This window comes from Lutjanus erythropterus, chromosome 20, assembly GCF_056507025.1.
Source record: "Lutjanus erythropterus isolate fLutEry1 chromosome 20, fLutEry1.hap2, whole genome shotgun sequence".
Taxonomy (NCBI): domain Eukaryota; kingdom Metazoa; phylum Chordata; class Actinopteri; order Lutjaniformes; family Lutjanidae; genus Lutjanus; species Lutjanus erythropterus.
The window spans coordinates 32,539,230-32,682,494 of NC_139336.1; the positions used below are offsets into that span (position 1 = coordinate 32,539,230).

Genomic DNA, 143,265 nt, shown 5'->3' on the forward strand with positions numbered 1-143,265 from the left:
AGTCAGTCACAATAATGTTAGTTGTTGTTACTGAAGGGGTTTACTGAAGCTTGCTTACTGTCAGTTTACCATTAGCTGGGTTGCTAACGGGACAATACTTTCACACACTTTAATCTAAAAATATGGTACCATTGACTACTGTCTCGTAACTGACTGAAAAACGCTCCTTTTTTATGTAGCACTTTATGCTCCAATATTGGAGGTTAAATAAACTCGTGTAACACCTCAACAGCTACAACTTTCTTTCCGCTCTCCGTTATCACTGTCAAGATGGCTTCCTTCCATAGACTGTATGAAAGAAATGGACGTAGCCAACTTGAAGTCACCAATCTGTCCGTGGACTATCGTTTTATAGCCTTGAGTGTGACATTTTGGCCTTCGCTATCTTGGTTTTTTGGAGTGAGAGGTGAGCCCATGACCCTGATTGCACCTGGGGCTGTAAAACAGAAACTTCGTAACTTGCAGATAATTTTGGTTTTCCAGATAAACAGTTCCTAAGTAAATGTTCCTATTCCTAACTTAAGATAGGAAAAGTGTATTACACAAACACCCAAACTTCCCAAAAACCTAAATAAACTTTCCTAACTTTAGAATAACTGTTTAATTGTCCTAATTTTAACAATACCCTCTGTAGTAGTAGCTAACGTACCTACCAGCTAACGAGAGGGTTTGCTAACAGTAGCTAACGATTAGTGAATCAAAACTGTTTATGGAGCTTATAAATCAAGAGAGAAGTAGGGTAATTTTCTCATAAGCTTACAATCGCACTTACTTTTCCAACTCCCTGCTGGTAATTAGAAAGAATGCAGGTTTAAGGCACTTCTGCATTGGCTTCACTACGTCACGAAGCATTGGCCACGTCCATTTCTTTTACACAGTCTATGTTTGCTACTGATCGAAGATATGGATTTACTTCAACCCTACAGGTGACTCGTCCCTTACACCTGGATTCCACTGGGCACATCCAGGCTACAACGCAATTTTGATCTGTCCTCGACAGGGTATCATTCCCCAGCAGGAGCGTTTCAAAAACGGAGCATTTTGCCACAACGATTTTGTTGAATTACTCAGATTTTATTGATTTGGTCATTTATTTCTGTATTTTTTTGCTTCTACAATGGATCGTACTTGCCAAACTTGAGACCTCAAAAACAGGGAGGATTTCGATGCCCAAAAAATTTGAGTTTCAGAGACTTTGTTTTCTGCATTCTGGTGACTTTTCAAGAAAAGTACAGTATTAATTTTACTCTTAATTCTCAGGAAAGACTATGGAATGATTTGTCCTTCTAGAGAGGACTTGAATAAATCTCTGGCAATATTATTTAGTTTTCATTCATTCATCTATTTTTTACCCCTGCTCCTAAAAGACTATTTAGGCTGCAGATTTTACAAAATTCACGCCCCTTTCCTTTAAAACTTTCCTTAAGAAACTTAGAAAGTGTGAGGGTTAGCGGGCATGACCATGGGTAAGTAGGCCATGTAGTTAAATAGTTTATTTTTTGTCTTGCTTTCATGATCAAGCTTCTGCACAAACTTTATTTTGAAAATTCTCCTTGCTACACCTATGTCTGACTTCCCGCCTGGCACGATCTGCTCTGTGCAGCTTGACCCGGCAGCTGTCAAAACCAGACTTGATAAGTATTCTGTGCAGAATGGCCGCGATCAGCTCCGGTGGCGGTGGTACAGCCGGAACGTGACGCAGCCCTGTCCCGTGGAATCAAGCACTTAAGGATAGAGGCTGTCACATCCTGTACAGATGGTAAATCCCTTTGAGGAAACCAGACTTGACTGAAATAAATTCCTCTTAAATGGGCTGAGACTCACCTCTGACATTAAATATACGTAGGTAGGTCACCTTCCACATCCTCTATGAAATGGGCTTCACTGGAGAGTTTCACCATCCAGTGTTCACGCTGTTTCAGACACTCAAAGACTAAACACAAGTAAAACAAACCAGCACAAATAAAAATGAATTCAGTCTGAAGATATCAGCACCAGCTGCTACAGATCCATCGTGACTCCTAACTTGGTCCCGTTACCTCCCTCAGTGTAACCAGACCAGCTGCTACCTTCGGTGGTTTGTCCGAGCGTTGAGGGGCGAGGCGGGTCCTTCAGCTCTGCTGTGACGTCTTGCGGCTCTCTCTCAGGATGCCGTCCAGGCCGTTGAGCTGGCGGAGGAAACCCCTGTTCGGGATGACGCCTCGGTGGTCCTTCACCGTCTTGATGGCCTCCACCAGTGTCAGGTTCTGTCTGATCATCAGGTAGGCCAGCACCAGAGTGGCTGAACGGCTCACTCCCACAGTGCAGTGGACCAGCACCTTACCTACACACACACACACACACACACACACACACACAAAAAATCGTATTTTTGAGTTTTCCTTCAAGATTAAACATCTAAAATGTATAATTTGTTATAATTTTTTTGTTAGCACATCAATGGGAATTTCCATTATGTGTTAGCATTGAGCTAACGGAACAAGCACTAGTTTTTGTGTAGCATTTTAATAACCTGCCCTTCTGTGCTCCTCCTGCTTCAAGTCTTTGTGTCGACCTCGGTTGCTTCACTGCAGCTCACCAGCCGACTTTAAAAGAACCCTTTCCCTTCCTCTTCTAAAAAAACCTTCTTCCCCTTTTCCTTTCCCCACTTCCTCCTCTTTCCCCATTACATTTGCAAACATTTCTACTTATTTTTTACCATTTTTACCACATGAGCAGCATTGAAACATAACGGTTAATTACTTCACTGACCGGAGGAAAGAAACAAAAGGAAAAAGAAACAATTTTTAAAATGAACTTTCCAGCATTGTTGATACATACAGAAGATTTACTGTGTTTTTAAGAAAGTTTTTAAGAATCTTTGTTGATCTGCATAATTTCAAATACTGACATGCATAAATTGCTTACTGTACGACAATTTTATAATTAAATTTGAGTTGTATAATAATCTAATAAATTTTCTAGCAATCCTTGCAGTTTAACCAGATTATTTTATAACAACCTTTTTTTTTTAAATGCAAAAAAATATTAAATATGTGTACAATATTGTGATGCTCTGATAAACTCAATGCATGATGTATCTCCTAATCTCCTAACTTTATTTTATGGTCTTATGTGAGATTTTGAGGCCAATTCAAGCCAAAGCAATTGTGAGATGCTATAAATGAATTAATAAAATGAAAAGCAATTAATTACCATTTTTTTGGATTTATGGCCAAAGTATTTTTTTAAATCCTGTGGCTACAGATTTGTCAACATGATGTTGTTTAAGGGTTACAAAGGATGTAATTCATGCGTATATAAGTGTGATCTACACACAGAAATATTTGCAGACTAACCTCCACTTGTGAGGGCTTTGTGGATGAACTCAGCAGCAGGATAGAAGTTGACACTCATGTCAAAGGTTGGCGAGTCGTGAGCCTCGATGCCGTGATAGGTGATGTTCATCCCGGCGTAATACTCGGCCCCGCCTCGCCACTTGCTCTGGGCACAGTTGAGGATGTGTGTGATGCCAAGTTTGGCCAGCTCCCGCCGGTCTGATGCAATATCTCTGCAGAGGAGAAGAGAGTTTCGCAGCTCATTATCGGCCAGTCAATCCTATTTTTCACTTCTCTGCATGTCAGGATGATGCGTGTGTTAAATTAAAGAGACTGTAGTGACATAAAGAAAGGCAGTTCAGTCATAGAGAAACATGCAGAGGTTTGCATTTGACCAACAGTTTGATGCAAACAATTTCATTCGCTGTTATGAAGGTGGTTAATGAATACACATATATATCTGAAGGACAAGTACCAATACAACAGTTTAAAAATACTCAATTACAATTAAAAGTCCTGCACTGAAAATCCCACTTCAGAGTACAGAAGAATTAACAGTAAAATGTACTTAAAGTATCAAAAGTAAAAGTACTCGTCCAGCAGAAAGGCTCTGTTTCATGGTGTTATATTATTATACAACTTACACAAATGTATTTTATGTCTATATGTGTATATTACATGTTTTTCTACAATTGCTGACACACGTTTCAATAGTTCACATTTGAGGGTTCAGCATGAATGTTTTTGGGGGTTTGGCAAGTTGTTCAGAAATCTTTTTGCACAAAGTAAATTTTTACTACAAATTGTTTCATTTTTGTTAGAAATAGCAGCAAAGGCTAAAGTTAATGCTATGTTTAATCTAGGTCTGTGACTGGGGCTGCACAATTTGGTAAAAAAGTCATATTGCAATTATTTTTCCTGAAATTGTAATTGCATGATGACTGGTTTTGCCCAATTTTCATGTTCAAATGTAAAAAAAAACATTAAACCATAATGCTGTTTTCTCACACATTTCTCCTTTTTCAAAAAAAATAAAAATAAAAAAGTGATTTGGTTCTGGTTCTGAGATTTGGATATTGCACCTGGCCATAGTGGGATTTCGTTGCAAAGTGTGCAGCCTTAACTGCAACGTCTATAGAACGTCAGAAAAAAAGTGAAAAACCCCACTTGACCGGTCAGACAAGTAAGCTGTCGTTTTAGTTGCCTCAGGTAATCGTGCGATCATTGTTGAGTCAACTCAGCAGCAGCTAATGTGGACGAAACTCTGGATCACTTTTCACTGCTTTCACACAAAATGCATTCATTTTGATTTAATTCAGATTTCATGCAGTCTTTTCTCACTCAAACTCAACCGAAACTCTGCATATTTGCACATGTTGTGCAGATTCTATTGTCAAAGCTGTTTGAAGTACCTTCAAAAACACAAGACAGGACTGCTGCCGTCTGTTCCATCCTGCTACATCCACATTCACTGTGAAGCTTCTCCTGCAGCAGGTCTGACGCTCGCTGTTTTTCTCTACTGTACATTCTGTTCACACTGTAAAGATGACTCATTCTCTTTTACATGTAATGTTGCCAAAAACGCACACATTCAACACCCAACCGATAAATGTGGAGCAGTTTGCAGTGACAGGAAACTGAGATTTCGTGTCGCAGTCGCTCCCAAACGCTGGGTGGATGGGAGATTTTATTTGGTTTTGTTTGGTTTTACCTTGCTTTGTTTGCCTCACGTTCACGTACGCCTTCGTTTTTGTTTGCTAAATGTCACTGAGCTGCTCCCGTCTGCCTCCATTGTCTGCATTTGTGTCCAAAGCTGTAACTTGTTGCTGTTCCCAGAGGCGGGGTCAGTTGCAACACCTTACTTCTTTAATTCAAATTAATATTGCAAACAATATGTCACATGTAATCATCTTTAAATGTCATGGGTAATTAGCAAAGAAGTGTAAATTGAATATATAAAAATTTGGTTGGCCTGGTCTCTGAGCAACTGAGAGAAATGCAGAAATTGTTGCAACTGTCCCCAGTCTCCCCTACTTTTACAAATAGTGACACTGCACTGTAATGCTACCTGTTGTGAGTGTTTTTTATGGTTTTTGAAAGTTCCTACAGTAGAAAAATACTAGGTTGATGTGTTTTAGTTTTCAATACAGGAGTTTTACTTGTAATCGAGTATTTCTAAAAAAAAAAAAAAAAAAATCTGAGTACATTTCTTCTTATTATGAAGTATTACAGCTGAGGGTTATGTAAACTCACTGATCTCCTATATACAGCCGCGGCCACACTTCGTCTGCATGGTTACAGGCTGTTTTTCCGGTACACAGCAGCCTCTCCAGCTCAGACACCGTCAGGATCGGGGAGACGCGTTCAGAGTCTTTTCGGTTCGGAGACCTGGAGCTGCTCCGGGACCGGGAGAACCGGGACATGAACGCCATTTAATCTGGGAAAACAAGAGAAACATAAAAAAAACACAACATAATAAAAACGATTTCACTCATGAAGAATAACAAAATGACTGGAATAAAAGAGAATAAAAGATGCTCACAGCCTCCATCATTTGTTTATTATATAATAAATTACCTGTGGCTTTGTTTTGGTGTCTCTCTCTGTAACTGAGGCAACTATTCAATAAAATGTGAGATAAAAACATGGAGGCCGAGTGTTTCCTCCATGTGATTTATTTACCTGTGTGTTGTTTTATTCCGTGTCTCGGTGGTGCTACAGGACGAGCTGCTCCGCGGCCATGTTGACTCATTTATTTGCTGTGGAGGGAGGATGGACGAGATGATGCTGCTGCTGAGGCTGAGCTGCTGCATCCACCAGACATCTTCACCTCCTCCTCCTCCTCCTCCTCCTCCTCCACCCGCCGCTTCACCATCTTCTCCTTCTCAACAAGTCCTCATCAAGACACATGACTCCACAAACATGGCGGCTCACGGTTTTAAAGCGACATGAAGGCTGCTGTGTTCACTGGTGCAGCATGAAGAGCTTCACCGCTGCTTCCTGTCTGTTGTTTCACTCATTCTGGATGTTTTTATGTTTAAATGTTTAAAGATGGTTTATATGACGGCGGGGTTTCAGTCGCTGGTGACGTTTGGCGCCATCTTCTGGTCAAAATACGTCATTTTTTTTAAATGGAGAAAACAAAAGGTCCATTCAGCTGTGGTGGAATGTAACTAAGTACATTTACTCAGGTACTGTGCTTAAGTGCACATTGTTACTTCCAGGCAAATATTATATTTCTTACTCCACTAACTAAATGTATAATAACTATTTATAAAACACCTTTAAAAACAAAAACAAAAGAGCAGAAGGCAAAATAACAACAGACTGCAACAAAACCAGGCCAAACAGAGGCAAGAAAAACTAAGTTAAAATTGAAGTATAAATATGACACAAGCAAAAGACACTAAAACATAGAAAAAATAAGACAAAACAGTAAAAACACATCTATTTATTCCTTTATTTCCTCAAGACACCTGTTTCAGGGTCTCAGAGATCAAATTAAATTTTGATTAACACGATATTTTGCAAAGAAGTTCAGCAGATAAATGTTATCTATTTTTGTTTCATTAAAGTTTTTATTCACCTATTGTTGTTATGTTTAGCCCTGGTTGTGTATTTTTTCATGTTTTTTTTTTTTTTTTTTTTTTTTTTAAATAATCTACTGTCGTTGTTTTCTTTTCTTCTCTGCTTGATATCTTTCGGAACTCTAAATGAATGATGATACATGAACATCAAAAGTATAAATTCACATTAAAAGAAGAATAACTAAGAAAAGAAAAGAAAGGGGAGTTTTGGGAACACAGTTTGAGAGGAGGGTCCTGAAAGCGACATGACGTAAAATTCCTGCGACGCACGTGTGAGTGTAGTGAGGAGGAGAGATGGCTGCTGAACGGGTACAGTTTCATGAAATGGGGATAGACGACCGTCTTTTAAAGGTAATAAACCGTTTGACATTTTTAGCAAACAACAAACAAACTGTTAGTGAAAAGCTGAAGCAGCAGTTTAAGATAAAAATCACAGAAAAGTGAAAGAAACTCGACATAAACACAGACGAGTTCCTACAGCTGAGCTAACATGTTAGCACGCTCCTGTATGTAAACCTGCACAGATGTAACGTTAATGCGAAGAAACACGTTAAATATTGCGCACTAAATGTGAAATTAACTCGGTTTTTACATCCGGAGGTTAGTTTACCTGCTTCTCGGCGTGATGAAAACTGTTTTGTGGTTGAAACGTTCCCACTGATAACTTAACAGATTGATCGTTTCAGTTTAATGTAACACATTTTACATTTAATATTGTTTTTATTGCTCCTTTAACCTCACATGAGAGGGCACACAAAATCTAATCTTTATAATAAAGTAGGTTTTAAGTAAACAATACGTGTCTGATATTACAAATTTACATTATGAGAAGAAGATCAAAATAAAACAGTTAATTTAAACAAAGATAAAGAATGGCACTGAATAAAAATAAAATAAAAGTAAATAAATAAAAATAAAGAGGGGTGGATGTCTATAGGTCTGTTTCTGTAGTGAAACTAGTAATGAAGATGTTCATATTCATATTTGTGCATAAATGAGTTTCTGGTCTGGTTGAAGTAATTTATAAAAGACCACCATATTCTGTGGAAACCCATGTCTGACAATGTGATAGAGACAAGAGAATCTTTAAATCATTATAATGAGAAACTTTATCAAAATACTTTGTTAATACTAGAGCTGCAACAATTAATTAATTATTAAGCAATGATTTTTTTTTTCTCTGTCAGTAAACTGAATATTTTTGAGTTGTGAGTAAAACAACACGTTTGAGGATGTGATCTTAGGTTTTGGGAAACATTGATCAACATTTTTTGACATTTTTAAACAATAACTATAAATAAATTAATTGAGAAACTAATCACAGTCTTTGTCTCACCCTATCAAACGGATGTAAAAAGAGTTAACTTCAGCCACGTGAAGATAACAGCGACTTTTCAATGTCTTATCAAATTCTGTGACGTGATCAGGACCGACACGACCGTGTTCTGCTCTGTGAAATCTTGTCATTATCGTCATTCAGGCGGTTGCAGATCTGGGCTGGTTCCAGCCGACCCTGATCCAGGAGAAGGCCATCCCTTTGGCTCTGGAGGGGAAAGACCTCCTGGCTCGAGCCCGGACCGGGTCTGGAAAGACTGCTGCTTACGCTGTACCCATCATCCAGCGCATCCTGGCCTCCAAACAGGTGAGAAAAAGCTAATTTAATCTACCTGTCCATCAGCTTGTAGATGTATTTAAACCATCCAATCTCAGTAATGCCTGTAGATTAGAGCTGCATGATATTTTCTGTGATTTATATTGCAGTATGAAGAAAATGCAGGAATTTTCACCAGATGACTTGAATAAAACTATTTGGAAATAATTAATCTGTCCAGAACTTGCAACCATTTATCCTGCGATGTGACTATTGCACATGTGCACATCATGATGTTGATGCTGAAACTGTTTCTTCTGTTTATCTGTTTGATCTTTTTTATTTCATTGTTTCCTTCTACTATTAATATCTTAGAATAATGAGATTAGAGATTTTCTCTGATGTGTTGTACGCATCACATTTTCATCTTCCTGATCTGTGTGTACTTTGTGTTTGGTGTCCTCAGAGCGTCCGTGAGCAGGACGTGAGAGCTCTGATCCTGGTCCCAACTAAAGAGTTGGGTCAGCAGGTCCAGACCATGATCAGACAGTTAACGGCGTACTGCTCGAGGGACGTCCGAGTGGCCGACATCTCCGGGAAAGCTGACCTGTCGGCACAGAGGTTTGTATAAATGACACATCATGTCGTCTGTATTCATGTTTCACGCACTAAAAACTGCTTTTGTTGAGTGAAATCAATATGTTTTTGTAATTTAAATGTTTTCACATCACCAGAGTTTAATTCTGCAGGTCATAAAAATGTTAAACGTTAAAATGATGAAGTTTGTGGTTGATGATGTTCTCTGTTGTGTGTGAACAGGCCTATCTTAATGGAGAAGCCTGACGTGGTCGTGGGGACGCCGTCCCGCGTGCTCGCACACCTCAACGCCCAGAACCTGTTCCTGCATTCGTCCCTCGAGATGCTGGTCGTAGACGAGGCCGACCTGCTCTTCTCTTTTGGCTTTGAGGCGGATCTGAAGAAACTTTTGTGGTGAGAATTGATTGATCGATTGTCATTTTGTTTGAGGAAGTTGATTCACTCACCTCAGGCAGCTGCACACAGTTTAACACCGTGAGATATTTCAATTATTATTACATTTAGTGAAGAGTTTAAGCTGTGGTCCCCAACCTTTCTGGTTCATTTCCCACATGTGACTCCTTACAATGAGTCAGTGTGGACATGAAAATTATTTCCTTCTCAGATTGTCTCATTTGAAGGATTTTTAGAAGAGGTGAAAATATTCTGCATGAAAATAAAGTCAGTCAGCTAATTTTTTTTTTATGGTTTGGTGACCCTTCAGACTGATTTTAGGAGTCCTGGTCTGTGGAGTCATTGAAGTGCCATAATAAAGACTAAATATGTAAAATAATGATGTCATGTAATTTTTTTTTGTCCCTTAATTTTTCCATTATATGTTTCCCTGTTGTTGTTTTTCCTTGAAGAGCCAACCTGGATTTTTTTTTTTTTTATTCCTCTTTATTTTATTCTTTATTCTTATTTTTTTTATTCTAATGCAGATTTATTCTCGATTTTCTTTAAAGTTTAGTTGTAACTTTTGGCCACCAGGAGGCAGAATAGCTCAAAAAATTCACGGGTTTGATTTCTGACTTAAAATGTAAACTTTTATCGCACCACCTTCCCTGATTTCACCTGATTCTAGAGCTCATCTGGTTTTGTCATTTTTGATCATTCATGTGGTTTATTAAATACTTTTCATTTTCCTGTTGTGGTGCTTTGACGTGTTATGTGGATTTTATGCGTTCTTCCCCTTTTCCATTTTAACATTGTGTTATAAGTGTCATAGAAATGAAGATATTGTTTCTTTTCTCTGGAAATTAACGACTTCTGTGGAAAACTTTTTCTTGTTTAAACAGTCATTTGCCGAAGATCTACCAGTCGTTCCTGATGTCTGCTACTCTCACTGAGGACGTTCAGGCCTTAAAGGAGCTGCTGCTGCACAACCCGGTAACATCATCTTCACATTCATGGTCTTAGAACAGTCGTCTGTAGAGCTAACGATTATTATTATTATTGATTAATTGATTAATCTGTTGATTATTTTGTTTCTTGTTTCTATAAAATGTCAAAACTGTTCTATGTTTAATATACTTTGAGCTTCATGCAGGAAGCGATGTAGAAACAAATTTCCGCTTTTATATTTAACGATTATTTGTGTCTTCTGTTATTTTTCAGAGGTTTATTGATTTATCATTTGGTTTATAAAATGTCAGAAAATAATGAAAAATGTCTCAGTTTGTCACATTCCAGGATGATGTTTTTAAACGCCTTCTTTTGTCAAAAACTCAAAGATATTCAGTTTAATATGATATAAAACAGAAAAAAAAGCAGTAAATCTCCATATCTGAGAGGCTGAAAACAGCATTTTTTCCATGAAATTTTATTTAAAAAATGATTAATTGATTATAAAAATACTTGGTGAATGTTTGCCAGTTGATCGGTTGATCAGTTAATCAACTTCTTGTTGCAGCTCTGATCGTTTGTGTCTCAACAGTGGAACAGTGTTTCTGGACACTGATCATAATAAAACCTGCGGTAACACATTAAAGACATTGCACAGGTGGATGTATGGTGTCTCACACCTGTGTCTGTGTGTCCTCTCAGGTGATCCTGAAGCTTCAGGGCTCTCAGCTGCCGGACAGCAGCCAGCTGCAGCAGTACAGCATCAGGTGTGACGAGGAGGACAAGTTCCTGCTCATCTACACGCTGCTGAGGCTGCGGCTCGTCCAGGGGAAGACGCTGGTGTTTGTTGGCGCCGTGGACAGATGCTACAGACTCAAACTCTTCCTGGAACAGTTTGGGATTCCTGCCTGCGTCCTCAACTCTGAGCTGCCCGTCCAGTCCAGGTGAGAGGAGGACAGACGACCTCTGACCTCCTGCTACAGACGAGCCTGTTCCGTTTTGTGATTTTTAAATGATAGTTTGTATTTTTTGAAGTGGGATTGTATGAGTTACTTATCCATATCCAAGTGTATGCCATTATTTTTATTTTCACCACTATACCAAATGACTCTCGCTCAACCAAACTCCATTGACAAAACAGTCATTTTTCCTTGCAGAACACTGGAGTCACAGATCGTCGATCTTTTAGTGTGTTTGCATTATTGTGTGACTTCAGGGTTTTAAAAGGTTAGTTCGGATTTATCAGAGTCACACAATAACACAAACAAACTAACAGATCGCTAGACCAGGATCTCCTGTGTTCTGCAAGCTTATATTAGAAATTTTTTCAAAGAAGTTTGGTTGGTTTGGTGAGAGCGATTTCAGTTTCCCAGTGAAAGCATTGAAAATATCCCTTTAATCCCCTTCTCTTCTGCTCATACTGACGTTTTTTTTTCCCCTGCAGGTGTCACATCATCACTCAGTTTAATCAGGGATTTTACGACTACATCATCGCTGCAGATGAGCAGAGTTTGGCCGACCCCACCGCCGCACAGCAGCCTGCAGGCAAAGGGAAGAAGAAGAAGACGGAGAAAGGAGCAAAGTGGGTCAAACGAGATGTTTCATGAAATGCAGAATCACGGTGTTTAGACCATGATGAAGTGAAGACACCTAAGAGCAGTGGTGGAATATAACCAGGCACATTTACTGTACTGCTCCTGAATGTAGCTGAATGTAATGAAAATCACCAGCAGTTCTTGGAAAGTTATCCCAGTAATTCACTGGGACTCGAGTAAATCAGGACCTAATGCAGCAAATTCAATGTAACCTGCAGCTCACTTTTGAGATGCAACAAACGTGTGCTGCAGGTTACAATGAGCCAAATCTTACATCACTTACAAGTGAAAACAGTTGGACTTCTAAAATGTTCCTGTGATCACGTATTAACGTTGATGTCTGGTTGATGTGTTTAAAGGACAAAGGACAAAGAGTACGGAGTCTCCAGAGGTGTGGACTTCCAAAACATTTCCAACGTCATCAACTTTGATTTTCCCACAACTGTAGAATCATACATCCATCGAGTCGGAAGGTGAGAACTTCAGACAGTTCGGTTTGATCTCGCTTTCATTCACTTCACGTTTATTCTTGAATTCTGGTTCAGCCTCGGGGTCTTTTCGTTTATTCTGTTGCGCGGTCCTTTATCTCTGAGAATCAAAGCCCGACGCGGTCTTGTTTTTTATTTTGCAGGACGGCGAGAGCCGACAAGCCCGGCACTGCTCTGTCCTTCATCTCTCACACTGAGCTCGGTCTGCTGTCAGCGGTGGAGGAGGCTCTCACAGGAGGTAACTTTTAATGCAGTTCTAGTCTTTGATTATGTGACTAAAATGACTTTTAGTGGCATTTTAGTTTAGTTTATTGGTGTTAAGTCCATGAAAAACTGGAAAAAAGCTTCCCAAACAAGTCAGAACTCAGAGGGAGAAAGGAGCAGCCCTTGAATAATTTTTACATCCCATCATTTCATCACATAAAAAAATATAAAACTATTTTACCCAATGTGTTTTTAGACAAAGATAAATGCAGATAGTTGAACCCTTACAGAGGATACAAGAGGAGACTTGCTTCTGACATTAATGTGTTTATTAATATGAGACGTTTGTTTTTTAGATCATGCTGATTCTGTTCTGAAACCGTACCAGTTTAAGATGGAAGAAATCGAAGGCTTCAGGTACCGGTGCAGGGTGAGTGTCCTCATCATCTCAAGTGTCAAGTGTCAAAACAAAGAAAGAGTTTAGAGCTGCAACAATTAATCAAGCAATGATTATTAAATTAATCGCTAATTATTTTGACAATCAATTCATTGGTTTGAGTCAAAAAGTCACAAGTCTCTGATTTCAGCTTCTTAAATGTGAATATTTTCTGGTTTCTTTACTCGTCTCCAACAATAGACTGCGGACAAAACTGGAGGACGTTTTTGACTTTTTTCACAGTTTTCCAACATTTTATAGATCAATCAGAAAATAATCAAAAGATTAATTGACTATGAAAATAGTTGTTAGTTGCAGCCCCAGAACACTCGAGTTTACCTTTACTCATCTCTTCTGTTGCTACAGGCTAGAAAAGTGTAACTGATGAATCTGTATTTTGTTTGTCTCCAGGACGCGATGCGTTCGGTGACAAAGCAGGCAGTGAGGGAGGCCAGACTGAAGGAGATCAAACAGGAGCTGCTCAACTCAGAAAAACTCAAGGTGAGTGACGGTCGCTCCTCCACGGAGACGTTAAACAGAGCCGACATGTTGTGATCGGATGTTTCTGCTTCGCTCAGACGTATTTTGAGGACAACCCCAGAGATCTGCAGCTGCTGAGACACGACAAAGACCTCCATCCAGCTGTCATCCAACCACACATGAAGAACGTGCCTGAGTACCTGAGTAAGACACACACACACACACACACACACACGCTCCTGGAGCTGCATTACAGTGGCATTGTGTACCGTATTGAGTTTGCGCACCGCCTCACTGTTCTGTGCCGTTTAGCCGACATCATGGTTACAGAGACGTCCGTCATTAGTAACTCATTTCCTCCGACTTCCTCCAGTTCCAGAGACACTGAGGGGTGTCGTGAGTCTGTCAGCGAAGAGGAGGAAGAGGAGGAAGGAGAAACCAAAACCAGAAGGAGTCGCTACAAGCAGTTTTAAGGTGAGATTCAGGAAAACGTGGAAAAGTTTGATGAGTTTGCAGGTTCCATTAAAAGGGGGTCAAAATATGTTTTTTCAGGAATCAAGGAGACCCATCCACTTATAGATACAATTGATAGTGATTATAAATTTCTTATAGACAAAACAATCAATCAGATAAATGGGAAAATAGTCCATAGATTGATCAGTAATGTTGCAGCCCCCATATCCAGTGATCAAAGGTCAAACTCTTTCCTTCAAGTCCCAGTTTCTGTTGATGCAAATAATAAAATCTAAACTGCACATTAAAACAAAAATGCACAAAGTTAAATGAAATGATTTATCAGATATTGGCTATAATAATTGATTTTATGTCTTGTAGAAAAACATCAAGGGGAAGAATCCACTCAAGAGTTTCAGATACACCGGAGGGAGGAAGAGAAAAGGCAAATCAAGCCAGTCGTAGCTGCAGCTGCAGGACGCTGTGACTGTGAATCAGTTCTGGATGTTTGGACGACTCAGAGACTTTCAACAGGAGGACGGTGTTTATCTGCGGCGTCGGCCCGAGTGAGACAAATATAAACTGTACGGTCTCTGGATTAAATGGGCTGTTGGACCACAAACAAAAACAAAACGGATGAATGAGGACGTGTAACAACTTTGATACAAGAAGAAAATGCAAGTTTGTCAAATTCAAATGTGCAAATGTGAGCTGAGATAATGAGAGAACAGAATCCATATTATTTCATTTCTAATGTATCTGCTCTGAATAATCTTTATTAAAATAAAATGATTACAATGATTACATGAAGCATGTGGTGAGAATCTGATTCACTTCCTGCAGCTGAGCTTAAGATTTATGATACATGAAATGTTTTCTGTCGGTCAAAGAAAGAAACAAAACACATGAGAGAACAGTTGTGTTGTGACTGTTTGTGCTCTCAGGAACTGTTGGCTTTAATTGAACTTACGATTTACAATCTTTTCCTGTTGGGTTCAAATAACAGTTTCACATTACTTCAGAAGAGCACCTGCAGTTTTTGGTTTCTGAATATGTTTTGGTAACCTGCTATAGTTTGAATACAGCTGTCCTCAACTGCACAGACAATAAAAACTGAAGAATTAAAATGCACATTTTATTCATTGTCTTAAAAGGACAATTCACCTCCTGTAGTTTTGTTTATCCATCTCGATGGTTTCAGTGTGAGGTGCAGAGTTTTGGAGATAATGGCCAATAGAATGGAACTAGACTGCATTTGCATGACCTGCTTACTCAAGATAATCGACAGATAATCCTTGTTTCAAGCAATTTCATGTAGGAGTTATTTTCTTAATGTGGTAGAACTTACTGGCAGTGCTTTCTGGAAAGAGATGCTGGTGTTAAATGTTTAAAATGTACAAAGAATGAACAATCTGGACGGATAAATGTCCAGTCCATATCACTCCACTGTGTTTCTCCTGGCTTGAACCTTAATTAAACCTTCTAAGAAATGTTATTTACTTTGTTATTTGAACCATAAAATAAAACACAGACTACAGTAATTTAGAAAATAACTTCATTTTAATCAAATGCATTCAGCAGTACATTAAATCAGTTTAACTGAGGCTGGCAATCACACTGTAAAGTCACGAAAGACACACAAAGATATAAATGAATATCTAATGGAGAAGTACCTAATCACATCTTGTTTGTGTTGTGACATAATGTATATTAAACTTGTCATCTCTGCTCAGCAGAAGCTTTCTATTCCACATCAATTCTCTGTTAAGAATTTCCCCCAAAACACATTTTCCCTTAAAATAACTTCCACCTGCACTCAAAGTGTTGATCCAACAAGTGAAAACTTTGTGAGATCTAAATAATTAACCTGTGTTGTATTGTGTTTAAAAAAAAAAAAAAAAAAAAAAAGCTGTGATGTTGCAGCAAACTGAAGTGGTTATTAAGGTCTTTGTATGTTCAGACCCAGTATTAACATGCATCTTTGTTGATCCAATCAGCTCTGAGTACACATCAGGAGGTGGTCTAGGCTCCGTGTGACCACGTTATTTTAGCAGTGTGAACACGAACGTGTCCTCACCGAAAAACCGCCTACTTAACTGTCGTCCAGTTGTTGTGCTGCTGTACTTTAACTGAAGTCCATCATTTGGCTCACTGTAATGCAGATGACGTGTTTACTTGCCAGGATAAGCAGCAGATGTATGTGAACACACTAGTAACCCCAGACTTCATTTAAAAATTGCACTACTTTGAGAGTTGTTGAGTGAGAAGAAACTTTATAAACTTGGTGAAATGTTGTCTATGACAAATTCTTAATTACTTGGGCCCAAGTGGTATAGATCAATCTATGTCTTTATTTGTAGAAAAATATTGTGTCTAACAACACATTTTGCAGACTATTTGCATACAGAGCAGGGAGGTAAAATGGCTATGGTGAATTCTTAATCATTCTTGTCCTCCAGTAAATTTGGCATTGAATGCAAAACATTAAGTTTTTTCTTTCCCTGTAAAAAACATTTTCTTGTGCTGTGAAGAGCAGGCAGGAGAGATGCTCCGCGGTGCGCTGGGATGCACCCTCATCATAGTTCAGTTATAAAATCCCAGCGCACCATGGAGCATCTCTCCTGCCTACTGCTGACAGCACAGGTGAAAATATGTGTCATTTGATCTAAGAGTTTAGTGCAGCACTGAACTAAAAACACAAAAACTGCCAAATGGACTTCAAACTGACCAAACAGCTGTGCTTTTATTAACATACAGAGCGTACTTAGACCTGTCCAACTGTGATCAGATCACCAAGGATGCATGATGATACCAGGTCTGAACAGGCTCATAGATGTGGATGCGGTAATCAATCAATAGTGTATTCAAACGGATAGTCCTGTGTAGGCACGGAGTCAAAGATGACGCTGTCAAACGGGTTCTCTGTGGACCAGCTGTCCACAGGGAACCAGGAGTCGTACCAGGAGGTGGTTCTCTCTGTTTCTGGTATTGTTGTAGGGGCTCTCGTTGTCGTCGTAGTTGTCGTCGTTGTTGTCGTGGTCGTAGGAGTGGTGCTGAGACTGCCTCGTAGTCTCTGCAGACGCAGGCGGCGTAAGCGCATGATCCTGAGCCGCCGGAGTCGCTCTGCTCTCTGAGCACTGGCGTGACTCTCTGTGGTGCTGCTGGGGACCGTGCTGGCTGGGGTCGGCCTCACAACGTGTACTTTGGGGACGAGTCGAATGGGCCTCTTGCCGTTGAGCGCCATGATTTGTTTGATGCGGTCCCAGTTGGATTTGGCTAAGGTGAAGCTGCACGGAGTGGCTCCGGAGTCGTAGCCCACCATGCACAGCCGAGTCTGAGGGGTGTAGCCGTCAGCTTTGGCGGTCACTCTGTACTCACCGGGATTCAACAGCCGCCAGTAATCACCACCGAAAGCTACAATGAAGGATTTTGGGAAGGTCACTCATGAGAATCTGAAATTCTTTAAAATGCAAAGACTGTAAACTCAAAGTATCTTTTTGTTGTTCCCAACGTACCAGTTTTGACATCATGCCGTATTCCTTCCACAGTGATGGTGGCGTTAGGCAGCGGATTTCCCTCCACATCTCTCACTACGCCCTTTATCCCTCGATGTACCTGCGCAGAAACAGCATGTCATGACTGAAATCCCACCTGAAGTTCCAGTGACAGTTTCAGTGGGACATAACAACTTTAGACTTCATCTCTACAAACAGATATCTGAACGTAGAATCTGCAGGCAAGGGAAAGGACTGGCATCAAAAGTGTTCTGGTTTCCATTTGCAGTCGGACTCTTATTGATCAATCACGCTTGAGCAGGCTTTGGTTACACACACTGGCTATCATCTGACAATGATTTTGCTTTTTATTAGCTTTCTTTCTTTATCTGCATTCACATGCAGAACTTCGTGCACAGAGATTAGCTCCCAATTCATTGCTTGGACTTTAGGCAATGACCAGTGCACGAAAGAGGAAGTCTTGGCCCGGATGTCCGTTATCTGGATATCTGCTGGCTAAACCAGGAACCCAGAAACACTGGCTGTTGAGCCCAGAGTCTAAATTGTTGTCAGGCAATAGCAGATGGGTTCTGAGGTGACTTTAGACAAGACTTAACAGAAACTAACAAAGAATTTTATGTGATTATAGCATCTTTCAAATTACTCTGAGGGCATTAGGTTTTGTTTGCAATTAAAACAAGTGGTTTCCCATTTGAGCCGATCTGTGTGGGGAGCCAGCACTGCAGTCTCCTGCTTCCTCCAGATGGTCATAAAGAGTTATGAATCCTACATATGGTGGCTTTCAAAGTGGTGCTTTACCCAAAAGTCCAGGAAGGTTCAGACTACACGATCAATCAATCATAGAGGCAAAAATTCTTGCTGTGACTCAACCAAGAGACATGACAGACTGAACAATCATAGCTTGTTGTCTTTCACGACCTGCGTGCGTTTGACATCGGCAGAAGGAGCAGGATTTTAGGTGATGTGTCCCAACTCTACTTTAAGTCATCAGTCCGGTTCTCACCTGTTCAATGAAGGACAGCAGAGCCTCGCGGTTGTTCTCCCACTCGAGAGGAAGTTCACTTTCATGGGGAAACTTGTCACAGCCCAGGAAGATGGACAGCTCAAAGCAGTTTGTGTGCAGGTAACTGAAGTCATTCATACCTGTTGGAGAGGATGGCAGTTAAGTAAAACTGTCACAATATTATGTTGAATTTGAATTTTGTACAGCTACATCAGATGTGTGGACACTTACTGCCCACCACTGGCTTCCAGGTGGCCCTGTTGGTGATGCCCTGCCCCCCAGTGACATCATCACCATGGCAGGAGCCTCGATACGTCTCCGTCATGGTCAGATGGCTGTGGGCATACGACATTGCCAACCATCGAAACATGGCGTCATCTGGCGTCTCCCTCAGAGCTCCCTCATTCTGCCGCTGAATGCGAGCCCACGTTTCCTCGTTCATCTCGGCGTTCGTTCTCCAACGCCGGCTGTCTGTCAGCTTTAACAACATCAAAATATTCTAAGTTTACTGACACTTGCTGAGGTAATCTATATATTTGTTTGGTTCTTCATGGTAAAATATCCTTACAGAAATGGGTGGACGCTGCATGTCAAAGGGATATGCAACCAGTTTTTCTCCTCCTTGCAGATTAGCTCCAAGCACAAACGGGTTGCGCTCCATCCAGGAAATGATGGCTTTGGTCTCAGTAGCGAGCTAAGAGAGGAAGACGGGCAGAAACGTTTGAATGTTAACACATTCTGTTGCAGGATTTGAGAGGTAAATGTACCCTTGTGGTATAAAACAGACTCACAGAGCCGTTGAGGAAGTTTTCTGGGAGCGGGATGTGATGATTGGGCACTATACGAGGCACCCAGCCTCTGTCCTCGGCTCCCCACAAGATGCTGTTCAGATCTGGGAAATTCTGGAAGATGTCGTAACCTTCTTCAGTCCAGTGGCCCAGCGCCCAGTTCCCCATCTCTGAGCCCTGCAAGACAAGGAGGAGGACCATGTTAGATCTTAAAGTGCTTCCTAATAGTCCTAGAGTTTAGTTTTAGTTAGGTTTGGTTTTCATTAGTTGGTTAGTTGCAAAAAAACCCATTTCCAACTCCATTTGAGAGCTACACCTTGTCATTAGATTTGGGACTAAATGATCACAGACTGTTGCAGCACAGACCTTTTCTCTTGTGAAATATGGGGCAATTAACTGCTATGTGCTGAAAACTGGAGCTGCCATTAGCTCAGTTAGCTTGACAGCTAGCAGTCCGATTAGCTCCAGGTGTAAACTTGATAGAATGCTCCTTTAACAAAAACACTGGTGTGACTAAGGACACCTGTTTTCTGACCCTGAGTCTCATTTTTTTAAAACTTCTGTACAGGGTTTAAAAATTTCTGTCCCAAGCCCGTCGTACCATCTCATAAGCGAGCTCGTAAGCATCGGGGTTGAGCGAAGGCACCAGGTGTATTCTCACTCCGTCCACCAGGCGACGCACTCTTGGGTTCTCATCATTGTACTCCTTGCACAGAAACTGCATCAGCAGGAGCAGAAGCTCCCGACCCAGCGCTTCGTTACCATGGAGACCAGCTGTGTACCGAAATTCAGGTTCACCTAGAGACAGTGGGACAAAAGGAACAGCTCACAGAAAATTCTTGTTTTACACTGATAAAAACATACTGAACCTTTAACATGCACAGTGTAATCGTTCGCTGCCTGTCTCTCGTACCTGTCTCATGCTCTCCGGGGTTGTCAGAGATTTCCATGGCGTACATCTTCAGGCCCTGAGAGCTTTTACCGATGTTGTAGATCCTGGTGATGTTGGGACACTCTTCGTTTATCACCTTCATCATCTGGAACAAGCGGAAACACATTTGTGACGTCATTCCTCACAGAATTATGAGCTATATGTACTCAGGAAGTTTCAGAAAATTCTTATTGGAGGGAAACTGTTCATCCAAGAAAGTCTGGGAAGGGCTCAGTTTTTAAGTGACATCACAGTCCCTTCACACACTAACAATAGAAGGCATTAAATACAAGTAAAATGCATCACATAGTCCCTTTAATAATGTTACGCAACACTTATTTTTTATTAATCAGAGTTAAAGGGATAGATCAGTTTTTTTAAGTGGTGCTATATAAGGTACTATAGTGTATCACCTACAGTAGACGGTGGTAAACATGCCCCCAGTTCGGAGAAGCAGCAGGAGTGCTGGTGCAGGAAGCTAAGCAATGTACTGCTGTGGACAGGGTCAGCAGGAACATGTATTTTTGACCCCTTTATTTAGAATATTCTCATCACTTTGCTGTCAGACAGACTTTTCTAATCTGAAACCGCCATTATATAGGCCAAATATCGCTCTCTCCAAATCAACCAAACTCCATTGGCAAAATCAGTAATTTTACCTCACAGAACACAGGCATTGCTGCTTTACTGCTGCCTCAATCTATTAGTTTGTTTGTGTTATTGTGTGACTTTGGTGATTTAAAAGGATAGTTTGGCTTCACCAAAGTCACACAATAACACAGACAAACTAAGAACAGAGGCAGCAGCAGATGAGTAACTCCACTGTTGATTGGTTGACTGGTTGATTTGGAGAGAATAATATTTGGTTTATATAACAGATGTTTTCCAGTAGAAAAGGCTGTGTGATGGAAAGGTTAAGTAATGAAAATATTCTTCTAACACCTAAACTGATATTGAGTTTTTAATTTTTTTTATTTTTAAGTGGCTGAAATACCTTTTGCTACTGATTGCTGAGGTTCCACGGTTCTGACTGACTATCGATAAGTACCTCATACCACCCCACTTCAGATAATACGAACTATCCCTTTAAAAACAGACCTGTCTCATCTCCTTGTAGTTGTGGTGTCTGTAGTCCAGGTCGTCCGACGGGGTGACTTCATTCTCACTGTGATAGCTGCCTGAAACAAGAAACTCGCTGACTTGATGATGGAAAAACTTTGCACAGTTGTTCTGTGATGCTGTTATGTAACACACTTTAACACCGAGGTCATGAAGTTCTTGTTGTGAAATAGACTCTTGTACACCAGCACTGCCGGGTGAAACCAATCTAATGTCAAGTTTGGCAAAAAATTCAGTTTTTTCCTCCAGCGGACGGTGACGTATTCCCCAAATTAATGAGCAAACTGTGACTCATGAGATCATGAAAGCCTTCAAACAACATTCTTTAAAGGTTAGATATGTTCAGCGGTGCCGTGTTTGTTGTTTTCTGTGATACTGACTTGGTAGCTGACAGGCCAGGATCTCAGCTCTCAGACACAAGCTGCCGTTCCAGCTCTGAGGAAGGATGCGGATGTATCGCGCCACCACAGGCCACGAAAACAGATTCATCACCGGTGTGTCCTTATCAACGTTCCCATAGAACAGCTGCAAGAGGGGATACAGTTAAAATGTAATCAATCAATCAATGCCTTTACATTGAACACTGGCTACCATCTGATCCACTCACCCATTCAGCGTATCCATCATGCAGCGTCGTCCAATCACGACTGTCGTTACTGAACGCCACAAAGTAGGAGGACATGAAATCCTCGCTAGGAAGAAAACACATTAATCTGTTAATATTTCTGCTGATCTGTATGGAAACATATTTTTGCCAGGAGAAGAAAAAGTAAAAATACTTACAGTGTATCAAAAATATGAGATGCTAAGTCAAAATTATGACATTTTAAAGCTGCACTTGTTGCTTGTTGCATGAATCTAACCCAAAGAGAACTCTGCAGATCCTCTCAGCTCTGCTCAGTGTTTTTTAGGTGGCGACCTCTAGTGGCCGTAGCAGTTATGACGGGAACAGTAAAAAGCAATAAAGTCTGCGTATGGATGGATGGCTCAAACAAACACAGGACTTAAAGCCAGGAGACCAGGGTTTGTGCCCCAAGTGAAACCAAAAGTAAGCGTTGACTTATTTAACGTAACTTACACTTATTCTAATGCAAATCATGATGTTTTCCTGAACCTAACCAAGTAGTTTTGGCGCCTAAACCAACCCAAACAGCATCGTTGTTTAATGTCACAAGATTTACGCAACGTAATTAAGGTCTTGCATGTTGTTGTGTACATAATGGAGCATTAAGCACCTAGATTCTCAGACTGTGGTATGTGTATCACAGGTGGTATGCAAGCTCCCTCTAGTGGTATGTGGAGTAATGTAAGAAAGGAAAAAAATAATTTAAAAAGCATAAGACTATCAAAATATTACGAATTTTCAAATTTAACATAAAATATACTTAAGAAGCGCAAAGTAGTAAAGTGGTTCTTGGAGAGCTTAATATTTTCTGAAATGGTACACAGTTTAAAAAGTTTGAGAAGCAGATAAAGAGCCTGTCGTTTCCACAGGAGGTGGTGGAGACCAAATATGGAGCTAAAAGAAGGTGAATATTCGACTAACATTTATCAAGTGGACACAAAACAAAAATCCATATGAGAAATAATGTTGCTCTCTGTCTGCTAGATGTGTAAATATGCCACAAGACATGTTTCCGACCAAATGCATCGTAAATTTTGACAGAATTTTGAGTAAATCTGCAGCATCCAGGTGGGGCCAGTTTTTCTGTGTATTTATGTGAGGAAGGTTTCATCAGATCTGTGCATCATGGATGTGTTATAGAGACATGAGGAAACAGCTGATCAGTCATGTGAGTTAACTGCTGGTTACATCAAAACTAACTTGTTCAGGAAAAATGTTTCCATCTCCCATTAAGAGCATTAACTTGTAAAAAACTTTTCTCAATCAAAATTTAAGGAAGTTTTCTCAATTTCTGTTGCAAAAGTGATTATATGTATGTCAGCGTCGTGTTTACAGCTTTTTGTGCTGCTCCCAAGTGACCAAAATGAGTTTCTGCATCAAAATTATGAGAGAATGTCTACTAATATCCTATCATTTCATCTGTTGTCTTTCTTTTCCTGACAGAATGAATCACAGCAGCATCAGTGCATGAAGTGAAGTTTAATGAGGACTCACTGTAGCTCTGAGTTTCTTCCCTGAGTGATGATTCCACTGAACTCAACCTCTCGGCGGGCATCGACCTCAAACCAGTGGTTACTCTCCTCTGGCTCTGCACACCAGGCGCCGCCGTACAGATCCTCGTCATTATCAGAGCCCTGCAGGAGACCAGAGTCAAGTTTTTCATCCAGATAATGGATTCAAACTCTCCATTTTCCCAGTTTTTTTGCAGGCTGTTTGCATCTACCTGCATGTTGAGTCGTCCCCTCTGAGCCGAGAAGCCGTGGTGAGACTGAGAGGAAGCCAGCAGCTGGTCGTCCTCCACCCGGTGAGACTCCAGGCCCAGCGGAGGACACTCTGAGAGGAAAGGTAAACACGCAGACGTACACAAACAGGATCTGCTTGTCAAATGTTCCAGAAAGACTGTAATTCAAAACATACATTAGCTACAGTCTTGGGAGCAGAAGAATGAGGCCATTAACAAGTCAGTCAAAAGCAGTTTTTCTTTTTAATGAAGACAGACGGCGCAGTAAAACATGTCTTTAAAGACAATGTAGTAGTTTTAAATGGGCTCAGTGGATTAATGAATGAACAGTCGGGGAAGAAGAAGATTAAAGTCCTGCAGTTAAAACCTTATTTAAGTAAAGGTATGTATCAGCAAAATGTATAAAAAGTAATATTCCTGCTGCATTAAAGTGTATGTTGTATTTTTACTACTTTATATACTGTTGGCTAGTTTTAGCAATGCATCATGGTCTATAAGATCATCATATGCTTTGTTTTTAAAGAGTTTATTTAGCTTTTAAAGGAGGAGAATTTTCTCAAGACATAAAGGAACACGTAAAGGGAAAATCCACCACTTTTCATGTGTCTTTAAAGGGACAGTTCACCCCAAAATCATTATCATCTAGATAGTTTTGGTGTGAGTTGCAGAATTTTCCAATATAATAGGACTAAATTGTGCTTCACTTGTGTTACCCAAAGCACCATAAGCAGTAGGATCCACCAGAACTACTTATTTTTTACTAGAAAGAGAGTAGATCCTTCATGAAACTTCACGACAAGGTCTGTGGATTATGTAGAGTAACTGGGTCGTGATTTCTGGAGAGACGCTGCTGTTGAGTGTCAAATGTAAATGCCGGGTGCCATTTATACTGGAGAGAAGACAGATGTCTCCAAAACTGACGCCGAAAAAGTCTAGATGGATGAGAAACAGGTGAAGAAAGTTTAAAAGTAGTAGTCGTCTTACTCTTTGGTTCGGGCGGCACTGCCATCTGCCTCAGCCTCTCCTCCTCCTCCTCCTCCCACTGCTTCCTCAGCCGCTCGGCTTCACAGCGTAATGAGAAAACAATATGTGTCAAAACATGTTTTCACATGGACCCCGCTCTCCAGCCGTCACCACCGCGCAAAATATTTCCATATGTGCTCGTACAGTCAGAGCACCTCCGTTTCCACTCAGTCGTTCCTCATGTGTTTCCAATCTGAAATATGGGTCAGTCTGGTCTGTTCGACTTAATATCTTCAAGACCATTCGTGCAGCGGAGTTTTTGCTTGACATTTCGTTTGATTTTACTGAATGTTGTGTAACTTTAATAGACAGTTATCAGTCACCTCCCTCTCTGCCTCCTCATATCATCATAACATGAGCCAGCTGAGCTTTACGTAACAATACACAACAGGACACTAAACAGAGCAGCTGTTAGAAACTCTTCATCCCTCCTCCCACCTCTGTCTCCTTTTCCTCCTCTATTTCAAGTTTTCATATTGTCATCACTAAAAAACACTGATGAATTAAGGATAAAGTAAAAGTCTTAGTCTTACTGTAAACAAATCCCATAAAAAGACCAAAAACAACAACATGTTATCACGTCTCTCAGTACTTTCTGACTTCCTGTCTGTGGCTCTCAGCTCTAAGCCCATTGGTTCCCATTTATATATGTGTATAAATATGTGGTTTCATCTTTAAAAAGGTTCAGTAGTTTTATAGTGTCGTCCCTGTATAGGCTACATATTTTCACGTTACTACAACATATTTATCTCGAACATTATAACTTATTGCTATAAAATATAACATTTCATGTTACAATGAATTAACTTGTATTGTAATAATGTGACGACATAACAACATAACAATATAAGTTACCACATAACGTAAAGTGATTTCTATTGTTTATTGTTTATTTATACTGTAATAATGTGTTAAAACATCACATTATAACTATATATGTTATAAGGTAACAATGTACTAATCTATAATGTATTGATAGTAAAAACACTCAATGTTGGTTCTGATGAATGATGAAAAGTAAAGAACATCGTTATCATCTGCATCAAGATGTCCAGAAAAATAAAACAAATACCTTTTTCTGCCTTTTCTTTTCGAGCTCGTTCCTCCTCCTCTTCCTGTTTCTTTGCAGCCACTATGAATCAAACAGACGCAGAAAATAACTCATCTCATCACTATGGAAAACTGCATCATGTGTGATTTTAAAGCTCATTTGGTGAGAAGTTATCGTAGTGATGAACGTACAGTCGGCGTAATCATATTCTTCATACCAGGGGCCGATATACGGGACGGTGGTGGTTTCCTCTGAAACACAAACAGATGACTTTTCATTATTTACATCCCTGTGAACATACTCACACGTAAATAGAAACTATAATGAAGTAAGAGAGAAATGACACTTGTTATACAGTAAATATTTAATAGTAGATAAAAGTAATCTTTATTATTTTTAACAAACTTTGCAAGGTTAGTTGGTATCTTAAATAACTTAACAGATTTAGCTTGAATTGATCCTGTAGTATCATTTTACTAATCTGTTCCTTCTGTTGTAAAAACTAGGACAAAAGTTTTCTCTCCTGAGTTTATGACTCAAAAACACGTGAAAAAGGTTCCTTTTTTTTTTTAATGTGCAAAAACATTGCAAAATTGTCAGGAACATTAAACTTTAAAGGCTGAGGTGCACAGCAGCCTCTTGTGGCTGAAATGAGTATTACAACAACAAACACTGAAAAAATGATACTGATTTGACCACAAAGCCTAAGTTTAGACAAAAAAAATAATTCCGTATGCAGGAAGGAGAGAAAAAAAAGATCAATTTAAGCACAAAATAAATCATAAACAGCCTGTATTACACTGGCAGTTTATTTTCAGGTGGTTATACATTAACAAAAACATATATGACTATTATAATCCATTATAAACCGTATTCTGACAAAACTAACCCTCCTATATCTTACACACTGCACCTTTAAGACATAAACACAGGACAGAAAACAGTGTGGATCTGTAATAATCACAAAAATATATCAGAAAAGTACAACCACAACTCCTACATTTATACAAAATCAGTCTCAAACATGACTGTAGACTGCATAGACCTACACAAGACTACATAAACACATATAAACCTACACAAGACTACATAAGCACATTTAAACCTACACAAGACTACATAAACACATATAAACCTACACAAGACTACATAAACACATTTAAACCTACACAAGACTACATATTGTGCACGAATGCAACCATGTAATTTTATTTTTTCTTTTGGATCAAGTGGGTTCCATGTAAAAAGACCATTTATAAATAAATACATTAATACATCAATAAATACTAAGACAGTGCATGTTAAGATATGGTGCCTATGAATAAAGCTGACTTAACAAACTGAGCAATACCGTGAAAATCACAGTTTTAGATAAATGTAATAGTTGAACAAAATAAGAGAGGGGTACCTGGAATATACATGATGACCTCAGTGGTTGTTGTTATTTTCCTATCAGGCTTCTGATCTGTGAAGAACACAGCACAAACTCATCAGGTTTTATGGTAAAACTTCTTACATCAAATAAACTCTAAAGTGGCATTTTAATCAGCAGAAGTCTCGTCATTACAGAGGAAATACATCTGCATGAAAAACTCAATACATTAAATTCAAAAAGTGAAAAAAAAAAAACTCCCCTGACCCAGTAATGTGTCTTGATGTGCTCGCTGAAAACATTTCAATAATAAATTTGTGTTGTGGAGAGCAGCCGTATCCTGCTTTGAGTTCTCCTCTACATGAAATCTCCAGTTTTCACAGCCCTCGTAACCCGCTGGAACCTTTGAGTTTCCTCGTAAAAGGCTTCATAAAATGTTTGGCTCTGAATGAAGAGATGCTGATGAAACCTACGTCTGGCATCCCAGCAGTCTCAGCTTCTTTCAGACTGCATGAAAGTGACGAGGCGTATAGATACACGTGATACACATAAATCAGTGCTGAGGTGATTCAAACTGACTCTTACATTTTAGCAGCAGTGCTCAGATCTTTCATTCATGTGTAATCAAAGTCTCCTAAAGCCCCGACACGCCAGGTTGACTTGAAACATGTCCCTTACACATGTCCCTTGTGTGTGTGGTGTGATGGTGTGCGTATGTTTGAAAACTGGTCACCATTCGCTTAAATTGTTCAGGAAATTCTGCATGTGTTCCTGTGAAACTGCAGCAGTGTTTTGTGGTAGATAGTGAGTGAATTTTCACTTTTGGGTGAATTATTCCTTTAATTCATGCAGCTGTTTGCAGCAGCTCCATGCGTCCTGTTAATTTAGACACGAGGCTGGTGCCTGTTTAAAAGGCAGCTGGGAAACAAGATGCAGGAGCTTGATTTTTTTTTTTTCAGTTTTTGATGTGCAAACTATACATTTACTGCCACTAGACAACTTCACTGCTAAACTTTAATCCCTCTGCTCCGAGCGCAGCCACTGGTGCTCTTTTTTCTTTTCTCTCTTTTGCCTTGTTTCTTCCACAGTCTTGTACATCATGAATATTCAGACATACTGCAACAAAACTGCAGACTACACAGAAAGGTTTTAGTTTTCTCTGAGACCACGTCAATTACACCTTTTCCCAATGACGTCAAAACAAGCTGCCCACCCCAGGTTTTAGAGGACCTAGAGTACTTCAGTTACTGTACTTAGTTACTTTCCCAGTCCACATTTTAGCAAAAAGCACCACAGCAGTGGATTATGAGTATTTGAGCACGATGGACACAAGTTGTCAGAGTTTTAAAGTCTCACCCAGGCCAGGCTCAACAGGCTCCTCAGGCTCCTTCACTACAGGTCCCTCTGGGGTCACAGGTTTAAATACTGTAAAGATCAAGTGAAACAGTTAAAAAGCTGGACTCCGTCAGACCAGATTACGTCTGATTTCCATGATATAATGTGTACATACGTGTGTCCCAGCCCAGTTCAATCAGCAGCTTCTCCTCCTCCTCCTCCAGAGACGGACGTCTGCTGTCTGGCTGCACCGTGGTGGTGGTGGTGGTCATCGTTTTTGGTTTCTTGGTGGCTTTTGGCGCCTTTGGCTTCTTTGTAGGTTTTGGTGCTTTGGGTTTTTTGGTGGGTTTTGGAGATTTGGGTTTTTTGGTGGGCTTTGGTGCTTTCTGCTTCTTTGCTTTGGCTTCTTTCTCTGCTGCTTTCTTTGCCCTGGCTGCAGAGAGAGAAAAACACTGGGTTACTTGAAGCCACTATAAAATGTGTGTGTATAGACATGTACATGAAACAGCTATGTAGCTTCTTTTAACATTTTATTGTCCTTATATGAACTTTTACTGCCAAATGTTTCTCTTGACTTTTTCTTTATAGTCTGTTTGTTAACACACATGTATTCACAGAAAACGCCAAAATGTACCTATAAAACATTTTAAAACTGAGGCTCAGACACTGACGTAAACGCAGCAGGACCTGGTTCTGAAGGAGAACTCAGCCAGCGAACGGGTTTGTTTTGGTCTCAGACCAAATAAGAAAGCACCCAGAGGGGAGACTAATGCCCAAGACTAATAATCTCCCCAGGAAGCTGTTTCTTTGACAGACAGTCCTGTACAGTGAACAGTTATATAACAGCAGACAAAGTTTGGTCTGAGAGGAAAAGTCTGGAGGTAAATCAGTCCAGATAAATCAAAAGTTTCTTCCCTCCTGGGAGCATGACTGCACTGTAAAATCAAATAAATTAAATTTACCTCATCTTTTTTCTATGGAAGCTTGTTTCTGCCAGTGTAAATGGGGGGCAAAGTCATTGTAATGAGAATATTTGATGAAATTATTTTTTTTCAAGGTGCTCTTTGAGAAAGTTCAGGATTACTTGGAGATTTTGGTTTTGTGTTCTGCACCAAACCTATCGGCTTCCCTGTGTCAGCTTGACTTCAGGAAGCAGAACAAAAAGTTCCAGAGTGTAACTCCCCAACGAAACCACAAATTGTTGTTTTCACGTTTCCGTTAATGCACGGATGACACAAACCAGATAAAACGTGTTAATTAGTGAGCTTTTTGAACGTCCCCCAAATTCTTCTAGTCTCAGCTCTGACATGAGAGAAACATCTGTCCTCTCATCTCACTCTCTGAGAGAAAGTGAATAAGATTCAAATTATCACTGTCAGCTTCAATCAGGATAGTTTGTCTTACACCATTTCAGGGCTTAAAATCATTAGTTCAAGTCTCATTAGTGAGAATGACTGGTAAACTAATTGTTCACTCGTCAAATTAATGAGTTGCACAGCATGCAATGTTTTTGGGTTAAAATTCCCAGAGAAATTCTTAATTTTTCTTCTCATGTGGAGAAAGTCATCAGGATGGAAGCTAGTTATGTGTTTTTACACGTCACATCATCATCACATCTTTTATAGTGGAATTTTTATCATATGTGTCGATACCGAAATATGTGCAATAAGCTAATATCAGCTGATATACAGACCTGGATGATTTGCATGATGGTAGTTTGCACAGCACTTGGTTAAGGTTAAGGAAAAGATAATATCTGGGTCAAAATGTTCACTCTCAAAATGTCTTTCAAATTGACCCCTCATAAGCCCCGCCCACTTTCACTTTGTGCTCCAATAACAGTTCAACAAGCCCCGTACCTTGGTGAACTTTTTCCTCTCCTGTTTCCTGTACTTAGGGAGTAACTGACAGTTGTCCTGTTCTGGCTATTCGGTGTGAGGATGCGTTAGCTCGTCTATGTTGAAAAGAAAAACTAATTTTTAAGTTTGTTTATAGACGATGTCTGGGCATTAGCCGGGCATTAGCCGGCTAATTTACAATTTCATTTAGCAGACAGTTTTATGCAAAGCGACACACATCTGAGAGCTGATACAACACAAGCTAGGATCTAAGTTACAAAAATTATCTAATGTTAGCAAAACATGTTGCTTTTATAGGAAAAGGTTGTTAAGGTTGACCGAGGTATCAAGCCTGGTCAACTTATTATTGGAGCACAGAGCAAAAAGGAGTGGGACGTTAGAAAGGTCACATGCTAAAAACCTGTGGCAGACAGATTCAGAAAAATTCAAAATGGCTTAAAATTGATCAAGATACAAATTTACACAATTCTGTTTCAAAAGTTACAAGCCAAAATATAAAGTTATCATTACAGTGTCACTATCTGGCCAAATTACATTAAATTCAACATTGCATGTCCTTGGGTCCTCAGCAACACACCTGCTAAATATGACGTTAATCAGATGAACAGTTGTCAAGAAAACTGAAGGACAGACGTACAGACAGACTCTTTCCTTAAAAAAAAAAGGTTAACAGACAAACAAACATATGGATGGAGGCGATCTCTGAACCTTCAGACTCAGATGTTTGGACCTTCAATCAGCTCGATGTTGCCTTACACCCCCTCAAAGGTCTGATGAGAAACTAGTGAAAGACTTAAAACTATGAAATAGGTGGTTTCATGTTTAACTACATGGAATATTACAGAGAGGATTTCTTCAAAGGTCTTCAGGGTTCAGAATGTTTTTAATCCACCGTTGTTACGCAACCATCATCAGACTCCAACGCTGCAGACACCGAGGGCGGCTTGCTTTCGTCTGCTAGACATGTTTCCTGATGTTCCACCGGTCCTTAAACACAACAATCCTTCACAGCCAATCCATTACGCCGCCTCGGCACACAGGGGAGCCACTTTTCATTACTGTCACTCACCTTTTCTGAGACTACACGCAGAAATAACATGAAACACCATGAGATTAGAGTGATGGAAGGGTTTTGAATTCCTTTGAGGACCACAAGGATTTTTTTTGGTTTGTTTTCTCAGAAAACATTATGGTTTTCTGGCACATGGTGTCTTTGCCAAATGAGGTGTGATGGTGAGCAGCTGCATTACTAACCAGGCACAGCAGGCCTCAGGCTCACAGAGGGGCACCAAAGTTCACTGCATGTCCAATGTTTTCTCGGTAATATACTGTAAAAAAAATAAATATACTTATTTGTGAGGAAACCACTCTGTCTTTCTTTTAGTAATTTCCGTGATTTTTAAAAATAAAATTTAGGTTGAATATTGTGGTGTATATTCCATATTTAAGGGTTTTTATTTTTTTTATTTGTCAAATGTGCAGTAAAATTTAGAGTAGCACATTCATTATGAGGCTATGCTAATCAGGCTATTGTCCAATGTGGTCATGCTAGCAGCCGTGGTCACAGCAATGCTTTGAACTAAATAAACACCAGCATGCTAACATGCTAACAACATGCTAAGCATATACAATGTTTACCATTTTAGTTTTAGGGTGTTAGCAGTAGCAAAATGGTAACGTGTTATTAACACTGCACATGAAGTACAGCTGAGGCTGATGGGAACGTCATTAGTTTTGCAGCTGTGTCTCGGAACCCTTCAGGTGTTGCATGACGTTGATTTAGCCTCTGAGGGCAACGGCGAAAAGGGTCTATTTGCCGTCTCAAAGACTACATGACACACCCTTAACCCAAACCACAATCTTTTTCTAAACTCAGCCTCGCCATACCAGACAATCTGAGGTCTCGCCACCTACTGATCATCTGGGGAAGTGCAAGATAGTTGGTGGTGAGAGCAGTCGCTAACAAACTTACACTATGCCTCTTACATTTTTTAAGGATATGTCTCACCAGAAACTATGTTGTCCCCTCTGTTCTCCTCAGTACTAAGTAGCACATACATGATGCCACCGCCCCAACATGACAGGGTGCCCTAAAGACTTCGGACTGGTTCGGCAATGCAGGTTTTTTCAAACTCTGTAATTGTTTCAACCCAGTTTTCACCAGGAAAGCTGGAAGATTATCCTTAGTCAGAACTGAGTGAGGCATTTAGAAACTGGCTTGTGAGTCTATCCTAAACCTAACCAAGCAGCCTAATTTTGGTGCGTAATCCAAACTGACTGTTTCGAGGGTGTGTCATGTTGAAGGGTGTTTTGTATTACTTTGCATCCACAGATACACCTACTTTCCAACAGCCAATATTTCAGGGCCTCCGGTATGACCAGCAGATATCCAGATAACAGAAACTTAAGATGAGTGAATGGAGTTGGTTTAGCGACTGCCCACACTGACTGTTTATCTGCACACAACCAAAGTCTGCTCAAACATGAAAATCTTGTCCCTTGTGTACAGATTTTGGTGCTAGAAAGATATTAAAATTCATCCTGAGACGGACATGAATGTCTGAACCAAATGTTGTGGCACTCCGTCAAATAGTTGTTGAGATATTTCACTCTGGAACAAAGTGGTGGACTGACTGAGTGACAGATTCAAACAAACATATATAACGTGTAGTATGTTTGTCCAGTGTGGGCTGTGCATTTTTTCCAGAATATAAAAATGTAAAATTTAATTCCTTAATCAAATCATGACAAGCCAACTAAAACACAGAAAACTTGTTGACAGCTGGTAGCATTTCTGGTGTTTTGGTTGGTTTGGGGGGCTGTGGGTCTACAGTCTGCTGTGTGCACTGTACTTAATGGGAACTTTAGGCTTGGGTTTGTTGCGTGGGGGCCCAACAACTAATGTTCCATCCATGCAAAAATATACAGTGAAATGTTACCAAAGTAAGCAAAAGATAACATTCAGGCTCCAAGAATCTGTGCAGAAAACAGCAATAAGTAATGCCAAAATATGACTGTAAAACAGGCTGATAAAGATGTTGCATGCTCAGCAAAGCCTCCCCCGGAAAAACAAAGCTTGAGAGAGATGAAAAATTGTTTTGGGTCTCAGGTTTAGTTAATTATGGCCTTTTATGTAACCAAAACCAGCCACACATGAAAAGCTCTGGCTGCTACGCCTGTGGTTTTGCTTCTTGCAGCGGAAAGTTAACATCCACAACATCAGTGCCATTGCATCAATGCTACTGAAAGTGGGCCGTCTCATAAATCCTGGTCATTGCTCACTTATGGAAAATCGTAGTGGAAATATTTCTGCTGTTGCTCAGGCTTTTTCACAGATGGGTCTTTCTTGCAGACATAATTGAGGCGCAGACAGACGCCACTCTCACGGCAAAGGCTCATTCTCTGATCACTGGCTCGAGAAAACAAGCTACTAAAACTTTTTTACAGTTGGCAGAGAAAGCAGGTCATGTAAGCAGCGGTGTGGTCGGGCTGCCAAGAAACTGTCAGACCACCAGCTGAATCACTGCAAGTTTCTGCACCGTCATGCCTGAATCACTGAGACATCTTGACCAAAACAAAACCCCAAAACTCCTCTTTTACTCTGGTTAAGAAATGCAAGTCATTTTAAGGCTCTAACAAAGCTTTTTGGGACTATGCAGACGCAAGCAAAGAAATCTCTGGATCAGTTCAGAGAAAAAGCTGCAGAACTAGATAACAGAGTTGAAACCAAATGTTTTCCTGCCTCAGAGATTGATTGCAGCCTTTCCTGTCTGTGTATCCTCAGTGTCTTGGCTGCAAGCTGTGACTGAAAGCTCAGAGAGGAGTCAAAGCCAGAAATGGTCAACTAGTCGATTCATTGATCAATCGATTGAAAGAAAGTTAGTTGCCAGCTCTTTTGAAAACTGATTGATCTTTTCAGTCACTTTGTAAGTACAAATGTCAAATATTTGCTGCTTCCAGCTTCTTAAAGGGATTGAACTGCTGCTTTGCTTTGTCATTTTTACAGTAAATGGAGCATCTTTGAGTTTTGGACTGTTGGTTGGACAAAAGAAGCAATCTGAAGACGTCACTTTGGGCCAGAGGTAGTAAAAGTACACACATTCTTTACTAGACTCTAGTGAAAGTAGAAATACTGATTCAACTACTTTACACAAGTACTTTACACTTTTACAAGTAAAAGTAAAAAAATCACAGGCTCTGAAATGTACTCAAAGTATAAAAGTAAAAGGTTGTCATCTTTGACATTATTTTTCATCCTGTTTGTCGTTGTGTTTTTCATCTAGTTACGTCTCTTTCGTCTTGTTACAGATCTTACCCTGTTTTTTTAATGTTTCGTTTTTTGTTTCTTACGTCTCAGTACATCATTTTGTTTGTTAAGTCATTTTTCATCTTGTTATGTCTCTTTTGACTTATGTATTTTTTATTGTTCCATCTTTAACGTTGTTGTTTAACTTGTTGCCTACTTTATGTTGTTTTTATCGTGTTATGTCTTTATGCTGTTTTTTTGTTTTGTTACATCTCTTGTATTTTACTACGTCATTTTGTTTGTTATGTCATTTTTCATCAGTAACATCCTTTTCATAGTTTTTTGTCTTGTTACGTCTTTTTTGTCTTGTTGTTTCCTTTTGGTCTTTTTTGTCTTTAATGTCTTTTGTCTCAATAATTCCCCTCAAATATATTAAACTGAAAAAGGCTATGTTGAAAATCTTAAGAGTAGAAAGAACAGATATTTGTGCTAAAATGTAGCAAGTAAAAGTAAAGTACAGATACCTGAAAAATCTACTTTAGTACAGTAACAAAGTATTTGTACTTAGTTACTTCCCACCTCTACTCTGGTCTCTGGAAAATTGTAACCATCCTTTTTAACTAAATTAATCAGTCAAACATGAAAATAATCTGCAAATTGATCGATACTGAAAATAATTGTTTGCTGCAGCCATAAAACTTTCTAACATTGAAGCTCATACAGTAGAGATTTAAACCCAGTCACATATAAGAGGATCTCAAGAGTTGACTTTGTGTCTGTGTTTGTCTGCAGAAGTTCCTTACCTGCCTCAATTTCCTCAGGTGTTTTCTTCTTCTTTGGTTTGGTCTTCTCTGCTTCCACCACCTCAGTGGGTTCGTCTGACATCTCAACGTCCCCTTCCTCCCCCTGTCTCCTGGGTTCCACAAGTCCTCGGGCTTCTCTCACCTGAACCCGTCCTCTGGAGACCTTGTCCTCCTTCACATCTTCTCCCCGAGCGCAGACCAGAGCGCAGCACAGGGTCAAACCCAGCAGGACGACCAGCACCTCAGCCCTCATTGCTCCAGTCGAGGCACAACACTGAGGAGGATGGGGAAGACCAGAGGCACTCCAAGAAAAAAAAATCCTAAATTAGCTGTGAAAATATCCAAACATCTGATCTGCAGATGCTCCAAGTCAGCTGTCACCAGACTCTGAGGTCCTTAAGAAGTCTCAGAAGACATGAAAGGGATGGAGAGAACAAAAGGATGAGCTTGTGGAGGTCTGGAGAGCTTCCTCCTCTCTGATGGCGAGTCAGCATGGAGAGAGGAAGAAAATGTTGTGGGCTGGAAGTTTTAAAGCAGCCTCCCGGTCGTGCTGGAGTAGAGGAAATGCATCTGTCTGGAGTGGATTTTCTCCAGCAGCAGCAACAGCGGCGGCAGCAGAGCAGAGCAGAACAGAGCAGAGCAGCACACCTCCTCCCTCCTCCTCTTCCTCCTCTTCTTCTTCTTCTCCCACATATTCCTCAGTCACATCTCTCCCTCATGGCCCTTCACCCCCTTTTCCCCTCACCCATCTCTGCAGCAGAGGGGAGGAGCATCTACCACATATGACATTCCTACGAAGGAGGAAAGAAAGAAAGAAAGGAAGGAAGGAAGAACATTAAAGAAGGACATTTTAATGTGGTTTGCAGTCATTCCTAGAATGACTAGAAGACTAGAGAATAACTTAAACTAAATTACTTCACTATAAAGACATTAATTCAAGCCGAGGCTCCACATTTCTTCAGGATCAGGACCTCTGCTGCCTCCTACTACAAATCCCGGAGATATAAGAAGTAAACGTGAGGTTGTAAACAATGTGGGGACAATATAGCAGTACATGTGCTTGCTTCTTTGGTTAGTTGTGCAAACTTTTGGTAGTTTAAAGCAAAGTAATAGAACTTTTGAAAGAAGAAATGCCACATTCTTTTTTACAAATGAAAAGTTGTATTCAAAATTCAATAATAGGGCTGCAACTAATGATTATTTTCATAATCAGTGTTATGAAATGACACAGGGAGTAAAAGACTTCTTGTATATGTTCCAGCTGGACCACGGGGACATGAATTGACAGCCCTTTAAGCCACGCCCCAACCCCCCAGTATACCCAGGACTTTTAGTCCCAGGATCAACTTTTCAAGGAGCTGGAAAGTTCCCTCAGCCCGTTGTTGTCTGTGTTTCCACTGCTGTTTAAAGACAATTTAACTGACTGATGTTTGAAGTGCCGTATAAAGCAGTGGACAGGAATCTTTATTTGTGCAACATAAACAGTAAGCACTTTGTTTTCAGTCCATCTGTCATTTGCTTTATTTTTCTTTAACTTTATTTTGATGTGTTGAACCACAGTGAACAAAAGACAAACTGGTTTGCAGCTGCAGGTTTGTAAAAATGCCAGGCGAAAAAAAAAATGCACCAAGTTCCTCCAAAGGTTCCTGTAGTCCCCGGGGGAAATTCCTGCGGTGGAAATGCTGCATTTGTTTTCTGCTGCAGCTGGTACCTCCACAATAGCTGATTGACATGGTGTTGCCAGGTGCTGTAACATCAACCTCAGCTCTATGAGACACAAATATTCAGGAATAATGGAGGAGATTATTTTCCTCTGAGGTCCTTTTTGCACTGACTTTAGCAGATTAATAACATTTAGGTTGTTATGTCTGTTGTGTGCAGCTTGGACTGCAGATTCCAGTCGTAAAAATCAAACATGTCAGGTAATTGTGAAGCTCCGACGGGTCTGATGTTCAGTCAGGAAATTTAAACTCCGAGTCTCTGCAAGATCAGATGTCCTGACTGTCAGTGTTGACCCACCTTACCAGAGCAAACTCTCCAAAATCTTGACAATGTTTTGCTGGATTCAGCCAAACCTCATTCAGTTTTATAAACTCACAGCGGCCCGTAAAACATGCACACTGAGTTTAAATGATCTGACATTAAGAAGTGAATTTAACTGATTTGAGTAATATTATACAGTGATATCTAGATGAAGAAATCACATTACATAACATTTATTGAATCGAGGTCTTGGTCAGCGATGGGTCACATTACCTCAGTGAGAGAAACTGTTACCAGATGTGAGGACTGAAGTATTTATTGTTTGGTGAACAAACTGAGTCATCATGTTATAAAGTCAGCAGAGGGACATTCTGTTCTGTTTGGTCATCTCGCCTTCACCAAATGATCGACATTAATTAAACAACAACACAATAAAATGCATTAAAAGTGCACGCGATACAGAATACAACAAAAGGTTCACGTGATGAAAGGACAACAGTCGTGTTAGCAGTTCTGTGGTGGAATGTAACTAAGTAAATTTACTCAAGTACTGTTGGTTGAACGATACAATCGTTGTGCAGGTGTCACTTTGGGTGAAGACGAGGAAAAGACACCGAGCCATAGACGTAGGCTATAACACACCTTTTAGTTGACAAAATGTATTTTTTTTTATTTGGTGTATGGGTGGTGAATATTTAAAAATAGCTGAGGCAACGTACTGCAATAGATTTTTGAGTTTTGAGCCCAACTCTAACTTTTTGACTTTTGAAATAAACTTTACAGTTAGTTGAAATGACTTTTCTTCTACTTTAGATGAACTTGAATCTTTGAGTTTTAGAAATAAAAAAAAATATTTCAAAAATTGGTCAGTGTTATTTACTATTTTCATTAATTGAAAATATAGAAATGTCAAACATGAGCTCTGTCTACAACGCTGCCTCCACTTTTACCTCTTTCTCAAAGAAGTACATTATCACGGCTTCCCCCAGCGTCGCCGTGTTTGTTGTTGTCAGAATCTTTTGACTCTTGATGAACTAATTTTTACTTCATTTTTTCTAATGCTAAGCTAAGCCCCTCCTCCAAACAGCAACTGTCCAATCATAGGTCTCCACTGCTGCTGATCGGAGCTGGAACTGATTAATACCTTCGACTGCTGCAGAGTCATTCTTCATCCGGGAATAAATGCCGATTGTAACCTTTCCCACCGAAGACAAAAGCCAGATGTGAGTTTGTGTTTGTGGTTCAATAAGTATGACTCTGGTTTTAGAAAATGTCCAGAGTCAGAAACTGATCATCACCCCACAGATGACTCATGTCCACACAGCAGACCGACAACAGCTGTCTCATCTGGGATGAAAAAAACCTGCATCTTTGAGAAACTAAGCACTTAAATTAGATTTATGATCTTATTTCCTGCAGAAAATGACAGAAAAAGTCTTTCCTGAAAGTCACTTGTCAACGATATCAGTCGTGTTTTATCACCCAGACTGTGAAAAAGAAAAATCTGTTTCCATTACTGTAGTTGTTGACTCATTTCTCTGCTCACACTCATAATGAGTAATAATATCCTCCTTTATCTGCCATTTTGTCCAATCGTCTTCTTTGTTTTCTTTTGACCTCCATCTGTTTCCAGTCCCTCATCGATGGAGGTGGTTTCAGATCTGTTCTGCTCTAACCAGCCTGCCAGGAAAAAAATCACAACAGCTGATCATAACGTGACGTCTCATCTTTCAGCGTAAAGATTTATTTATTAAGTGAAGAAATCTCAGAATTTGTAGCACCTGGAGGAAAGCTGATGCCAAATCAATTTTTATCTTTATGCTTCTTTCCTTTGCCAAATGCACAGAGCTGTTTTGAAGGCATTTTTTTAACTATTTATTAAAACTAAATACCTCACTGATTTGTCTCATTCACTATAATGGATGGACAGTTTGGAGAGTTTCGAACCCCCTGACATCTGGGGATAAAGAGTATGTGCTAAATTACATACAGATGTGCCCAGGAGTGTGTGTGTGTGTGTGTGTGTGTGTGTGTGTGTGTGTGTGTGTGTGTGTGTGTGTGTGTGTGTCTGTATAACAAAGAAGAAAAAAGATTAAAGCAGATGTGTGTGTTGTCTTTGAAATACTTCTAGTAAAGAATGAATTGAACTTGGCCAAGAAAGTGTTGGATGGAGTTAACCAGTTAGGATGTCCACTCCAGACCATCTGGACATGTCTCACATACACACACACACACACACACACACACACACACACACACTGAGACAAAGACCCCTCTAACCTCAATCTGAGACCCGTTAAACTGATCTGAAGTCATTTAAGAGGGTTCAGGGAGTTTAGTTTTATTTTACAATGCAACTCTTTCAGCTGAAATCTGACCCGCTCACTTCAGCTATTAGATTTGAGGTGAAAACAAGCAACATGTGTGTTAGAAAAGTTGTTTTATAAGATACATATGGTTCCCTCTTTCTTTATGTAATAATTCATATATATTTATATGGCTGTGTAGCTCTGGGGATGATGATGTAGGTATTTTCACTGCTTTGACTGAAATACCTCAAAAACTATTGGATGGATTTTCATGAATGTTTGTACAAACATTCATTGTCCTCAGAGGATGAACCATATTGAGTTTGGTGATCCTGTGAGTTTTTTTTTGTAGTGCCACCAGCTGGTAAAAGTTTTAAGTTGTCCAATGAAATGTTGCTACCTGATTATATGGCACACAATTATGCAGTCGTGGTTCCCAGAGGATGAATGGTATTGACTTAAGTGTTTTTAAGTGTTAAGTAAAAATCTCAACAACTATTTGGATTATTGGATGGATTCATGGGCAGACCCAGGGGGCGTGGCCTCAGGGGTATTGGCTGCAGCTGAAAGCTTATTGATAAAATTGACTTTGTCTTTGACTTTAGCTTGCTAGTGCTAGTTAAGGCTATATTGGAAAGCTTAATTGTGGGAAGGCTCTGGTTTGGCCAAGAAATAGCATGTAGATGAATGACTTTTGTTGCCTCTGGGGCAGGTAGAGGGTTAAATTATTAAAGAAACAAGAGGCAGAAAGAACAGCTTCAATAAAAATGTTTATCAAAATAAGTTATTACATAATTACATAAGAAAATATTTCTAAACTCAGTCCTGTTTGGCACTTTGACAGCTCTCCTGAACAATAATAATAATAATAATAATGATAGAGCCTTATTATTTTGCTGGGTTTCATGTTAGTCCGTTCTGTGTTCAGTCACTCATCATGTGTAATAATGATGGTACGGCACCAGTGACAGAGGTGCAAACAGCTGGAGCGGAGTGCGCTGCTGGCAGTACAAAGGACTGTAGGTCAGAGGATGTGAGGAGAACGGTGATGTGAAGCCGTGCTCCTCCTCTGCCTCCGACCCCTGCAGGCGCTCCTTCTTCCACTTGGTGCGTCTGTTCTGGAACCAGATCTTCACCTGAGTCTCTGAGAGGCGCAGGGCCGAGGCGATGGTGTGGCGCTCCAGCACCGACAGGTAGTGGCACCGCTGGAAGCTGCGCTCCAGGATCTGCAGCTGCTCCAGCGTGAAGGCGGTGCGGATCCGTCGCCTTTTTGCCTTCGGCCTCTGAAGCTTCTCCGCACACTGAGCCTCTTCCTCCTCCTCCTCCTCTTCCTCCTCCACCGGGCTGCAGCTCCCACCTGCTGGAGGATGCTGCTGCTCTCTGGGTTCATCTCTGAGAGTAGGAGCTCCTAAAACACAAATAAATCAGTTTAAACTCTAGTGAAAAATAAGGCAAGAGCAAGTGAAATTTAATGTATTTTTTTAACATGTTGCAACTGTCCCCAGGATCATGTTGCAACTGTCCCCAGGTTCAGTCAGTTGCAGCATCATTTACGTACATTTCTTCCGTTCAAATAAATATTGCAAAAGATATGACATCTGTAATCATCTTTAAATGGCAGGGTAATTAGCTGACAGATCTAAGTTTAATATCAAGTTGCAATGATTATTGATGAACTATAAGATTAAACACCCACTGTTTTGATTTGAGTCATATTTTCATTAAAAATATCCAAATTTTCTAATTACAGCTTCTTAAATGTGAATATTTTCTGGTTTCTTTCCTACTCTGACAGTAAACTGAATATCTTTGGGTTGTGGACAAAACTAGACATTCGAGGACGTCATCTTGGACTGGAAATAGTGCTGCAACCATCCCCAGTCTGCTCTAGTTTTGGAGTTATTTAGAGAAATGTAAAAAAAATGTTGCAGTTGGCCCCAGTCTCCCCTACTCTCTGCAGGTGCAAACAGGTTTAGATTGTTTTGGGGTTTTTTTTTTTCGATTCTCACCTGTCGTCTTCTCCTCTTCTGCACAGATTCTCCTCCTTGTAAACTTGGTCGGGTCCAGAATGTCCTCCACAGAGAAAGGTGTCCTGTGGCCCAGCGGGAACTTGGCTGCAGGTGGCTGCATGTCAGCTGTGCGTGGACGGGTCGGGACGCGGTGTGGCCGCCTCAGCTCCTCCGGGGTTTATATACACAGCCTGCGAGCCTCTGCACACGCCGTCACATTTACATTTCATTCAAAAAGTTACCCAAATGAAGCGATGCGTCTTTCAGGAAACAATCGCCGCCTCTTGTCTCTCCCGTGCGGACGCGCGGACACGCTCCGGCCCCGTGGGACCCCCGCGTGGGCACTTCAACATGTAAATGCGTCCTCTCAGCTGGGGGGGCGCTGAGCCAGTTATTTATTGCAGGGCATCTGGTTAAAATGTGCCCCCTTTCTCTGCCTCCGTGTTCCTCTTTGTGCTTCGGCTTGTCATTATTTGCAAATGTGAGATTTTACGCCGGTGGGACACGTGAACGCCACTTGTGATGCTAATTGATGGACTCATCAAAGGGAAAGTTTGCGCTTTTTTTCTCCCTTGTTGTCCCAGTTTCCACAGAGCCACTTGTCCTGTTGTTGAGTGCTGCATCCCCACAAAGCACCGCGGTTTAATTAGAAACCCAAATAAGTTTATGAGAGCTGCTGCCTTCTGATCTCTGCGGACACTTCAGGGTCCTGCTGCAGGTCTGACATGTCACATATTAAGAAAATCAGACTGAATAAAGTTTTTTTTTTTTTTTTTTTTATCATTTTAGCTTTTTTTAAGTGCTGAAACATGTTGATGAATCTGTTTGATGAAGAACATTTATTTAATTACCTGTCATGCATCAAGTAAAAATGACAATGACTCTAAGAGCTTTTACATTTCTTGGATTTATAAGAACCAAATATTGACCAAACATTTAATTGACAGAATAATCAATAATGAAAATTTGATGCAGCTGTATATAAACATCTGGGAATAGCTCAGCAGAGTGAGTAAAAAACTACAACTTGCAGATGCGTTTATTATCCTGACCGGGTCGCATCAACAAAGATTAATTTAATCTAAGATTTAAGAAAATCCAGATTAGGCAGAGCTCTGTTGCACAATTTAAACTAATCTCTGTTTAGTAAAGCCAGGTTTAGTGATTTAAACTGAAATTAAATAGTTAAATCGATATAGAGATGCTCGCTTATCTAAATTAAAATATATAAAAACTAAACTTGAGCGTTACTTGGGCCAAGTAGAGTAATAAAAGTCAACTTTAAGTTGCTCTAAATTTATTAGCGTGCAAGTTTTGCTAGCTATGAACTAAAAAACAACAACAAGCATTATATTATTGTTTGCTAATTCGCTAAAAAGTTAAATGTTAAATTGTTTGCAAGCTAAAAGTTAGGCTAACTAAAGGCTGTTTTGTTTGCTGTCAAAAGGGGTCAAAAGGCAGCCATTTTAAAAGTTGAACCTCCTATAAGTGTAAGTTTAAAGTTAATACTGGACAAAATTTTAAGCTGGACTTAAAAGTTTTGGTAAAACAGACAGAAAAAGAAATATTTGACTCCAGCGGTTACCCAGCCAAAACTTTCCTCCAGTCTGCAGAACTTTACTTTGAACTGTAGTGCAGGTCTGTAAGTTTTCAGAGACACCAAATATGTCGGGCTGAATTTTTGGGGAAATGATGCACAGGACATATAGATTATTTCCATTGGGTGAAAACATCATATGGCTTTGATGAAGAGTTGGACGACGCTGATGCAGAATATAAATGATACTGTCAGACAGATGGAATCAGACCATTTTTTAACCTTAAACTATTTAAGGGGCCAGAGACGTGTGCTGCGGGTTAACGAAATATAAGATAAGTTAAGATATTCCTTTATTGAGAGGGGAAATTTAGGTGTTACAGCAACACAAAGACTGAAATAAGTGCAGATAAATAAAGATCTTTGGAAATAAATAACCTCTTTACATGTGTTTGTGTTTAATCCATGTTTTTTATCTGCCTCTGATTGCTTCATTAACTTCACAATTAAGGTAACAGTCGCATCTTTAAATCCACATTATGGGTTATAGTTTCCTAATACCCAGAGTGACCATTTCTCATATCGTAAAGGAGGCTTCAGAGTCGGGGAGTAAATGATCAGGGACGAAGGTGGCAGCTGTCAGCGTGCTCCCAGCTACAGACACCTACAGAGCCGCTGGTATTGAAGGGAGCAGAGAGGCCGGACCATCGGGGCAATTAGCAGATGTCACCAGTAGGTTTGACCCTCTCTGACCCCCGGCTTTGTTCTGCAGGACAGGGTGGAAATGGAAAGACTCGAGGGGGGAGAGAGGGATGAGGTGATGAAGACAGAATGGAGTGACAGACACATTTTACCACATTTATATAAATCTCAAATTTGCAGAATTTCTTCCATAGTCTTTTATTTATTTGGGGACCCAAATAAAATCTCCTGTGACTGCTGCTGTAGCGCGTCGTTCCAGTTGATGAAACATGATAAAATGCATCACAGCTTTTGGCTGCAGCATGCAGCTGGTACTGTTTTTATTTTTCGCCCATGCCCGTCAGCTGTGGCCATTCACACGTCGGGATGCACTCAGCTCCTGTTACACACCTTCTGTTGTCTTTTGCAAACCAGTCCGATCCAGTGCATTGATACTTTTATTGTTTCTTAGCAGAGAGTAATTTAAAAAACTTAATATATTAGGCTTAATATTCTTTGCATGAGTTGAAATGTATATTTTTGCATGTAGGTATGCACATTCATGTATGTAGTGCATGCAAGTAATCTACTACTGAGATTTGGTGCTTTGAGCATCACAGGCTGAGTGACATCTAGTTCTGTTCTACTGGAGAGAAGACTGATGCAGCTCACACCAATGTTATAAATAGCACTATGTATTTTTGATGTTAGGGTGAACTGTCCCTTTAAGTGCAGTACTTGAGTAAATGTACTTAGTTACATTCCACCACAGGATTGTCCTGACGTCTGTATCCAGCAGCTCATCAGGTGTTTGGACGTGCAAATGTCTTCTTTAGTCTGTAACGTTTCCATTTACCGTCCGCAGAGTCGTAATAAAACCTTTGTGAGGACGTGAGACCACCCCGCATTCGTCCTGAAAGTCAAACAGTGTTTTAAAGTTTGCGGGGGCCGTTCCAGCACCAGTAAAAGACACGTCGAGCACAAAGGCAAGTGTGCCGGCAGACGTCTCACAAAAGAGCGGGGGAATGCTGAGAGCACCCCTGGGTGCTGCAATAAATGCCTCAGAGCCTTTGTGACGAAGATAATAGTCGTGTTTTCTCCTCCCCTTTTCCTCCTGCAGTGGACAAACATCTGTCACGTCGGGACAGCGTGACCAAGTAATGAATACATGAAAGAATCTTTGTGTAAATTTTATTCATATTTCATTGATAATATAGTTAATTCAACTCTTTTTGTGTTATTTGTTTGTTTTAGGGTTTTAATGATCTTTCCAGTTTGGATGTGAGACCTGAACTGGTCTCCTGTCCAGTCTGTCTTCCCTGTTCACTATTTGAACTTTTCATGGTTATTGAAAAAAAGATATCTGTACTTTACTTGAGTATTTATTTTTTCTCACAACTTTTTACTTTTATATTTTATCACAAATGTTACTGCTGTACTTTCAACTCCTCACATTTTCAAAGCAGACTTGTTATTTCAGTTTTGATACATTCAAGGAGAATTACTGAGACAAAAGATGTTAAAAGACAAAAAAAAGACACAAGATGAAAAAAGACAAGATGAAAAAGACGTAATAGGATGAAAACTGATGTAACACCTTGTTATACAAGTAACAAGTCAAACAAGATGTAGTGAGACAAACGTCAACGTAAAACATGTCATGAGACAAAAACAATGTAAAAGATGTAACAAGACAAAAAAAAGTGTCATAAAATGAAAAAGACATAACAAGAAAAAAACAACATAGAAGACAAAACAAACCAAAAAAGATGTATCAAGACAAATGAAAAATGTAAAATATGTAGTAAGACAAAAAAAAGTAAAAGACGCAAAACTAAAAACATATAAAATATTTAACACAACAAAAGAGACATAACAAGGCGGAAAAAACATAAGAAGACAACAAACTGCAAGATTAAAAACAATGTAAAAGGTGTAACAAGATGAAAAAGATGTAACAAAGCTGAGACTCTTGTAGATGAAAGTGTATGATGTTAATCTCCACTGCATTTCATCGTAGTGAGACTTGACCTCTCTGTATAAAATGACCTATAGTGACCTCTAGAATAATCACAGCCTCATGAAATTTCACAGCCAGAAACTAGAGACCTGCAGCATTCAGAAGATGGACGGTTTCCTATTGACAATGAGGAGGTTTTATGAAGTTCTCACCATCCAATCGCTAAAAATTCTAATCTTTACAGAAATCTCCAACCTGTCAAAAGTTTTCTGTGGCGTCCTTCAGAGTTTCAATGTCTTAATGTGGTATGTTGGAGGGATTTTTGACCATTTTGATCAGTTCTCGGGTCGTCAAAAATGGTTATATTTTGCACCAAATCTGTATAATATATGACATAAACCAAAAAAAAAAATACTGCAACAACTTATGAGACAGAATGGAGAGTGAGAACTGCCCTCATACACAGTACTTAAAATGAAGTTCTTGGCCCTTAGAGACTTTAAACATTCAGAATTTAAATAGACGTGTAAAAAAAACAACATATTTACTATAGAAAAATGGAAGTATATGTCTATTTTGCAAATAGAAATATATTATAGTCAGTAACAAATATGAATGCAGATATTTTGAACTGTATTTTTAATGAAGCTTTGCTAGCGTTCACAAAGGGTGTTGGGTTTCCTTGATGGACCTGATGACAGGAGGTGCACAGGCCTCTCTGTCTCCTTCTGATTTGTTTTTACACAAAGGCATGACTGCAGCTGCACCACATCTCAGCGAGAGCACATGATTAATTCAGAGTCTAAGATGGATTCTCATTCTTTGGACTCTTTACTACGTTGTCAGGTTTCAGCCAGAACCACCGGCTGCTTCTGAAGCTGCAGAAATCCCAACCACACATCCATCATCCAGAGAGGAAACTACGAGAAGACAAATCCACAGCACCCAAAGCAAACCCTGGCTGCTACCACGACACATAAACATTATAATCTTCTTTAACCAAAGCACAAGACTCATCTCCAGTTTGCTTTAATTCAACTGAGAAAACAAGAAGAAATCCACAGGGTGCAAAGTTTCCACAACACTGAACATATACCCTACCAAAATAAAAGTAGTCTTTTCCACAGAGAGTCATCATGTAGTAAATTAGAATAAATATTCTTAAAAGTATCTAAGAGTCATATTAAGTCCATTAATATAAAATTCCAACTACAAGTTTGCTTTGTTTGCTGAATACTATTGTAATATTCTGTTATGTTAACATGAGCCCTCTGCTGGTCAAACTTTATAACATGTTTTGTAACTTCAGACATTCTCATCCATGTGCTCTACACTGTATATGTGCTAATATAAAACCTTGATTAGTTATTTTTTTGTTATATTGTGTTTTTTAATGCAGTGTGTTTTTTAATGCAGATCACAGCAAGTATTTTGTTATCTGGAGATAAGAAAGCTCAGTTTCTCAAAATAATGAAATAATTAACTTGTGATCTCAAGATAACAACATTTTAAAAATTCTTGGCTTCCATGCAAATTTTAGTTTTTATGAGACCTGCATTAACAGTGTGTGACTCGACATATAGTTGACATATGTTGATATGTCACGTGGCTGTTTGACAAATTTCAAGCTTCAAAACATATATACATAAAAATATATTACATATATTATTAGATTATAATTATTGATGCAATATAATGTGTTCGTGGCTTTAATGTTACAGCTGGTAAAGGTGGAGCTGATAAAGATGGAGCAATTTTTTGTACTCATTCTTAGGTAGTTTAACCTAATAATACATTATAATTTATTATTATTTATTTTATGTAAATTATGCATTCATATTTTAAATCTACAAATAAACTGTTAATAAAAACCGTCAAACAAATGTAGTGGAATAATAAGTAAATAATAGAAGAACCTGTGAGCCTGCGGTGTCGCTGCTGAGCAGAATCACGGCATCAACCCGGAAGCTGATGCTCCAACTCTCGCGATATTTTTATGTGTTCATTGATTTGAAAGATGGCGTCCGAAGGAGAGGCGGGCAGTGCTGCTACAACAGAACCGGAGGCTGGAGAGGGGTATGGCGCCTTCATGTGACACTTTTGTCTTTGTTACAAACATGCAGACCTTGATTGTGATTATCTGTGAAACTATAAGCCATAGATACGGTATTATTTGGCCGTAAACGCTGTTAGCAATCTGGCTAAGCTAGCGGACTTTAGCGTTTCACAAACTCACCGAGTGAAACAAATAACGTTCCAGTTTAGCTCCTCTTTGTAAAGAGAAAACAGTCCTACATCAAAATATCAGACATCATAATCTTACCCAGTCTGTTGGGAAACTTACGATGTCTTCTAATGTGACATTTAAAACGTTGTATTGATACGTCCCTCTAATAGTCATGCATGAAAACACCTTGCGCCAGTACGTTTGAATAATGTCAATTTCTGCAAACACAGTAGTAACGGAATGACATGTGAGCACATACAAGTTGAAATGATGAGAAATCTGAAATTGTTTAACCAATATGCATTGATTATACAGTTACACGCAATCAAATCAAGTGAATAACTCTTATTTTTAGAATAAAGATTAATTAAAGAAGGATGCTAACAAATTGGGCTCTACAAATAATGTAAATATAATCAAGAAATATGACCAAGTTCAATATTGCTGAAGCTGCAATCTGAAAAAAATAAAATGTGTGACAAAACCGAATTATAATGAAGTATTGAAATGCTGCATAATCATTGTGACAGGCCTAAGTGTACAAAATCTTTTAAGGAATTAATTCTGTTTTTTTTTTTTTCCAGTTGGTATGAAATCACTGCCTTTATATAGCTGGATAAGTATTTAGTCTCCTGATTAATCTTTTCACTTAATTTCAGTGATGCTGCATTCGGGGAACTACCCACCAGCATGGATACTGAATCATCAAACGGCAAAGAGGGAATGGTAATCTTAGATATTATTCTAAATATTATCATCATTACTTTGTTTTTATTTTGTGTTCTTTCTTTTAACTGTGAATGTTGTTTTATGATTTAAAATTTTCCGTAAAATTGAAGATTTGGATGCAAAAATGATAATTCCTACTAATCATATTGCATGTTGCAATTTCAGTCAAAATAATCGCAATATGACTTTTTACCATATCACGCAGCCCTGATGCCATCCCCAGCTTTGCTATAAGTCGTGATGTTTTTATAAGCAGTCTCTCTTGTTGACAGGAAACAGCTGGTGAAGGCTCTGAGGCTGCTGATGCTATGACTGGATCTGGAGACGAGGAGAGTGGGAGGCAGCTGGGAGAGGTGGAGCTGCAGTGTGCGTTGTGTATGAAGTGGTTCACCGCAGACACATTTGCCATCGACACTGCGTATGTAAAGTCTTTTGATTTTGATTTGACTGAAATATCAGCAGTAATTTGACGGTACAGACCTGATGGTGTTCGTGTTTTCCTTCCTTTCTACAGGACTTGTCTTCCCTTTATGACAAATTATGTGTTTCACTGCAACGTGTGCCATCACAGCGGCAACACGTACTTCCTCCGGAAACAAGCCAGTAGGTGTTCTGAGTCTCACAACAGTGAATTTAAGCTTTATTATACTAGCATTTTATCACTGTTCTTAGTCTTCCGCAAACAAATGTTATATTTTCTGTTTTAGACCTGAAGGAGATGTGCCTCACAGCCTTGGCAAACCTGACATGGCGATCCAGAACACAGGAGGAGCACCCAAAGACGATGTTCTCCAAAGACAAGGTGAACATGTTTTCACAAACTGTTGATGTGACCTTTTTAAACAGACTTGACTTGATTTTCAAGAACAGATTAATAATAATAATTTAAGTTCATATTAATTATTAGATAATATTCAATTAGTCCTCGCTGCTTGAGACACAACTGGTGGAATTACGCAATTATTACCTTCTGGTGAACATCTCCTGATTTATCACTTTTCTCTCTGCAGGATATCATACCGTTCATTGACAAGTACTGGGAGTGCATGACAACTCGTCAGAGACCGGGGAAAGTCACGTGGCCCAACAACATAGTGAAGACGATGGTAATGTTGTGGTGTATAGTGGGGCAATGCAGTCTGAATCTAGAAATGCTTCTTAAACAGTGGGAAGAGCTGTTGTGTCTCGCTCTTCCAGCCTCCACGAGTTGCTGTTTTGTTGCAGTCTCCAGCTGATATTATAAAATAATATTTTTTATTTACTTGTGCTTATTTTCCAGAGTAAAGAGCGAGATGTTTTCCTGGTGAAGGAACACCCCGACCCTGGCAGTAAAGATCCAGAGGAGGAGTACCCCAAGTTTGGCCTGTTGGATCAGGTATTGACCATTTGGCTGTTGTACAGTATGTAGCATATTAGGGATGCTCTGATCTACCAGTATTCTGTAAAAATATGCAATTGGGATTCATTCTTTCTAATTGCTGATTGCGAAAAACTGATTGATGACCCAGAAAACTTGAGCCAGCCATCAGCTGAACTGGTGTCAGTGTGACATGCTAACTAATCAAAAGGTTAACTTTTACTACACCTGTGCACTCTTGTGTATATGGCTGAGAGTGACAAGTTATGTTTTTACCAGGGCTGCAACTAACGATTTTTTTCTTGATTAATAGTTGTTTGTTTTAAAATATCAGAAACTGGTGAAAAATGTCAGTCAGTGATTTCCAAAGCCTAAGATGACGTCCTTGAATGTCTTGTTTTGTCCGCAACCCAAAAATATTCAGTTTACTGTCAGAGAGGAGAAAAGAAGCCAGAAAATATTGATATAGGAGAAGCTGGAATCAAAGAATTTGGGCTTTTATTCTTAAAAAATTACTCAAATCGATGATCAAAGTAGGTGACGATTCATTTAATAACCTATAAATCTGTTATATCAGCTGCTAGAATAAAACAAAAGCCAGTTAGAATCGTACTGATGATGTTGACCATGGAGGAAAAGTGGAATGCGCAACCAAAAACGTGATTTGGGCAACCCTAATTTGTACATGTATAAAGTTTTAATTTGAGTTTCTGTTTCTGTTGTGCAGGACCTGGGGAACATCGGACCATCATATGACACACAGAAACAGACCACTGCTGCTCCCACTGCTGGTGGGCTGAATGGTAAGGATATAAAACTCTAAAAAAATATACAAGTGTAACACAGATAAAGATTAATTTGCACCATTTGATATTCTGAATCAACAAAGTCCAAGAAGGGAAATGTTTGACATCACTGGTCAGTATGAACTCCCCCAAACTAAAAAAAAAGCAAATAAGATCATGTTAAATGTGATGACCATGGCGATTTTGTGCATTGTGTTCCAGGTGGATCTGCTTTCTCAGGTGAATATGTGGTTATTTTGGCATCTGGAGCTGATCAGTGTGTTTTTGTGTCTTGTAACCCTCTGGATAGAAGTTGACCCTGAGGTTCCAATCAGACTTCAGTTTGTCCCCCTCCTCAGCTCAAACCAAACTCGAGCCAAACTGATTCCTCAATGAGTATCTTGTGGGCAACTTCATCCACGTCCAGTTGTAAACCCTCCCCCCTCGTCTGCTCTCTGCATCTGTTTGGTTCCCCCTTCCCCAAAGCTTTGCCTCCTTTAATCGGTGGACGTATCTTCCTCGTCTTTGGCTTGCTGCTAATGGGTGCTGAAATCCCTAAAAATCTCCTCACTGAAATGACTCTCTGCTCTCTGCACACAAACACGTGAGAGCAGAGCGCCATTTTTGATTTGCCATCGGCTTTGATCCAATGCTAATTAGCCTCATCCTCTCTCTTCCTTCTCCTCCACTTGTGATTATTGGGTCCGATCATGAATTCTGAAACAATGAATTCTGATAAAATTAGATTTTATTAAAGGAAAAAGTTTTAAGTGCAGCAGCAGTAAGTGTAGCAGCTTGTATTTGATTAGGATGATGGTGTCATTGAAGTGTTTAAAAATCAGCAGCAAACACTTTTTAAAAATGATCTTGGTGTTAATGTATCGACTGAAATGGGATCTTTATAATCTCAGTATGTCAGCCGTGTGAATGGCTCAGGCTTTAGCTCAGATGTGTTTGGAATTACTTTGTTTTCCACATGATTATATTTTGTGGAATATTTTCTCGTGAACGTACAGAATCCCTGAGAGGCAGGTGAAGAAAAAATTCTAGTTATCCATTTTATAAGTATCTAAAGTCTCTCCTGTGTTTATGACTTCAGAACAGATGGAATTTTTTTTTTTCCCTCTCTTTCATTTGTGAAATCAGGTTAGAGGAAAAAGTTTTGCGGGCATATTTTTTTTTAAAGATACTACTCTTTCATCATGATTAATTGATTAGTTAGTCAGCCATTAAATTAATCACCAACTGTTACGATAATCGATTAATTGCTTTGAGTCATTTTTTAAGAAAATAAAGGTCCAGATTCTCTGATTTCAGCTTCTTAAATGTGAATATTTTCTGGTTTCTTTACTCCTCTGTAACAGCAAGCTGAATATTTTTGAATTATGGACAAAACAAGACATTTGAGGACGTCATCTTTGGCTTTGGGAAACAATGATCAAAATTTTATACAATTTTGTTGACCAAACAACTAAGAAGAAAGTAAAGAAAATAATAAACAGTTAATAGTGAAAATTATCATTAATTCCAGCCACATTGGCAGATAAATGTTTTTTTTTTTTTTAAATATTTGTTGTTGTAATACCCGTTTCAGCCACAGGAGGCTAAAATGCACCACAAGCTGATGTTGTAATTATGACTAAAAGAATTCTTGTTTTTTCTTTTAGTGGGTTTTAATGTCTTCATGCACTCTAAACACGAGGTACATATACTGTGTATCAACGAGGGACGTAAAATTACTGTGTTGTCTTTATTTTGGCTGGAAATGTATTTTAAATCTAATGGCAGATTTTTTTTCTTAGAAAAATACATTTCTAGCGAGGAGAAAGGTTTAAAATGGATTCTCAGATTTTTTTTTCTCACTTGCTTCTTTGAGCTTCTGTATGAAGCAGTGGACTCCATGTGGTTTTACTTACTAAACAGATACTAAAGTTAAAGTCAGTTGCTTTTCTTCAAATCAGAATAAAAGGAATTGCATTTTCTGTCTGGTTATTAGTGCAGGCAGTGATTCGCTGTGAGCTGTTGTTCACTGAGTAACAGCTGATTAGTCCTTTTTTAAGGGGGAAGGAAAAACTGTATTTTTTTAAGAACATGTTTACTTCATACAAGCATCGATTACCATCTAATCAGTTTTATTTCTTGGAGGAAGAAGAAGAGAATCTGATTAGTGAATCCCATCATCCGACTCCCCTGAAGTTAGTGTTTGGTAATGAGAGATCAATGTGGAAGAGGTTTACTGTATTTTATAAGAGGCTGATAGTGTTTGGAAAATGCCATGCGAACTAATTGCTGCCTTTTTGTGCCTGCTGTTTCCCCGTGTACACCAAACGCTTAATAACCTGCTTCCACTTTGTGTGTGTGTGTGTGTGTGTGTGTGTGTGTGTGTGTGTGTGTGTCTGTGTGTGTGTGTGTGTGTCTGTGTGTGTGTGTCTGTGTGTGTGTGTGTGTGTGTGGCAGTCTAAGAATCGTTGGTTGTGAAAGATTATTACATAAAAACAGTAAATTGCCACATAGTTTAAAATTGTGTGACAGTGTTTTTAATGGTTCTTGCCCCAAATTTCGTGTTTCTAAAGCTGGAAAACTGCTGATCATTTTATTATTATGACAGCAGTCTAATACAGCAGTGCTTCAGCACAGCGCACATTAATGAAGGTAGGACACAGAGGTGTTTAAAATGTATAAATGTGTTGGGAAAAAAATAGAAACGCCTTTTAGTCTAATGCAGCTCCACCTCATAAACTGGCAACTGAGTGTCTCTTTTCTTTGTCGCTGACTGCCCGTTTGTGTGCGTATGTGTGTGCATTTCTTTGTGTCCAGTTGTATAATCCGTTTCGTGTTTTTGAAGGTGCTCTGGCCCCCGGCCCAGGAAAAGGAAGAGGGGCCAAACGTAAACAGCAGCAGCAACAGGAAGGCACTGCAGCAGGAGCCACCAAGAGAACCAGAAGGTATAAAAACTGTCAGTGAAAACACACACACACACACCGTCCACGTTTACAGCAGCTGTGTTGTGATGTGCGCACAAATTATGTGCAAACAAATATCATTTCCAGTGCTCGATGTAGTCAAACATGGCTTTGAGATAAATATCTTTTCTCTCTATGACCGTAGAACTAATTTAATCTTTGTTTTGCTCAGATTCAACCCACTGAAAGCCGTGCATCACTCAGTGAAGTTAATTCTATGCTGGACATGAGCTGTTTGAATTCTTAAGGCGTTGTGTCCTCTCCAGAAAAGCAGCAGTTTCATCAGATTTGCTCCCTGGATTGACATGTCTCGGTTAATGTGCCCTCTACTCTAGAGGGCGTCAGATTTGTGCTCCAGGCGTCGCTTAATGAGATGAGACGGACCTGCACAGAGGAATAAGATATCAGACTTTGCACACACAGATGAGACTCAGGATCAGTTTAGTTTCGTCACCACAGTCGTCCTTTAACTCAATGAAGATGCAAAACAAACTTGTCCTTCTCTTCCTCCCTGATCACAGCGACCCTCTGTTCTCGGCCCAGCGCCTCCCCCCTCATGGTTACCCACTGGAGCATCCCTTTAATAAAGACGGTTACCGTTACATCCTGGCCGAACCAGATCCTCACGCTCCAGACCCGGAGAAGCTCGAACTGGACTGCTGGGCCGGCAAACCCATACCTGGAGACCTGTACAGAGCCTGTCTTTATGAGAGAGTGCTGCTGGCTTTACATGACAGAGGTACTCAGAGCTCAAAATGCATTTCAAGTCAGAGCTCCTGCCATGTTTTGTATCACACGTTAAGACTGATATTCATGTTCATGTTGCAGCGCCTCAGCTGAAGATCTCTGACGACCGTCTGACTGTGACCGGGGAGAAGGGTTACTCCATGGTGCGAGCCTCTCATGGGGTACGGAAGGGCTCCTGGTACTTTGAGGTTTCTGTTGATGAAATGCCTCCAGAGACCGCAGCCAGGCTCGGCTGGTCTCAGCCGCTCGGTCAGTAGTGCTTTATCCTTTGGCAGCTTTGTGGCAGAACATTTTCAAGCAAATATCAGTATGTGCACTGTAGAGAATATGTCAGAATTCCTCCTAACAGCCATACATGCATTTTACTCTGCAGGAAACCTGCAGGCACCTCTGGGTTACGACAAGTTCAGCTACTCGTGGCGCAGCAAGAAGGGTACCAAGTTTCACCAGTCGGTAGGGAAACATTATTCCTCCAGCTACGGTCAGGGAGACACGCTGGGCTTCTTCATAGAGCTGCCTGACACCACAGAGACGGCCAAGGCTCTGCCTGATACGTACAAGGACAAGGTAACACCTGAGACACAAGAGGATCACACTGACTGAACACATTTGCAGGGTTCCTGTGGCTCCTCCAAAGATATTCATTTTACTGTCAGGGAGGAGGAAAGTAACCAGGAAATATTCACATTTAAGAAGCTTGAATCCTAAAATATTACTCAAACTGATTATCAAAATAGTTAATTTAATAATCAATTAATAAGATTTATTAGCTTCTCTGGCACAAGGGGGGATGAATAAGTACAGCAACAAAATAAACAACCACAAAAAACATCAGTATCTGATTTGTGCATCTGTAATAATTTTTTACCAGGAGAAGTAACTTCTGCATGTATTTATTCATTTATTTATTTCTCATGGCCGTCACATATTAATAAACATTACTGTAAATATGCCAGAAATGGCCAACAGTCTAGTTTCCGTCTGTAGTCCTTGGTCAGATGTAAAGTCTGCAGCCTAAAATCAATGTAATACATTTTAGTTTTGCTGTGGGACAAGAAAACTGTCAGATTTGAGCTATCACTGTACCCATCACCACAGATAGGCGTTATTAACACTTCCAACCAGCAGAGGGCAGCAACAACACGCGTTCCTGCCTGTGAGCTACACTTGGATTGTCTTGGTTGGATGGTAGAATTTGGTGGTGATGTTAACTGAGCTTTCCTACAGTAGATAATCGTCACCGCCACAAACACAAAGAACTGAGCTTCTCTACACAATGATCAGCACCATTCATTCAAGTCTAATCATGACGTTTGTTCATAAATTGTCTCTTTTTTCTATCTGATTGTTTCAGCATTAAATTGTATTTGTTTAGGTCCTAAAAAGTATTGAATTGTGAAAGAACCCAGTTCTGACACCTTCAATCTGTTTTAATTTCAGGCTCTAATCAAGTTCAAGAGCTACCTGTACTTTGAGGAGAAGGACTACGTGGACAAAGCAGAGAAAAGCTTGAAGATGATGAGCCCCAGCAGGGTGAGAAAACCTCTCCAGAATAAAATCCAGTCAGAAAAACCTGGCTCTGTTTGCAGCTGTTAACTCGTGGATCCTGTTTTTCAGATGATATTCTTTAAAAACGGTGTGAGCCAAGGTGTCGCCTTTGAAAACCTGTTTGAAGGCCTTTACTTCCCGGCCATCTCACTGTACAAGAGCTGCACGGTCAGTCACACCACATGTTGGGCTGGTGTTTTTTTTTTTTTTTTCTGCTTACTTAGTTTTTATGTGCTGAACTTTACCATCTCTCTTTTCAGGTTTCTGTCAATTTCGGGCCACATTTCAAACACCCTCCGAAGGACCTCAAGTACCAGCCGGTGAGAGCTTCTGTAAACAATCACACTCTGTCCTTATAAAGACTTTACTGGAAAGTTGCCACGTTACCTTTCAGAATCGCCTCGACACTCGTGTTTTATTAGATACACTCTTTTTCATGTTCCACAAGTTAAATCTGAACTTGGAGAGATGACTTTTAGTTTTAGTGCTCCTGACTCCTGCAGCACCTCCTTAAAACAGGATTCTTGCAGGTGCTGGAAATCCTTGAAAGCATTTAAAATTTAATGTTATGTTCTCAAGATTTAAAGGTTTTGAAAGGGTTCATATTAAATTGTTCTCTGACTGAATAGTTTGCTTTGTAGATAAAGAAATAAAATAAATCAGAGAGCCTGATTGTTTTTGCCTTTTCCACAAAATGAAGACGACTCCACTCAAACCTCTCCTGCCTCTCTGCACGTGTGGCTACATTTGTGTGATCTGTGCATTGTTTTGTTTTTTTAAATTTATTTATTTAGTTATTTGTCTAGTGTTTTTTTTTTATCACCTCAGTCAAATCATAAATGAATGAAACATTTGACATTTTAGAAATTTGATCTTGAACCTTCCAACATCTATTTGTAATTGTTTTACACAACTGTATTTTATTTTTTTATTATTTATCAAACTTTCTACCTATTACAAAGTTTTAGGACTTTTTATGTAACTATTATTTTGGATTTTAATTATTTTAAGCTGTCAGATTACCTTCCCTTTTTGCACCTTCATTTTTTAACTTCGACAGATTAATAAACAATGAAAATAATCGTTAGTTGCAGCTCTAATTTATTCTGAAGGATGAAGAGGTTTTGTGTGCAAACGCAAGCCAGGTTTACATCCAAATTTAGCTCAAATTTTAACTTTCTTCATCAAGTTTTTAAAGCAAGATGAGCAATAGGTGGCGCTAATGTTCCAGTCAGGTACCTTTAATCGGTGCAGAAGAAGGATGAGTGATATGTGTGATGAGACATCATTAAAAGAGCTCAAGTCAAAGCTCGAAATGGTGTAAAAACGTGGAAAATATAATTGAAATATGATTTTTGTGTTAGTTTTGTGTTTGTCCTCATTGCTTCACACAGATTTGATGTTTTTTTGTTTGTTTCTTGATGTTTAAATCACCTTGGACTTTGGGAAACTGATGAAAATAATAATAAACCTTTAGTTGCAGCTCTAAATGATTGAATGTTTGATCAAACTGTGGTCGTGTTCCTCTCTCTCTCAGATGAGCGACATGGGCTGGGGAGCTGTGATCGAACACACGCTGGCCGACATGCTTTACCACGTGGAGACGGACGTGGACGGACGACGCAGCCCTCTGTGGGAAGGATGAACGCGGCTCTGAATCCAGTACGCACACACGCCCACCCAGTCAAAACATTGTTCCACCTGCAGACAGTAAAGTTAAAGCACCACGCGCTCAGAGAAGTTTAAAACTAAATCAGATTGTTCATAACGGATGGCTGCATATCAACATTTGTTCGCGTGCCGTCGGCTGACATTCCACTCTGAAAGTTCGACGTCTGAATGGTGCTTTAAAATACTTATATTTTGAAGTTATTGTTATGCTGTAGAGAGATGTGACTGGGCATCATGTTCTGCATATTGTTGCAGCTAAAAAGATCCTCGCCGGCGTCTCACTCGTTCTGTAGATTCTGCCGTCTTCAGTGTTTTCACTCTTTTTGCTGATTTTATTTGTTTTATGATGTGTGTCACTTATTTACTGTTTTATACTTTGGGTTAAATAAAAAAATGCTACATGGACAAAGTTGAACTGATTCATGAAACCTGGATTTGACATTAAACCAGTGGCTCCTGAACTTTTTTGGCTTGTGAGCCTTTGAAAAATGAAGTTGGTCTCGAACTAATGATTTTTTAAAATATTTTCAGAGGTCTTGAAGGTGTCCATAAGAAAAAAAATACAGAAAAAGCAAGCTTAATATTTTTGAAACAAAAATCTAATCTGGATAAAACTTAGAAGCGCTGCACTAAAAATCAGGTTTATTTAAGGCATTTCAACAAAAACAATGTCATGTACAACTTGAAGTGTCTTCATCTGTCAAAATTCAAGTATTTAACAAAAAGCTGCTGTCACAAAAATATATAAAAAGCAAGTAAATAATAAATGAGTGTGCGTGACTGACAGAAAAGTAAAATTCTTCATGAAGAAGTAAGTGCTAACGTAGTGCAGCTGTGAGTGAAAGGAGATCAATACGCAGGAACAAATGCTGTGATATTTACAGGGAAGAACAGATCTGCCTCCTTCTGTTCTGTTTGCTGGATTGTTGTTTGTTGTGTTTCAGTGTCTTTAAAGTGTCTCTGATGAACTCAGAGGGTCGTGCTGAGGAGTCCTGACTTCATGTAGGCGTCATTGGACACCAAACTCTGTTTGCTTTCATCCGACGAGTCTGAAGCGTGCTGTTGGGAGGAAAGAGAGGAAATTAATCACCAGGCTTCACATAAACCAGGGCTCTGCAACCTTTACTGTCAAAAAGGAAGAAAGAAAATCAGTCTGGAGTTGCAACAAAATTATTTTTTTTCCATTGAGACTTTTTTTTTTTTTTTTTTAATTTGGCATCCATAGCCTGGGGAGACTCAAGACTAGCCACTGGCAAAATTTAAGGGAAATGGCGCCAAGTCGTAGCCGTAGGCTGTGACATATTTACCAACCATCCCAATTTTCCTGTTTTTCATTGTCCTCTCCCAGTTTCCTCCATCACACAACTGTCCTGTATTTCTCCCAATTTCTACTACATGTATCCTTAGAAAAACATTGGTGAAATATTCTTTTTCTGTTATTGTAATCAAATTTGAAATTGGAGTACTAGGCTAATTAGCCAGTAATTGTCATTTGTAAGTCACCTGCAGACTTTTGATTGCGAACACTGTACGTTACTTACTGCATTATTTTCATTCTTTGGAAGTCTGCAAAAGGTTTGGGCTATGACGCACGTTTTAGCTGACAATTTAATAAACTTTTTTTTTTTGGTGTATAGGCTACACGTTTACAAATGATGGAATGTCAGTTGTCACTATAGACCAACAGAAATTATAAATGAAAATTCAAATGTTAAAAAAGAACTGGTATTCAGATGATTTTTTTTTGCCAAAGCCACAGGCAGCCACTGGAAAGGGACAAAAGAGCCAAAGGTTGCTGACCCTTGACATAAACCACACACACACACACACACACACACACACACACACACACACACACACACACACACATACACACACACACACACACACACACACACACACACACACACACATATACACACACTCAGTGTTCTTCTTACGTGGCGGCGGAAGATTCGGTCCAGCAGGCTGCGTTTGGGGCTCCCGGGGGTCTGGGACCAGTCGAGGTCTGGAGATCGAGATCCTTCAGGGCCAAAAGTGTTCAGCTCCCTGAAACATCCCGTCTCTATAATCTGCAGAAGAGGAGGAGGAGGAGGAGGAAGAAGGTGAGGTTTGTAGATTGTGTCTGGACCACAGACTGTATTAAAGAAATGGAAGTAGCCACTGCGATGTCACCATTGGTTTGTTTGCTGCTGTTTGAAGCTTAAAGTTTGGTGTTTTGATTTTTGGAGCTTCTCTGATCCATATTTGGATGAGAGTGTGCTAGTGGTCTGGTCTGGACAGATATGATATGAGTCAGAGTGACCGTACCTCGTTTTGCCAGCTGATTGGAACGCTGCCCGTGTTGAACGTGGTGTAGAAGTTGCTGTCTGTCTGGTCCAGAGTGACGCCCTTCACCGTAGAAAACTCATCGATGTCCTGCACATCGCTGCAGTACACCAGTCTGGGCTGTCGGAGTGAACAACAACGACTCAACAACTGCTTAGACACTCAACACCACTGACACCAAACTCAAGCTGAAATAACAGCAATTAATCAAGTAATCAATTTATTTATTAATCAGTTTGAGTCTTTTTTGAAGTCAAAATTCTCTGATTCCAGCTTCTTAAATGTGAATATCTTTTGGTTTATGTACTTCTTTATGACACTAAACTAAATATTTTTGAGTTTTGGACAAAACAAAACATTTGATGATGTCATGTTGGGTTTTTGGGAAACACTGATCAACATTTTTTTTTTTTTTTTTTTTACCATTTTCTTACATCTTATTGTCCAAACAACTAATTGATTCATCGAGAAAATTATCAACATGACACTTAATCTCTTTTTTCTTTATAATTATTCCTGAATTACATTTTTTTCCAGAGCACATTATTAGAAAACTCACAAAACCTTTTTGGCCGGTGGGTCATGGTAGTATGTGAGATTAGCTGCAGGCAGAGGATCAGTCACTCACACACGTGTTATAAATTCCTCATGAGGAAGTACTTCATCGGTCAACGCCCAGGTCAGATAATATCAACATATCATCTGTATCAGCTGATAAAGGATTTAAAATGAAATATGAGTATCTGCCCAAAAACAAACATTCCTCTCTTGTGGTAGGATGTCAAGATGACCCGTGCTCGCAATGCATGTACGTCTGCCATGTCTGAAATGAGTAGAAAAGTAGCTGTTTCCAATAATTGTTCTGCGTTTGTGAAGAGGAGGAGCCGGATCACTTTCCTTCAACAATAGAAATATAATTGTCCATCTTAAGAGCCGTCAGTCTGATCAGAGAGTGAAGAGAAACAGACACCAGCAACATAAAAAGCATTGTGTTTTATGTCTGCTTCTGCCAGTAAGCCTTCATGATAAGAGCTGACAGAATAATGTTAATTCCACTACAGGAGACACTTCATCTTTGCAATTAGTTAGAGGAAAATATGTGCATATATTGGCCGAAATGAGTTGAGTAAGATATCGGCATATCGGCAGAAATCCAATACCATACATCCCTAGTCAGTACACACCTGTGCTGGTTCATTTTTCTGTTATTTTATCATAAGCAGTAGTGGAGCAGATGGTTGTTGGTCTGTGGTGCCTTCCACGGTTCAGCCTGTGTGACCCACGGACTAAATCAAACCATCGTGATGTGAAACACCGTTCTGTCGTTACTTTTTAAAGGAATTATTTCCTGAATCTTGATGCAGGGTTGCAGATGTGCTCTGTTTTACTCTGCAGCGCATCTCTGTGTGGCAGCAGAGTCGTAAAAAAACAAAAGGAAGCGCCGTCACGTCACCTCGAGTGAAATCCCAACCGTGACTTTGGGCATTTTCACTGCGGTCATAGAAATAGATCATAAGACAATGATGTTTATTATAACTTCATCAGTACCTACAATCTTCTTCTACACACAGGTCCTCTCAGCTCGCCGGAGCAGATCTGTGTCTGCATGTCTGCGATATGGTTGATTGGTTATTACTCATGACTTCTAACCAGTGAGGTAGTGTTGTGGGTGGGACATTGAGCCAGACTGCAGAGTGTAACTAGTGTATTATACTGCACGGACTATAATTATCTACTATATGTACTTTAAGTGTGATACAGTGCACTAAATTATTCAAAGTACACTGTAGTATTAATATAGTGTAATTGTCATTTGTCAGTTTTACCAAACCCAAAACCAAACCGTCGCAGCCCTCATAAGTAAATGGTGTAGATCATTAGGGTACTCACATCTGGTTTAAATGGAGGCTCGACCAGTCCCGCCTCCAGCATCCTGAAGTTGATTTTTGTGAAGAAAGGATGTGACTGTACTTCTCTGCCCCCTGAGCTCCGACAGCCCAGCCTCTGTTTTGGGTCTTTGGTCAACAGCTGCAATACAGGAAATAAACCCTTGTTACTTTTTCCAGAGAAGAAATTTGACTCATGAACCTACTGATAGGTTTTTGAACTTACCAAAGAACAGAGATCTTTCGCCTCCTTGCTGAACTTGTCATTATATTCTTCCTGTTCTGTCTGAATCCTCCTCTCCATCTCGTAGGATTTGGGGTGCTCTCCCCGGGCCCTGAGCGGCGGCTGCCCCGCGGTCATTTCATAAATGAGGCAGCCGAGGCCCCACCAGTCAGCACTCATCCCGTAATGCTTGTGGCCGATCACCTCAGGAGCTAAAATCGCATATATGAAACAAGCAAGGCTCGCCATCACCATGGTAGCACATCGACAGCTGCAGGAGCACAGGCACTGCACTACAAATGAGTGACTGTCTGTATGCGTTTAATCACGGGACGGGTCGTGGGACTTAGACTAACGACCTGTGCAGGACTTTGCTCTACATTATTGCCAAGTAGGGCTCGATATCGGTACTCAATTCCATTAAGGTATTGATCAAAATAATAATAATAATAATAATACATAGTTAGAGGTTTGCACACATTGCCTAACACCACCCAACTAAACTCCTGTTTCCAGGATAATTTCAATGCTTGCCTGCACTGCAGCTCATAAACTTTGTCTTTAGCTGCTGACATTTTTGGTGCAGTGCGACTCTCAGCGGAAATGATTGCCTGATTGGGGGAATGAGTTATTAGCCCAATGTGGCATTTTGCTTGCCCCAAACAGTTGGCTGATCCGAATTGTTTGAGCCCTGTCATGAATCATGCATTAAGCAGTCTATGAGAGTCAGTGAAATCAGCGTCTGTGGCGTTTTGCAGAGATGAAAGCCAACAGACTCTTGGTTCTTTGTAGACTTTGGCTGGACAACATTAAAGTGAGGTTCATACATACCCATATAGCCCAGCGTGCCCACCCTGCCTCGCACCAGATTCCCCTCGGTCATCCTCACAGCCAGGCCCAGGTCAGAGATGCGGATGTGTCCTTCAGGGAAACAAATACCATAGAATCCACTGAACAGGTTTGAGATTTTTGTTGTTATTATGACGTACTTTCCCTTTTGCCCTATCCAGTTCATACTTCCCTCCCCTGAGGCTTCACTGAAGTTTGTGCCTGCCCTTTGAGCAGATACAATAACCTTGTGACAACTGTACGTACACTAACCAGTAATTTGTAATTACTAAGGTATGTAAAACAAAGGTGTATCCAGGTCTTCGAACGTGCTGCCAAGAATGAAACAACAGGCGCAACTTAAAATAGACGACACCACACCTGATTCCCCCAAAGCTTTTCACTTCCTCAACCTGTTTGTTCCCATGTCAAAATACCTTCAACTCTACTTCCTTCTCAAGAATCTGAAGAATGGATCTGATTGGCTGAGCCATTGTCTGGCTGAAGTCCAGCTGTTATCATTTAAATCACTCAGACTAATTTTAGAGCTAAAAATAACACGAGGCACTGGGTGTCTGTCAAGAATTTCATCATGTTCTGTCTACGAAGTTTGGAATGTGATCCGAACTGGGTTATTATAGTACATTAATTATCGTTGGTGTTGCTATTTATTGCGCCCTCGTGATCAGCGAAACAAACACTGAGGTTGTACATACCATTGTCATCCAGCAGAATGTTTTCTGGTTTCAGATCCCTGAAAGATCAGATCAAAGATTGGTTTCATTCAGTACAGTAAGGACAGCAGAGATGTGACTTAAAGGGATAGTTTGAATGTTTTCGAAGTGGGGCTGTATGAGGTACTTATCTATAGTCAGTGTGTATGTGTAGATAGCGGTCGACACGCCACCAGTTTTGATAAAGCCAGCTGTGAGGTAAAATGACTGATTTTGCTCGGGGAGTTTGGTTGGTTTGGAGACAGAGATATTTGACTTGTATAACCGTGGTTTGCTATTGGAAAAGGCTGTCTGACAGCAAGATAAATTGGTGAAAATATTCTAAATACAGTCACACAATAACTAACCAATCGAGGCAGCAGTAGCCCGGCAACTCCTGTGTTCTGTGGGGTAAAATTAGTTTTTGCAAATGGAGTCTGGTGGCTGTGAGAAGAGTAACGTTTGGCTTGTATTACAGAGGTTTCTTGTCAGAATAGTCTGACACCAAGGTAAAGTCATGAAAATATTTAACTATAAGGTACACTTAAACAGATGTAGCTAAAATATAGGGCTGCGACAAAGTGCCTGATTCAATAGTATCACAATATTTGGGTGCTGATTCGAGAAGTATTGAAATTCTCAAGTATTGTAATACTATATTTCGATTGATTGTGATTTCTGTTTGCTTTTTGAACACTAGACCATGTGAAAAAGTTGAATCATAAACTTCTAGAAAATGTACATTGTTCTGAGTTTCATTTTGTATTTTATAGCTTTGCTGTACGGCATAAAAAAGTGGCAAATAAAATACTTTTTGAAGTAAGAAATTATAAATATATATGTGCTCTCGTGGCACACAGTGTCTTCACTTGCTGAGGCTAAAATATATGCCTGGAAGTGGATTCGTTTGTTAAGATATTACTGCAACTGTGATGCTGATTTCTGTTAGCACATTAATGGCAATACCCATTATGTGTTAGCATCAAGCTAATGGACTAAAACAATAGTTAATTATTTATAGAAATCAATTCAGCTATCAAAAAAATCCATTTAGGAATCATAAAACACAGAATCAGGATAATCTTTTTCTTTTCTCAGCCCTACTCAAAGTCTGTATAAAGGAAAAAGGGAATTTTTCTTCCAAACAAATTATATATATAATTATTATACCATGTGAAAAGCCTGAGAGTGACGTGGTACTGAATTATGGCGCAACAGTCTTAAACGATTCATGATTTCTGTGTTCAGCAGAGAAAAAATTTTGAGACCTAATTTTATAGACTTAGTTATTTTTTAATCATGCAAATTTTGCTTGGTGGTTAATAAAATGTTTCTGTCATGTGACAAACTCTAAACACAAATGTATTGTTGCTTGACTCGACCTTTGAATACATTTAGCTGCTGACCCTGACCACAGCAGTACATTGCTTAGCTTCCTGCAACAGTTCTCCTGCTGCTTCTCCAAACTGGGCGCATGTCGACCAACATCTACTGCAGGCAACACTGAGTGTGGATAAATACCTCATACAACCACACTTTCAAATAATCCAAACAATCCCTTTAATGCTATGAAGCGTTAACACACTGACCTATATAATATTGACTTCTGGTGGAGGTGAATTAAACCACAGCAGACTTCTGCAGCGTAGAACTGCACTCTGTCTCTGTCCAGGCCGGGCTCTCCGATGTTATAGATGTGGAACCTCAGGTCCCCGCCGCTCATCATGGTCAAAACCATACAGAGGGCGTGTTTGGTCTCGTAAGCGTACGCCAGGTTCACCTACGTTTATGGAGAACGAGGAAGTGCACATCATTTAAAAACTTTGATCAGAAGGCCGACAGAATTCTGTGAGGAAGTACGTGATATTTTACATTCTCCTTTGTGTCAACACATGAAAAGACCAAAACCACCGAGCTGTTATCATCAGATCTCTGTACCGTTCACAGTACACAGCTTTCTGTCTTGTAATTAGGAGTCTTGAAGTTGTCGTGTTTTGCACACAACATGACCAGCGACAGGGAAGAGCTCTCACCAAGAGAAATCCCTGACGAGTCCGTCTCCTCTTCAAACAACAACATTTTGTCATGAAAAAACACGCCAGTAGTGAAATTAGATCATCAATACTGAAGCATCAGTGTGCAGCGTTTTACCATTGTTGCTAATTTCAACCACTTTATAACTTTATAGCCACTCTTACTACTTTTTTCCCCATTTTCTCTTTGGCTGCTGCTCTGGCGCTCATCACTCTCTGTCTCTCCTTCTTGACTCCTCTCCTCCTGCAGCCTGCGCCTGCTCTGATTGGCTGGAGCTCGTTGTGACCAGATGTTAAACCTGGCTGATATCTTTCAGGCATCAGTGAGCTCTTAGATCATGTCTTTAAACATGTTGCACATAGACAACAAATACTGATTTGTCACTGATCTCGGTGGTTTTTATCAGTGATCTCTAAATAATGTTGGAGAGCAGAAAATCAGAGCTACAATGAAGTGTGAACTCAGCATTAGTCTGACTCAAGACTTTATCTGTTGCTCTCAGCTTCAAGCCCACTGGTTCCCACTGAAGATGTAAATCTTTTTTTATAAATGTGCAGATTATTTCCTTAAAAAGCCATCCATTCATTGATGGTTTTGGTCAATTTCTTGACCATCATAATGTATCACCAGACTGTTTTTTAACATCTTGAAAGTTTCTTAAAGTGATGGAAAGCAGGCAGGGACAATCAGACGGAGCGTAATCGTAGTAAACTCACCACAAATCGACTGTCCAGCCCCTCCAGTATCTGTTTCTCATTGAGGGCCATGCCCTCTCCTTTCCTCTTCTTCACATGAGTCTTCTCCAGCTTTTTACAGGCGTACATCATTCCTGTGGCTCGCACCTGACAAGCCCACACCTGGAAGCACGACACCGTGTGTTTGACAGTGACATAACTCTGCTGATTTAGTCCTTTACTTTCCTTAAGAAGTTAGTGAAAATGGATTGCTATATCCAACATCTACACGAAGCAGCATCTTTCAACAGACCCTCCCTGACTGGTAAATGCTCTTGGCTTTGTAACGCAGACCCTTGGTTACAAATCTATTTAACTCCACCACCAGCCCGAGACGACACAGTGATGACACACAAGTAATTTTCTCTTTGTGGCCTCGACTTGACAAAATTCCTGGAGACAATAACTGTTATGTAAGTGTTTCACAGGCCGTCGGAGATGTTACTGTGGCGGTTTTACAAGCTGATAATTACATCACACTCGAAAAAGCTGACATACAGCAAAGCTACAGTCGAAGGAAATCAAGTTTGGTTCACTAAACCTAAAATAATATCAAATTGACAATGTTCTGTACATGTGATATGAAATGATAATAAACACCTTGTTGCTGGATGTGAAAACAAATAAATCTTAAACTGTTAGTTTGTTGTTCTTTTTTATGTAAAAAAGTACTAAGTTACAACTCAAAAGTTGTTCTGTGAATTGACTTAAATGGCCCTGCTCTATGCTCCAATATAGAGCTGATGAATTGATTATTAATCAACTATTGTGATAATCAATTAAACGGTTTGAATAATTTGAAAAAACAAAGTCTAAATTCTCTGGTTTTAGGACAAAACAAGGTATTTGAGGACACGATCTTGGGCTTTGGGAAACACTGATTGATATTTTTCACAGTTTTCTAACATTTGACAGACTAAACTAATCAATTGATCTAGAAAATTTCCTCCACTTGAATTTCTTCAGATGTTTATAAATATATTGATGATGTGACTGCAGTCTTACCTCTCCAAACCCTCCTTTCCCCAGAAGTCTGTACTGTCTAAATGCCTGCTTGGTGATGGGCTGCCTTGAAGAGAAACACCAGGATACGTTTTTAGAAAACCAAACAGTGAGCTGAGTGAGCCAACATTGATTGCAGTGGAGTGAATCGAGTACAAGCAGATAAACCAGCTGCTCAACCAGCCTCCGATCTGTCACACGCTGTGATTTACGTGTCTCATTTCCGCTGTTAGGGCGTCAGAACACGCACATACTGACCTCTCCAGCATCTTCCACTGGATGAAACGGTCAAAGAACATGCTGTCCTGGTACTGGATGAAGGGCTCGCCGCTCAGGTACATGTGTAGGTCTCTAAATCCATGAAACGGACAAGTTATTCCTTAAAAACATACATATGCACTCATGTAAGCAGAGACAGATCATGTGTGGACTCACTCCCTGCAGTCTTGAAAGACGTCCCCATAGGGGTCGAACTCCAGACTCTGGATGCAGCTGTGTTCATGGTTCTGCACGATGGACACACACTGATTGGACTGAGGAAACACGATAAAGAGACAGTATGTAGGGAGACTGGTTTTGTGTGAAGGTGTCAGTGATGTCATTGTGGTTGGGAGCAGCAGTTAAAACGTGGGTGTGTTTCTGGGTGGATGGTAATTTGTTGCAAGATTAAACGTGGAGACGTATTTTCCTGTTGTGTGTGTGTCGTCAGACCTGACTCATGAGGAATCTCTGAATGATGCTGAAGCCAAAATCTGTCCTCTCCTCGTCTGATTTTGTCTCAAAGGCTTCCTGAAGGAGACGAAGAAGAAACAAATGCAAGTTAAAAAGAAGCAGAATAAGTATAAATAAAAATATCTGTCTCAATATCAAGAACATCCTGCACAAAAATGAATCAGTACGTCAAACACGCAGCGCTTATTACGTCTTTTCTGTGATAAGGAATCTGTCCAACGACTTTTTCTATCTTATCGTTCTTCCTTCATTCAAAATGTTGGTCTGCTGCCCAGTTTTTCAGGTGGTGAAAACACAGATTAATGCATGTCACAGACTTTGCTGTGCTTACTTCAGATCTGCTCCTGAATACTTTTTAGAGATTTTAGAGAGACAGATTCCAGAGGTGGGAAGTACAAATACTTAGTTTCTGTACTCAAGTATAGTTTTCATGTATCTGTACTTTACTTGAGTATTTATTTTTCTGACAACTTTTTACTTTTCTCCCTACATTTGAACACAAATGTTACATACAAGACATAAAAACACAAAAAAACAACATAAAAAATAAATTAAAAAAGCAATACATGATGCAATGCTTTTATGCATTTTTTGCAATGCAGCTGCAGGACCAAGAGAATCAAACTGCATTGTGTTCTAACTAACTCAGAAATACAAAAATTCTACAAAATCGGCTTTATTTGTAAATGAAGACGTGCAGCAGGGACGTTTAAATAAAGAAGCAAAATCTTTTTGGAGCTCAAAATTGAAAAGGCCACAAAATAATAAAATCACTGCACAGAGCGTCGATAAAAGTCAGTAATGACCAGTCTTTTCAATTCAATTCTTTTTGGTACCCCTGACAAAATAAAAAAATATATATACATAAATGCAAAAAACTAGTGAATAATAAAACAAAACATTTAGTGGAATCATCAAGGTGTGCACATATGACATATGATTCATGGGGATTGGTTGAATTTGCGTGATTCGTTCCGATCGCAGCTTCCTGGAGGGACTGAAAACTGGTATCAGAGCATCTCTACAGGAAGTATTTACTCAACCTGACACATGAACTTGCACTTCTCCTGCAGTAGTTCTGTATCTCTTACAGTAGAAATCCCATAAATCATATTTTTTCCCACCACCGTCCCCAGTTTGAAGTTGTACCAAAGCGTCCTGGAGGGAGATGTAGTTCTGCAGGTCGGGTCGACTCCGACAGAAGAGCTGAAACAGCTTCCTGCCGATCGGCTGCTTCACACAGAGACTGTAATAGTCTCTCTCTGACAGGGAAAATAAAACATGATGTCAGAACACACAGACAAAACAAACTGTGGCATGTACTGACTCATGAAACACACACACACACACACACACACACACACACACACACACACACACACACACCTATGTTCATGGCCAGCTCCACACACTGAGTAATCTGAGGGAAGCGAAGCATCTCTTTCCATTTATAGCTTCTGCCTTTACTCCCTCCACCTGCAGGAGCAGCACAGAGAAAATCAAAGTATTTTAATGTAAAAATAGACTCATTCACATGTTATTTGACAGCACGTTAAAAAGATATCACAAGCTGCACTTAATATTAAAATAAACAAAAACTAGAAATAATATATTCTTTATCAGACAATATTAGACCCTTTATTAGACTTTATTTGAAGGTAATTAGGGAAACACTTTAGTTTGTACTGCAAACTAAAGTGTATATTAGTTATTAGAAAGTCTAATAATGGTTTAACAGTTGAAAACAATACACCTCAGTTTACAGTGTAGGTCTGTTTCCCTATATGGAAAAAATGGGAAATAATACACTTTAGTTTACAGTACAGCTCTGTTGTAATTACCATCTATTAAAAGAGTCTGATAAGGGTCTGAAGTGGCAGTTAATACACTTTAGTTAACAGTATATTTTGGTTGTAATGTGTCTCTAATGACCCTGTAATAAAGGTCTAACAATGAGAAATAATGCACTTTAGTTTACAGTACAGTTCTGTTCAAATGTTTCCCTAATTCCTCTCTAATAAAGTCTAATTAGGGTCTAACAATGAGAAAAAATAGCTTGTTATGTGTTGTTTGTGTACTGTAAAGTAAAGTGCAACCACACATGCAGCGCAGTGATGAAGAATAAGTCAAACTGACAGGTCTGTCAGCACCGTGTCAGAAACGTGCACGCGTACGTGCACGCCCGGCCCGTCAGGTTTCAGACAATAGTTTGCTCCACTACAGTGAATGAACTATTAATAGCTCTGGGAGCAGGTAAGCAAAGCCTGTGGGACCACATTACTCTGCAACTTACTTTCAAACTTAAATGTCCACGCTGTCACTTTGAGATCACGTCTCAGTTTCCCCAAAGCACATTTGTTTACCCGCGCAAAACAAAGAGAACAAGAGAACTTAATATTTCACCTTAATGAGAAATGTCATGTTTTTGGTGTGAGAATGAATAACTTTCTGCTCGGTTGTTGTTGGAATATTCACTGAGGAGGAACCAAGACTTGATGAAGATTGGATTTTGGATAAAAATCTTGAAACTGCTTGAAATGCTAGTTGCATTATCTTCAGAATAAATTGCTACTTGACCGAATAGTTTGCATTTTGACAAGAAAAATAAAAGTTGAATACTGACTCAACTATCACTGAAAAAAAAAAGGTTTAGAAAACACAACCCCAAAAAATTTGTTGAAGATTGATCCAAAAACACTGGAGCACAGGGTCTGAGGCAACAAAAACTTTTTTAAAATTATTTCTATTAAGAAACAAACATTTTGACATTAGTTTCTTGATAATAAATTTGTCACCTCCGTCTGTGTGTTCGATCACCAGAGGCCGTCTGCAGCCTCGTTCTTCACCCCAGAAAATTGTATTTAAGAAATTATTAATAACATTATTATAACAAAAAATCATGATGAATTAAAATTTTGCGTTTTCACTTTTACGGTGAGCTTGTGCAGGACGCCAACTCAACTTACAGACAGGTGACTGAAACATGAAACTTTAATTTCTCTTCCTTCTGTAGAATTCTACCAGGAAAACACAATTTTAGTTGTTTATCGTACCGTAATATCTGATTTACTGTGATGAGAAAGTGAAAAGGTCATTTTGAGTGTATAAAAAAAGTCATTCAGCGCGGCTGTACGGTGTTGGAAAAGCTTTAAAATGCTGAAAAAGTGCTTTAATTTGACTGTGGGTTAAAAAAAGGTGCACAAAAGCTGAATCCACTTGACTGATCTGTGATTGGTTTCATCATTCCTCATCCTCACAACACCATGATGTTTAGGGAAGTCACTGACCTCAGGTCACCCAACCAGGACACCTGTGATCTCCACAAAGATGATGGAAAATCTGCATTTAAAGTCTAAAACCTCTGTGTGTTTTTGATAAGAAAAAAGCCTCTCGTTGGGTCTGATTGGTCAGATGATAAATAATATGCATCTGTCATCCTCTGACATCCTATTACAGCTTTTACTAAAATAAAAAAATTAAAACTAGGTGTGAAAAAAACATAGATTAGAAATAAAGAACTTGACCTTTTTAAAAAATGAAAAGTAATTGAAACAATATTTTGTGCTTACAAACTAAAATTACATAAAAATATACAGTAATGTCTTTAATTTTAGTCTTTAGTCTGCAGTTTGGTCAAATTTGTCAACACAACAACCATGAGGCGGCGTTGATGCGTGTGTCGAGTGTTATTTGTCCTGTATTCTGAACTTCTGAAATCTCCACCTTAAAAATAGCTCTCATTTTATAATAAAAAGACTAAAGCTGGTGTTAAAACTAAAAAATGAAACTAAAAGTACACATTTTTAAACAATCAAAGCTAAAGTGAAACAAGTAAACCTACTCCGGAGACTAAAATGAAATGAAAACAAAAGTAAAAAAAAACTTTTGAAAACAACTGAGAAAATACATTTTACAAAAACTTTGGACATAAATTCTGGAGAAAAACATGAAAAAGGACGCTTACCTTCTCTGGCTTTAATAAGAGCACTGTTTGCTACCATGCTTTCAATCTCCATGTAGAAGTCTGTGTGTTTTCTACAGGTTGTCCTCGTCTATTTGTCCAAAACCTGCTGCTGTACTTTACATCCAGCGTTCATGTACTGACTGTGATAAATAAGAGCAGCCACAATAATAATAAATAAGTTGTTGGTTGTTGTTGAGGTAACGAGGTGTGTCTGAACCTGCAGTCCCTGTGACTCACTGATGAATGGAGGTGCAGGTGTCACACACACACATTTTTTTGTGTGTGTGTGTGTGTGTGACAGCGTGCTCGGGCAGCAGGACACTCCCTCGTCACAGAGTGGAGGCGGGACTGCAGCAGAGCCTGATGGGAAGTCAGCCTAAGTGTTTCATCACCTCGTTCCAGGTCTTTAAATAGAAAACATGATTCTCCAGAGAAAAGGAAAAGTTCAAAATGAGATCTAGTCTTTGTCCAGTCTGTGTCCCCTAAATATAAATGAGCTTTAATTGAGACCACTATGAAACTTTTCTTAAATAATTCTTAAATTTGGCTCCTGAGAAATACACTTTGTCTCGTCTCAGCCTGAGACTAATTTGAGCTCAACTGAAGTTCTTAAAATATATATATTTTTGTCTCGCTGCACTGATTCTTAAATAATAAACTCATGAGATAACAGTGAGGTCTAAGAGAAAACTTGGTTGTCTTAAATGAGATCTTAAATTTGACTCAGTGGTCAAATTAAAGTTTTGTTGGTCCATATGGTCACCAAGAGACGCCCATGAGCTCAGCAAAAGATCTGCTTACCAAAGTAATGTAACTTGATTAGTTTCTGTTACTTTTTGATTACCTCATGAGAAAACGTGGTGATTTTTTTTAAGCATAATATAGTGTTTTTAGGGCTGCAACTAATGATTATTTTCATCATCGATTAATCGACCGATTATTTTCTCAGTTGATCGATTAGTTGGTTGGTAGCTGTGGTTTTGTCCACAACTCAAAGATATTCAGATTACTGTCAGCGAGGAGTAAAGAAACCAGAAAATATTTACAGTTAAGGAGACTTTTGGAATTTTTTAATTAGAAAATGCCTGAAAATGATTAATTGATTAATTAATCCTGTCATAATCTTGTTATTTTAAAAACATGTCCAAATGTGGAGCACATGGACATACATGATTGGACCATTTTTCCAAGTCTTTCATGTAATGATTGTGTTCATTATTGATTAATCTGTTGACCATTTTCTCCATTAGTCAGTTAGTAAAACTGCAATCCTGTTTATAATCCTCGTTTTTACTAAATGTGTCTGTAATCTGATTACATCTTTTTTCATCCTGGAGCTATAATGGAATATATTTTATATCCATATTATGTAATCCTGTTACATGTAATCTGTTACTCCCAAAACCTGGACATAAAACACACAGTCAGCAGGTTATTATTGAGAAATAAACCCTGACAGGATGGTGCAGGTCATGAATCACCTTGAAGGAGTTTATTTTGTAATAATGACCCGCTCACTGTACATTATCATGATTATTTCACGGTCACTTACTTTATAAGGTGCTTTTGTTAACACTGATAACATTCAGCCACTAGAGGTCGCACTCCTCCTGCCTCATTTCATTCTACAGTATCCCAGTGGTTGCCAGGTTGCTGTGGTTGTTGCTAGGAAACCACACATCACACACCTTATGGGCTACACAGTGATAAACAAAACATTCATTATGGACCAATCAAATTTTTTTAAATGATCAATTCAGACTTATCATTATTATTATTACCAAAACTATCTAGATGGATAAATAGCACTACAGTCTAAGGGAAAATATGTATTTTTTATTTTGTCCCTTTAATTTTGCAGCTGGTAAAGTTAATTGTAACTTCTTTATGTACTGGGTAGCTTGTGAATTTACCCCTGGGGATTAATAACATATCAGTTTATCATAACCTATAATAATGCATCATAATTTATTTGTTGAAAATGAAGTAAATAAAGCTCTCAGGCAAATGTAGAGGATTAAAAAGTATAATATTTGGCTCCGTGGGGTGGTGGAGTAGAAGTATGATATAACAGACAATGGAAATACGTTAAGTATCTTAAAATGTCCTCAAGTACAGTAGGCCTACTTAAATAAATGCACAAAACTGGTTCATTCATATATTTTGCTTAAATACAAATATGAATATCATAGTCTAAAAATTCTTTCTGCTATCTTTCTGGTGCTTTTACTAACAGCAACAGACAAATCCTTCTAATTCTGCAGGACATTTATACACATGAATGTCTGTCTTTAAATCTTACTGAAATTTAAGTACAGAGATATAAAAGTAGTTTTAATCAAGTTTCTCCGTGGTCACCTGACCTCCGTGACCCTCAGCAGAAACATTCACACACGCTATGGTTATAATTCTGAGTGCTGTAGATGCTCCAGATGTGTTTTTCTTCCACAGATGTCATTCATTCATTCATTCATTCATTCATTCATTCAGCTATAGTTTGCAGTGAGGAGAAATCCTGACACCAGGTGGACGGATGACGCCACTGCAGCTCGTCTAATCACTGTTCTGTGTGTCTGTGAGGCTCCATGAAGGCATCGACCAGAACCTGCATCGAGTTGATGATCTATAAGTAACAAGCACATGAAAATTAACAGATATGCATCATTTCCAACGCTTTATATGATCTAATATGTGTATCTGTCTCTGTTTGTCTGTGCAGGAATGCAGAGGTGATGTTTGAGGTTGCAGCAGAAGATTTCACGCCTGTCTCTGCTGCTCCTCCACTCAACACCTCGAGTCCAGTGTAAGTTTTATTTTGTTCTGACTTGATCATGATCTGTAGCCTTAATATATCTAATACCGTGTTTAATTTCTTGCTGATGATTGCTTGATTTCATGTATATATTGTTAATTTTCATGTTTCTTTCTAAAGTACTTCTCACAGTTTTACGTTGGTAACATGAGCTCTCACTCTATTTATGTGTTTAAAACCCAGCAGGAGGGAATCCAGCCGTAAATAAAGAATTCACCAAATTCCTTCATGCTGTTCAGAAGGAGGCAGAAGCCAGATGTTGAGGCTGAAATCACCATCAGGGCTCGAACTGAGGTTGTAAATACAGTCCTGGGTCAGAGGGTAGGTGTGTTTCCTCTGCATGTTTTAGGCTCTCAGTCTGAGGGTGATAAAAATGTGGTGAAAAAAGTTTTCTACAGTCGAGTGTAAAAACTCCTCTAACGCTGAATCTTCTCGTCTTTACAGCGTTTTGTGTTTTTCATTTTTTGTCTCATTATGAGAGAACAAACCAAACTTTTTATGACTCAAATGCACTGTAGGAATTTTGTGTGTGTGTGTGTTTATGTGCAGGCTTGGGGAGTAATGGATTACATGTAACAGGATTATGTAATCTGAATACAAATGTTAATATGTTTTTATGTTCTTATTTGTGCTGAGTACTAACCGGTCTGTAGGTCTGTGTCAGTGTGTTTGACTGTTGAAGTCCTTGAAAAACTTCTTCATCAAGGGTTCTCTCTAAAATAAAAGACAAGGGTTCTCAATAGAACCCCCCTGGGTGGGTTCTAGATAAAACCACTGTAATATTAAAGGGTTCTCAGTAGAACCCCCTGGACCATTTCTTGTCCTTAGAAAGGTGGAACGTTTCAGTATAGAGCCCCAAAATAGGGTCCTGGGTGGAACCATTGTACCATACAAAGGTTCTCCTTTAGAACCTCTAATTGTGGGTTCTGGGTGGACAGTTCTAGGTACAGCCCTTTATGCTGGACTCTGGGCAGAACTCTCTGAAAGGGTTTCAGGTGAAACTTTTTTAAAAGGTTCTACCAGGAACTGAAAAGGGTTCTCTTATGGGGACAAGCCAAAGAATCTTTTATAGTTCAAGTTAACACCTTTAGTTCTAAGAGTGAAGGCTCCAATTATCAGGACATAAAAAGAGAAAAAGAACAATTAAAAGAACATTAAATTAAATAACCCCTAGAATAAATCAGACGAAATAAAAGTCCAGCCAATCAGAGGACGTCTGAGGACAGGTGTCAGCCAATGGAGCCCCTTCCCTTCAGCTGCCCTCCTCTTCACACATGGACACATCTGTCCAAACATCTGTCCAAACTGTTCTGATCCTATTAAAATATTAAGCGGAACAGTTTTATTGATTAACTCATGAAAACAGCGTGAAGAAAAGGAAGAGCAGCCACATGTGAAACTCACCAACAGGCACATGATCAACAGTAAATATAGTAGCTGCTTCTGCCATGTGATCAACTTATCATTAAACATATGAAGCAACTTTTATTTTGTTCACTCCTACTTATATCAATGATGGTAGATTAAATCACAAAACACTTCTCCTTTTCTCTACATCTCCCCAAAAAACAACAAACAAAAATAAGGAATTAGAGGAAACATTTACAGAGAAAAATAGAGATGATTTTATGTAAAAGAACTTTTTTTGCTCTCTTTCCCGTCCTGTTTATCGTCTCGGGGCCCCTTATTATGGCATCAGGTCCGGAGCCACTGATGTAGATAAAAGATGTCAAGGTTGAGATCACAGAGTCATGAGTGATTAAACAGAAATAACACAAAAAAAGACAAAGACAAAAACAACGGACACAAAGATAATACCAGCAAACTGCTGGACCTGCGACAGCCAACAAGACTCAGCTCCGCTCCGTGTTTTGGGTTTCTTCTTTTTCCAATTCCTTGTTCCTTCTCATTTGCCCCATTTTTTTTCCCTTTTCCTCTTTTGTTCATCAAGGTTCTTCTTCTTTTTTTTTTTTTTTTTTTTTACTTTTTCTTTTCTCCTTTCCTTTTTTCTGCAGCAGCTGTAATCAAAACATGTTTTGCCTCGTCATGCTGATCCTGTTGTGTGACTCGGTGTGTTCAGGTCTGTCGTGTCTCACTGAATTTAAAAATTAAAAACACAAAAAACAAGATTAACACTGAGGAAAGGTTAGTATGTTCTCAAGAAGGTTAAAAGTAAAAGACCAGTTTTATCTGCCAAACTTTTTTATCTGTTCTTCTACCTCACGTCTGAATCGAAGCTTATTGAATTCACTTGAGAATTTGTTTATTAACTGAGTTAATGAGGTCATTTTAATGTCTGAATTTCTGAGAATTTTTTGTGTCAAAAAAGTCTGTTTTTCTCAATTTATGACATAGTATTCAATGAAAAAGGGCTGTTTTTTTAATTCATGAGATTATTTTTCTTGTAAAATGACTCTTTTCTTCTTAATTTATGAGATAGTTTTCCATGAAATATCATGGCTCTGTTTTTTTGAATTTATTAGATAATTTTTCATGTAATTTTTTTTCTGAATTAATGAGATGTTTATATGTTTAAAAAATTGGCTCTGCTTTAATTTATGAAATAATCTTCATACAAGTAAATTGGCACTTTTTCTTAAATTTAGGAGAATATTTCACATAAAAAAAATTGACTGTGACTTTCTGAATTTATTTGATAAATTTTCACGTGAAAAAACTGCTCTTTTGTCTGAATTAATGAGATCGTTTTCCACAAATAAAAGGCTCTATTTTTCTAAATTAACAAGATAAATTTTCATGTGAAAAAATAAATAAATTGGTCTCTGTTCTAAATTTATTAGATAATTTTTCATGAAAAGATTTCAGCTCTGTTTTATAAAAAGAAAATTGTTTTTCTGAATTAAAAAGATAAGTTTCTTTGTTAAAAAAAAAAAAAAAAAAAAAAAAAAAAAAAAAAAATCAAAACAAAAATGTGCAGTTTTATTCTTTGCCTTTTGCTTCTTGAGTATTTCCAGTGGACAAACATAAGGAAAAGGTCACAGTTAGGGTAGAAGTACTGCAGAAGCAGTTATTTATATGTGATGAAAAACTGATTCACTTTAGAAAAACACTGAATGAGTGATTGTCTGCAGGATGATGGGAACGCCATCGTGTCCATTTCGTGGGAGAATTTAAACACCAACAGAGTAACCACAGACAGATCAGCTGGTTATTTCTGCCTTCCTCAAATGTCAGGAATAAACCTGCTGCTCTGTTTCTTGTGCCGATGCTTTTAATCTGAAACGAGTTCTCAGTGAAATTCTGGAGCCGTGTCAAACTGATGATTGGCTTCTTTAACGCCTGTAGTTTCCCTGCAGAGCTTGAAAACAATGAGCCTCCTGTCTGCTCTGTGCACACGGACGCCTAAATGCTGAGCTAATTCATCTTTTAGGAATGAAATGATATAAGATAAACTTTTAAAAACCTCTTAATAAAACAGGATTATTTTTAAAATAAACAAGACTTCCTGATAGAGCCACAGTAAAGTGTCTAAGGTCATGCTAGCCGCTCTGTAAGGTTGAAATTGACAGCGTTTTCTAACATCCTGATGTTTAACAGGTACATCGCTGATTATCTTTAGTTGGTTTTGTCCTGCACCCATTTTCTAGTTAAATACTTTTTTTATTTCATTGATTATTTTGATTGATTTGATTTGCCCTTGACTATCTATTCTCACCATCTTAGTTTAGAATGTTAGCATGCTAATTAGCACTAAACACAGCAAACAAGGTGTAGCTGCTGATGGGAGTGTCATCAATTTTGACCTGATGATGGTGCTAGATGAAAAGTAAGAGGATCAACAAATGCTGGTGGAAAGTAACTAAGTACTTTTACTTAAGTATGATTTTGAGGTATTTACACTGAGTATTAACACTTTTGGCTACTTTATCCCGATACTGCATTACAGTTCAGAGGTAAATATTGTACTTTTACTGCACCATATTTATCTGACAGCTGTAGTTAGTCTCAATCAGATCAATGAAATATAATCAACAAATACATTATGATGTATTATTATGGGTTTTAGATAAAACTTTATTGATCCTCAGGGGAAATTAACATGCTAATCAGCAAAGTAACCAGCTACAACTTAAATATATTGAGGAAAACATTAATGAATCAATAATTATAATACAATAATATACCTGAGTGTGAAATGGTCATTCTCATATTTTGCACTTTTACTTTTAATACCTAAATATATTTAGATGCTTGGATCCTCAGTGAAAATTTAAAATACAAGACTTTCACTTACATAAGAGAGTATCTGAACACTGTGATGTCAGATCGAATCAGATATCAGTCACAGCATGAGACAGTTTAATACGATTTAACATCACGGTGGCGCTGGAGGAAAAGTCAGAGAAACACCAAAATCCTTTGGATACTTTGTCTGGAAACAACGTCTGTACAGAAACTTAGTTTTCAAGAGTGTCCTGGCTAAAATGCAGCAACACCAGTAAATTACAGACTAACAACATAAAACAAAATGCAAAATATATGTCACAATATAAACATTTAAACAAATTAAATTCTAAAATAATAATAAACTTATAAATATTGAACAAATGGTCCCATTTTAGAAATGGCAGCCAAAAGTTGGTCTCATTAAAGGAGACATGCGATGCTTATTTTTGGGTTCATATTTTTATTTGGGGGATTCTAATAGAATAAGTTAGAAGACTTTTTAGTGACAGAGCGACAGAGAAAATGTAATCTGATAAGCTGGAGCTTTAAGTTTTTGGTTTACTGAGCACCGGCTGGTATCCAGGATTATTTTGCAGCTTTGGTGAATATCTGATTGGTCAATTGCAGCATTCTAAGGTCTGTTATTTCTGTATAACAGACCGTTGCTATGAAGAACAGACCGTTGCTATGGACACAGTACTGATCATAGACTCTGGAGGAACAATAAAATCATTGTTAAACCACTAAAATCATTTTAAAATGAATATTTTGTGTCATGTTATTGATTCTTTTGGTGCATAACGGTGTAACAAGCAGGAGAATATACAGTGAGCAGGTCACTATTGTGAAATAGGGATCAAAATTAATATTTTTAATTTTATAATTTTATAACACACTAATCTGTGATGAGGAGTCACGAGTATGTTAGTGTGCAGCTTCATTTTAAAGGGTCAAAAATGTTGTGAAAGCGTGATGTAAAACTTTCAAAATATCCAGATTATTGACGTGTTTTCCCGCCTAAATGCTGTAGGTGTTTGCAACCTGTCAACCTTGTGGAGACGGTTAAACACGTTACACGTGCTGTGATGAGCATGTGTCTGCAGAAAACATGCATTTGTGGCTCTGGGCAGTTTTAGGGGAAAAAAACTAAAAAACACAAGTTTTATTTGTTACTCATGTATCAGTGTGTAATGTTGAGAAAATCAGCATCTCGTGACAGAAAGTGACAGCGTCAGGGTTTTATGTTCTATAGAAAAATGATCCATCACCTGAATAATGTGTGACTCACTATACATCAGATCGGAAACACATGATGTTGTTGTGACTGATATGTTAAAGATGTTCAGAAGGAGGGGAAGCTCAAGGCCCTTTGCTTAAGACTTCCTTTTTACTGAATGCCACCATCAGCATTTAGGAAGGAAGGCATGTGAGGAGAATCTCAACCCCGTCTTGTCTCTTACGCAGGAGCACAAGCATCGCTTTTAAAGCCTAAAACGATCTGAGGACGAGAGATTTCACAGAGCAGTCAGATGAGAGGCTGTGGTGGGCTGCTGCTCTGTGGCCTTGTGTCCCCGTGCTACGTCTGAATCGATCATGTGTACGTTCAGTTAAGAGAGAACCTCTTCATCGCCCAAATTCACCAAATCCATGAATAAAGACGTGTGAGACGTTTAACTTTATCAGCGGTCGAGGGTTTTGTGTTTTATTTCCCGGAGCCAGGTCGAGCTGCATTTAATAAGTTCACAAAGATTCGTCTTTGTGTGATTAAACCAACAGGAAACGGTTTGGTGTGACTGAAAATGACGTTCAGAGGACAGAATTATGTTCCGTCCAATTAGCAACGGCAGCATAACGTGCTACACTACAATGTGATTTCTTACGAAAGGGGCTCTAAGGCATAAATGCCACATAAAGCAATGATTTTTAACAGTTTGTCGGTTGGTCCAGCACTTTCAATGAATCTGTGGGATGGACATGCTGTACTTGCCGACGGTCACAATTTTCCTAGGAGACTCCCGTTTTTCATTGTCCTGCCCCGATTTCCTCCCTGGGTAACAATTCTTGCATGTTTCTCCCAATTTCTGACACATTTTCCACACCTTCTTCTTTCTTTTTTGTTCATTAAGTTTTAAAGGAAAGATGTGCATTTTTTCTTAGAGCAGCTTCAGAAAAAACATTTATAAAATGTTCATTTTCTGTGCTGTTGTGATCACATTTTGTGTTTTCTAGCTAATAATTGTCAGTCATCTGCAGGAATCTGTTTGCAAAAAAAAATTGTATGATACGTATAATTTTGTTATTTTCGTCCTTTAAAAGTCTGTCAAGTCAAAGTTTCCACACCTCTCAGACCCTCATACCGGAGGCTGATATTCTTCTCGGGATTCCTACAGGATGTGAGTCAGTTTCACTCTTCATCATGGGAGTGGGACGGGACAGGAAAAAAAAAGTCAACGGGCGTGGTTGGGAGTTGGAAGGGGAGGGAATCATAATAACAATAGGTCTGTTTTTTATGTATAAAAATGAGTAATTTAATGGACTGTGGATTGACGGGAAGCTCCGGAACTTCTCCCGATTCGTCTATAGCCATTGTGTGCATGTTAGCATGCTGACGTTAGCATTTTGCTCAATTACAGCATGTCAGAGCTGCTAGCATGGCTGCAAACTCTCAGTCTTGATTATGAACAGCCAGTTGGAAGAAGAGTGAAAACATCTTTTGTGTCAAGAAAATCCTTCGGTGCTGCTCTTTGCTTCTCACTGTTGTCACCCCCAAAGCTACACCTGCAGCTGCCAGTAGTCCCAGTAGAAACGGATAACTTGAACCCTGGCACGATGGATTCTCGCGCAATCTTGCGAATCCAGCTGCATCGCAAACTAAGTGCCTAAACACAATTTACCAGAGCTGCTATGTAGCAAGTCTCTTAAAATGAAATCATCCTTTCCTAATCCTTGAGAGAGCAAGGGTCCATGTGAAGTAAATTTTGGCATCAAAGAACGTACTTGTAGGCGCTGTGTGAACCTCCATGTACCTCCAATTTGTTGCCACGGTGCTGACTTGTCCACAGCTTGTCCCCAAGGCCGCTACGCCACAGCATGCATGGAACGCATCCTTCAGAGCTACTACACATCCGTGGTGTCCATGTACGCATCCATTTGGGAGTAAATTAGGCCTTTATTCTTGTACGGTATAGCTGAGATTGATTTTCATTTATGACCTTACAAAACAATCTTACCAGAAGCTCCATAAGTAGCTGTAATGAAGCTTTCGATCGTTCCACACAGTCTTCCTCAGCGGATGGCGCTGCCCAGGTGTCATGGAATTGCAAATGAATCAAATGAATTAAATTTGTCTGTGCACTCTAATTTTAAAGTGCACAAGCTGAGAAAAATGGCACAACACAATCCTTCATCATAAATTATATCATATAGTGTCATCAAAGGAAAAAAAAAACCAAAATAATAATAGTTTGAAAGAAAAGCTCCTCCAGAGCCACAACAGAAGACTTTATACAACAATTTTCACAGGCTTAATAGCTCATATAATCCCCATGTGTAAAATCTGTGAAGCGTCAATGACAAACAAAGACGGAGACAAATAATAGTTTGTTTTATTTGTCTCTGCAGACCTGTGATATCAAGAGCGGCCTTGTGTTACTTAACAATACAGCGACTTACATGCAGACAGTCACCAACCTGGGAGACATTTTCGACCTTAATATCTCATTTCAGAAATCACTGCCAGATCCGGTTTCCTCCATTTATCTCCAAAATTAAATGCTGCCTATCCTGAGCTGACCATGAAAAACTCACGCCCCTCACCTCCTCTGAACTTGAACGCTGCCTCAGTTTCCTCTGCGCCATCCTCTTCATAATGTCTTTTACTGAGTCTGCTTCTTAGCATTTTCCATTGTGAACTTAGGTAACACCTGTCCATTCAAAAAAAAAAACAAAAAAAAACTTGTTCCGTGTCGTCTTTAACAGCTCATAACAATTATAAAATACTTAAATAATTAAAAAAAAACAGGAAACTGGGTGATGCATTTAGTGTGATTCCTCTAAGAACCTTGCTTACATGTAGCGGTGACTTATCAGGTTTAAAGGAATAGTTCAACATTTTGGGATATCAGCTAATTTTCTTTCTTGCTGCAAATTAGATGAGAGGATTAATACCACAACAATTAAAGAAGAGGCAGGAGGTAGTTAGCTTAGCTTAGAATAAAACTGGACTTTTAACTCTGTAAAAGGTAATGAAATCCGCATACAAGGATGAGTGTTAGAACTAGGCTAGCCATTAATGCCTTCCATCAATATTAGTATCCAACTCTCAACAAGGATCACTGCTGTGACTATGCATTTAATAACAGCTTAGCTTAGCATAAACACTAGACACAAGGAGAAACATCTAGCCTGTTTCTGTCAGAAGTTTTTAAAAAATCTGGCAACCAGCGCCTCTCAAACTCAGTAATAAACACACTGATCTTGTTGAATCTGTGCACAGATTAGGGTTAGAGCAAGGCTAGCTGTTTCCCCATCAAATCTTTATGCTAAGCTAAGCTAACAGTGTTCTCGCTATACATTCATATTAACCATAGCCTACAGACAAGAGAGTGGCATCAGGCATCAGAGTTATCATCCAACTATCCATAAAAATTGATTGATACCACTGTCGTGGCTGTGTGCTAAATATAAAGGTACAGTCAGGCGACAGTTAGCTTAGCTTAGCATAGCATAAAGACTGGATACAATAATTAATATGTTATATGTTGTTTGTTTTATCCATACAAGGGTCATGTTTCCAGCCAGACTAACTGCATCAAGTCTTTATGTTAAGCTAAGCTAACTGGCTGCTGGCTCTACCTTAATATTTACTGCACAGACATGAGCGTGGTATCAAGTTTACCATCCAACTTTTGGTACAGATCAATAGATAGGCCTGTCACTCTCATGTCTGTGTACTAAAAACAAAGTTACGGCAAGGAGACCGTTAGCTTAGCATTGGAAACAGGGGGAAACAGCTAGCCTGGCTCTGTCAAAAGTTAAAAAAAACAACAACATTGACCCATCAGCACCTCTCAAACTCAGTGGTAGTTAACACATCATCTTGTTTGTTTAGTCCATACAAGTGTTAGAATTAGAGTCTTCATGGTAAGCTAAGCTAACTAGCTTACTGGCTGTACTTCAATATTAACCATACAGACATGAGACTGGGATTAATTTTATCACCCAACTCTTGGTGAGGATTAGTAGAGGATTGTTTTTTTTTTTTTAACTTTTGACAGAGCCAGGCTCTTATGCTAAGCTAAGCAAACCGTCCCGTCTGTAGCTTCATATACCGTAAAGACATGAGGAAAAAGTAAGAAAAAAAAAAGACAATTTGCTCTTATACATGAGGTTATTTAACAGATGTTCTTGGGCATGCACGGTTATTTTAGTGAACACATATGAAGTGAGGAGTCTGGGGTTGTTTATTCAACATTTTTTCCTTTTTATTCATCACTTTATGGTACAAATGTCTTTATGTAAAAGGAAAAGACTCTGTGAAATAATATCCTGACGTCGGACGTCCTCCTCCTTTTCCCTTCTGGCTCCTCTATGGTCATCTACCGTGCATGGCTGCTGTCTCTTCTTTTATTTTAAAGCAGATTTCGACGTACTTCACCGGAGGCATTGTTGCATTGCATTGTAGTAGTTCGTTCCAAATAAAAGTATAACCTTTCATGTTTTTATTGCTGACATCTACACATTGTTGAGATCTACGTCTATAGTCCTTCAGATGCAAACAGGAATGGGCACTTGGAGACTTTTTAGTGTTTAGTTCCTGAGATTATTTCCTCTGGTGCAGTAGATCCTGGAGCTCTTTGGTTGTAAATTAATATTAGGGTATTGTTTGTTTGTTTGACTATTGTCCTCAATATTTTAGGGTTATTTCAGGTCATCAAACATTTTATTAAATTATCTTATTTCTTTGTTGTTTGTTTGTTCTGTTTTTGTTCTAGTACTGCATCTCTGTATAAAAGGTACGACTCAAATATATTTATGATCATGATTTATTTATGTAGTTTTTATTATGTAATTCGAGAGTGTGTACATAAAAATGTATTTTTATTGGCTGTATAACTGATAAAGTTCATTATAGAGCTTCTTAGTTTATCAATAAAAATAGAAACAAACAACAAAGTAGCATTCGGGCACAACTTCACCTGCTGTTAAGGACACGCTTTATTGTTTTGGTGTAGGGGAAAAAACACTTAATGGTGGAACCGAGCTATTTAAAGTTGTGCAACATGACAATATTCAATAGTCATTATCAAAGCTTGTGCTCTATAAGGTTATCGTTCATGTCCCCGATGAAGACAATAGGTGGAAATGTGTCAGTCTGTGAACTGCAAAAACTGCAAACTTTATGATAACCCACCATCTTTTCCTTTCAAAATAAAATACAAAAATTGACATTCATATAAAAGAGACATGATATCTCGGCAAATAACTGTTTAATGGCTGAGCTTTTGGATCGTCTTTTGTTTTATTCTCTGTTTTTTTGTTCAGTCTTATCTTGTTAAAAATGATGTGCTATTGAAAGGGTGAGTGTTATAAGCTTCAGCCTGCACGTTTATCCGACTGCAGAAGTATGAACAGTTACGTTAAATTACTTTAATGGGATGTTCTTGACTGTGTTATTTAAATGTCTGTCATATTTTTTAAGAGGCTGTGTATTTATATAGAAAGGTGGCAAAAGTACATCTGTTCTTCACTTAAGTGGTACAGACACTTGTGTAAAAAAAAAAAGACTCCTGTAAAAGTGGAAATATTGATTCAACTTCTTGGCTGCAGTAAAAGTAAACAAGTACATCCTCTGAAATTTACTCAAAGTAAAAAAGTAAAACCTTTTCTCCGCAGTCCTCTAACATTTTTCTTCCCGTCTTTGGTCTTTTCTCTACTTTTTTCATTTTGATCGTCTTTTGTTCTTTTTTTTTTTTTTTTTTTACCTCTTTTTCATTTTGTTATGTCTTTTATGTAATCTAACCAGTGAAATGTCTTTTCTGTGTGTTATTGTGCGTCCATTTAGGTTCAGATCAGTCTTGATGTTGGGAGGCAGCACGCAGTGATGAAAAAACAATCAAATTAAATGAATGAAAAATAAAGTAAGGAGCCTGTAAGGAGTAGAGAGTAGAGATCTTTGTGTTCAAATGTAGTAAAAGTAAGAAGTTGTTGGAAAATTAAATACTCAAGTAAAGTACAGATACCTGAAAAATCTACTTAAGTACAGAAACAAAGTATTTGTACTCAGTTACCACCCACTTTCATTTATTTATAGTAATCTGTAGAATTATACATAATGAACTTTCTATTTTCACACTAAAACTAAATTCTAATTCTAATCATCCTTGTAAATAAACATAATTATCTCCTTTGTTGTCAGTGATGTAACCTGATGGATTGTGGGTGGTTTGTTTTTCAGTCACCATGGTTCACCATTTCTAATTGACAATTAGCATGACGGAGGTCAGTTCTGGGAAAGCTGAGACTTTGAAGTCCTTCCTCAACGAAAGGTCAAACAAGGCTGCAGAACAAAGAGAGAGGACAACATCCCTCAGTCCTCCTAATCACTAAACCGTGACATCTCCTTTGTTGTGGAATTTTCTGCTTCATTGATTGATTGTGAATTGTGAGCATGCCAGTGCTGGAACAAGTGTTTATTTCCTTTACTTACAGCACCAGTTGGTAGGTTTTAGTGTCATCTAAGGTAACAAACAATTCTTATTTTCAGGTGATTATACGCTAAAGGAAACAATGAATATTATTTTCTTCCAAAAGATTCTTGTAAATCTGCATCTTTAAAAATTTTTGCATGCACGCTTGCATAAACCTGCTGCAGGTTTATGCAAGCGTCTTTTTTTCTTTTCTTTTCTTTTTTTTTTTTCTTTTTTTTTTACTGCAAACGGCTACCGCTGGAAACAAACAAATAGGTGGATGTGGCTCCGGCGTCACGAGTTACTGACCCCTGTTCTAACTAATATTCATTGGCAGTGCAGCTGATGAGCATCAAAATTATTTAATATGAGCATATAATTAATTATGAAATATATCTCCAGAATAAATTGCTTCCAGAGTTATTGCATTTACCTTTGCATTTGTGCAAAACTACATAAGTACTTGTAACAGTATTGTTTGTCAAGGACCTTATCGTTTCTTCACACTAAAATCATAACAGTGGTGTTCTTTTCTGAAGATTATCATGCCGAACAAAAAGTGTATCATAAACTTTTATTTGCCACAGAGTTTATTTTCTGTGATAATCAGAGATCCAAAGGAAAAATCCCTCTGGGTGTTTTGTGGAAGGAACCAGAGTGATGGTAGCTTCTGGGTTGTCCTACATTATGTCATCCCTGCAGCACTCTATAGCCTGTAGTTCCTCTTTAACGGCAATGAAATCATAGTGACATCAATGTGACATCACTGGATGCAGGAAGAATGACAGATTTTGCACCAGGAGAACTCAGCTTTCTTTCTTTGCCCCACAGTTTGAGAACCATTTTTCAGATAAGATGAAGAGGGAAATTGAGAAGTTAAAGTTTTATCACCTGCATAGATAATTTTAATACATTAATATGATGTCTGTTATTCTGAAATGGGTCATTCTGCATAATGAGTACTTTTACATTTTGTACAATAATTATATTTTGATGCCAAAACTTTTGCACTTTTACTCAAATAATGTTTTGAAAACAGAGTATTTAGATTATTGCCTTTTTTGACAGGAAAGGAGAAGAGAGAGTCGGGGAATGACACACAAGGGATAGAGTTACTTTTTGCAAAGTTGGAGATACATCTTGGTTGCTTAGCAACTATGATTGTCTCTGTTAATAAAACCTAACAAGTGTTCTTGATTTTTCAGTTTCCTGACATTAAAATACAAATAATTAATGAGATTCAAATAAAAATAAAATATTGTAGAGCAGATCAGGGACAGTTGCAACACTTCTTGTCTCAGCACCTATACTTATTACAGATAACAATGTTTCAACTTTTTTGGGGGAATTATTTTTGTACTCGTTTCCAGTCTTTTCCACAAAGCTGTGATTATTTGTTGTGATGGTTCTAGGTGGAGGTTTTTTATTATTAATGTTAAAATAACATGTTTATAATCTCTTTGTCACTCTGAGTTATTCTAGATAAATCTAAATTTTATGTTTTTAGTCCACAAAACATTGCTGGAGTTCACAGGAAAACAGTGTTGCAGAATCTCCCAAACAATGGAAGTGAATGGTGACCAGTTGTCAAACGTAAAAAAGAACAGAATAAAAACATAAAATGCCTCCATACTTCCCATCTGGTGTAATCCAAGTTTCCTAAAGCTCCAAAATGACAAGCTGACTAAAAAAATTTTATTTACTCCATGTTTTCAGCCTGAATCTTCACTGTAGATCTTTAGCTTGGGGCCACATTCATGTGCACACTGTCCGAACTGGGTGTGTGTGGTGTGACGGTGTACAAACAGCATGTCAGGACTTTAGGAGACTTGGATTACACCAGATGAGCAGCATGGAGGCATTTTATGTTTTTATTCTGTTTTGTTTTTTTTTTCTATTTGAAAACTGGTTTCATTTTTTGGGTGAACTATCCCTTTAACTACGTGCGCTGACACTTGCCTTGAAATTATGAGTTTATGCATCATATTTAAAATCAGCAGATGAAGACATTATGAACTTAAGTTACTTGTTCTAGTTTTATTCTTAGCTCCTTTTACGCCACTGTTTTAATGTCACCATGTTCGGCGCTGATGACGAGCTGTCATCTGACTACAACGTGACCTGCTCTGAGTTACGAATCTGGGATAAAAGAGTTGAGGATGCGGCTGCACACGCCCCTCAGTGAGGAGGAGGAGGAGGAGGAGGGCGGGGTCTGCACAGTATAAACACAGGCAACACGCCTGACTGCAGCCTCCCCTCACTCCATCCATCACTCCTCCATCACTGGACCATAAAATACTATCTCTCATATTTCAGCATATTGGCTTGGAAGCAATATTTTCACGCAGCACTGATCATTATTAGCCACCATGGCCATCAATAAAGCCAAACTAGCTATTGTATTTATAGTGGCAGGGGCTCTGATGCTGCTTTTTGGAGCAATTTTTCTGTTTGTGGGGCCGAAGGTGATGAAGGACCAAATAATAAAGGTAGGCTATATCATAATTCGAATACTTTCAGATCATGCAAGTCAAATTATAACCACTGAATTCTGCATATTCTCTGTTTAATTGCAGTTTTTGACCAATAAAGGAGTTTATTATTTTCTTTTTTCTTTGCGCAGAGTTTATTGCATTGAACAAATGTCTTCACAAAAGAAGTGTGCATTCAAGCGGACTTTTAGTTGCATGTTTTATCAGAATGCGCGCATCTCTCAGTCTAAAGATAAAATAAAAAATAAAAACTAACGTGCGCTGCAGGTCTCCTTGTGACGGCTGCAGGTTGCATCGGACTGTGTCATTCATTTGCATATGTAATCTGCCTTGACTGTTGTTAATGTGTGACTCGTAGCACATAATCTGTTTCACACATGCAGCAGTTGACATATCTGATAACTGTCGAGCGTTAAAAATGAGATGAAACCAGGAACAAGTCTTTCCTGCTCGATGCAGATTCGATGCTGAGTTTGTTTGTTTCTCTCCTGTTTTTTTCCCCGTGTTTATCTTGAAGTACCTCAATAATTTGAGGTGGACATTTTTTTTTCCTAACCAACTGACTGATTAACCAATCAAATTCATTTTAGCTTCCAGGTACTTTTATTTTTACCATAATAGCTGTAATACTTTACTAATGTTTTACTGCCACTTTTGATCTTAAAATGTCGAGCCCATTGTGATTAGAAAGTATTAACAAACTATCTCAAAAGTATGTTTCCTTTCATAAGTGGTGGAAGAAGTATTTTAATCCTGCAGTAGCAGAAAAAGTACCAAAAAGTAATCCCAAGTAAGTATGAAAAGTAAAAGTACTCATGCAGAATGGTCCCTATAGTGTTTGGATCATGATGCATTACATGCACACAGCAGCCTACTTTGATGTTGCATTATATTTTTCTAAACTGATCATATGTGTAATTTTTTTAATCTAAAAAGTATGTATCAGGCAAAATGTGAGATATTTCCATTAATGAAAGCAGTAGAAGTACAAAGTCTTGAAGAAAATATTCAAGTTTTACCACCAATATCTGCTGTATAGGCGCCAAATCAACCACTTTAAACTAAATGTTGTTTTCTTCAAAAATGCACTTAAATCCAGTATTTGAGTAAATGGTTACTTAGTTACTTTCCACCATAAAAAATGTACTTTATTTTTTACCTCTGAACTTCTCACGTGGTTTGATTTAAACATAACTGTTTTCAAATAGAGATAGAGTTCTCTCTCGCCCCATCAATCATCTCACGACCCCTCAAATTTATCTGGTGACCCTTTGAAAGGGCCCGACCCGTAGGTTGGGAACCGCTGGTCCAAAAGTGGAGCAGCTCCAACAGGAAAATGCCGCCCTGACATTGATGCATCAGTACGAACAATCTGATAATGTCACATAGTCTAGAAGTACTCCATTACAAGTAAACCTCCTGAATTAAAAATATTACTTAAGTAAATATGACCTGCAAAATATACTTAAAGTATTGTAAGTACTTGTAATGCAAAATGTCTCAGTTCAAAAAGTTATAATATTATGGAACATTAAATGATTCAGTTTTTGTCACAAGTAAAGTATTTTAAAGCAGTTCTTCACTGTGGAGCCAAGTTTAGATATAGTTTAGATACTACTGGGAATATTAGTAATATAGTACTGCATCATATAAGTATATAATATGTTTAAGTAAATGTCAAATAAAGTGGAGTAAAAAGTAGACAATATTCTGAGATATAATTGAGTGGAAGTCTAACATAGCATAGAATGGAAATACTCAAGTAAAGTACAAGTACCTCAAAATTGTACTTGAGTAAATGTACTTAGTTACTTCCACCACTGCATAGAATCAATCTAATGAATGAGAATGAGTACTTTTACTTTAATTATTTTTTTATTTACTGAAGTAGCCAATGAATTTGAATGCAGAAGTTTTACTTACAATAGAGTATTTATACATTATTGTACTGCTGTTTTACCTAAGTAGATAGAAGTTTGGTTTTTTTTTTTGGTTTGTTTTTTGTTTTTTGTCATGGTAAGTCTTTATTGAAGAATTCATCATTTACAATAAATGAATATTTAATGGATATAGAATCATCAAAATGAAATTAGTGCAAAGGTAAGTGTGTTATGAAAAATAAAACATATGGAAAGAGAAACAAAACAGAACTAATAATAAATAAACTAGCCTATAAATAAGGTAACAAAAGAGGCAGACAATAAAATTTACTTTCTTTAAAAAGATTTCTTCTTCGTTATAATTTTAATCGACTCAGAGTGGATCTTAAATTCCATCTTAAATCTGATTTTTTGTTTTCATAAGGCAGGATTACATCCTTGGTTTCCATCCTGAATGTCCTCCCCAACTGTCAACATGCCAAAATCTGTTTGACTGTACATCGCGCGGGAACTACAGCTCCCAGAATCCCCGGCGCGGCGGAGGCGTGTCCAGCAGACTATAAGTACGGCGACAATAGATGCAGGTCAACAACATCGATCAGAGACAATAAATCGCCGGCAGGGCTGCAGACTGTAAACTCTTATAACTGCAGGGTTTAATGCTCAGACCGTGTCGTAGTCATTTATAGTTAGCTTCAGTTAGCTAACTCTCTTTAGCCGTGACGCTGCAGCTTTTTAGACAAAAACAAGGTACGAACAGTGAAGTGTCAGCTGTCAATATCAAGCTATGGCAATTAATAAAGCCAAAGTCGCCATCGGGTTCATAGTGGCAGGTGCTCTGACGGTGTTTTTCGGGACGGTTCTTACCTTTGTGGGACCTTTAATCATCGACGACCAGATAGTGAAGGTAAGAAGCCCGCTGACACACATATGTAGCATGTTAGTTAATCCTCGTGTTTTAATGTGCTGAGTCAAGTTCATTTAACTCGTAATCACAGCCGAAGTCTCAAAGGGCTTCAGACGGTCACGTGACGAAAACAATAAATGATAAAGAAAAGCGCGTGCATGCAGTCAAACTGAACTTTAGAAATAATTAACAATTTCCTAAATGGACTTTTGTTAGTGTTTATTGAACGTATTTAAACGACTGTTCATCACATATGGAAGCTGTATGTGCAGTGAAATACAACGAGGCATGATCCTAAAACACGACTGTGAGAAATAAGAAATGTAAAGAATAATGTTAAAGATAGAAAAATGTGAATATATTGTTTCCTGCAGTAGAGGTCTATGGCTCAGAATATATTAGACTAAGGTTATGGATTTGGTATTTTGATATGGAAGGTTTTTATTGGTATTTGTTGACAGTAAAGAAAAATATTTGATATCTAATCCTTTAAAATAGGCAGAAAAGAAAAATGCATTATATGTAAACCTTCAAAAATAGTGAAGAAAAGGGGAAAAGAAAAATAGATTAGAGAGAACCTTTTAAAAACAGGAAAAAAGAGAAATACATTATGGAAAATTGAAAAATAAAAATTGAAAAAATAAAAAAAAACTGGAAAAAGAAAAAGTGTATTGATTGCTTTAAAAACAGGCAAAAATGGGGACAAATGAATCCTTTAAAATGAGGTAAAAGCAAAAACAAGAAAAATATTAGATAAAATCCTTAAGAAATAAGGAAAAAGAAATATATCAGATAGACAAAATGGGGAAAAAAGAAAAATATATTGTATTGAATCTTTTAAAAATTGGCAAAATAAAGAAAAAGATGTGCTGAAACCTTTAAAAGAAATTAGCCAAAAATTGAAAGAAAAAAAAAACCCATATTGAGTCCTCTAAAATTAGGTGAAAGGGAAAACAAGATAAATATATTAGACTGAAAATTTTCATGAAAGATTAAAAATTATATTTACATTCTTTAAAACCATCCAAAAAAGAGGAAAATGGAAAATCTGAATCCTTTAAAAATATGCAAAAAAAAGCTTAAAAACAAAGAAGAAACATTGAATTATATAATATATTGAATCCTTAAAAAACAAGTTAGAAATTGTCTACAGAGTTCAGAGAGATCAAATTAATATCTAACCATTTTGTTTCAAGAAAGCCTTTCTTTTACATCTTATCTAATCTTTTGAGGCGGGTCGGTGACGTGTTCTGTCGTGTTTGCTGTTATATCTTCACAAACACAAAATAAGTCAAAGTTCTGTAATGTTAAATGTTAAAAAAAAATTAAGCAATGTACCATTTTAAATCATCCTGAGCCTTGCAGGGCCAAAGATGACATAAAGAGTCAGTTGACCTCTGGGACATATCAGTGTCCTGAACTTTAAATTAAAATAACAGTGTGAACGCCCTCTTATTAGAGCTGGATGGACCACCTCATTGAGAAACCCCGTCCTGATATCACGTTATATAATCTCTAATCCCCTCTCACCAACCCGCTCCCCTCCTCAGCCCACTTTTTTTTTTTTTTTTTTTAAGGATTTTTTCAAAATAATTCGGTAGTTGGAGTTGGGGCCCAGACCTGTGGGTGAGGTTACACTTTAATGAAAGGCAGAAAATTACACAATCGCCTTCAGTTCTTCTCTTAAATTTCACCTGGCATCACTCAGTTACAAACGGGTTATTCAGACCACATTCTTCACCTTTTACTGAGATAAATAGACAGTCAGATTAAAAAGAGCTACTTCTAGACTGGACTAACTAAAAAACTTATCAATCAACAGAAAATATGCAAAAATGTGAAGATTTTCTGGTTTTTATATCACTGTGAATTAAATATTTTAGAGTTTTGGATCATTGATAAGTTAGTGTTAAACTGAGCTCTGGGGAATCGTGACCTTCATTTATCACTATTTTCTAACATTTTACAAACTAAAGAACCAGATAATTAATGAAATGATCAAATGTACTTAAACTCTTTTAATGCTCCTGTTTTTTTGTATCTAAAAAGATACACATTTGGGAAAAAATACCACTTGGAACAGATATGATGCCGGAAATTGAAATAAATGTCATGGGCACAGTGTTTATACCAAATCTTATGGACTTTTATGAGGATATAATGGGAATACAGGTCAAATACTGCCTCTCTTTTAGCTGTGAACGTGCAAAAAAAAAGTTTTTATGTTCAGGTTGTTCTGATATCGATACCAGTATTGGAACTGCTTCTAATACGTCCAAATGCTCGATAAAGTATCAGCAAGTACATGAGTTTATGCACCGATCTGATATCTTAAACCCTGAAACGGGTCCTTGCTACTTCTCAGCAAGCAACTATTACTACTGGATTTTTGGGGCCAATACCAGTATTTTTTCATCTAAAATCCAAAATGACATCAGGTCAGTAAACTTTAACTGTTATTTTTAATATGTATAAATAATTCTAAACAAAAACCGTCTGAAATTATCTTCTGTTTAAAAATATCAGACAACCAATGCTGATATAGACTCATAGATCAGATCGGTAGTCTGTATTGGCCAATGCATATTTCCATCAAGATTAATAAAGTTATATCTTATCTTATACACAAAGTTCAAGTATCACGTAGGAAAAAATGGTACCAGAACGTCTATTTTTTTAAATATATGTGTGTTCTTGTAAATTTAATTACACAAAAACTGAAATAAGTCTATTGACTGACCTTCAAATTCGCCCACAGAGTTGAGACGCTTATTATAGTTGTTACGATACCAGAATTTTAAACTTCAGTATAATACAGTTATTAAAAAAACAAAACAAACACAATACTTGATACCTCGTTTGATACCTCAGCAAAAAGAAAAAGTCCTAGGCACACAAAATAAATGTTTTTTTTTTAATTATTTTTCTAATCAACAACTTGCACACAGTTGTCACAGTCAGTGAATGTTGTCTGGTTTTGCCAAATTTTGAGTGACATTGATGTGACATTATACACTGAATACCTTTTGGATTTTGGACTGTTGGTGTGGCAAACTAAGCAATTAGAGATTTTTCAATGAGCATTTTGCACTATTTTTTTTTAGCATCTTATGAAAGAAAAATTAATTAAGACAACAAATGAAAGATTAATCAATGATTATTTTCTTCCTCTCGTTTCAGAACACGGTGATCGACCCGAAGAATGAGATGTCCTACACCATGTGGAAGGACGTCCCGGTGCCCTTCTACATGTCCGTCTACTTCTTCAACGTCCTCAACCCGAAGGAGATCCTGAAGGGAGAGAAGCCCATGGTGGAGCAGAAAGGACCTTATGTGTACAGGTACGCAGTTTAAATCAACCTCCCTCAGAACGTACGCTGAACCGTAACTCAGACATGCAGTTTTTAACTTTATTGCATTTGCCTATCAGTACACTTTGTCCTGCAACCTGTAAATGTGTTGCTAGATGCATTCAGGGGACGTTGGTTTGGGTTTGATCTCTCTCTTTGTGAAATACGGCCGCTACTTTTCTAAATTTAAGATATTTTGGACCAAACGCAGACTTTGTCTTCGTTTTTTATCGTATCTCATTAATCTCCAGTCCAGACAGGTCATTAACCTCTGATTTGGTGAAGTACATGATGTCTGATTGGCCCAATTTGGGAACAGTATGTGCTGTAGACATGGTATGTGGGTCATTCTATAGTGCATGCATGAAACTGAACTTTTTTCCACTGACCTAGTGAGATGTCTTCAAAACATTGTTACATAACGCTCCATATGTGCATTGAGGGGGGATTTGGGGTGTGTGAAGTCTGTACATTTTGTCTTGTTCACTCTGAAATAGTTCACTCCACATATGTTGACCTAGATTCGGGGTAATTGCAGAGTGTTTTGGATGGACAAAAAGTTCTAGCAGGAGCACACTGGATTGCACAACTCTGACTTTTGCTTACTTGTAGCTCTGTGCAGTGATGCTCACCTCCCTGCTGCAGAGTATCTTTGCTCATTTCTGACGTTCAAGACACAGAGTCCATGAAAGCAGCTCTTAAGTGCCTGGTGTCTTTTATTGGTTTCAGACTTTTAGAAGCTGTTAGACATTAGAGCTTGAGATCTGCGCCCAAACCAGATGGGACCCGATTTAGTCATTGCAAATTCACATTCCCTGCATGTGTTGTCCTTGTCACTGAAAACTCCTACTGTTTGGTGCACAGAGGGAAGCTTGTTTAGAAAAATGTCGGGCTGTAATCGGGTTTGGGCTGAAATATGCTAATGAGGGTCTGGTGCGGGTCGGTTACAAACAGATTTTTGTTGCCATCGGGCCTCGACAGGCTCAACTTTTCAGGCACGATTAAAACACTACGACGCATAAGAGATTGATCAGCCGCCAGTTGTTATCGGCCCTGTGCAAATTATTTTATTAGCAGTTATTAACTAATAGGAACAACTGCGGTTAATGGTTATGTTAGTCTTGGGCTGCAACATCTATAAAATTCAGAAAATAGTAAAATTTGCCCTTGTAGATATTGTTTTATTTATTGGATGTTGTAGTCTTAGATTAAACCTGACAATTAAGTTCGGTCTTTGCTGTTATTTGAAACCGTTATGTACGTATGTCACCATTTCTCCAGGCCCAAGGTATTGTCTCTCATGTCTTCTTTGTTGGTCCAAAACCCAAAGATATTCAGTTTAATATGATAATAAAGGTAGGAATGCAGGAAATCTGCATTTCTGAAAGCCTGTAAACAGCATTTTCTGACATTTTTGCATGACACATTACTTAAATTATTCATCATTTATCAAAATAGTTTCTTTTTCTTTTTAATTCTTTTTTTCTCAACTTGCCGGGGCAAGTGAGTGAAGTGCTACATTTACTAGATTTACCCTGAATGTTCAAGTGTGAAAATTGGGATTAATGCTTTCTAGTCATTCAGTTGATTGATTCTGTGATTCTGATTTTGCGCTTGGCTATATTGCGATTTCTATAATATTGCGATCAATTGTGCAGCCTTATTCACAGACAATCAGCGACTTGTTTAAATAAAATCTAAATGTAAAATGGAGAACATTTAATTTTACTTGCAAACCATCAGAACAGAGTTCGGATTTTTACCAAAGAACCGTAACAGGACAGTTTTTTGCTACTTTACACGCTGACTGCTAATACTTTGACAGCCATGAGTGAAATGGTTTAGTCCGTCTTCCTTTCATCCGTCTTATCTACTTTCATCCTCTTTATCACTTTATCATGTTAGTAGGATTCTGTGTACAAAGTACACCTTGAACCCGAGGGCGTAGGTTTGGTTTCAGAAGCAGGGGGATACTAGGTTTCAAAAAAACAATAAAACATTATGTACATACACAAACAAACCAGCAGATTGAGACAGCGGTAGACCAGCAACTTCTGTGCTCTGTGAGGTAAAATTTATGTTCTTGTCAAAGGAGTTTGGTTGGGTTGGAGACAGTGATATTTGGCTTATATAATTGTGGTTTCCCATGGGAAAATGCTGTCTGCAGGCTTGATAAAATGATAAAAACATTATAGAAGATAAACCTCATACAAAGAGTCCCATCTATCCCTTTAAGCTGCAGTGTGTTGAGCTCTCAGGGCCACCGTACTTGGTAAGAAAATCCATCCAACGCTATAAAATTGAGGGAGACAAAAATAACATTTTGACTTGACAAATTGGAGAGTATAGGTGTGAGTTCATATATATATTTTTATGCCTTTTTTTCAGAAAACGTATCCAGAAAGACAACATCACATTTCATCCCAACTACACAGTGTCCTACAAGGAATACAGAAGATACTTCTTTGAGCCGACGATGTCCGCAGGGAACGAATCCGATGTTGTCACGATTCCAAACATGTTGGTGCTGGTGAGACATGAAGTTCCTTTGGTCATTACACATTCTTCAGTTAATCCACTCATAATCCTTCCCTCCTCTGATGGTTTTTCTTTTCTCTTTACTCCCCTTTGTGTTTTCAGGGTGCAGCAGTGATGATGGAAAACCTGCCCTGGGCTGTGCGTTTAATGATCAGCGCCACCTTCAAGACATTCAAAGAGGGGCCCTTCCTGACCAAGACCGTAGGGGAGCTGATGTGGGGTTATGACAGCGGACTGGTTGATTTCCTCAATAAATATGCCCCCGGCATGCTGCCCTCATCAGGAAAGTTTGGCCTCTTCGCTGAAGTGAGTAGTTAAAATGGTTTGTTACACTCCAGTTTTATGGTCCCCATGCCAGAGAGGACAATATACAGACTAGTGTTGGAAGGATGAAGTATTTTCACACAATGAAGCGCACTTAAAGATGCTTTCCACCCAAAAATGTCACTGCAACTCGAGGAGCTGGGTGTGTGAATTGTCCGCATTAGTTGCCCCAGATTTAACCCTGCCAGCTCCCTAGTCCGAAATCCAGATTTGTTTTCATATGTGCGCTCTGAACTTTGTCCTGAGGTGTTAAAACTTAAGCTCAACAAAATGTTAGACTTGTGAAGGCAGATACTGATGGGCAGATGGTCTGTATGAAAACGAAACTCGGTGGCTTCACGGGTGAGCAGCTGCACAACGCACAGCGTCATCAACATGCCTGCTTGTGCGCACTGAGCTGCTCTACTGGCAAAAAGCTAGATGTCAAAAAAAAAAAAAAAATCTGGATGTCTGTAAAAATCTGGAATTGTTAAATGGAAAATGTGTTAAAACCCTGAGGCCCTTTACAGAGTTTTTCTTTTACTTTATATGCAGGAAAACCTTTATAACAAAATATGAATCATAGCAGAGTGTCTTTAAATACTTTAAAACATGTCTTTATTTAGTTCAACAACTCCAACACTGGCCTGTTCACCATCCACACGGGACAAGACGACATCAGGAACGTCCATCAAGTCGACTCCTGGAACGGCCTGACGGAGGTGAGATGACGACGTGACTGGTTGATTTTTGATGATCGGGTGTTTTTGTTTTTTTTTCTTTCGTTCCCGTCTGACTCTCCTCTCTGTTAACAGCTGAACTACTGGAGGACTCCTCAGTGCAACATGATCAATGGAACAGCTGGACAGATGTGGCCTCCATTCATGACCAAAGAGAGCACTTTACCGTTCTACAGCCCCGACGCCTGCAGGTACAAACGCTTCCGCGCTCACTCAGTTCTTTCTTGCTCACAGTTGTCTTGGCACACTTACGAAGCCTTTCTCTGCGTTTTTATTTCCTCAGATCTATGGAGCTCGTTTACCAACGCGAGGGCACGATGAAGGGCATCCCTCTGTTTCGATATGTTGCACCCAAGACCCTGTTTGCCAATGGGACGGACTACGCCCCCAACGAAGGGTTCTGCCCCTGTAGACAGTCCGGTCTGCTGAATGTCAGCAGCTGCCGCCACAGTGAGTACACGTGTACACATCTTAAAGGGATAGTTCAGACTATTTGAAGTGGTTTCGTGTGAGGTATGTGTCCACTGTCAGTGAATCACCTGCAGTAGATGGCGGTCGGCACGCCTCCAGTTTGGAGAAGCAGCAGAACTGGTGCAGGAAGCTCCATAGGTGAAATCTGTAATTTTACCTCACAGAACACGGGAGTTGTCGGTCTACTGCTGCCTTGATCTGTCAGTTTGTTCGTGTTTTTGTGTGACTTCGGTGAATCCAAACTGACCTTTCAAAACACCGAAGTCACACAATAACACAAGCAAACTAACAGACCCAAGGCAGCGGTAGACGAGCAACTCCTGTGTTCTACGAGGGAAAATTACTGATTTTGCAACAAGAGTCTAGCCGTTTTGGTGAGAGCAATACTTGACTCATGTAACAGCAGTTTCCCCTCAGAAAAGGCGGTCTGACAGCAAGATAAAGCAGTGAAAATATTCAAAATATAGACCTTTTTTAGGTGTTTATATAAGTATTAAAATGATTAAAGATGTATTCATAGGATTTCATAAGTTGGAGGTAAACTTGCAAAAAGTAAAATAAAGTTAAAAGGTGAAGTTGAAGTCAGCATCTGACCCTTCACCCACCATCAACCAGTGATTCCTCTGACCTAGTTTCCAAATATATAAATACACATATATGCAAACCTGCACTAGACCATGACACAGTACAAAGTTTGCAAGTCTGTGGTATGAAATCAATTCACTTCTGCTCAAGATGACCACACAATGTGACCTCAAGATCACTGACAGCAGCCCCATTAAAACAATCTGATGTCAAATTGACAGTGAAATAAAAAGTAAAGCGATATTTGGCTCATATAACGGCTGTTTCCTGTCAGAAAAGGCTGTCTGACAGCAAGGTGAAGCAGTAAAAATATTCTAAATATATCATAGACTCGTACCTCATACAACCCTATTTCAGAAAATCCCAAACTATCCCTTTAAAGTCACATATCTTTGCTATTTTCAGTGCTCTGTAGTACCAGACACATTACACTGGTGTCCTGCCGGTTCTGCTTTGCATCATGATCCTTTTATTGAACTATTTTATACTCTGTTGTGTAGTTTTAAAATATTTTATGTTCATGTAAGTGTGTTTCTGTGATAAAAATGTTTTTAATTGTTACCATGATTTCTAAAGTTCATCATATCTTTATGTAAAATCTCAATCTGCAAAGTAACCATAGCTACCAAATAAATGCAGTGGAATAGAATAATTACCTCTTATGTACAGTGGAGAAGAAGTATAACATGGAAATACTTAACTAAAGTACAAGTTGCCTAAAATGTTGAACTGCATTCCTTAAAACAGTCCATCTGGTGAAAAAGGTTTGAATTTCCACCAACTAACACAAGATGCTTCTTTATTTAGACTTTTGCACTGTTGTTGTTGTCCAGATGAATAATTTGTACCGTTTCTTGTCTGTTTTTCAGACTCTCCAGTCTTCATCTCTCATCCTCACTTCTTTAACGCTGATCCTGTGCTGCTGGACTTTGTGCAGGGCCTTCGTCCAACTGAGGAAGAGCATGGCCTCTTCATAGACATTCACCCAGTAAGCACACACACACACACACACACACACACACACACACACACACACACACACACACACACACACACACACACGCTCACATGAAGCAATGTTACGAACAGATTGAAACCGCAGTCTAACCTGAGCTGGTTAAAGTTCCACTGAAAACAGAAGTATTCAGACAAGAGGAACTATTACAACATGCAACACTTGAATGACTGCATTTTTGGAATATTTTGACTAATGTTAGACACAACGGTTATAAAAGCCAAATGTTACTTTACTTTAAAGCTCCACGTAAAACAGTCCAACAGGTGACATCAGATTGTTTTCATGGGGATGTTGTTCGTGTCCTTGAGGCACACTTAGTGTGGTCATCTTGAGCAGAAGTCGACTGATAACATATCACGAACATGTAAACTTTGCATTGTGTGTCATGGTCATGGGCATCTTTTATCAAGACAAACTCAGTCAGAAGACTCTCTGGTCGCAAGTGGGTGAATGGTCACATCCTCTTTTCAACTTTGAACTTTGTTTTTGCTTTTAGAAGTTTACCTCCAACTGATTCAATCTTTAATGGCTTAAATTTTTGAATGAGATCTTTCAAACAAGCCTCAATAGAGGGTCCTTAAACATATGTTGATCTGTGTCTGTACTGGTACCAATCCAACCCCATCTTTTTCTGTCTCTAAGCTGTTCGTTATCCATTCTGTTTTGGTGCACCTCTGTTGCTCTGCAGTTCAACTCCTGTGAAGGAAGAAGAACAGCCCACAACCTGACTCAGTTATGAGTTAAAACTGCAGCTTTTTATTTGAATTTTTAAAAGGATTAGTGTGTAACTTGTGACACACTAATGAATCAGAATCAAAAACCCTACTTTTCTGCAGTTTATCTGTTGGTTTGAAAATGACAATCCTGCACATAAATTCATTAAATTAGAAATCACTGTAGCTTTGCACTGCTGTACACGAGGAGAAGTTGAATCTTTATTTATCCTGATTGAAAATTCTGCAAGGATGGAACCAGTTCTGGCAGCGTTTCCTTTCACTGCTTGTTCAGGAAAAAAAATGCTGCCTTGTCTTGTCTTGCCAAGGTTTATTTGGTTTGTTTCGACGGGTTCAACACTATGCGTCCTGTGGATGGTGAAGCATCATTGTTGGTCTTGTTGCAGCGAAAGTAGCACATAGTATACTAGTAGTAGTATACTAAATATAATAAATCACATCATCGATCATTTTATAATTTTTTTTTTTAGTGAATTGTGATGCAAAAATGATCATACCCACTAATAACATCAGTCAAAATAATTGCAATATCACTTTTTTAACCATAGCATGCAGCCCCACACCAAACACAATAATTTGTTAAAAAACACAGATATGTTTTATTGGGTACTTGCTCACATAAAAACCTTTCAGCATCACTGGTCAGATTCTTTGTACACGAGCTGATAACCATTATGCAATCTTGCAATTATCAGGAAGTCAAACTGATAATCATTATCGTTATATTTGTTTGTGTAGACCTGCTGCTGACAGTGTAAGTAAACAATGCACAGAAAATCTGAAGTTTGTTTTTCTTTGAAAAGTTTCTGAGAAATACACAATGAACTGCGTGACATCTGATTTTATTGCCGTACGGTGACAAACTAAAGTACACTGATGATAATTACGTTGTTCTTCTCAGTAGACGACAAAAGCAGATAAGTTTGATGCAACACTGCCATGATTCAGCTCGTTCCACGTTCCTTATGCAACTCTGCCTGTCTTAATCTCTGTCGGCAGTGTAGTTGGCTGTAACCCGAGCTGTGATAAGGTAATTGGAAATTGGTCTATTTCACTGTAATTGTAGTTGCTTGTCTTTTAAGGGCTGTTAGAAACTTTTTATGATCCCAATAAAAAGGTTTTGATAACAAAACGGTGTTATCATCTCGTGTACGCCGGTTCCAAGTAGATGAGAGTACAGCGTCCAGTTGAATCCAGGAAATTCAGCTTGATATCAGGTTAATAATTACAGAAAATCACTTGGTGTGACATTTTATTAAGCTATTTCAAATGGCAAAGTGACATCTTGGCACAACAGGTGAGGTTCCTCATGTGTCAAGTTCATCATTTCCCAAGTGGAGGGATTTAAAACACATTTAAGGTCCTTTACACCTGTGGTTTGGTTCATTTGGCCCAAACCATTGTTGTATTTTAGTTCTGGTCCATTTCCTGCTCACACAGACCTTTTACAAACAAACCAAGCGGCGTAAACATGAAGTTATACAGACGAGACTTGTCAAAATACCAGAGCCGATCAGTAGTCTACCAGTAAAGTTCCATGATTCTTGATAACCAATTCAATTTTTTTTTAATCACTTGCCTGTTTGGGCAAGTGGGTCAAAAATCTACTGGCCCAAAGTGAATTTTACTTGCCCCTGTACACATTGTTTGATTCATTAGTGGTTATCAATAAATATAAAGTCAATTGTCAGCTTAAATCTAGGGCTGCGAAGTCTATAAATGTCAGAAAATAGTGAGAAATATCCATCCCAGTTTCTCAGAGTCCAGGGTGACGTCTGAGAATGTCTCGTTTTGTCAGTCTGAACACAAAGATGAAGAAGACTGACAGTTAAAAAATCTCACCTCCTGTTCTGACTGAAGAAGAAACAACCTGTGTTGATGCATCTCCTCAGACATTTTTCTCATCCAGACTCATTTAACTTCTGCTTCTGTTTTTTTTCTTACGGCAAAGTTTTACTGCAGCGAACTGTTGCACCGCGTCAGTCTCCGGTTTGTTTACATCTGCTTCCACACGAGATCACGTGAAATCACATCCCACAAAACTGTGTTCCTTCTAGTACATAATATTAATATAATAATATAATAAGGCTGAATGTTGTCAATTATTGTTCTTAGACAGACTGAAAATTGGAATCGGCCAAAATCAGAATTGGCAGGTCAGACCCTTACAAAAATCGGGAGTTGGAATCGGTGCATCTTTAATCGTAGCCCCTGTAGAAAAACCTTCACGTTCAGGTAACTCGTTGATTGATTTTTGGCGACTGTCATCCTGCATCATCAGGACTCAGATAGCGAAATAAAATTCGGGCAGAGGTTTGTGCAGCACTTTAATACTTCTGATGTGCATATCTTTGTTCTTTGGTGGCACAAATAGCTCAGGAAGAAACAAACGGCTTATAATCATTATTAGACTGCAAGTCAATCACGTTATGAATGATGACTGACATGTTAAAAAAGAGGCATCGATACAGTGATGATTTAGGGATTATTACTGTGAGATCACTGTCAAATGCTTTTTAATGAACTGACAAAGCACACAGAGTCAGATACATCATCAGCAGATGGATTTGTTCATATTTAAGCTGTTGAAATCATGCTGAAATCACATATCTGCTCTTGTAAAGTCCTGTGTTTGGTTTGTTGTCATCCCCACCACAAACAAACTGCACCAGAATCCTGTTTGGGACTGGGACTAAAACAATCTTCACCAACCTGGCAAATGTACCAGGATCCGTTTCCACCAAACGGCTTGTTGTTTTCTTGTTTGAAGATGCCGTTCAGTCTTCACTGATGATATGAACAATGACAACAAGAACAAAACCAGACCAGGTTGTTGCAGACATTAACTCAGTAATCACCAGAGGGGTGTGTTTTACCATTTAAAAAAAAAAGCAGCAGTGAGTCCAGACGACTTGCACAGTTTGTCCTCTGTCTTTATCCCCCTGACTGCAGCCCGTATTAAGTTTTTATCAAAGCAATATGTCGAGAAGTGAGCTCTGAAATCTGGTTATTGAGCTAAAATCCTTCACAGAATGAAGCGGGTGAAACGTGAGAATCTTTATGTATGTTTGCATGCACATTTTTCTCTGCCGTTTCCCTGCACTGCTTCGTTCAGCCCGTCATACCAACAACGGACACTATCAAGAGTTTAGGCAAAATTTAAAACATCTGCGCCAACGTTACAGCACTGCGATCACTTTATAGTACTGTGAAATTTATGACACTTCTTCAGCTTGGGACGGGGGACATTTTCCGTTGATTCTTTACAGCTGGTTCAAATCAAACTCTACAACCTTGACTGGTTTTAAATAGATAATGAAGGCAGTGGCAGTGGTGGTCACTGGGCAGAAAAAAGGCTTTGAAGGGGGGATAGGGATTGATGAAATAACACGTGAACAGTACCTATTTAACATGCATGAAACTGGAAGGTGCTGGATGGCGTCTGTTTGGTGGAGCAACACGTGACGGTTGGCGTTCCAGTGGGATTTATGTGGTTGTTTCTTCCAGAACTCCAGTGGTGACTTGCCAGCGGTTCAGGGTTTGGTCTGGTGTATTTACTCAGTTGTCAGGTTTATGCATCCAGATATTGCACAAACAATAAAGACACATCGCCCGTTTATAAATGATCAAGGATGCTCGTGCAGCAGCCGTGTTTCCTCCTACATATTTTTATGCACATCTCATGAACTATTGTAAAAGAAAAGGTTGTTGGAAACAGCAAAGTTTGACAAAAATCACTTTGCAAAAAAGTTTTTATGCTCATTCTTTTTAGGAAATGATGCCTTTAAACAAAGACACTAAAAGGGTCTTAAAAGTTGCCCGTCGCTTGCTTTAGAAATACTTTCAGGTTATTAAAATACTTTCAGGGCTTTATGTCCATCTTACATGTCCCCCTGCATCAATAAAAGGTAATCTTATCTCAAGTTCAGATCATATTGCGGAGGTGACGCTTGCCAACTTGGTAGATAAAAATAACTTTATTGCTGTTTTTGTACATCTTTTTGCCATGTTTACTGTGGTGTGAAGTACAAACTGTAGTGTTTCATGTAGTAACCGGTGAAGAAAATGTTGTCTGGGGCTTGGGGGCATTTAATTTCCTGCAGGGTCAAGTAGTGAATGCTTGATTTCCGGCTTTCACGTGTTAGATGTTACAAAACATCAAAGTGTCCGGTATTTGTGTAAGTGAAAGGCCAGATGTTCGAGGACACATCACGACATGAAAGGGCTGCAAGAGCACAGTTATGTGTCCATGCTATTTGTGCAAAACACCTTTATTGTTCATTTATGATTTACAGTCATTCAAAATGCAAGAGAAGATAACAGAATAACTTTTTAAATTCTTAAGGCTTTATAATGATAGCAAAGAGTCACAAAGATTGGTAGATTCGTTGCTGAAACAAGTATTTTGGTTGTCAGGAGACAATTTAATTAAGTCCAAAGTACAGAAAACAGACCCTGGTACAGAATTAATGACTTAAGTCCACTGGGTCCAAGCTTAATGTCTGGACTGGGCTGACTGGAGAATTTGTTCTGCCAGAGAAAAAAACATACTTGGGGGAAAAATGGATGGTGGTTGTTTATTTTCTGCAATAAGTGTCAGTGCCTGTTATGAAGACACACTCTGTGGTGGCTTTTGGCAAACTTGAATTTGAAGCAGCCAAACTCTGTTGGTTCCACAAAACTGTAGATTTGCTTTGTTTTTTTTTTTCTGCCTGCTTGTCTGAATTGTTTTCTCTGCAGGCTGGCTCTGATTAAAGGGATAGTTTGGATTATTTCAAGTGGGGTTGTATGCAGTGCTTATCGCTAGTCACTGGTACTGGTGTAACCAATGTACTGCCGTGGACGGGGTCAGCAGCAGAATATATTTTAGACGCCTGAAAAATCAATCTATTGAAGTGTATGGTATATTTAGAATATTTTCACCACTTTACCTTGCTGTCAGACAACCTTTTCTGATGAGAAACCACTGTTAAATGAGCCAAATATCGCTCATTCCAAAGCCACCAAACTCCATTGGCAAAATTACTAATTTTACCTCACACAACACGAGTATTGCTGATCTACTGCTGCCTCAATCACTTAGTTTGTTTGTGTTATTGTGTGACTTTTGTGTCTTAAAACATTAGTTTGGATTCACAAAAATCACACAATAACACAAATAAACTAACAGATGGCGGCAGCGGTAGACCAGCAGGTCCTGTGTTCCGTGAGGTAAAATTGCTGATTTCTCAAATGGAGTTTGGTTGGTTAAGAGACAGGGATAGTTGGCCTATAAAACTGTGGTTTCCCATCAGAAAAGGCTGTCAGATGGCAAGGTAAAGCAATGAAAATATTCTATTCCAAAGTGTGGATGTGCTGACCACCATCTACTGTAGGTAATATACTGACTATAGATAAGTATCTCATACAACCTCACTTCAAAAAAAACAAACTATCCCTTTTAAGTAAAAGAAGTTCAAGTTATAATAATGTATGCAGTGATTCTCACTGTTCACAATTAAATAATTCAAAGCCTGAAGGTCCTTTTGCAGCTATAACTCAAGACAAAGTCATACAAGCATATTGTTTTCACTGTTACATCTCACTTGTTCAATTTTCTGCCATGCAAATTGAATAGTTAAGTCCTTGGGTGGATTATTTGCTGCTAAAACTGTGTTAATAGTCTTATATCATCTTAAGATGGCCCCCAAAAGATTCACACGCTCATAAGGATTTCCTTCTTTTGTTTACTCTATTTGGTTACATGGGAACATGTTTTTTAATAGTTGGTCAGACAATTAAATGTTCCTAACCTAATTTAAAAAGTGGACAGTGAAACCCTTTTTATTCCCCATGTGAGATTCTTTTTTATGTTCTTTTTTTCCAGCAAACAGGTGTCCCACTGAACGTGTCCATCCGCCTGCAGCTCAACCTCTACATGAAGACAGTGACAGGAATTACGTAAGGAAGTTATTCCCAAAGCTCCCATCGAGCCATTAACACTTGTCATGTATTGTGTTTTATATCTATTCATTGTTCGATATGAAAGTCTCTCACATATTTCCTGCTTTCCCCAACGTTCATGATGCAGCCTTGGAGTCTGAAGTTGAGTGTCTTTGTCCTTGCAGAGAAACTGGCAGAATTTCCGAGGTGGTGATGCCAATGATCTGGTTTGAGGAGGTAAGTCTCTGCCCATTTTTTAAAATATAACTCAGCAAATGAAAGTATTTAAATGGATAGTTTGGATTATTCAGTCTAGGGTGGTAGGAGGTACTTATCCATCAGTGTTTCCCCTCAGATGAAGTTGTGGCAGCGGAGGTGATGCCTCTGTGTGTCTCGACCAGTTTTACTGAACATTTGACCAGTTCAGAGAAGCTCAAAAAAACCAACATAAATATCACGATTGGTATTTGTTTGTTGTCAGCAACATTTTGCAAGAAAGTGATTCAGTGTTAGACTCATGTCCTTTTATAATCCCAGACCCTCCTCCTCATCCTACCTTTCCTTGCATGACAGTATGTAGTTTCCACAAAGGAATAAAAATAAAATAAAAAACAACAATAATAAATAGATAACACCAGTAGATGGCGGTTGACATGCCCCCAACGCTCCAAAGCATGGGAGCTAAGCATTGAACTGCTGTGGACGGGGTCAGCACCATATAAGATGAATATGGCTCTCTCCAAACCAACCAAACTCCAGAGAAGAAATCAGTAATTTAACTCACAGAACACGGGAGTTGCACGTCTACCACTGCCTTGATCTTTTGATTTGTCCGTGTCATTGTGTGATTTCAGCGTTTCAAAAGGATAGTTTAGATTCTCTGAAGTCACGTAATATTTGAAACTAACAAACACATCATGATGATGAGCAGTTCCTGTGCCCTGCAAGGTAAAATTACTAATTTTGCCAATGGAGTTTGGTTGATTTGGAGAGGGCAATATTTGGCTTATTTATCAGTGGTCACTAATCAGAAAGGTTTGTCTGATGGCAAGGTAAACTAGTGAAAATATTCTAAACACAGCATACTCTCAAACTGACATATTTATTTTTTTAAACACGTTTTGCTTCCACGTTGATACTCCTGCTTCTCCAAACTGGGGATACGCCAACTGCCATCTCCTGTGGCTAATATACTAACTATCAATTAAATACCTCATACAACCTCACTACAAATAATCCAGACTGTTCCTTTTAAGTGTTTACAGAGACCCCTCTTATCGCACACGTGCCAGATTTGAGTAGTTTTGATGCCCTGGACTCACACGTGACCACATTGTTTTCAATTTTATTTTATTTTGTTCAGGTCATACCCGAATAAAAAAGAATGCACCCTTTTGTTCCACTGCACTTCTGTTGCCAGAGTTTGCAAAGCACAAAATGTTCTCCTAATTTTGGCCTGCGGAGAGCGCAAAATGAAAACATCTGCTCAAATTGAATTATGCAATACATGACAGTCCATTACAGCATCACAGCAGGGTCTGTGTTCAACACTCAACCTTAATCATAGTTGCGTAAAAAAAAAAATACAGTTGTTAATATCAAATTACGTTGAGAAACTGTAGCTAATTCTCATTAAAACAAAGTCTTACGTGGTCACTTCACCTCAGCAGTGCCTGGAAAGGAAATTTAATTACTTCTGCCACAAATGTGACCCAGAGATGAACTGATGAAATCAGAGGTCTTACAAGACACAGAACATACAGGGGACCCCGTTAAGTGTGTCCCTATGGAATAATTTGACTTAACTCTTCTACTAAAGTGTGCAAAAGAAGAACAGAACAGAAATGTGTTATAAAGACATTAGACAAAAATATTTGCTCCTTGTCAACACAGAATTCCCTTCAAGAAAGTGTTTCACTCTGCATGCATACATATGATAAAATGTGCATTCTGATGTTTTTAAATAATACACAATAAAAACGTAGAATATAGATAAAATATAAGTGATAGAAAATATAAAATGGACCAATAAATGCATCAAAACAACTCTGATAGATTGATAGATAAGAGCATTATCTACAAGCTACTTTAGATTTGAAAATTAAAATATTATTTGTTGAATATTAAGCCTTCTGTGAAGAAAAATATATTTTATATCATGAGATTTTAAAAAATATAATCTATAGACATGGACACCTATTTGAGAATGACTGGATTTGATTTTGGAGGTCAAAGGTCACTGTGGTCTCAAAATCTTTTCAGACAAAACTCAGAAATTTCACACAAATGTCTTATAGGATAAAATGATGATGTGGGGACATTTTGCACACAAAAGGTCAAAGGTCAACGTCATTCAGACTCCGTAACTCAGGAACAGAAGGGGAGACTGTGGCGGTATTTCACAGACTCTTCTGTGCTGCAGACAGACTGCAGACGTGTGTGAAGCGTCCATGTTTTAGAATTTGTTGCGTTGTAGTCTGGCCTGACTGAGGTTCAAGTGATTGCTGTACTTCCCTACAGTTCATATCTTTTATTTATTAAATTCCTCAACGTCTTCTTCAGTACATACGTTACATAAGTCTGTACAGACTTGTATGCAACCTGCAACTCGACTGCTTGGCTCTAATTCCAGTTCTTTCCTCTGTTGCCATACATTTGAAATCCGTGACACAAGTGTCAGTTGTGTAACGCTGCTCATCTTGAAATGTTGGAATGGAGAAATGCCTCAGACAGATGTTGTATCATTCAGTGATCTGTTGGCTCGTGTGTCATGAGGCGACTCATAAGAACATGTGATTTAGTGATTTGTACTTTGTATGTACAGACAGCATTTTCTGTTTAAAGGTAAAGAGTTATCAAGTCAGTTTGTCTCTAGTGTCCTCATATAATTCATGTCTTTATTGGTCTCACAAATTTTATAGTGGTCAGGCTTTATATGTACATTGAAACTGTAATTTAAATTTTAATAAAAATCCTGTAATTCACCATAATATTTTGGTTTTTTTGCCGTTTTTCCCCCCCTCCTCAGAGCGGCTACATTGACGGCCCCATCCTCTCTACGTTCCACACAAACTTGGTCGTCCTTCCCGCCGTCATGGAGTTTATGCAGTACGGCTTCATCGCTCTCGGCCTGGCAACGATAATAATCGCCATCGTGGTGCATCGCAGAGTGAAGGTAAGGCTGCCACTCAGCATGCAGGCCGGCGCGTGTCGGCGTTGTCTTTTTTTAACTGCATGCGGCAAGTTGCACATTAACGCATGTTCTCCCACTGACTGATGGGAAGAGGAGCAGGAGAGGCTGCAGTGACGATGCTCTAAATGATAACAAGGTTAAATGTTATACAATTTATCTCCAGTAAATCATTATTGTAATATGTTTATGAAAGAAATTATGACACGTGTGCTGGGCTGCATCGTTACTTTGCATGGTATATTAGTGCAGCATCGAATTAATTTTAAAACATTTTCTTTTATTATAGTTAGTAATAATAAATCATGTTTAGTATCAGTTTTCCATTTATTAACGATAGTTATTATAAAATATTTTAAAATCATTCATAAAGGAGACACTGAAGGAAACTGTGTAATTCTGGGGACTATTTTCAGTGGCGGATAAATCCATGTTTTGTGTATAAGAGATTGATTAATTGTTGGTTTCGGTCTTTTCATCCGACTTATTGACAGAAAGAAAAATGTAGAATATGACCAGATATACATTAGAATTTGTGATCAAATGATTTTTAAAACTTTGAGCTCCTCCACACAGTCACTTCTGCTCCTCTGCTGATCTGTATTTATGTAACACTTGAACACTTGACTTAATCTGTCTACAGACTAATTTTTAACCCCCTTTGACCGACTGCATAAAGAGAGTAAAAGTTGGTTTGGAAACGTTCTGGTTGTTGTGAATAAGACAGCAGAAGTTTGACCTCATATGACTGAACCTCTGGACTCTTGCATACGTATTATACAGCCTATAAAATGTGATTTTATTGTGTTATCAGATGCACATGCATAGGATGGCAGCCCATTTCTGCCAATTTGATGAAAAAAAAAAGATCCTGTAGTCATTTTAATGAGAAACTTTATTAAAATAATGACTTGGTCTCTCAAAATAATGGTTTATCTCAAAAGTTTCTCATTATTTTGAAATAATAAGTCATTATTTTGAGGTAAGTAACTCAAAGTTTTTCTTTATAATGAATCACAGGATGTTTTTTCCATAAAATTTGCAGAAATTGGCTCCTAAATGAGAAAACTGAATCTTTCCTAAGTTTTATTATATTATTTTAAAGGAATAGTTTGACATTTCGGAGATCCATGTTTTTTGCGCTTTTGTTGCGGAGATTTAGACAAAAAGATCAATACAATTCTGCTAAGCTAAGCTAACTGCCTTCTAATTTTAGCTTCACGTTTAGCACACGGACATCAGATTGGTATCGATCTTCTTATCTAACTCTCATATATGCATCATATTTAGCATACAGCTAGGAGACAGTTAGCTTAGTGTGTGTGTGTGTGTGTGTGTGTGTGTGTGTGTGTGTTACATGATGTGTTGTGAAACACATTACACCTGATGTGATAAAACCAGTTTAAGTTAATGAGTGTTCTGTTGACATCTCACTATCACAACACAGCTGTAATGTTTTTATGGTCCGATATATCAGCAGCAGATAGTCAGCAGTCTGTAAAGCAGACAGAGGTGAACCGTTTGCTGAGATTTCGGTGAAACGCTGGCAGGTTTTATCATAATGGTATAAAGTGGTTTTGACATTTTGTTGTGTTTGCAGAGGTCTTGTGCACGCGCTCCAATAACCCCCACAGTGGTGGAGAACCTTGGGGTTTGTAAAACTGTTGTGTTTCAAAGCAATCTGGTTTCAATCATCCAAAATCCAAATTATGGTTCCAAATTCTGATATTTATTCGATGTGGACCTGCGCCAATCTGCATGGATTTTTGACTTGATTTTCTTTTTTATTGGTGACTAATCAGTGCAGAAAAAATATTCTTTCTTCTAAATTGTAGGAGTTCCCATCCACCTCTGGGTCTGATTTCACTTGACATAAATCATAAATATAAAACTTTTCCAGCTGTTTCTCCTGCAGCAGCAGCTGTGACAGCAGGGTGCAGAGCTTTTATGACATTTCTATCAGACAGAATTAGAGACTCGTTTCCATCTTCAGCACAGTGTATTAGGCCTTTTTTATTGACAGAATATTGGCAGCTTTTTTGAAAATGAATTATTTGTTGAAGTCTTTCTTTTTTAAGGCAAAGCTGCTAAAAAATACTCTGGTTTCAGCTTTTCAGATGTGAATATTAAATGTCCTTTAGAGACATAACAATATTGTCCAGTATATTAGAACTGTGATGATTAATCGACTCCTTTGCTAATTGATTAATTAATTAATTACATTTTTTAAGGTAAATTCTCTGATTCCAGCTTCTTAAATGTGAATATTTTTCTGGTTTCTTTACTCCTTTATGACAGTAAACTGAATATTTTTGAGTTGTGGGCAAACATTTTCTCCGTTTTCTAGACCAAACAGCTTCCCGATTAATCAATAAAATAATCAACAGATCAATCCACAATCAATCTAATAATTAGTTGCAGCCCTACCATATATTTATCAGAATTTTTTTTTACTCCCTAATGTCATTGTCAGAATCAGCCCCGAAAATCCAGTTTCATTCAGGCTCTTTCCCAAACAGACAGAGCAGCCTTATCAACATGTTAACAGTTTTCTTAAAAAACGCCTCATGGTCACGTCGACTCAAAGTCCAACTGCAGTTGAATTTTGGTCATATGTGAGAACAGGCGTGCTGCTACATGTCAGTAAAAAAAAAAGCTAGACACGCCTCCTTAGGGATAATGTATGTAATGACTAACTAATTGCTCTTGTGTTTTGGTGAAACGGGGAGAAGAAACTCCCTTCATTATGTTGTTTGATCTTTATCATCAGTATCTGTTGGTCACTTTCACCTTTTCTTATCTTTCCTCTTTCATTAAGTTCTATTGCCTGATGATGAGTCCATTAAAAGTGCCGTGGAGGCAAACAAACCGAATGCCTTCACATTTGAACGTATAAGATGATGTTGAAAAGAATTAACCAATCGCACGTCCTTAATTAACTGCATGTTCGAATCGATCGCCACCAGGAAGCAGCTCCTTGCATGAACTTGCATGAATATCTCCGATCTAAAAACAACTAAAGCCTGATGCTGCTGCTAACACCTTGAATTAAACCAGCAGCTGATCGTTTTTGTTGTATGCTCTGATTGGCTGACGTGTAAGACGATCTGGTCATCTTTTAGGCCTCTGATAAAATGCAGATAAAAGGTTCACATGACCCTGAGACAAAGGAGAAATGTCTCATGAATAATTCAGGTGGGTGTGCACACAAAACCATACACATGTAGAAATGTTCTCACTCTTATTGTTCACCTGTGTTTAAGCTTCAGAGATGAATTAGATTTTTTTTTTTTATAAATGCTTACAAAAGTTATTTTCCCCACTTTTATTTACGCGTCATGAAAATGTAGATGAGGAAATTTTTACATCATAGGCTGCTTTCACTTCTGTTTTCTCACCACAGCGGTCATTTATTCACTGTGATTTGAACAGTAGTTTATGGCGTTACTTCTGTTTTTGTTTTTGTTTTTTTTAACTTTTTTAAAAAATCCCAAAAGAGTTTACATAGTTTTGTCTTTTCACTCATAACTTTAAGACTTTAAACAATATTTGCATATTTAATATTTATTGTCAGGTCACAGACAAAGTTGCAGTATGTTCCAAATTAGGTTGAATTTGTTGTGTTCCTACAGGTTAAAGTGCAGGTTTGTATGGAAGCCCATTTCTGTCAGTGTGATGAAGATATGATGAGGAACCTTCTTGAGTTAATATCTCAAAATAATGACCTATTATCTCATAACAATGACTTGTTATCTCAAAATAATGGCTTATTATCTCATAATATAATGGCTTAGTTACTTTTTCTCATATTGGCAGAAATGTGCTTTAATAAACTCTTTACTCAAGTTTAGGATATTTTTTTCACGACTTTGTTTACCAAACATGAATACAACCATGGCCTACAGTTGGTCAACATCGTCGTATGATTGTTTGCAGGCAGAATGTTACCAGAATAACAATTATGCAAGTTGTGTTTTGTCTTTAATAAAAACAGACATTTTTGAGTCTTGCTCTTTTTTTTTTTTATTATCATGTTTGGGTTGTTCATGTTCCTGTTTACATGTTGATAACAGTATCCAGATTTCTGATTGTCTGTCTGCACGTGTGTGTCGTGATTCTGTTCTGTGCCATCAAGGATGATCAGAAATCTGGATCAGGTGTTAACATCCCACAATATGAACTAAAAAATGTTTTGTTTGAGGGGGGAATAAGCTGCAAACTGCCTCCATGCCTGATGGATGATTATGTCTATTTTTTAAAAGTTTGAAAGTCTGTGTTCAGCTGCACTGAGGCTTGATGACAGATTTGTTCCGTGTGGTATTTTGAATCATATTCATCTGTCTGTCTTTCTTTAATCTTCTGAACACGTCATAACAGCCTCTTTCTTCTGCTCCTGACACAGAGAAGTAAATGTGAAGGTGGTGGATCCACACCAGATGGAAGCACTTCGACTGAAGAGAACGACCCTCTCCTACAAGATGACACAGACTGACACACACACACACAACATGAACACACACACACGTAAACACACACGCAGCTGGTGTTGTGGACGCACTGATGGCCGACATCATTCCAGCACGTTGAACTGAAAAAAACAAACACTGTCACACGAAGGTGCTCTGCTCAGCGTATTTTGAACCACTTTTTACTGTACTGTAAGTTTATGAAACTCTCAGCCAAAGACTCGTGTTCACTTTGTTAAATGTGTTTATGTTGAGGCTGTCGGGGTGGAGACTGTTTCATCTCAGAGCGACTGAAGACGCTCAAAACCGCTTTTTGTACAAAGAACTAACAGCAACAACAACAACAAAAAAAACACTATTTCCAGTCAGTTACATGACAGCTTTGAACATGCGTTCATTTTGCTCTGCTCAGTGTTCAATGATCATTCAACACAGTTTATCATCTCATCAGGAGCAGCAGTAGACAGTTACTGTGCTATTTTTACTGCAATTTTAGAGAAATGTTTCTGTATCAACAACAAGGGAACTTAAAGGGATAGTTTGGGTTATTTGAAGTGTGGTTGTATGAGGTGCTACCTACAGGAGACGGTGGTCGACACGCCCACAGTTTGGAGAAGCAGCAGGAGTGCTGATGTAGGCAGCTAAGCAATGTAAAGCTGTGGACAAGGTTGGCAACAAAATTAATTTTTAGAAACCTAAAAAAATCTATATCAGTTGAAGTGTTCGCTATATTTAGAATATTTTCACCACTTAACCTCAGACAGACTTTTTGACAGAAACACGCCGTTGCATAAAACAAATATCACTCTGCAAACCAACCAAACTCCGTTGACAAAATCAGCAATTTTACCTTGCAGAAAATGGATGTTGCTGGTCTACCACCGCCTCGATCTGTTGATGTTATTGTGTGACATCGCTCAGTCATAAATAGCCCTTGAAAACACTAACTGATGGCGGCAGCGGTAGACCAGCAACTCCCGTGTTCTGTGAAATAAAATCACTGATTTTGCCAATGGAGTCTGGTTAAGCAAGAGAAGGTGGTATTTGGCTCAGATGGCGTTTGCCATAAAGCAGTGAAAATATTCTAAATAAAGTGTACACTTCAACTGATATGTATTTTTTAGGTGCTTAAAATATGTTTTGCTGATTCTCCAAACTGGGGGCGTGTCAACTGCCATCTGCTGCTGGTTAATACACCGACTATCTCATACAGTACCTCATACACTCCCACTTCAAATAATCCGAACTGTCCCTTTAAAGGGCAGAAAAGCTCTTTCTCTGTACAGTATTTTACTACCAAAGTGCCTTAATTAAGGGGGAAACATTTCTTTGTGTAGCTGACCTCCAGATTCCTGTATTTCGTATGCACTAAGGATCACAGAGTTGAAATTTGTCGTCGAGATTCTGACAATCAGTGAGTCGAGCAGAGTGTACGTACTCCTGTTTGTATACTACTGTCTTCTGTAAAGGTGTGAATGTATTTCTTTGAAATGGACGTGAATGATGCCGTTTTGTGTCAAACTCCTCCCTGTTATAAATAAGTGACTGAATGAAGAGAAACTTGGAGGTAATAAATGTGCCTTTGTTTGAAATTTTATTCATGAACGTGTGATCTCTCTTTTTTTCCGTCTGGGTGTCCTACATGTTTTCATGAAGAGGGTGTTTATTGAAATATGAAAATGGTACGAATTGCCATGTTTGCAATAGTGAAAGTTTAGACTATGTCAGAGCCAGGCTGGCGACCAGGCATCGCCTTTCTGTTTCTGAAACTGAAAGTATGGTCGACATTTTTAGTCATGTTATATTTTAGGTGATTAAGATACTATGCAGTCATACGTCAGCTTAGTAATGAAATTGTGACATAAAATAATGTTTAAAAGCTTAATAAGTGTGTGGTGTTGACGCTTTACAGTATAATTATCTATCCAGCCTTCCAAAGGCTGCACAAATTCTCATTTTGTTTTCCTTCAGGTTCACCTGGTTCTTCATCATTTGAATCAAACAGCTTACTTTGCTTTAACTTTGTTATTGACAGATGCCTGCGCTCACGTGAGCAGCGTTGTCTGGTTACTGTATCAGGCAGATATTTTCAAAATATTTATTTTGGGGTGCATTTTTCACTGTTTGCTCTCCCATTTTGGGATTCTGATATTCCATCGTATCCTTCACACTTTTTTTTGTCAGTATGGATGTGAAATCGTTCTTAAACTTCATTTATAATGGTCTTAAAAAGGCCGATGGCAACCAAACCAAAGACCAATAACTGGTTGCCAATTTTTCAAAATGGTTGCAAGTGACAATCTGTTAACTGTTACTGTCGAGCCCTGGGCCAATAGCGGAGAGTTGGGTCAGGTACAATTAAAGGAGCAATATATAAAAATTGTGCATCCAGAAATGAGTGATGCAGTCCAGATGGGGAGTTGGCGCCCTAGACTGTATATTAAATATTATTTTAGAAACAAACTATGGTTGAAGTAAGTTGTGTCACCCTGCCACCTCCTCCCCAGACTCAAGGAAGCTCAGGCAGGCTGCAGGAAAACTGCTCTGAAAATACATAGACTGGAGTTTTGTGTCTATCTGTGTTATTGCCTGACAGACTACATTAATATTTTGCTCACATAGGTCTCGATCTATCAGTCGGTCTTTGTTCTTACTCTCACCTGTAAGATGAAGGGTGGGTCATGACCGAAAGAACGAGATCGCAGATATAAACCTCCGAAATGGGTTTTCTCAGGAGGGTGGCTGGCATCTCCCTTAGGGATAGGATGAGAAGCTCAGTCATCCGTGAGGAACTCAGAGTAGAGCCGCTGTTCCTTTATGAAGAAAGAAGCTAGTTGAGGTGGTTTGGGCATCTTGTAAGGATGCCAGCTGGTCCAGGTGTTCCAGGCATGTCCAGCTGTGAGGAGGCCAATCTGAAGTTCAGTCCTGTGATCAATGCTTCCTTCAGGAAGGTTCAGCTATTGTTCAAGCTGTGATAGAGAAGTGTTAGTCATCAGGCTGTTTTGAGGGCAGCAGTTGTTTGTGCTGCTGTGGAACTGAATTACATTAAACAGAGATTTGTGATTGATTTGTTGATTTGAGTATCTGGTGTCAGGAAACATGCCCTCACGAACCTAGCATTTTATTTGTTGGTTTAGACATTTCTTTCTTTTTTCTTGTCTACATTAAACTTCCGTCCAAGTTTGATTTATTGCCCTAAAAGTAACAAAATTTAAAGCAGTAATCAGCCGATACAATACAAACTATGTGGTTCATATTTTATCTGTAGAATATAAAATCTCCCCAGATTGCTGAAACCCTGAAATTCCCAGTAAACATACTGAGAACAGACCTGGACTTCCAGCCGAAAAAAGTTAACACCCTGCAATTTAAAAAAAAAAATCAGTCATTATTAATATTAGGGTAATTAACTTGAAATAAATGTCAGCACAATCAGCACACTCTTGTCAGTTTATTTCCCCTACATAAATCATATGCATTCAGCCTTGTTTATTTGATCACAACATATAATTTTGTCTTGCTTCATCATTTAACTGTCTCGTCACAAAGAAAAAAATGTCAGCTTATCTTGTGGGGGAAAAATCTGGAAAAGATGCGGACGTCAGGACGACACGTTCACAATACTGAGAGAATACTTTGCTGTGTTGTCTCTGAAGTGTTTTTCTCTTCTCTGCAGTAGAGAACAGAGTATTTGTCGTATTTTTTCAGCAGTTTAAGTAGTTTATAGTTTGTCTGAACGCTGTCTGAATGCAGACCAGGAGTGGAGGATGTTTGGCTCAAAAACAGACTGTTAACAAAACTGTTAACAGACCAAGGAACAGCCTCTTTCCCAGAGCTGTGGCCTCCATCACACACCTCCCTGCCCCAACACACAGACCTGCGAGCACACACACACACACACACACACACACACACACACACACACACACACACACACACACACACACACACACTCTCTCAGAGACATAACAACAAAGACTGTGACCAGCACACACACACCCCTCAGTCTCTGACTGCAGACACAATTTTTGCAAAGTAAATAGTAGTTCTAGCATCTATTTATTCAGTTTTCATTCACTACCTCTAAATAACCTGCAAAATGTGAAGAATCTGCAAAATGTACATAACTTTAATTCTATATTTTCATATTTTTATATTTTTCTGATTCATGAAGAGAAGCCATTTATAATTTCATTGATGACAATGACAATACAGATCTTTTTGATTCTGATCAGCATGAGGTTTCTCTTCCTGTTCTGCTCTTAGTAAATGAGAACATTCAGTCATACAGGAACATGCAGGCAGGAGCAGATCTTCTCTTTAGTCCAGAGTCATACGAGTCTCTGATTTCAGCTTCTTGAATGTGAATATTTTTTGGTTTCTTTACTCCTCTCTGACAGTAAACTGAATATCTTTGAGTTCTGGACAAAACAAGACATTTGAGGACGTCATCTTGGACTTTGATCAACATTTTTCACCATTTTCTGACATTTCACAGACCAAACAACCAATCAAATAATTGAGAAAATAATTAATTGATGATGAAAATAATCCCTAAAAACACTATATGACGCTTAACAGTGTCACCAAATTTTATATTGAGGTAATCCAAAAGTAACGGAAAGTAATCAAGTTGTGTTACTTTAATATTTGTGATACTTGGATTGCGTTTTTCCCTCCCATCTCTGGTCATACGATCTGTATGTTCTGCTGCTGTGATACTGTGAAGTCAAACACGCTGCATGTTGGCCCACATTTGGCGTTCATTATGACCAATGAACTCATTCCAGGTGTTTGACAATCATCGGGTCACGCACTTCTGATCACATTACTTTTACGGTCCGTGTCTTCGAGGGTCAACAGCTCGACTGCTTTCACGCTGGACTCATTTTACAGATCGCATTATACTGTGGAGGCTTTGGGAGCGACTGTAATCTTCTTTTAGACTGAAGCCCAAACTCACCGTGAGCACTTTAATATCATCAGGAGGATTTCTACCAAAGACGCATCGAGACTCTTTATTCTTGCTCTTATGGTATTATAGGTTTAATAGGTCAACATCAGGTGTGATGTGCATGGTCAAGCGAGGATATCCACGCCGTGCTCTCCTCATTTGCCCCTGTCCGCCTCCCACGTTGTTCAAGGTGTCATGTATCGAGTGACTGTGGTTTGAATGCTGAGGAGTTTGACCTCTTTATCTGCACTGCAGCTTTTATCTGCAGAGATAATGACTTCCACTTCTTCAGAGAGACACGCAGCAGGGTTGTAAGTCAAAGTCTTCCCCGTGGCGTGTTTATATATAAGCTTGTTATGCAGTCGATATTTTGTCCACACGTTTTTTTGGAAGACAAACCCGAGCAGTGTCCGATTTGTGCTAAAATGTGAAGCATTAGTAGCTAACTGGATTTGGACTTTTATGAATTAACAGAGTGGATTCCCTTAAATGCGAAGGGTTTCACCAGGACAGCTGGTGTTGAGGATATAAGGAGGAAACAACTGTTGCATTAAACTGTCATTGATTGTTCACATTGTTCAGGAATGATGATGAATGCTGATAGCTTTGATGTTTGTCGTGATGTTTACCATCAAACACTCAGGCAGGATGGCAGGCAATACTGGCAGGCAAAGAGGAGGAAGTGTGGTGCAGAACTCTACTTGTAAACTCGGAAAGTAGGTCAAACTGAACCACCACTTGGTGTCTACTTGAGGATGTGACGTGAGTAAACATGCACTTTCTGACAGCTGCTCCCGGATTTGTGCAGCAAACACGTCTTACTTAGAGTTGTCAGTGATTTCAGGGAGTGGGGTGAAACTGGAAACAAAGCGTAAGTATTCTCGGCCTTTAGGTGTCAGTTATCCTTCCAATAGGCCATGATGCTCGAGGATATTGGGGATCAACAATCATTACGACCTGACCTGAACCCAAATTGTCCTTGTCAGTCTCCCATTTTTGCCTGGTTTGAAGGTTTGGAAAGTAAGAGCGGATGAAGGCTGACCCAAAGTGATCACCTATGATCTGACTGTGACACCATTTTCGGGACGCTCCATCAACAGCATATTTGGTGTGACTGAATCTGGATCAGCAAGTTTAGAGCAGATATATCCGAGAGGTTCTGAGTTGCCCTCAACTTTGATCAGGACTGTTTCTGTTCTTGGTTGATTTCCTAGAGTGACAATGAGGACAGTTTTTGTTATTTCTGTCTGTCGTTCCCAGCTTACGCCAGAATGTGTGGCAGATAGTGGACTGAACTGGAAGTTCACTTGTTTGTGGGCCGGTTGCTGCTTTACGTCAGGTGCTGCTCTGCCTCTCCTGCTCTGAAATCAGTCCCACAATCAGAAAGGAGTTGAAAAGGTTTCTCTCTGCATGACAGAAATCTTCTGAAGGCCATTAAGAATGTATCTGCATCCGTACTGTCAAGCACCTCAAGACGTACGCAGTGTGTTGCTAAGCACTTGAAGAGTAAGCCCCATCTTTCCTCTGTGCATCGGCCAACTTTCACCGTGAAGGGCCCAAAGCCGTCCATGCCTGTGGACCGAAAGCAGGGCTTGAAGAGTCTAAGACAGATGACTGGAGTGGCTCTCCACATCTGACAGTCTTGACATTGGTGTTGATGTTGGCGAATGGCTTGGCAACCACGCAGGATCCAGGTTCTGTGTTTCATTTCTCCCAGGACACGCTCAGGGCCTGCATGAAGCAGGAACTCATCATAGTGTTTGATAATGAATTTGGTTAAGCGATGTTTTGGATTCAATTGAATTAGCTCAAGAATCTCCGCTCTTCGCAGTCGGCCTCCCACTCTGATGAACTGAGATCAGGGTCATATTCAGGAAACAGGGGGAGTAGTCTGCTCCTCTTTGGTATGGGTTTAGCTGTTTTCAGTGCATTGAATTTCTCAGGGAAGCGCTTATTTGGCCCTTTGTAGAAGATGCCTCTCTGCATTAATGTGGCATTGAGCTATGTCTGAGTTGTGATCCGCAGCCCTGTAAAGCCCATCCTTTGTTTCCTCTATCAGATCATCCCAGTTGCTGTACTTGTTCAGGTCAGGGAGGTTTGTGTCATCTGACATCACTGCACCACAGAACAAAGATTTCCTGAGTTCCTCAACAGGCTCTGGTTCAGCTGGCACACATGGATTGGCTGGCCAGCAGCTGGTGTTTCACATGAGGAATGGAGGGCCTTGACTCCATCTGTGTGGCTGAAAGAGCTCCAGGAGGGTTTTTCCCCGTGTTATGTCACTGTCACTTCTTTGATTCTTGTTCCAACAAATACCTTGTAGCGACAGGAGTCAGATGTTAGCCATGATAGCACTGCTGTGGAATCTGTCCAGAGGGTCACTGATGGTAATGGGACAGTGAATTCAGAAGTGAGAATGTTAGCCAGCTGGACACCAGATAGGGCTGCACATAGTTCCAAGCGAGGGATAGATAGCTGGTGTTTAGGGGCTATACAAGACCTGGCCATGATGAAGCTGACATGGATGTGTTCATGCTTGTCTTGAGTTTGAAGGTAGGCAACAGCACCATACTCACATTCAGAGGCATAGCAGAATACATGCATATGTAACTCTGAGGTAGATGTGTTGGTACGGGGGCCAGATAACAGCAAGGAAAGTGACTGTCAGGGAGATTTTGCAGTTCCAACCCTCATTTCTTCCATTTCTCCAACAAACTGATGATGTTATTTCATCCTCTTTCTTTTGGATCCTGTACAAAGATCTTAGCACAGGTTGTGAAAGGGGTCAGATAGCCCAGAAGATCATACTGACCTGCCGGCACTTTGTATATATTCTTCATCGTAGGCTGATAATAGATGATGGATCTGTTCCTGTAACTCAGCATGTCTGTAAAGCAGGTGTGTCAGTTCTTGATGCCAACCCCACCATCAGCAAGCAGAGGTCTCATTTTGTCACCGAGGGACTTGGCTTCATAAGAGGAAGCGAAACTTTGGAGGCAGTTATCAACATAAAAAGTGATCCTGGACATGTTTGCGGACTGTATAGGTGGCACAGCTCCAAGGAGAGAGGGACCTAGTGTTGGGCCAGGCAGAAGACATTTGTTCAGGTTCTGTCTTATGTATGCACAGGAACAGTCAAATACACTTCCGTGTTTGTTGTTGTGTATTTATCAGACAAATCAGGGTCTTTGGACAGGCATCTTTCTGTAGCACAGAGACAGGACAGGATCCGTAACATTGCAGATTGGTAGTAGACCAAGTGGGTTGTCCAGGGGCCGGCATGGATGCAGTATAATAAGGGGCTTAGACTGTGACTGGAGGTGCGGGTACACAATGAGTAGGAAGGCAAGACGGTATCACCTCGGCAGATGTATTGTGACTGGAAGAGGGTATAACCTGGACAGATGACAACAATGCAGCTTGAGTAGTAGTTATGGAGGGCAAAGTGGGAGCCTGAACAGTGCCTAAGCTTTGCTGACTTGATTGAGGCCTGGGAAAAGATTTGTCTCTTAGCAGCTTCTCTTTGGGAAAGCACACACCAAAGCTCCCCCAAGGTGATCATCTTCTGCATTTTCGCAGAGGTTCAGTCTATTACAAGTAGAAACAAGCTGGGCTGACTCGAGCTCTTGTTCTTTAATATGAACGCGTCAGTTCAACTTAACATCTGACAATTCTCTCTGTCTCCTTATGTGCTTTGTCTTGCACATGCCTGGCAGCTCTGGCGTTCTCACCAATTAGTTTACATCGTTCATCAAGCTCTGTCTCCTCCTGTCTTTGTTCTTCTTGAGTTCCTCCAGCTCATGTCCTGGTCTCTCTTCCTCAAGAATGCTGGTTTGAAGGCAACTCAGATTAGAGACATGGCTGCTTCTGGAATGGCTAAATTGAGGTCTGGGTGGAAGACTAAAGGCTGACAAAGGGATTTGGGGCTCTCTGTCAGAGGTAGACAATGTTTGTTCAGGTTGGCAAAGACACTTTTTGGTTTGCCTTGTCCATATCGGTTGAGTCCACCACACCTTGGGATCCATCCATAAGCTCAGCAGGAGGAGCCTGACCTGTATTCGTGGGCTCATCAATAGGCTTGGTGCCGTCAGTCTCTGGATAAGCCATGTTAGGTCACTGTGTGGCTCAGTCTCCAGCTCGAAGGACCGGAGGATGTAAGGTTCTAACTGGAGCCGCGAACCACCAGGAAACAATTGTTGTGTCCAACTGTCAGTTATTGTTTAAATAGTTCAGGAATGATGATGAATGCTGATTGCTTTGATGTTTGTCACGATGTTTGCCAGTTTTATTGATAGTTTCTCAAAAGACACATGGCAAACGCCATCAAACGCTCAGGCAGGATGGGAATGTTTGGAGACAAAGAGGAGGAAGTGTGGTCCAGAAATCTACTTGTAAACTAGGATGTGGGAGGGGCTACCAAAAGTACGTCAAACTGAACAACCGCATGGTGTCTTCTTGAGGATGTGACGTGAGTAAACCTGCACTTTCACAGAACGGGTGTGTAGTAATATAATTCAGCTTAAACTCCCTCCGAAATCAGAAATACATATTTTTTCATCTTACTGGTAGCGCTGCAGAGTTTCTGAGATGTCGGCAGTAGGAATGTCTGCTTCCTCTCCAGAATAATGGAACTAGATGCCACTCAGCAAAACAAACAACTTTTAAAAATCTCAACAGCAGGTCAGAAATCATGAACCGGATTTTCAAGATAATCCACAGACTTGATTGTAAACAGTTTCATGTAGGAATTATTTTCTTTCTAATGCAGAAACAAAGTTTCTGTTTTAATTTCTTACAGCTGTGCCACTTTAACTGAAACACAGTGACTTTCTTTTACATTGGTCGTCTCTGTTTGTTTTTTAAACATGCAAATTCCTCTTGGTCTCATTTTAAATAAACTTTGGATCCTATTAGGGTGGAGACAGACTCGCTGCGTTCACATGTGCGCAGCGTTAATTTCCGAGGTCGCGCATTAACCATCGCTTGAAACAAACAGAAGATACGCAGCCATGATGCCTACATGCAAATGTGCAGTTAAAAACAAACATACACCTGGTCTTAGTTACAGCATAACTTTTATTTAACATCCTCGGTCAGATTATTAATTCCTCTACAAAAAATTAAATGGTTTGCAGAGTAAAATAATCACATTTTACTCTTTGCGTTTTTTCTGTGTTGACACATGGTACAAATAATGTTAACACGTCCAATACCTTTTTAATAAATTTCTCTTGTGCTGTTCTTGCACATAACTCAGTAGAAGTGTACAAAAAAATAAGTCAAATTATTCCAAGGGACATGAGGAACTATCTTGTGATTGGCTGAGTTGTGGCTTGTAATTGAAACCAATATAGTAATCATTCAGTAATTATTCAGAGACATAAAAGACTGAAAGACTGAACAAAAGCAGCTCTGATCTTGGCTTTTCATCCCATCTGTGTCAGCTTACATGCCTTTCTGTAAGCAAACACTACTGCTACTTTATTGCTGCTCTGAACAGAAAAAGTCTCTTTATGGAGGACCGCAGGAGTCTTCATCCCTCACAATAAATTACAAAGGTCCCATAACCCAGGAGCTGTGGGTCCTCAGTGACTTTACTGTCATGTAAATGCAGCGCTGCAGCAGCACAAACACCCTCCAGAATCAGATATGTACGGCAGCTCTTCAGGTATCCACAGGTGTTGTTTGGGATTCTTTAGAGACCTTCTTCTGGTATTTTAATCTGAAAAGAAAATGTTGATCGGCTGCCCTGAAGCGCTGCTTTTAAGATCTGATCTTCTGACCTCTTTGGACAGGTGACCTTTAGATGTCATCACAGCTGGGATCTGTCTTTCATCAGCACGTTTCACGCTTCCTCTTTAGTCTCTCTTTGTGTCAGTATGCTCATACATACGAGCAGCTCGGGATGCAGAAGCTGCAGTAGGTGGAGCTGTTGAGGCGTGTGGATTTTGCGACATCTGTGGTGCAGCAGCTTTGTCTCTATTTCCAGCCTTCTTTTTTGTTTTTTTTTTTCTTTTTGAATAAAAGAATGAAAGATTATGACCAGAGGATGAGATTATAAATATCTCAATTCATAACAAAACAGAGCTATCTACTCAAATTTAGTAAATCCAGGGAATCCAGATTACCATCACTTTGATGACAAGGATGCACTGTATTTAGGATAACTACACATTATGGACTCTCAAGATTTCATTCAATATTTATTTTGGCTTTGATTCCATATATTCAAGTTTCATTCCATAAACCAATTTTTTTTTGGGAAATATATAATATGAAGTTTAGTTTATTGAATTAGACTTGAATATATGGAATGAAAGTCAGAATATATAGCATGAAATTTGAGTATGTGGAATAAAAAGAATGAATATATTGAATAAAACTTGAATATATAGAATGAAACTTGAAAATTTGGAATAAAAGTATGAATATATAGAATAAAACTAGAATATGTAGAATGAAACTTGAATATATGGAATGTAAATCAGAATATATAAAATAAAACTTGAATATATGAAATTTATGTCTGAAAATATAGAATAAAAAATATATGTAAATATATGTAATAAAATATATGTAAAGGAATTCAGAATATATAGAATGAAACTTTGAATATATGGAATAAAACTTGAATATATGGAATTAAAGAATTGGGAATACTGAATGAAATCTGATGTCATCAAGGTGCTGGCGCCACCTTGTGTTTTCCACCTGTAACATGTTGTTATTAGTCAGTGTGTGACGGAGTGAACCACCACAATAGAAGACAGAGACATAATTAATACTCCATTAAATGCATGAATGGGCCAAAATAATCGTATTCAGTACTGTTCAACAGATAAAGAAATGTATTCACTGTCATTTGAATGACGACCAATTTTGCAAATTTCTCCAAATTAAGCCATTTGTAAATCCAGATTGCTATTACTTTGATCATGATTTTTTGAGGTACTTCTACTCTACTTGAGTACACAGATGTGACTTAACTGTGTTGTACTTCCACATCACTACATACTTCTTACAGTACTTCACAAATTTAACAACTTTTGTCAGTTTGAAGATTGTGGTTTTACATACATAGAACACATAATCATCTTAAAATATTATTATTTATTTTTTATAGATAACAGTACATTGTCAGCACATCATCTTACAGGTCCCCGGTTCCATGGTAATTAGAAAGTAATATATTTTTAATTACCTCAAAATTACCCAGGTGAAATCAAATTTACTTGATGAAAAAAGTTTTCTAAATTAGCTTTTTTAAAATCTGTGAAAACCAGGTGTTCAGAGTGCATGGAGACGTTCTGACTCACCTGGAGGACAACTTGAATGTTTTTAGTCCCATTGAGATGATGGGGTAGTGGTGCATGTCACCCTCTTGTGGCCAAAATGAGTATTACAACAACAAACACTTGAATAAAATGATCCTGACAAGAAAAACTCACCAAAACCAATTTCACAGATGGAAAAAGGTAACCTGGAAAGATTATCCATGCAAAATCTTTTTTTTTCTCCACCTATTTTTCAGTCGTAACAGTCATATGACAAAAAACAATTTAGAATTAGAAAATGTGTTTTTTTTCTGACTTGCCCCTCACGTCTTATGTGGAAACTGATTTATCAGTACAGATTAAAAGTTTTCACCAAATACATAATATAATAGATATTTTAATGATAATAAAATCTGGAATAATCAACCTGTTACACAATAATAAACCTTCTGTTATGATATCATATTGTTATAAACACATATTAAAACACAGAAAACACATTCTGACTGGTCACTGTGACTATTATACCAGTAAGATGAGCAGCTGATGTGAGAGCTGTGCAGGAAGACTGATGAAGAACAAAGTCCCTCATGTTCCTCCAGCTCTGTCAGTCCTTCATGCTGGAAGTTAGATTATAAAAATGATCAGATATTTGACAAAATCCAGGTAAAGGTGATCATAAGCAGCAGCTGTCACCGTGCACAACATGAAACATTCACACTTCCTGTGTGGACAGGAAGTTAAAGGGGTAGTTCAGACTGATTTGAAGTGTGGTTGTAGGAGGTACTTATCCATAATCAGTGTTTTACCTACAGTAGATGGAGGTCAACATGCTCCCAGACTTTTTCAACAGGAGACCGCTTTTACAAAAGCCAAATATCGCTTTCTCTTAAACCACCAAACTCCTTTGGCAAAATCAGTAATTTTACCATTTTACAGAATAAATGCTCATCTACCACTTCACTGATTGGTTAGTTTGTTTGGGTTATTGTGTGAATCTGATCAGTGGAAACCTCTGATTTTAATCACATCTATCCGTATGAAGTTCATCCTAGAAAGAGATTATTTCTTTATTTGTCATGCAGACATCTAGTTTGCTTGAGTATATTACACATTGAGACAGAGAGCTGTACTATTTTTCCCCTCACCAAGTACCCGTTCAAGTTACTCAGCTTTAACCACAGGAGCTTTTCCTGTGCACGTTCATTTCCTGTCTACTGCACAAGCAGACTCGTTTATTGTTTGAGGAACATGAACTTTGAGGAGACAATGTTTTTCAGTGAGAGAAAACAAAGCAGACAGGTTACTGCAAGGCAAAGTGTCATGAAGGTAAAGTTAAAATATATATATATATATATATATATATATATTATTACTGTAGCTTAAATATTTTTGTCATGTTATCATTTTTGACCCAAAATGAAGTCTGTAAACAGACTACCTGATAACTAAAGGCGAACTTTAAACAACATTTGCATATTTACAATATTTCCACCACTTCACCTTCCCATCAGACGGCCTTATCCAACAGGAAAACCACAGTTACATATGCCAAATATCACTCTCTCCAAAGCCACCAAACTCCATAGGAAAAATCTGTAATTTTACCTTGCAGACTACAGTTGTTGTTGTTGGTCTACTGCTGCTTTGATCGGTCAGTTTGTTTGTGTTACTGTGTGACTTTGGTGAATCCAAACTATCCTATTAAACCCAATAACCCAATAACACAAGCAAACTAAGAGATCGAGGCAGAATTAGCCAAGCAATTCCTGTATTCTGCAAAGTAAAATCACTGGTTTCTCCAGTGGAGTTTGGTTGGTTTGGAGTGAGTGATATTTGACTTATATATCAGCTGTTTCCTGTCAGAAAAGGCTGTCTGACGACAAAGTAAGCACTGAAAATATTCTGTTATCTATAATATGTTTTGCTGCTGACCCTGTCCATAACGGTATATTGCTTCCAAGTGGGAGTACCATCTTCTGTGGGTAATACACTCGCTATGGATAAATACCCCGTACAACCCCACTTTAAATAATCCAAACTATCCCTTTAAGAGACAAACTAACAGTGTCAGAGCACTTCCTTGTTGCTGAAAGAAAGTCAGCAGCCAGTTGTCTGTAATAGCACATAAGGTGGATGGATGTGATTATACTGAACCAATAAAAGTCCTTGTACCACATGACATGATAATATTTGGTCCTCACACATTCTGCACGCTCGACATGCACTCACATTACAATTAAAAAGGTAAACCAGTCTGGTAAACTGTCATGTCTGTGGACATTGTTTGACTGAGTTTGTGCAGCTGTTGTCTGCGATCCTCACCAGTGACGTACCAGTGTTCCCAGTCCCGGTGTAAAGAGATGCATTGCAGCACACGTGTGTGAAAAGCTCCTCATGTTTTCCTATCCTTTTCTTTCCTCCAGTACTTCATCAATCCCTCTGTATGCGTCTCCATTCCTCCGTCCCGTCCTCTATATTTAGCTGGCCTGTGACCTGGCTGCTGCAGACTGAACCCTGCTCTGCACATTGTCAAAACAAGGGGCTAATCCTGTCCAACAGGTGCTACATCCACACACACACACACACACACACACACACACACACACACACACACACATAGAGAGAGAGAGAGAGAATCAGCCTCCCTATTTCCAAACAACACAAACACAGCGTCACTAACTCAACTTGGCATGACTGTGTTGCCAGGGGAAGCCGAGGGTCACGCTTTCCAAAACCAGCCTGAGAATGCTGGAGGTCAAGTGTTCGGAGCCTCGCGCGCACACACACACACACACACACACACACACACACACACACACACACACACACACACACACACACACACACACACACACACACACACGCGCGCGCGCACACACACGCGCTGAATGATGGAACGAACCGGTGTGTGAGGTCGACAGGAGTGTTTACACTGCGACAATCAGGCCTCTCACTGAGGTTCACGTCTGTGGTGTCCAAACAGTTCAGACACGTCTGTGAGTTTTCACCAGTGGTGGAAAAACTTTTACTTAAAGAAAGAATCTGTAATATATTTACTGTTATAAATCATAAAATGACCATGATATGTCATCAGAGATTACAGAAACAGCTGCAGTGTCCTCCTGTGAGATTTCTGTTCGAGGTTGGAATAACTTTGTTTTCATTTAACGTTAATTAGACTTCACATTAATGCAAAATTTTCACTGAATAAGTTAAGTATCTGTTCATGAGCTGTAAGAAATCGCTAATGATCTTTTAGATGGAGTAGGAGTTAATGAGTGAAGTCTGGCAGGCAGTCACTGAACTCCACGGTGAGTGGATACTAACACGACAATGTAAAAAAAGTAAAAGTCCTTCATTCAAGAATGCACTTAAGTAAAAGTATGTAAGTATTATCTGCAAAATATACTTAAAGTATTAAAATAAAAGTACTTTGCCTCTGTGACTGATAAATATGACAGCATATTAGGTTAAAAAAAGCCCAGGGAGGGGGGTAACATTCAGAGAAATAGTCCTAAATTTGCAAGGAAAAAATTGGATGTTTCCTGCTGTATCCAGTCCCCCAAACTGCACTTCAGTGCTCATGTTAGTGTAATTAAGTTGTTATTTTCCACCACTGGTTTTCTCCTCCCCACCCACTGACGATCGAGGCCTCCGTGGGGTATTAATGCACTTGTCTGGCTGGTGAGAACAAAACATCACGGCTAAATAATGCACTTGACCAGAACGACAGTAGCTGAGCGTCTGAGCGCGACTGCGTCTTCGGTACCACGGGATCGAGCCGCCGGCTGCTCATCACACCTTGACACTTTGTTCCCACGCCCCCTGGTGGTGTTTGCTCTACTGTGAGGGGCTGTTGGGGCTCTTGGTAAACATCTCTGAGCCCGAGCCGTTGGACGTGACCTCCACACGAGGCTGGCTGTTCGGGCTGCAGGACGGCAGCTCGGCCGTCTTCTGCTCCGCTGCTGCGGGATGGACGGCCGTGGACACGACCGTCTCCATCCGACTGGCTCGGTATATGCTCACCTGAAAATACAGATGGATAAATTATATATAGATTAATTCATAGACAGAAAAAAAATCTTCAAGGAATTGTCTGTTTCTGTGTCCCAGTGGCCACTCACAGTATTGCAGCAGAAAAGCATTTCCCCTGATAAACCATGATTATAAGAGATGTCTTTAAAACACTCAGGCCCCCACCTCTCTGACAGAGAGAAACAGCAACTTTAGCGCGAGCTGGGCACAGACGGACAAAATACTTAGTTGTCAGAAATTGTTAAGTGTTTCCCAAAACTCAAGATGACGTCCTCAAATGTCTTGTTTTGTCCACAACCCAAAGAAATTCAGTTTGCTGACAGAGAGGAGCAAAGAAACCAGAAAATATTCACATTTAAGAAGCCAAATTCAGAGAATTTGGGCATTTTTTTATTTAAAAAATTATGCAAAACGATTAATCAACCATCAAAATAGTTGGCGATTATTTTAAGTTGATTAATCAGTTCATTGTTGCAGCTGTAGTCTGAGCCGGACGTTACACTCACCTGTGTTTGCAGGTAGCGCGGTGATTTGAGCTCTAGCTCCTCCTTGGCGTCGGTGGGAGCACAGCAACAAAACACCTGCCGGAAACCTGCTCTGAACCTGCAGAGCGGAAGACAAATATTTCATAAGAGGATGGATTAAACAGGCATTATACACACGGGATTATAGACACAAATACAGATTACAGCCACACAGACGGACAGATAGCCATTTTGACGGGGACATATTTAAAGTACCTGCTGTTGAGGCAGTAGTAGATGATTGGGTTGTACATGGTGGAGCTCATGGCGAGCCACATGACGGCCAGGTACACCTGCTGGATGTAGCGCTGCTCGAATAAATCGGGGAAGAACTGGTGCAGTAAGAAGTAGATGTGATACGGCAGCCAGCAGACAGCGAACGTACACACGACCACGATCATCATCTTCACCACCTGCCACAGAGACGAACACGGAGGAGGAGGAGGAGGAGGAGGAGGAGACCAGGCTTTAAAATAATCTTCTCAAATTTTATTTTTGTTGTTGTTGTTTTCATGGTGGGGATTAAAAAACCATTAAATTAAATGAGAGTGTTCAGCGGCGCTGCTCAGACACAAAATGTGACGCACGCACACACGTGTGTGTGTGTGTGTGTGTGTGTGCGCGTGCGCATCACCTTGCGTTTGGCGATTAGCTGTTCTTTGTAGTGTTCGGACGTGTCTCCGGGAATCTCGCTCGCCCAGAGGGTGACGCCCACCGTCGTGTACGCACATCCCATGATGCAAAGGGGCAGGAAGTAGATCAGCAGTGTCACACACACATAGTATCTAAGAAATGAGAGAGGGATGAAAAATTGATTATACTCATTTGTCAGAATTGGGTGAAATCACGTAAAAAAAAAAACTTTAGAAATTATTAATACTAACTCAATTTTTTTTAATGAAAAATGATTCTTTAAGGATTTATATATATGTATAATAATGTAATTTATGAAATATTTTGGTTTGCTTTAATTATTTTAATTTCTAAATTAAAAACTCCTCGTCTCAGACAAGAATTCACAACTTCATCTATATTTTTTATTAAAGTGTTGACCCTTTAAAGTGTCTCAGGTTTATGTCAGCTCTGTCAAGTTTTACAAAAACATACTACTTACTGAAGAGTAAAAATCAAGAAAAACCTTAAAATACTGTTCTGCAGTGGAAACATTGTCTGTAATTCTGCGTTTTTAAACTAAACATCAGTCCTCTGTCAGTGTGTGCTTCTGTTTAGTTGAATGTGTCTGCAGGCTGCAGTGGATTAAATATTAAACAAACCAGAAAAACTCATCAGAGGGTTGAACTCGCTCTGCCGAGGGAAACTGTCCGGCCGTAGAATTAATAATAATTATAACCGAGGCTCGATGCTGTCATCAAAGTTTCAGACGACACCGTCCTTTAAAGGTCCAGGACAGGACCAAAGCTGTGCTCACAATGTGTTGAAGCTGAATGTGTCCAATATCAAAGTATTAATTATTGATTTTTGATCCATCAGGGGGTAAAAATCACAGAAAGCATCTTACATGATCAGAGTATTGAAGAAGTACTCAGAACGATTAATCGATTGTTAAATTGATTGCCAACTATTTTGCTAATTGACTGATCAGTTTTTTTAAGAAAAGTAAAACTTCTTAAATGTGCATATTTTTTAGTTTCTTTACTCTTCAGGAGACTTGGATTGCACCAGACGAGCAGTATAGATGTATTTTATCTTTAAATTCCAGTTTTTTCTGTTTGAAAACTGGTCACCATTCACTTCCATTGGGAAGATTCTGCTGTGAAACTCCAGCAGTGTTTTGCAGACTATCATAATAAACCCGACCTTAAATCAGCATGAGGGTGAGCAGATAATGACTGAATTTTCATTTTTTGGGTGAACTATCCCTTCAGAGTAGGATGTAAACAAAAGGATGGTTGTTAATCTTGTATCAGTGTGACTCTGGATGGTTCAGTTGTTCTGTCAGTTCATATTTTTGGTCCATACTGAAATATCTGAACAACCATTAGATGGATTGTCGTGACGTTTGGTTCAGAAATTCATGGCTCCCAGAGGATGAATCCTAATGTAACGATGTACTGTAATGCTGAATGTCTGCCTGGCTGCAGACTTAAGACATTCTGGTTATCTTTAGCTCGGTTTCTTCTAAAAATACTTTACACTCCACTGAGATCTGTCTGATGCTGGAGGGATCGTCTCCTGTCAGATCATGGACTGCACGTTTACATTCATTAACACACACACACAGACACACACACTCAAATGCACTCATATCTGCAAAAGAGCGCAGCCCAAAGAAATCAGGACCACTGAATTAAAGATGCTTTAATCTGCAGGGTGAGGGGGTGTGTTCGGGGGCGTTAATTCTGGAAACAAATTTATCAAATAAATGCCCTTTTCCTCTTTTACCTCCGCAGAAATTTCCAGGAGAAATGGACCAGACCTGAGGACGAACCTGAGATTCATCACCTGAACATCAGTCGCTTCAGCTGCGGGCTCGTTTTTTTTTTTTTAATAGACTAAGTTAATCCCTCAAGGAAATTATTATCACAGCGGTTCAGACGGGCTGCAGCAGCCTCCCTGAAGCAACAGGTATCTTCATGTCCAGGATGAGAAGACAAGGGATCAAACCTTATTAACCACCAAGGTGTGTTGCTGTGGGAGATGTTAAACACGGAATAATACTGAGCATCAAATATTTGACACACCAGCTGCCAAATTAACTTTCTTCTTTTCTGAATACTGAAGTATGAGTGCCAAAATAAGCGCCAGTTTTATACCACGCTCATCAAATCAGTTCAATACTTCGCCCGTGTTTGGCTGATAAATGATTCTAATATTTTTAGAACTTAAATTTATTAACTTTCTTTCCCAAAGTGAGATGAGAAGATGCAGATCAATATGACTGTATGTTTTTTTCTTTTAAGTTTTCACTACTTACTACAATTAATTAATGTGAACATTTGGTTGTACAGTGTAGCTGGTAAAAGGCCAGCCTTTAGAAATGATGAACAGGGGAACAAAACTTTGCCCCTTCATCCTCATCCACTTCAGCACGAGCATGTTATAAGATTATAGTCTTATAAGACAAAGTGGAAAGTGAACTTGCTGATGTTGCTTAAAGATTACGCTGAATACTGGACTTAAATTTATCAGATGATCAGAAACACGACTCCAGATTAACTGGTTGATTCAGAAGCGTTTCAGCAGCGGAGCGTTTTGCCCGCCTGATTACGTTTCCTTGCTCAGATTTTGGTCCTTGGTCTTTGTGTTTCTTCCATGGATAAACAGGCTACATGATTAAATAGTTTCCTTTGTCTTTATCATCGTGAGTCTGCATGGGTTCTTTTATTTTGAAAATTAACTGGATTCTCCCCACCTTTTCTGTGTCTGACTTCCTGTCCGTTCGATCTGCTCTGTGCTAATTGATGTGACATCAGAAATAGACTGGGTGCGTATTTAGAGCGGAGAGTAAAGCTGCTTCTGGGACGAAAAAGTGAATAAGAGCACCTCTGGAAATGCTGAACTCTTCCAGTGGACTCATGTTCTGATTTGTTCCCTGCAGGTACTCACATCTTCTTGAAGTCCATGGTGGAGTATTCAGGCCAGTCGATGTAGCAGACCGTTCGTCCAGGCAGCAGCGCCGTGGACGAGTAGTAATACTGAGGGAAGGCCAGAAGCAGAGCCAACATCCAGATCACCCCGATCACGACCCGCGTCTCCGTGGACGTCAGCCTCTGCTGCAGGGGGTGGATGATCGCCATGTATCTGACGAAGACAGAGAGGACCAGTCAACAGTTTCTTATTTAACTGTCTTAATATGTTCTGCTGGTTTGCAAGTTTCAGACCATTAACTGCAAATTAAATATATAATTTACATTTTTGCCAATGAGCATTAATTTCCTTGATATCTTCCCAAATTTCCTAACAGTGTGAAATGTGCTTTAAACGGGTAATGAACATTTTGCTGCCTTTATTTTTTACACCACATTACCTTCTCACAGGGTTTTAATACCTCCTCCCCGTTGTTGCATTCATGGATATTCAGACATTTGAGAAATTTAAATTTAATAATCAACTATTTCCTTTTCATAATGTTGCTTAAATTGAACTCCTCTGACTTTGTTTTTCCTACTTTTTGACAGCAGACTCTTAAATCCCAGACGTCAACGCACGCTTACTCGCACAGCCAAAGACGTTCTCTGTGGTCACTGCTGCAAACCCCATCACCATGTGAGAGAACGAACAGTAAGTACAAAAATCTAAATAAATGTAGAAAATAAATGTTTGACATGTAGAATATCTTTCCAGTCTCTGAAAGTGTCTGTGACATATTGAAATGAACTGAAACACCAACAGAAACATTGTTCAGCAGTGATTTATAACAGTTTTAGAAAGATGTTTTGTGAGATGTGGTACTGATGTTGGCGGCTTTAGATCAGAAAATGTTTCTACGTGTTGTTCTGGACGATGTGGACTTGTAGCCTATTTAGTCGTTTAATTTGCAAAACTTGTTGTTGCCACTGATGGCTGACTGAAGATGTATAAGTGATATTACTGTTTTAATTACAGGTATTGCTGCAGCATCAGTCCCAGTAGTCCGAAAAACGCAACATTGAGCCAAAAGCCTGTTATCCTGAAAAATGACAAAAAACAAAAAATGCCCAATGCTCTGAAGGACCATTGTTCCAAAAATACAGTCTCCCTGAAGTTTTTTGCCCTTTATATCACGGCATATTTTGACTTGCAATCATCAGGTGATCACCATGGTAACAGTAGTCAGGTCAGGTTTAGGAAAAGATCATGGTTTGGGTTAAAATAAATGTGTTAGTTATTTCACTTAAGTTATGCATGTAAGTTTGGAGCAACAGCTTTTCGTTTTTGAAATAATAGCATGATCGACACGTGGGGCTTTGATCCAACAGACCCTTGAGCAGTTGGCAACGACGGTGCGGTGAACCACAACCACAGGTTTTCAGTGGCCGCTGCAAACTCGAGCAGTTTTGATCGCTTCCTCAGTCCAGTCAACACTTTTAATAACTTGCAGCCATAAATGCCGCTGATGTGGAATATTGATTCTGACGTATAGTGTTCGCAAAGACCAGACATTCTGGTGATGTTGGTGCAGTTAAAATGTTAAATTCAACATCTGCAGCTTGATAACTCATCTGGATGACTGGGGGACACTTCTGTTGCCGAAATGCATACGCAGCTTTTCAATGACATCAGCTGCAAAATGGGACATTTTCCAGACCAGTGGGGTTTCGGAATAATGGGAACAATAGCGTTCCACCCTCAAAGCACCGCTGTGCTGAAGCGCAGAGCTGCTAGTCGCTACTTGCTACTCGTTACTGTTACTCGTTTTCTTTTTTCTTGTTCATAATTTTCACAGAAAAATGCAAGTGTGGACTCTGAAGAAAGCCATCAAATATTTAATAATGTTTCCTCATATTGCATCAGAGTCAGGGATCCAGTGTCTGTGTTGCCTCCAGGTACACACTCATTTTGATTTCCACCCTGTGGTGAAGACAGAGACACCCAGGCTATATGGGATTTAAGATGATACCATACTGAATGTCTCTTACATACGTTTATCTGAAGACATATTATCCTGCAACACTCCACACACAAACGCACACACACCTGTCCAGAGCTATGGCCGTCATGGAGTAAATGCTGGCAAATATGGCTGCGATGGGGAAGAAGTTGTGGAAGCGGCAGTAAATCAAACCAAAGTACCACTCGTTGTGAACGGCGTAGGTGAAGTTGATCACTGTGTTGAACGCTGACATGCCGGCCTCAGCGAAGGCCAAGTTCACCTGCAGGACGGAGACAGAGACATGGAATAAAGGCGCAACACAAACTACAATACACACAAGCAAAACACAAAGTTCAAATCTGAGATACTTTATTTTCTTTTCGTGAGACTTTCTCCCTCTGCTTCACCACGTTTTGAAGGGAATGATTGGACTTTTTACTGCATCAAGCTTCAGTTCTGTTTACAAATTAAGATTTCTGCACACAAAACATACAAAGAGATTATGAAATATGATGTTTTGAGCAGAATTTTCTCAGTGAAGATGATCATTTACTAAATGGAGCAGGAGAGAAAAGGAACAACATGAAGGACATTAACATTTATCTCACGGTGGGAAATTTGGGACCCTTTATAAACAATAACTGTCTCTCAGGAAAATGAATATTGTATGCCTTAAAGCAAAATGAATAAAACAAAGTGTGTGCGCTTTCATTTATGGACTTTTTGTATGAATTATTATGATTTAATCCACCTGTACGGCACATGTGATGTTTTGTTATAAATTAAATTGTGAAAACATTTCATGGTCCCACTTTCACAAATGTGAGGATTTGCTGCTTTTCCTCTGAATTATTGGAATAATAGCAATGTTTCTGCTATAGTGTCGAGGTTTGGACTCGAACAAACACTGTGAAGACGTTACTTTGGATTCTGGGAAAAAAACAATCAATTAATGGAGAAAATAATCAGAGAGAGAGAATTCCACAGTTTTGTTCTGGTAACAGAGAAAGCTCCTGCAGACAGGACTTCAGTAATGTAAGAGGGGGCAAGACCATTTACTGCACTGCAAACAAATAATAGGATTTTGAAATTAATCCTGTAGCTGACAGACAGCCAGGGAAAGGAGGTGAGAATTGGAGCAATGTGGTCTCTTTTTTCTGACCGAGTTAAAACTCTTGCTGCTGCATTTTGGACTCGAATTTTTCAGGATTATTTCACGTGTTTGTGCAGCTCTCAGCAGGGCTGCATGATTAATCGCAATTACAATAAAGTGGCAGTGTGCCCGGGGCAATTTCCAACTCGCAGAATCAGAACCAAATTGCAGTTTTTTTTGAAAAAGGAAAAATGTTTCAGAAAACAGCGTTACACTGAGGTACAGTAGAGCTGCAGAGATGACCTGACCTAAAAATCTTGTTCTCCAGATAAAAGAAAACATATTTGTTTGGTTCAGACCTCAATAAATATCACATCATCACAATTTGTATATTTTTATTTCAGTGAACATGAAAAATGTCATGCAAAACTGATCATTTCCACTAATTCCTAATGATATAATTACTTGTGTTAATGCAAAGTGGCCTGGATGAGTGAGAGAAAAGGGGTTGAGTGTTTACTACAAGAAGATAAGCTTCCCAGATGTGTAGTTGCAGTGGTGGCAGAGTTTGCAGAGGATATGATGGAGCAGACAGACACTGGAATAAAAAGGATTGAACAGCCTCCCACAGCAGCAGCAGCAAAATCCACTGTCACGACAGTCCCACGTTTAGTTGGTAGATGTTACACGTCTCCCAGCAGAGACATTTTATAACCAACATTACTGTCTACAGCGAGCAAGAGAAGCTTCAGTGTCTGCAAGACCTGCAGGTGTCCTGCTAACAAACAACAAACTCATGAATCTAACAGAGAGCTGTGGACAGGAAACGACCTGTGAGGAGGAGCTGCCTGGGAGACTGATTCCAGGGCAGACTTGTCCCTCTCTACAGAGGTAACAAGTGCTCATTGTGACCATCAGACAGACAGTTCACCTCTGATCTCTGATAGATATTTGATATATTCTACATGTCAGTCAGTGTATTTATGAACCTGTTCAGTGAAGAAGAGAACTGACTTCCGTCAGTTTAATAAAATGTATGAAGTCATTGCATTTGCACACAGATGGAAAATGTATCGTTCATCTAATACGGTTAGTTAACAGGATAGATAATAGGCTGTGACTAATACTGGAAATTATTGGTTTATATTCTTTATTTACAACTTCCACTTATATTTTTAAATAATTATAAATAACGATAAATTAAAAAAAAAAAACAGAAATAGACCAATTTGAATTTAGAAAAGAGATAAAATACTATAAAAAGAAACCAGAAAATATTCACATTTAATAAGCTAGAATCAAATAATTTTGACATTTTTCTTAAAACACATTAACTATCAAAATATGTGTCAATTAATTCAATGGTTGTAAACTAAACAGTTAATCGATTAATTGTTGCAGCTCTAGTTTACAGAGGATGAAACAAAATTACGCACGGTTCAGTTTGAATCCATGTAAGTGGAGACACAAATGAAAGAATCTCCCAAAGTAAAGATGAAGAGGTTAAAAGTTTTATCATCTTCTTAAACAAAACTTAACGTGTAACTTGGCTGAATACGCGCTATAACGAACTGACCAGAAAGTAGTTGGTGACGGTCCTCATGCGTTTGTGCGCCAGAATAATCCAGATCACCACGATGTTACCGACCACAGACACCGCCACGATGCTGCAGTAAGCCACAGCCCAGAGTGTGATCTGCCACACCGGCTGGACGAACTGGTTGAAGCCGTCGCTGCAGTTCACGCACACGTTCGTTCCGTTCGTGGCGTTAATAAAGTCGGTGGCGTTGTTGTAGAGCGGATCCATCTTCTGCGCATCAGCGTGTCTGGCGAGTTAAAAATAGATTAGTGTCCTGTTACTGGAACAGATTCCTCTCTAGCACGAACAGGAACAGCGTGTGTGGAAAATATAAAAAGGCGCGATTTTCCCACATGTTCTGCTGCTGGAGCCGCGTCTTTACGCACCGCTCCTGAGGACATCACCGCACCAAAACGCACGACGCAGCGAGCTCACCAAACCATTGACGCTCTTCTTCAGGCTGTTTAACACCCCCCACCGCCCTCCTTCCACTGTACACCCCCCTCACACATCACACACACCCCTTCACCGTAAACACACCGAATGATTAGTCTCGCTCTCGTCGGGTCGATATCAGCTGTTGTAAATCACTCTGAATGACCCTGAATGCAGCACAACTTCTCTGGACCTCCTAATACGATCTCAGCAGGATTATTCCTGAATCTCTCTCTGGGTCAATCTGATGATATTGGCTTATATAATAATATGACTTTAATGTCCAAAAAACCAAACAAATAATAAATGGTTTATAACACTTTATAATCTTAGAGTGAGCAGACATACAGTAATGACATTTTCAAGTCTGTTTGTCAACATTTAAAAAGCATCAAACTGTTTTTTGGTGGTTTTGGTTTTATTTATTAGGGAAGTATTAATACCAGAAACTCATGGTGCAATAATACAGTGATATAAAGTCTGTGATACAATATCACAATATTTAAAAAAAAACAAAAACAAAACAAAGAAAAGTTATGAAACTGTCCTTTATTAAATAATAAATCTAATGTGGAGTTAGATCTCTCAGAAAAAAAGAGTACTGAAAGAATTTCAAGTATTCGGTATCAATATTCATCGATATATCAATATTTTGTGACAACACTAAAATGCTTCATGCTAGTGATGTCACTAAAAAAAATACTTTTTTAGGTTTTTATTTCTATGCTGATGAAACGCAGCTATACGTACCCGTACCAAGCGATGTTTTCAAAGTAGTTCAGATTATTTGAGGCCAGGCTGATGTACTCGTCCACAGTCAGTGTTTACCGACAGTCGATGGTGGTCGACACGTTTCCAGTCAGGAAAAGCAAAGAGGAGTAACGGCCTCAAAGCAAAATGTATTTTAGCCACTTAAAAAAATCTTATCACTTTAAATATACACTCATTGCTTTTCCATCAGACAGCCTTTTCTGTTGAGAAACTGTCATTATATAAGTAAGATATCGCTTCCTCCAAGTTAACCAAACTCCACTGGCAAAATCAGCAATTTTACCTCTCAGGACACAAAGTTGCTGGTCCTCCGCTGCCTCAATCTGTTAGTTTGTTTGTGTTTTTGTGTGACTTTGGTGTTAGTTAGGATTCACAAAAGTCACATAATAATGCAAACAAACTGACAGATTGAGGCAGCGGTAAACCAGAAACTCCAGTGTTCTGCGAGGTAAAAACATTGATTTCATCAATGGAGTTTGGTGGGTTTGGATAGAGTGATATTTGGCTTATATAAGGACAGTTTCTTGTTGGAAAGGGCTGTCTGGCAGCAAGGTAAAGTGGTGAAAATATTCCAAAATAAAGCGCACACTTAAACTGATATTGTTTTTTTTTTTTAGGTGGACCTTCTATAAGTAGCTAAAACACATTTTGCAGCTGATCTCTACATTTCTTAGTGTCATATTATACCTGTACTCCTGCTGCTTCTCCAAACCAGGGTTGAGTCAACCGCCACCTACAGTTTATTTCAATTGCCTTTTGTATTTCTTGTTGTGTCTGTTTGTATTCTCTTCAATTATTTTCTGCTCTAAATCAAATTTTTTGAGAGTTTCCAGAAGGTCACAAATACAAAAGGCGTATGCAAAATTTCCAACGCGGTCAGAATCAGTCAGTTTTGAAATTGGCTCACAGTCTCGTGTTTATTGATTTCATGTTCAACAGTTGATGCATTCTAGACAAATTATGTTCATTTAAACTTAAGCTGCTGCATGGAGCAGCTCTGCCCGTCGAGCTGTCAGCTAAAGGCTCAGTGACTTTAAGGTCACGAGGTCGCTGGATTGTGGTTAAAGAGCGTGTCACCTCACCAAAGTACTGGAAAAACAGATATGTAGCACATAAATGGAGCGTATACCTAGTTATCTGGTCTGACTTAGTCTGTCTGTCTGTCTGTCTGTCTGTCTGTCTGCCCGCCTGCATCAGATCGGGGATATTAGAATCCACTGCAGGGGGAAACATTCAATCTCATCCATCACCTGCTCCCCTCGCAGCTGCTGTATCTAACATCTAACACCAGCAGAGCGCAGGTAGTGAACGCTCATGTCTGAACTGGTGATGAGGAGAGGATGTGACA

The 143,265-nt window shown here is 39.0% G+C and overlaps 8 protein-coding genes across 10 annotated transcripts; 3 read left to right on the top strand and 5 right to left on the bottom strand.

Annotated features, from left to right (window-relative positions):
- Positions 1-371: 371 nt before the first annotated feature.
- dusp26 (dual specificity phosphatase 26) lies at positions 372-6,137 on the bottom strand. The gene is made up of 4 exons (XM_084746585.1): positions 6,000-6,137; positions 5,571-5,754; positions 3,339-3,550; positions 372-2,323 (listed from the first exon to the last, which is right to left on the bottom strand). Exons 2-4 carry the CDS (start codon positions 5,747-5,749, stop codon positions 2,112-2,114), a joined length of 603 nt encoding a protein of 200 aa, XP_084602711.1. The 5' UTR covers positions 5,750-5,754; positions 6,000-6,137; the 3' UTR covers positions 372-2,111.
- Positions 6,138-7,119: 982 nt separating this feature from the next.
- ddx56 (DEAD (Asp-Glu-Ala-Asp) box helicase 56) lies at positions 7,120-14,869 on the top strand. Its single transcript, XM_084746586.1, has 14 exons — positions 7,120-7,255; positions 8,385-8,546; positions 8,962-9,116; positions 9,315-9,485; positions 10,370-10,460; positions 11,118-11,359; positions 11,860-11,997; positions 12,370-12,483; positions 12,642-12,736; positions 13,059-13,132; positions 13,550-13,639; positions 13,717-13,822; positions 13,992-14,092; positions 14,453-14,869. The coding sequence occupies exons 1-14, from the start codon at positions 7,199-7,201 to the stop codon at positions 14,534-14,536; spliced, it is 1,680 nt and encodes a 559-aa protein (XP_084602712.1). The 5' UTR covers positions 7,120-7,198; the 3' UTR covers positions 14,537-14,869.
- A 1,914-nt stretch (positions 14,870-16,783) lies between these two features.
- Positions 16,784-36,232, bottom strand: aebp1a (AE binding protein 1a). The gene is made up of 20 exons (XM_084746587.1): positions 35,483-36,232; positions 28,750-29,007; positions 28,596-28,664; positions 27,276-27,332; positions 26,059-26,118; positions 25,889-25,948; positions 24,778-24,855; positions 23,776-23,885; positions 23,547-23,686; positions 22,035-22,119; positions 21,808-21,952; positions 21,407-21,486; positions 20,291-20,414; positions 19,979-20,175; positions 19,381-19,554; positions 19,158-19,283; positions 18,821-19,067; positions 18,590-18,729; positions 17,587-17,686; positions 16,784-17,485 (listed from the first exon to the last, which is right to left on the bottom strand). The coding sequence occupies exons 1-20, from the start codon at positions 35,733-35,735 to the stop codon at positions 16,920-16,922; spliced, it is 3,069 nt and encodes a 1,022-aa protein (XP_084602713.1). The 5' UTR covers positions 35,736-36,232; the 3' UTR covers positions 16,784-16,919.
- Positions 36,233-40,525: 4,293 nt separating this feature from the next.
- pnx (posterior neuron-specific homeobox) lies at positions 40,526-42,100 on the bottom strand. The gene is made up of 2 exons (XM_084746082.1): positions 41,784-42,100; positions 40,526-41,182 (listed from the first exon to the last, which is right to left on the bottom strand). The coding sequence occupies exons 1-2, from the start codon at positions 41,902-41,904 to the stop codon at positions 40,710-40,712; spliced, it is 594 nt and encodes a 197-aa protein (XP_084602208.1). The 5' UTR covers positions 41,905-42,100; the 3' UTR covers positions 40,526-40,709.
- Positions 42,101-47,933: 5,833 nt separating this feature from the next.
- Positions 47,934-58,397, top strand: ash2l (ash2 like, histone lysine methyltransferase complex subunit). Of its 2 annotated transcripts, XM_084745578.1 has the most exons (17): positions 47,934-48,037; positions 48,848-48,914; positions 49,190-49,335; positions 49,432-49,520; positions 49,625-49,719; positions 49,928-50,023; positions 50,197-50,292; positions 51,002-51,077; positions 51,282-51,299; positions 53,905-54,004; positions 54,544-54,761; positions 54,851-55,018; positions 55,143-55,336; positions 56,210-56,302; positions 56,387-56,485; positions 56,578-56,637; positions 57,855-58,397. In XM_084745578.1, the coding sequence occupies exons 1-17, from the start codon at positions 47,979-47,981 to the stop codon at positions 57,960-57,962; spliced, it is 1,782 nt and encodes a 593-aa protein (XP_084601704.1). In that variant the 5' UTR covers positions 47,934-47,978; the 3' UTR covers positions 57,963-58,397. The 2 variants fall into 2 exon arrangements, with proteins under 2 accessions (XP_084601704.1, XP_084601705.1); XM_084745579.1 differs by lacking the exon at positions 51,282-51,299 and having other exon boundaries at positions 47,942-48,037.
- A 216-nt stretch (positions 58,398-58,613) lies between these two features.
- grk5 (G protein-coupled receptor kinase 5) lies at positions 58,614-72,583 on the bottom strand. Its single transcript, XM_084745580.1, has 16 exons — positions 72,433-72,583; positions 69,855-69,944; positions 69,618-69,730; positions 68,448-68,525; positions 68,172-68,269; positions 67,995-68,087; positions 67,740-67,803; positions 66,717-66,857; positions 65,556-65,746; positions 63,970-64,007; positions 63,257-63,346; positions 62,429-62,637; positions 62,207-62,344; positions 60,299-60,436; positions 59,929-60,060; positions 58,614-59,047 (listed from the first exon to the last, which is right to left on the bottom strand). Exons 1-16 carry the CDS (start codon positions 72,482-72,484, stop codon positions 58,958-58,960), a joined length of 1,755 nt encoding a protein of 584 aa, XP_084601706.1. The 5' UTR covers positions 72,485-72,583; the 3' UTR covers positions 58,614-58,957.
- A 16,789-nt stretch (positions 72,584-89,372) lies between these two features.
- Positions 89,373-116,359, top strand: scarb1 (scavenger receptor class B, member 1). Of its 2 annotated transcripts, XM_084745502.1 has the most exons (12): positions 92,074-92,399; positions 95,580-95,740; positions 98,138-98,279; positions 98,390-98,593; positions 99,217-99,312; positions 99,406-99,521; positions 99,614-99,780; positions 101,256-101,374; positions 108,005-108,078; positions 108,246-108,297; positions 111,089-111,235; positions 115,653-116,359. In XM_084745502.1, exons 1-12 carry the CDS (start codon positions 92,280-92,282, stop codon positions 115,740-115,742), a joined length of 1,488 nt encoding a protein of 495 aa, XP_084601628.1. In that variant the 5' UTR covers positions 92,074-92,279; the 3' UTR covers positions 115,743-116,359. The 2 variants fall into 2 exon arrangements, with proteins under 2 accessions (XP_084601627.1, XP_084601628.1); XM_084745501.1 differs by lacking the exons at positions 92,074-92,399; positions 111,089-111,235; positions 115,653-116,359 and adding an exon at positions 89,373-89,609 and having other exon boundaries at positions 108,246-108,342.
- Positions 116,360-131,492: 15,133 nt separating this feature from the next.
- On the bottom strand, positions 131,493-141,093 carry tacr1b (tachykinin receptor 1b). Its single transcript, XM_084746592.1, has 7 exons — positions 140,709-141,093; positions 138,144-138,319; positions 136,074-136,268; positions 133,141-133,291; positions 132,723-132,919; positions 132,489-132,585; positions 131,493-131,973 (listed from the first exon to the last, which is right to left on the bottom strand). The coding sequence occupies exons 1-7, from the start codon at positions 140,937-140,939 to the stop codon at positions 131,788-131,790; spliced, it is 1,233 nt and encodes a 410-aa protein (XP_084602718.1). The 5' UTR covers positions 140,940-141,093; the 3' UTR covers positions 131,493-131,787.
- Between the last annotated feature and the right edge of the window lie 2,172 nt (positions 141,094-143,265).

Coding starts and splice junctions, on each gene's coding strand:
- ddx56 (XM_084746586.1), top strand. CDS start 7,199: ATGGCTGCTGAACGGGTACAGTTTCATGAAATGGGGATAGACGACCGT. Junction 12,484..12,641: donor TACATCCATCGAGTCGGAAG/GTGAGAACTTCA, acceptor TTTATTTTGCAG/GACGGCGAGAGCCGACAAGC. Junction 13,133..13,549: donor GCTTCAGGTACCGGTGCAGG/GTGAGTGTCCTC, acceptor GTTTGTCTCCAG/GACGCGATGCGTTCGGTGAC.
- grk5 (XM_084745580.1), bottom strand. CDS start 72,484: ATGGAGATTGAAAGCATGGTAGCAAACAGTGCTCTTATTAAAGCCAGA. Junction 64,008..65,555: donor CAGAAGTCAATATTATATAG/GTCAGTGTGTTA, acceptor CTGATCTTTCAG/GGATCTGAAACCAGAAAACA. Junction 63,347..63,969: donor CATTCTGCTGGATGACAATG/GTATGTACAACC, acceptor GTTTCCCTGAAG/GACACATCCGCATCTCTGAC.
- tacr1b (XM_084746592.1), bottom strand. CDS start 140,939: ATGGATCCGCTCTACAACAACGCCACCGACTTTATTAACGCCACGAAC. Junction 136,269..138,143: donor ACGGCCATAGCTCTGGACAG/GTGTGTGTGCGT, acceptor TGTCTTCGTCAG/ATACATGGCGATCATCCACC. Junction 133,292..136,073: donor ACCATGGACTTCAAGAAGAT/GTGAGTACCTGC, acceptor CTCATTTCTTAG/ATACTATGTGTGTGTGACAC.
- dusp26 (XM_084746585.1), bottom strand. CDS start 5,749: ATGGCGTTCATGTCCCGGTTCTCCCGGTCCCGGAGCAGCTCCAGGTCT. Junction 3,551..5,570: donor CGGCTGTATATAGGAGATCA/GTGAGTTTACAT, acceptor TCTCCTCTGCAG/AGATATTGCATCAGACCGGC. Junction 2,324..3,338: donor CAAAGCCCTCACAAGTGGAG/GTTAGTCTGCAA, acceptor GTGTGTGTGTAG/GTAAGGTGCTGGTCCACTGC.
- pnx (XM_084746082.1), bottom strand. CDS start 41,904: ATGCAGCCACCTGCAGCCAAGTTCCCGCTGGGCCACAGGACACCTTTC. Junction 41,183..41,783: donor AGAAGAGGAGAAGACGACAG/GTGAGAATCGAA, acceptor TTTGTGTTTTAG/GAGCTCCTACTCTCAGAGAT.
- scarb1 (XM_084745502.1), top strand. CDS start 92,280: ATGGCAATTAATAAAGCCAAAGTCGCCATCGGGTTCATAGTGGCAGGT. Junction 92,400..95,579: donor TCGACGACCAGATAGTGAAG/GTAAGAAGCCCG, acceptor CTCTCGTTTCAG/AACACGGTGATCGACCCGAA. Junction 111,236..115,652: donor TGGTGCATCGCAGAGTGAAG/GTAAGGCTGCCA, acceptor CTCCTGACACAG/AGAAGTAAATGTGAAGGTGG.
- ash2l (XM_084745578.1), top strand. CDS start 47,979: ATGGCGTCCGAAGGAGAGGCGGGCAGTGCTGCTACAACAGAACCGGAG. Junction 54,762..54,850: donor GCTGGCTTTACATGACAGAG/GTACTCAGAGCT, acceptor TTCATGTTGCAG/CGCCTCAGCTGAAGATCTCT. Junction 56,638..57,854: donor AGGACCTCAAGTACCAGCCG/GTGAGAGCTTCT, acceptor TCTCTCTCTCAG/ATGAGCGACATGGGCTGGGG.
- aebp1a (XM_084746587.1), bottom strand. CDS start 35,735: ATGAGGGCTGAGGTGCTGGTCGTCCTGCTGGGTTTGACCCTGTGCTGC. Junction 24,856..25,888: donor AAAAGAAAAGGCAGAAAAAG/GTATTTGTTTTA, acceptor TACGCTGTGAAG/CCGAGCGGCTGAGGAAGCAG. Junction 19,068..19,157: donor TGCAGCGTCCACCCATTTCT/GTAAGGATATTT, acceptor ATGTTGTTAAAG/CTGACAGACAGCCGGCGTTG.